This window comes from Rana temporaria, chromosome 9, assembly GCF_905171775.1.
Source record: "Rana temporaria chromosome 9, aRanTem1.1, whole genome shotgun sequence".
Classification (NCBI taxonomy): domain Eukaryota; kingdom Metazoa; phylum Chordata; class Amphibia; order Anura; family Ranidae; genus Rana; species Rana temporaria.
In genome coordinates, this window is record NC_053497.1 from 64,002,377 (window position 1) to 64,146,555 (window position 144,179).

Consider the following 144,179-nt stretch of genomic DNA (forward strand, 5'->3'; position numbering starts at 1 on the left):
ATTACATTAAAAAATCCAGGTAGACTGTAAAAGACTTGGAAAAAAAGCAGGAACATTTCACTGTTTGGGTATCCAGGACATATAAGAAAGCAAGGGCTGGCTCAACCTACCAGGCCCCAAGTATAGCATCACTTTTGGGTTGAATGATATTTTTTCTGCTTCATAATCTAAAATTGCCAAGTTGCAAACATGTGTTTATCTTAAAATATTTACTACAGAAACAAAATATAATTGCACTTCAGTCATTTATTATACACAGAATCAAATAGTTGGCTGATTCTTTGGTGTTGTATAAAAACACAGAACGTCAATTGTCAGTCACTTGTTGAGAGTCCATACAACCAAGAGATCAAAGATAGGCATCATTGTCATATCCCGTCATTTCGGTCACTGTTGGGATCTCTACAAAGTCCATTTCTGTGATAGTGCCAGGCATATGTTTATATCGCTCTCCACGATGTTGGGTTAGTGCTGGTCCCCAGTTGTCTGCAGCTCTGCAAGTCTTCAGAAACAATGAAAATGTAGAAGATACGTTATATTCAAATTATTAGCTGATGAATTATTACCTTTTACCAGCATTTTTGTAAACTGGATTGCTATTGCATACAAAAAAATAAGCAGGGCGACCCCAGAATCACTAGCTACTAACATAATATGGTTCAAAGTGATGCTATAATTTAGATGTAAATGTACTGTAAAGGAATAAAGTAGAGGAACAAACTTATTTTTGGTTCAATGGTAAAAGTTTTATGTTTGTTTGTTGGTCTGGCAATACTAGAAGCTCAGTCATGTGACATAGGTACTATTGTTTATCATATCATAAAACCTGTAAATTTCATGAAACACTCCTACATCTTTGGTTGCTTATGCCTCATACACACAATGAAAATGATTGTCCCTTTTTTATTTTTTTTGCAGGCTAGTCTCATATCTAAAACAAATAGTTATGAAAAGACAGAATACAACTTCCTGTGATGATGTAATGTATTGTATTTTATTGTATTGTAATGTATTCTTTAGTTTCAGAGAATGCTCGGTCTTGTTCACTTGATTTTTTTATGGACAAATACTGTAGTGATTTAACAAAAATCATGTGTTCTGTTATCGTACAATAAAAAGTTGAGTGCTTGTCCTTTTGGATAATTTTGCATGAACTGTCACGATCAGCTCTCGAAAGCTGTGTACTAATATTATCTGCCAATGTCAATCACAGCCAGTGAGCCAATCAGGAGATGGAGGGGGCGGGGGCCAAGCCACAGCTCCATGTGTGAATGGACACACAGAGCAGCAGCTTGGCTCGCGTGTCCCCATAGCAAGCTGCTTGCTGCTGGGGCGCTCAACAGGAGGGAGGAGCCAGGAGCGCCAGTGTGGGACCCGAGAAGAGGAGGATCTGGGCGACTCTGTGCAAAACCACTACACAGAGCAGGTAACTATGACATGTTTATTATTTTAATTAAGTATACTCTACCTCTGTATTTGACAACTTGCCTGCAGTTTGGTTTTACACATTTAGCCATAAAATGGAAAACCAGTTCATATGATCCAAATAGAGCTGACTAGGGATGAGTTTTGGGTAGAGATTGAACAAGAATTGGCCCAATTCCAGTATGTTTGCAATTCGGCTAACAGGTGAACAAACTAGCCAACGCGTTTGCCTGCCCTAAGCTCTTCCAGATATTTTTAAATAAATGACATAATGAAGCAAGGATAGAAAACAAATGTACACTGCTATTATATAATATATTAATTTATTGGTATACTCAATCACTTACTTGTAAGAGGTTTCCTCTTGCTTGAATAATTTTAACTAAAGCTACAATAGGAATCCATATTAGGCAAAAAGAGATCATACACCAGCCCAGAGTTGTTCCCCAAGCAGGATATTTGATGGAGCCATATGAAGGAGCTTCAAAAGTAATGAGTGACCACAAGAGTATGGCCTGCAAAAATAGACAGGAAAAAATAATTAAATGGTTTTGTATGTTAGACCTGTACATTGAATTGCAGGACTACATTTTTAACTACCTAGCTACAAAGGGTGGGCCAACTCAATATTGAGCCCTACGGACTAAAACTGGAATGCCATTAAAGTTCATGTAAAGGCAGGTGTCCCAAAACTTTTGACAATATAGTGTATCACATTTTTTAAACTTATTCCGCTATCACAGTGAAATTCATAGAGGTTGGATCGCTGTCTGAACACTTGTGGACTGCAAAGTGACGTCACATCTGTCCTGTAGTGGAATGCACGTCACGGCTGGGTAAGAGTAAGGCAAAGCACACCGAATAGTCTTACGGAGTGTTGGTTTTTTGTGTATCTAGATATGCTGATTGAGATGGTGACTTTTGGGCACTTTTACATGCGAGAGCATAAACTGTGGGATGAAATTTTAAAAGGCATTGTAATAAAACTCTTTACTTACCCCTTTACTAAACCACCCCCCTCTTTACTAATGGAGGGGGGTGGTTTGTTCTGGGAGTGTCTGTACTAATGGAGCGGGTCTGTACTGAGGGGGAGGTCTATAGTGAGGGGGTCTGTATTGATGGAGGGGGTCTGTACTGAGGGGGGTGGTCTATACTGATGGAGGGGGTTTATACTTCATGGAGGTTCTGCACTGACAGAGGAGGGTCTAAGTGGAGTGGGTCTGTACTGAGGGGCAACTATAGTTGGTGGAGGGGGGTGACACCATGTTTTATCGCACCGGTTGACACCAACCCTAGTGACGCCACTGGATGGGATGAAGTATACCAAGGGCCTAAACATTGAACTGTATTGTTAAACACAAGGGAATTTTTCATTTTACCTTTGTTTATATGTAAAAAAAATTAAAAAATCACAATTTGATTCTATTTTTTATTTTTTTTTATCATTTCTCACAAGCTTGTTTATTATTTATAGTACAATTTTTGCGATACAGGTTTTCACTTTAAAAAGGTTGATATATTTATGGTCTTTGGATGAAATCTATCATTATTGAATGTATAAGATTGTTTAACATAGATCACAAATGCACATTTAGGGTATTAGCGCCTAAAATATAGTGTATGTGTCATTAAGTAAAAGATATGTAAACAAGCCATACATGTAAAAAAATAAAATAAATACTTACCTCTCCCTCTGTCCATGTTGCCAAATACTTTTTGATTGGTAGAACTGCTCAGTCCACTGAAAAATTTACACTTCATGTGTGTCGATCTCCTTGGTTCTCCTAAAGACTTCAAAGTCACTACTGTCTCCTATAATGTGAAGTGGTCAGCAGGAGGAACAAGTGAGGGTTGCAAGAAACCCAGGAGATTGACACTACCTGAAGTTTTGGTTTCACAGAGGACATTTTAGAGACCATTGCTATCAGTGTGGCGTTCAGTGACACATGTGGGAAAGGTAAGCATTTAGGGCCAGATTCAGAAAGATCAGCGGATCTTTCTGCTGGCGTAACGTATGTCATTTACGTTACGCCGCCGCAAGTTTTTCAGGCAAGTGCTTTATTCACAAAGCACTTGCCTGCAAAGTTGCGGCGGCGTAGCGTAAATCTCCCGGCGGAATTCAAATTTGGCGGGTAGGGGGCGTGTATCATTTAAATGAAGCGCGTCCCCGCGCCGAACGAACTGCGCATGCGCCGGCCGCGACTGAATCCCAGTGTGCATGCTCCAAATGACGTTGGCATATCGTCATGCTTTCGACGTGTACGTAAATTACGTCCAGCCATATTCGCGAATGACTTACGCAAACAACGTAAAAAATTCAAATTTCTTCGCGGGAACGACGGCCATACTTAACATTGGCTGTGCCTCATAGACCCAGGGGTAACTATACGCCGGAAAAAGCCGAACGCAAACAACGTTAAAAAAAGCGCCGGTCGTTCGTTTCTGAATCGGCGTAACTACTCATTTGCATATTCCTTGCGTAAAAATACGGAAGCGCCACCTAGCGGCCAGCCTGGAATTGCAGTCTAAGATCTGACGGCGTAAGACACTTACACCTGGCGGATCTTAGGGATATCTATGCGTAACTGATTCTCTGAATCAGTCGCATAGATACGACTGGCCGAACTCAGAGATACGGCGGTGTATCAGGAGATACGCCGTCGTATCTCTTTCTGAATCTGGCCCTTCGTTTTTTTTCAGAAGTATATGTTTTAACCAATCTGTTTACTAACTGAAAGGGTTGCTTAAAAAGTATGCACATCCTAAATACTGGTATATCAGGGACATGTCAGAGTTCTCGACTTTGATTAGAAGTCAAGATTTACATATTCTACATGGAGAGGAGCAACAGTTCATGCAGCTCCTCTGTATGTTAGAAATGGTCTTGCAACTTTCGATACCAGCCATAGCACAAAGGAAAGAACTTGCTGGGAAGATGTGGGATTTACTGCAAAATTGTAAGCAAATGTTTTGTATGAATTGTAATTGTAATTACACAAGCCCCAATGATTTATTTTACTTACCGTTAATAATAATGGTGATACAAAGAACCAGCATGTTCTCCACCATAACCAAAAACACCAATGCTTCTTCCCAATCATCATTTCAATGTCCTCAATAAATCGATTTCCACCTGCAAGTATATATTTTTAAGGTCTGATAAAGGTATGATAAAGTTTGAAACACAAAATCATAAATTTCAATATAATAAATAAGTATAAATAATTATAACAAATAATAATGTAATTATAATAAAAAGTATTCAATAATGTAATCGAATCAAAAACACTAAAATGTGCTCAGTTGCATAATTGTCGCTGTCATTATTTTTATTGCTTGATGACGAATTTCCCCACAAATCGATATCGCTTAATTCGGCAAGTGATTCTAATTTATTATCGCCGGTTTCTAGCTGGTCTAAAAGCACTTTTGTGTAAAGGGACACTTTTTGGTTGCTATGGACAATCTCCAGGCAAAAAGAACAGTTTTTATTATATAAAACTGCATGCCGAACACTGGGCAGACCACTAGGGACAAAGGGGGTGTGTATTTCATACAGTACTGTAATCTGTAAGATTACAGTATACTGTATGTGTTTTGTGTTTTTCACTTTTTGAATTTGGTACTGAACTCCGTCCCCGTGCGTCGTAACGTCGCAGGGAACGAAGCTCGGCGGCGCTGTGAATCGAGCGAGGAGACACAGCGGAGGAGCCCGCACACACAGCGGGGACGCATCGCAGGATCCAGGGACAAGATAAGTAACTTCCCCCTGTATCCTGTAATGCAATCCCGAGTCTGGCTCGGGGATACCGCTTTTGGTATAAAAAATTCACCCCGAGCCTGACTCGGGATTACCGCTAAGGAGGTTAAGATCATAGTGAGATATGGGGCTAGAAATACCTAAGTACAGTAACTTAATAAAGATGTTGTGTACATCCTTATTAGATAATATTCTAATGAAAATATCCTAAGAAAGTATAATACTTCCTAATTAAGGTAGTGACAGCACCAGTGGCCCTCTGTTCACGGACGCCACCCCCTATTCATGTATCCAGCCCCTTTCAGGACACTGGGCGCTGAATTACAGCGGCCGTTTTTTTAGAATCACCTGACTCTAATAGGCTTCAAAATAGGGTGGGCTCGGGTCACAGAAAATTAAGCCAATCAGAAATGGGTGTGAGACACATTTTCCAATTGGTTGAAAAGAGAAGACTCCCGATAGACCGATGAGGAGAGGTTAGGAAATGGAAGCCACCACCGCCGTGATGACCCATGGAGAGCAGGGGAATAGGAAGCCACCACCGAACAGGGGAAGCCGCAAAGGTAAAGTAAAGGGGTAAGTGCTGCTGACCGACCGGGGGGGGGGGTCGTGGCATACTGTTAGCCGCCCCCCCCAAAAAAAATCACCACCGGCCACCACTGGACAGCACGCAGGTGACACTGAACCCAGCTAAAGAAATTGTAAAAAGGAATTACATTTCTATAGGAAGGATTGGAAGGTTAAGAAAGCAAAGATACTGTATCTTATGTTAAAATTTGGTGAAATATAATGATTTAGAGTTATCTCAAACTGTCCTAAAGACAGCTAGTGATTCTAAAGGCTGAAGGTTTCTTTGCCTTCATGCATTTAATGTAAGAAGGTAAACAACCTTTGGTGTTGATCCCCCCCCCAGCCCCCCTTTATACTTGCCTGATCTTGATCCAGCGATGTGCACAAGGGCAGCTGTGCTCCTGGCTCTCCCCCTCCTCATTAGCTCAGACACAGCAGCGGGAGCCACTGGCTCCCATTGCTGTCAATCACTGGCCTGGGGGCGGGGCTTTTAGCTTAAATAATGAAAATATATTGCACACTACCAGATGCTACCAGCAGATGGCAATACTTTGGCACTGTGTTTTAATCAACCTACACAGTACTGCATTACAAAATCACACCAAACAGTTTGCTATTGGAATTTTTTTTATTTTTTACACATATTACAATGTGTATTTTTGGCTAGAAAGATACTTAAAATTCTCAAAACATTGTGGATTTACTAAAGGCAAATACAAATAAATTTACGCTCTGCAGGTGCAATTGCTCCAGAGCTTAGTAAATCAAAGGACGTTCTGCTGACTTCCATCATCCTCTCACGTGCAAGCAAACATTTTTTATTTTCCTTACATGTGATTGGGTAATCTTCGCAAAGTGAAACTTCAACTTTACTAAACTCTGAAACAACTGCATTTGCAGAGTGCAACTACACTTGCAAAGTACACGGTCTGTTTGCCTTTAATAAATCCACCCCACATATATATTTTTAGAAAGCAGAGACACTGTAAAAAATGGCTGCTGCGATTTTTTTATGTCACATGATATTTGCACAATTGTTTATTATATCTATATTTTCCCACAAACACAATGGGGGTTATTAATAAAAGGCAAATACACTTTGCACTACAAGTTCAAACTACAGGTACAAAGTGCACTTGGAAGTGTGGTCGCTGTAAATCTGTGGGGTATATCTGAAATGTGGGGAAGCTCTGCTGATTTTATCATCCAATCATGTGCAATCGAAAATGCTGTTTTTTATTTTCCTTGCATGTCCCACTCAGATCTACAAAAACTTCACTTACAAGTGCACTCTCAGTGCAATTTCAAGTGCACTTTGCACTGGTAGTTTGCACTTATAGTGCAAAGTGGATTTGCCTTTCGTAAATAACCCCCAATGTAATCCCCATTATTTTGTGCAAAATAAAATATGAGGTTGTATTGGTTAAACAGAAACCAGATATGTCAGACCTCAAAGCTGTGCTCACCCCCCAAGAATGACAGTTCCCAAAATTACCAGTAGAAGGCAATTCAAATGCTTTTACAGTTATTGGGCCAGATTCACAAAGAGATACGCCGTCGTATCTCTGACTTAAACTGGTCGTATCTATGCGCCTGATTCATAGAATCAGTTACGCATAGATATGGCTAAGATCCGACAGTGTTACACTGTGTTACACCGTCGGATCTTATTTTCAATTTGAAAATAGCGCGGGGGGCGTTCCCGCTGATTTACACTGAATAATATGTAAATCAGCGAGATACGCGAATTCACGAACGTACGCGGACCCGACGCAGTGTTGTTACGACGTTTCCGTAGCGGTTTTCCCGGCGTATACTTACCCCTGCTTCTATGAGGCGCAGCCAATGTTAGGTATAGCCGTCGTTCCCGCGTCGAGTTTGAATTTTTTTACGTCGTTTGCGTACGCCGATTCAGAAACCTGCGCGTCGCAAGTTACGTTCATGTCGAAACCACTGACGTCCTAGTGACGTCAGTGGGAGCAATGCACGCCGGGAAATTTCGCGGACGGCGCATGCTCATTTAAATCGGCGCGGGAACGCGCCTGATTTAAATAGTACACTCCCCCTAGCCGCGGAATTTGAATTCCGCCGGGGGTTTGGAGGTATTGTAAGTGTTTAGTGAATTAGCCACTTGCCTCTCAAACTTGCGCCAGTGGATCTTAAATCAGATAGATCGAGCGGATCTAAAGATCCGCTGATCTACGTGAATCTGGCCCATTATGTTTAGAGGTAACTGTAAATTGGAGACCTAGAATGATCTCTAACTCCAATGTGTATAATGATACCCGATTTGTGTTGCACAATCATTGTTTACAGACATGTTAGTTTTTTACTCTAACATATTGCTTTCGAAAGGGGGCTAACAAGCTCCTTATGTGGTAGCACTGGGAAGGTAAGACTTATAGCTAGATTCACATAGAGTTAGACCTAACTCGGAATCTGCGCCGACCTAAGTTTAAGTGTATTCTCAAACAGAGATACACTTAAACCTATCTAAGATACGACGGCTTGCGCCGTCCTATCTTAGGGTGCAATATTTAGGCTGGCCGCTAGGTGGCGCTTCCATTGCAGTCGGCGTAGAATATGTAAATCACTAGATACGCCTATTCACGAACGTACGCCGGGCCGACGCAGTACAGATACGCCGTTTACGTAACGCATTATCAGGCCTAAAGAAATAGTTAGAAATTCGAAGATTTTACGTTGTTTGCGTAAGTCGTCCGTGAATAGGGTTTTACGTAATTTACGTCCACGTCGAAATCAATAGGACCGTGCGGCGTACTTAGCCGCAATGCACACTGGGAAATGTAGGCGGACAGCGCATGCGCCGTTCCAAAAAAACGTCAATCACGTCAGGTCAAACCAAATTATCATAAAACACGCCCCTCAGCCTATTTTGAATTTGGCGCGCTTGCGCCCGCCGCATTTACACTACACCGCCGTAACTTAGCAGGCAAGTACTTTGTGAATCATGTACTTGCCTCGCTAACTTACGGCGCCGTAGTGTAAACACGATACACTACGCCGCCGCAAAGTTAGGGCGGCCTACCTGAATCTAGCTAATACTCTTTATAGAGACATAAGGGGTCTCTCCTGCCCTAGACTTCATCTGATCAAGCACAGACTTGATCAGATGTTTACCTAAATTTTGTAGCTTGGATACTGACAGCTCTGAACCTGGAAGTGCTCAGAGCTACTGTAAGTGATGCTGGGTTCGTTATCTGCACAGGACATTTGAAAATGGATATTTCTTGATGTCCTTGCCATTCAACAGTTTTTTGTGGTCTCATATTCCCAGGAGGAATGGGAGAGCCATGAGCTTGTTGTGACCAATTAAGGACCTTGGGCATATTGGATATGTCCAAGTACTTGACTGGTTAACCACTTGCAGACCAGCCGCCGTCATTATACTGCGGCAGGTCGACACAATCCCGCAAGCCGTCGTAGCTGTACGTCGGTCCCCTTTAAATGGAATAGCAGGCGTGCGTGCCCGCTGCACAGGGGGGCTGCCAATGCTTGTGGCCGTGGTGACTGTCGGCCATGCGGGATCACGGACACGAGAGGCAGAACAGGGACGCGCGTGTGTAATTACACACATCCCAGTTCTGTGAGGAAAGGAGAGAAAGATTGTGAGTTGATGACATTGGCACATGCAGGGGACAGGGGATATCTCCTAAACAATGCAGGTTTAGGAGATATCCTGGGTAGCCACAGGTAAGCCTTATTTTACAGTGTAGGCTTACCAGTAGCAAAAAGTGGTTGTAAACACTTTAAACCACTTTAAACTTGTAATTTGCCACATAGAGAAAAGGTTCCTGTACAAGTTTCAACTTTTTGAAAGATTGAACCTGTTCAAAACTGAACAAGCTTCTCCCTGCCCCCTTGTAGCAGCATTTAGGCCTGGCAAAGTGGGGACACAGTACAGTGCAAGGTTTGCAAATTACCTGTTACTTTTGCCTATAAGGCTAAATATATGATTAACATTTTAAATAAAGTTGGCATAAAGAAAATTCAATGCCCCCCCCCCCCCAGAGTTTAAATGGTCTATCCCCACTCTTCTTCCTGGTGCTCCAGCTTGTTGGTGATCCCTTGCTGTCCTCACATACAATGCAGATCTTTTGGCTCCACAATGTACTTATTGACCTAAGCATGCAGCCACTGGCTGGTAGCACCTTGGAGAAGAGGCTTTGTGTAGTCACATAGCATGGAGGAGACTTTGAGAACGAGGGAGTAAGTAAGTAAAAGTACCTCTTCCTGATACCCTGGGCAAAAACAAGCAGGTAACCCTTTTTTAAGCTTTACCTATCTGCAGAGGGACTTGGCAATCTCTGGTGCATAAGGGTAGAGAACACTTTTAATATATTACCATAAATCCAGCAAATTCCCACTAATTCCAGAACTGCAGCAAAGAGAAGGGCCCATCCACCACAGAAGTAGTCAATCATATTTACCCAGAAAATTCCTGACTGCAGAAAAAAAACAAGAATTAATATAACATATTCAAAAAATAACAATTACAAATAAATAAGTGTAGTTTCCAGATATGACTATGTTAACGTGGGGTTGGGCAACTGTCCTGGGAACTAAAAATGTTTTAAAGAAAATTGTAACTAAAAACTTTCATTAACCACCTCAATAACATGCCATAGCCAAAAGACGACTACAACGTGGCGCTCTATTTCTGGAAGGGTTCCATGGATGTCCTCCTAGAACACGCCTCCTGCATGCCCCCTGGCATGCCTCCTACATGCATTCCTTTCCTCATACACTGTCACTGTGTGAGGAAAGGAGAGCCGACAACCAGCAAGGCCGACAGGGCACAGTATAGCCAATTAGTGCTCATCAGTGCAGCTTATCAGTGCCCATCAGTGCCGCCTCATCAGTACCTCCTCATCAGTTCCCTTCAGTGCAGCTTATCAGTGTCCATCAGTGCAGCCTCACCAGTGCACATCAGTACCGCCTCATCTGCGCACATTAGTGAAGAAGACAAAAATCAAATTTGCGACATTTTGTAACAAAAACGAAGAAAAACTTTTTTTTTCTCAAGATATTCTGTATTGTATCATGTGTTTAGCAAAAAATAAAAGACCCAATGGCGATTAAATATCGCAAAAGAAAGCTCTATATGTCTCAAAAAAAATACCATATGGGTACAGTGTTGCATGACCACACAATTGTCATTCAAATTGCAACAGTGCTGAAAGCTGAACATTTACCTGGGCAGGAAAGGGGTGAAAGTGTCCAGTATTGAAGTGGTTAAAACAAAACTTCACTCTCTCAATCAACATGATCTATTTATGATTCTTAAGCAGTTATCATTAGTAGATAGAAAAGTATATCATATTGACTTCTTTTAAAAAAAATGTTTACATTTCTTTTGATTACTTCCTGGTTTCCAGGCCTAGGCAATTTTTTTTTTTTTTTAAATAACAAACATGCCTATACTTACTTGCTTTGTGCAAGCGTTTTGCACAGAGCAGCCCTGATCCTCTTCTTCTGGCATCCCCCACTGGCGCTCCAGGCCCCTCCTCTACATTGGGTGCCCCCACGGAAAGCCGCTTTCATGTGGGCATGCATGCGTGCTCGCTTCCGAGTGCACATCACTGGATCGGATTGGGTTTAGGTAAAAAAAAGGGGTTGTTCCGGGGGGGGGGGGGGGGGGGTTTGGGCTGCAACACAGAAGGTTTTTCACCTTATTGCATAGAAGTCATTAAGGTGAAAAACCTTAAGACTTTACAACCACTTTAAATTTAAAAGGAAAATAAAAGATTGTGAACAGGCAGAAGCAGTATTGAGGCCTGGTTCACACTAGTGCAATGCCAGACATGTAATTCGCACCACATTGCTGTTCAGATCACATGCGATGCCTGTGCGATGTGATTTCAGCTATACAAACTTTATAGGTGAAATCACATCTCATTCGCACCATAGTGGTGCAGGACCCTTTTTTGGTCTTCACTGGGTCGGATCACATGGGTGTTCACAACTATGCGATCGGATTCCTGCACCATTTCACAGTTTACACTATGATCTGCCAACTGATCCGGCGGTGTCGTTAACTTTATATTGACAACCGTAGCGGGTTGCAAATCTCAGTGTGAACCATTGGTGCGATGCAGGAACCCGCACTGGATTGGCAGGGTTATCGCACCGCACTAGTGTGAACAGGGCCTAAAGCTTCTTACCTGCCTGTCTGCACTGTACACTGAGCTGTGCACATGCAGTTCAGTGTACAATTTCATCATCTGCAAAGATAACTGAACTCCCACGTATGCGCAGGAGTGATGTCATCTCGGTCTGGCTAATCAAAGTTCCGATCCCAGAAGAAGAGCATTTTTAGGTAAAAATATTTTCAGGTAGGATTTATTTTTTGTTTGGATCTTTGTTGAACCGTTTATTGTTATCGTGAACCTTCTGTGGTCCAGCTGAACTGTGACTTTCTTTGCAACAAATGAGATGGAGAAAACTGGATGGTACAAGCAGTGGCGTAGCGTGGGTTGTCAGTGCCTGGGGCGAGGCAAGAAATTTGCGCCTCCCTGACCCATGGACTTACCTATTTTCAGATAGCTCCAATCTGGTCACATGATCCACTGTGTGAGACAGCGGTGGCTGTAGGGAAGAGGAGAGTGTGCTTGATAATGACTGGTAAAGCCTGGAGTGGTGACATTATGCATATGTTCCTATGTTCCATCTGTTGTTGGTGCTCCCTCCTCTCCACACTTGTGACAGCGCCCCTCTAAATTTTGCGCCCGGGCGGTGGCCCCCCTGGCAGCCCCCACGCTACGCCACTGGGTACAAGGGAGATCAGTGATACTACAACAGCTATACCTGAGTTACGCAGACCAATCCAAGAAGAAACAGAACGCAACAGCAGCATGTTGTGATAATAGCCCGTCTTTTCTTCATGGCATTAGGAAATGCATCTTGTATAGATGTTGTTATGGTTTCTGCAAGACAATATAAACATTTTAAACGTTTAGAGCCTGAGGCGCCAGGACATCACGTTCATTTAGTGATTATCAGAACATAAGGAAGTGCAATAAAACCAAGACTTTAATAGCCCAAAGGATGATTAAAAACACTCACAGGAATTTAATAGTATGCGTGCTCATTAGTAAACATGTGGCGTCACGCAGGACATTTTCCTATGTAGCAGCAGCAGCATATTTTCCAGCCAACCAGCTGTGAGGAGCTGCATGACAGAATCCAGGAAGAGCAGCCACGATGCCGGTTCCACAGGTACCTGGATATGACGGGTTCCACGCTGGTGCTGGCACCCTGGCTGCTCTTCCTGAAATCTGTCATGCAGCTCCTCACCGCTGGTCGGCTGGAATACATGCTGCTGCTACCACTTCTCATAGGAAAATTTTCTCCCCAATGAAGCTGGTTTATAAATAAAATAAATCACTGTGCTAATGTGTATTCGGCAGCTAGCATAAAATATAGGTTACAATATAAAAAAATGTATAAAGATATGCAGCGCTGGAAATACAACATGAATTATGTAAATAAAAGTCCACTGTTGTTGAGCGTAAAGAGTCCATGTTCCAAGAAATGGCATCACCCACAGTGTAAATATGACAAGCTGAGGTGAACTATGAAATCCTCCACTACCCACCAACACACCGGGCATCGTATCGCAGAAAATGGACCACTAGGTCAGGGGCATTGCTAGGGCTGCAAAAGATCTGGGGCCAGAGCCCATAGCAGTGATCACCAATCTTTTTGCAGACCCGGGTGGGGGGCATGCGGGAGGTAAGCGGTGATGCAGAGCGGGCGGAGAGAGATGATGCCATCTCTGCTCATCCTCCTGTTTACTTCTCTCATCCGCCTGCCTGACTCTCTCATGCAGCCCGCCTGCTCGCCGCCCGGCTGCAGAGAGACCACGGCTTGCTGGTTAGGCTGGGACCCCTGTGGAAAGAGACTCGGGGCTATGGCCCCCAAATTTGGGGCTATAGACCCAATAGCCACCCCCCCAGCGACGCCACTGCACTAGGTTATAGGTGGTCAGATAAGCTTGATATATCCACTATAGCACGACTCCACTGGTTTACTAAAGCTTTCACTCATGTTAAAAAAAAAAAATACTTATTTCTTCTACACCTAAATGAATAATTCAAGTGAATTTTGATACAATTAATTGTGTGAAGATTCTCCTTTAGCAAATCAGCCCAACTACAGTGCATTGAAAAAGTATTCATACCCCTTGAAATTTTTCACATTTTGTCATGTTTCAACCAAAAATATAAATATACTTTATTGGGATTTTATGCGATAGACCAACACAAAGTGGCACTGAATTGTGAAGTGGAAGGAAAATGATAAATGGGTTTCAATTTTTTTTACTTAAAAATATGTGAAAAGTGTGGCGTGCATTTGTATTCAGCACCCTTTACTCTGATACCCCTAACTAGAATCTAGTGGCACCAATTGCCTTCAGAAGCCACCTAATTAGTAAATAGAGTCCACCTCTTTAATGTATTGTATATTTAGGTTAGTTAAAGTGTTAAGAGTTAATAATTGAACTGAACTCTAGACAGATGTAAAAGAAGCATTATAATGCAGCTCTGTATTCATTACTGCATCAAGAATCGGCATGTGGTGGACCCGGTTTATAAATGACTGGAAAGGGCAAAGCATAACCTAGCTTTCCATGTGGAAACCGATAACAGAATACACAAAAGGCGGAGGCACCCTAAAGTATACAGTAACTACAGTAAAGGCAAAGCTTCTTTTTTTTTTACTTTTCAATAAGTGGATATAAATTAGAAAACGTGTCATTGTATATTGCTGTCTGTGCCCCCATCATGGAGATTCATCTTCTCTATGTGTCCCGTTTACCATTATTGTTGAAAGTGAAACTAAATCCCAAATAGAGTAAAAGTAATAGAGGAGAGATCTTTCAATAGGGACACTGGTACTGATGACCTGAGGGCCCCCAAGGATTGCCTCTTACTTCCTGTTTGGCTATGGGACAGGAAGTGAAGGGAAACCTCCGCAATGGGACACAGATGGCAAAACAAATTTTGACAGGGGTTACTTACAACCCTCCCTTATGCCGCGTATACACGATCATTTTTCGGCATTAAAAAAAATGACGTTTTTCGGCATGTAGAAAAAACGTAATTTTTCCAACTTCATCATTAAAACGATGTTGCCCACACACCATCGTTTTTAAAAAATGCTCTAGCAAAGCGCGGTGACGTACAACACGTACGACGGCACTATAAAGGGGAAGTTCCATGCAGATGACGCCACCCTTGGGGCTGCTTTAGCTGATTCCGTGTTAGTAAAAGACAATTCGCAGTGCCCAGGTGTACCCTCTCATTAAGACAGCCCTGCTCCAGAGAGAGAGATATCATTTTGCCCCTGTACAAATCATTAGTAAGACCTCATCTGGAACATTCCGTTTTGGGCACCAAATCACTAAAATAATATTGGGGAACTGGAGAGGAGCAACCAAACTGATAAGGGACACGGAGGAGCTCAGTTATGAGGAAAGATTGGCTGAACTGAATTTATTCACTCTTGAGAAGAGGAGATTAGGAGGGATATGATCATATGATGTTGAGTTATTCACAGAGGACAAGGGGACACTCTTATGTTTGGAGGAAAAGAAATGTAATCTCCAAATACAGAAAGGTTTCTTCACAGTAAGAGCTGTGACAATGTGGAACAGACTTCCTCAGGAGCTGGTACTGTCCATCTCAGTCGATTGATTTAAAAAAATCCTGGGTTCTTTCACAAATGTACATAATATAACTGGGTACTAACATTTATAGGTAAAGATGCTCCAGAGAATATCCAATTGTCTCTCGGGGGATCAAGATTTTTTTTCTGCTGGAGCGAAATGGATCATGCTTTGCTGTTTGTTTTTTGCCTTCCTCTGAATCAACTGTGGCTATAGGATTGTGCATATGGTATTTCCCCTTTTATTGGTTGAACTGGATGGACTTATGTATTTTTTTTAGCCAGACTAACTATGTAACTATGTAAATGTTGGGGGATCAGGAAGGTATTTTTTCCTCCACTGGAGCAAATTGGATTATGTTTTATTGAGGCTTTTTCCCCTTCCTGGATCAGCTGTTTTATCGATGGATTTATGTCTTTTTTTTCAGCCAGACTAACTAGGTATCTATGTATCTGTTGGGGGATCAGGAAGGATTATTTCCCCCCACTGGAGAAAATTGGATTATGTTTTATTGGGGCTTTGTCCACTTCCTGGATCAGCTGTTTTATCGATGGATTTATGTCTTTTTTTTTTCAGCCAGACTAACTAGGTATCTATGTATCTGTTGGGGGATCAGGAAGGATTATTTTCCCCCACTGGAGAAAATTGGATTATGTTTTATTGGGGCTTTGTCCACTTCCTGGATCAGCTGTTTTATCAATGGATTTATGTCTTTTTTTTTTTCAGCCAGACTAACTAGGTATCTATGTATCTGTTGGGGGATCAGGAAGGATTATTTTCCCCCACTGGAGCAAATTGGATCATGTTTTGTTGGGGAGTTTTTTGTCTTCATCTTGATCAACTGTGGGCATAGGATAGTGTATATGGAGGCTTTATAATTGTGTGTGTGTTTTCTGTGTTGGTTGAAGTGTGAGACTTGTATCTTTTTTCATCCAGATTAACTATTTAACTATGTAATAAATTTAGCTTTTGAAATAAAAGCAGTGTAAGCACGTGAATTTGACTTGGTGTCAGACTCTCGCATTCTCTTTACAGCAGAGCTCAGAGAAGGGGAAGGAGAAGCAGCACAAATAATCAAATAGTCATGCTGCAGTGCAAGCAATATACTGATAGGAAGAGTATGCAGTTTGACAGAGAGTAGAGCTCTTTTTTAACTGCCCATTCACATGGTGTGGTGGGAATGAGAACTGTAAGTGAAAGTGACACTGCAACAGAAAAAAATGATATACTATCTCATGTCAGGTAAGACTGTGTTTTGAGCTGTGTAAACCTCAGAATTCAATTGACAGAACTACAAATCTATTGACAGGTAAAACAGCTCTCGTATATATATTTTATCTATGTATTTAGCTGTCTGTCTCAAGAGAAGCTTTAAACACATTATTTTATGGGGACGTACTAAACTGCATATTGGGATGATGGGATGATTGGATTATTGGCTGCAATACTGAGAACTCTCACTAGATGTCAGTGCACGTTATACACATATATATGGTAACGACTGTGTTGTTTTTCAAAATATGTTATTCTTTCCTGCAGTGCTTGATACAATGTTGCAAGAAGCTAATGTTTAACTATTCACTTGCTATTTTTTTTTTTTTTATGCAGCTGTACATTTTAATATTAGGGACATATTTCAACATAATTACAGTTGGAAAAGCTGCAGGACTTCTGCCTTGAGTTCCAAATCAAAAAAATAACAGTTCTGTCAATGGCAACTAATGTACACCAAAGAAATATATTTCTATTTTTTACTGTCAAACCGATTCTTACCAATCATTGCAAACTGTGAGTCCAGGCCCAATGTAAGTAGCATGAAGAAGAACAGGAATGACCAAAGTGGAGAAATCGGCAGCTGGCTTAAAGCTTCGGGATAAGCAATAAATGCCAAACCAAAACCTAAATTATAATACAAAGAAGTAAACTCAGAGCATGTTATAATAGTGTAAAGGTTTAATAAAATGTGATGCTATGGTGTGGATTTACTAAAGGCAAATAGACTGTGCACTTTGTAAGTGCCGTTGCACTCATTTTCCTTAGTACATGTAATGTGGTAAAGCTTTGCTTTGTAAAGAATACCCAATCAGGTGAAAGAAAAAAAATCGAAAAAACATTTTTGCTTGCACATGATTGGATGATGATATTCAGCAGAGCTTTACCACATCTGCGAAAAATGAGTGCAACTGCGCTTGCAAAATGTACAGTCTATGCACAGTCTATTTGTCTTTAGAAAATCCACCCCAGTGTGAAATAAAAAAAATGGTAGAGGGCTGGTACACACCAGATAAATTGTCACATAATTTGCAGAATATTTCAGAGAAAACAAAAGGCTTGGGGCAGGGGAAAACATTATTGAACAATTCAATAGATTCTCTTCAAGCCAAGGTATTGCAGTGTGTTAGCAAACTATGCGTAGTTTACATTTTGGGTGCATTGACTTCTAGTTTGCTATTCAGGTCAATGTAAATGCAGTCTCTCAAAACTGCCTTTAAAGTGGAACGGTAATAAAAAAAATGCGAACATACAGGATTTTTAATGCGGAAGAAACATATTGGGGTCAGTTTACTAAAGGCAATCAGACCGTGCAGTTGCTTCACAGCTTGGTAAGTGAGGGGAAGCTCTGCTGGCTGCCATTATCCAATCATGCGCAAGCACAAATTCATTTTTTTATTTATTTTTTTCCTTGCATGCAATTGGGTATTCTTTTAAGCCTTACCTCATTTACTAAGCTCTGGAGCAGTGGTTCTCAACCTTTCTAGTGTCGTGACCCCTTGATAAGTTGTGGGGACTGCTAACAGTAAAATTATTTTCCTAGCGTGGGTTGTCAGCACTCAAGGCAAGACAAGTAATTTGCGCCCCTAACCCACAGACATTTAGTGCTCCCTGAGTCCCTTCCACTCGTACAGTATTAAAACCCCATTTTGGAATGCACCACTCTCTATTTGTTCTCCTTTCTTTCCCTTGTATCTCTCTCCATCCTAACTTCTTGTTTTTTTCCCCGTCCCTCTCTCCAGCCGACTTTCTTGTTCTTCCTCTTATTCTTTCTCTCCCTTTTTCTTTGTCCCCCCCCTTTCTTTTCCTCTCCATTCCGTGTATTCTCTATTTTTATTCTTTCTCTTACTCCTTGGTGGGGGTGTGGGGGGAATGGGATGAGTGGAAGTGCTGGCGGGAAGTTGGGATGAGTGGCAGTGCTGGGAGGGATGGGATCAGTGGCAGTTCTGGGGTAGTTCTGATCAGCCAACTTGGGGGCTCTTGATCAAGGTCATCTGCTGATCTGAGAACTGTACTGGGGACACTTAATGGCAACTCTAATCACAGGTAATGTTACTCACTGCGTCTCCAGCTTCAATGCGTCTCCAGCTCTTAGTGTCTCGCAGCAGTGACACTTATGCCGAAACAGGAGATAGGGTCCCCTCCAGCCCCTCCCACTTCACATTTCTCACCAAGCAGCTGACCTCTATGCCGTGAACTGAATGAGCGGCTGCAAAGAGGCTGAGTGGGCGGCTGTGGGCTCCAGGAACAGCCCAGCTGGGCGACCACACGCTTCAGGGACAGCCCTGCTGGGTGGCAATGGAAAGGCTGGGAGAGTGGTGCAGGCTTCAGGAACAGCACAAAATTTGGTGACCCCTCGCAAATCGTCATTCGATCCCCTTGGGGGTCCCGACCCCCAGGTTGAGAACCACTGCTCTGGAGCAACCACACTTGCAAATTCGCCCTTTACATGGCTGTCACTGGAACAGGTGTAACCATTGGAAAATTAGGTCTAACCTCTTGCATAGGATGCATTAAGGCAGGGGTGTCCAAACTTTTTTCAAAGAGGGCCAGATTTCATGAAGTGAACATGCGTGATGGCCGACCATTTTGCCTGACTTTTTTTGAACCATTAAAATGAAATGCAAATTAAATATTTTATGCAAAGTTTATTGCAAACGGCATACTATTTATTTCATAACATTGATGACAATATATGATGATACATAATATATATATCTTCTGTTCTTCGCTCAGGGTAAGGGCCCTTTCACACGTGTGGACCGTATGTCTGTATTTAATCCACCTGTTTTCAGATGAAAAACGGACATTCATGTATCCCTATGGGATAGCGGGTGTCAACGGATGAACATCCGCTGACACCCGATCTCATCGGTCCCCGCTATGGTCCGATTCTGCAGACGGAGGAAAATCATATTTTTCCATCCGTCTGCGGATCGGATCGGGTGAACACGGACAGACAGCCCGTGTTCACCCGATCCCCAATAGGGGAGAGCAGAGATCTGTCATCTGCCGGCTCAGCGGGGATCAACGGAGCAATCCCCGCTGAGCAAGCGGATATTAAAGAAACGGATCCTCACAGGATCTGCCTATCTGTGCTATAAAAATGCACTGGTTACTATAAAAATTACACTGGCAGTGAAGGGGTTAACCAGGAGGGGGTGCTGTAGGGGTTAAGTGTGCCCTAAGGGAGTGATTCTTACTGTGGGGGGGCATGGCTGGGCGTGTGATGTCACTGATCGTCATTCCCTATGACAGGGAACAGACGATCAGTGACAGGCTCACTAGGAAGCACATGGAGAGGTTTGTTAACACTTACCTCTCCCCGTTCTTCCTCTCTGTGACCCGAACGCGGGCGGTCAGTTCCGCTGTTCCGGCGGGGACGGTCACAGAGAAGAGGACCGGGTCGTGCGTGCCGGCGGTGGCTCGCTCGCGACCCACGGCTGGGATCTTAAAGGGGACATACATGTACGCCCCTTTTGCCCAGCCGTGCCATTTTGCCGATGTATATCGTCGTGCGGCGGTCCTCAAACGGTTAAGCTAGTGCATTGTTGGTTCACTTATCTTTTCCTTCGATTTCCCTTCTAAATGTTTTTTTTCTTTGTCTGAATTGCTCACTTCCTGTTTCTCCTCAGTAAGCTTGCCCTCATCATCCAAGATGCTCTGGCTGGGGGTCAGTCAGCGTGCTCGCCCCCTCCCTTGGGACTACATCCCTGCAGGGAGACACAGCATCTCCCCGCAGGGATGTAGTCCCAAGGGAGGTGGTGAGCACTCTGATTAACCCCCAGCCAGAACAGCTAGGTAAGAAATTCAGACAGAAAAAAAAACTTTAGAAGGGAAATCGAAGGAAAGAGTAAGTGAACCAACAATGCACTAGCTTAAAGGAACCTATTTAGAAAATAAAAAAACAAACCTTTACAACCCCTTTAAACTTTACTATATTACCAAAGCTAAGTGGAATTTAGATTTCTGAAATATCTATTGATTTAGAAAAAAAAAATTCTATCTATTCCAAAAAAGCAAAAACATAATCTATAGATATTTACAAAGGTCAGCTAATTAAAAAAAGTAACTGATGCTATTCTAAACAGTAATTGACAAATTCTTTGTGATAGTTACATTTATCACACTTTTTATACATAAAATATTTACACTTGTACATACCTGAATCTACTACTTCAGATACAGATTTTTCAGAAATGTGAGCCATATGTCCCAAAATAGAAAATATGGCAAATCCTGCAAATATACTAGTGCCACAGTTTGTCACGCAAACAATGATGGCATCCCAAAAGCAGTTGTTGTGGAATTTGTTATATGAAGACAAAGCAATAAGTCCACCCCAGGCTGTGGAGAGAGAGAAGAAGATTTGGGTGGCAGCATCCTTCCATACCTGCAAATTGACAAAATAGAAAAAAAATAAAAAAAATTAAACCTTCTATCCAGAAGTTTTTAGTAATAAATTATTGTTTAACAAAAATTTAGGAACTTATGCCGCGTACACGCGATCAGAAATTCCGACAAGAAAACAGTAGTGTTTACACACAGTCACACGAAATTCCGACTGTCAAGATTGCGGTGACTTACAATACTACGATGAGCCGAGAAAAATTAAGTTCAATGCTTCCGAGCATGCGTCGACTTGATTCCGAGCATGCATGTTTTTTTTGTGCGTCAGAATTGCATACAGACGATTGGAATTTCCCACAAGAACTTTTCTTATCGGAAAAATTGAGAACCAGCTCTCAAATTTTTGCTGTAGGAAATTCCGACAGAAAAAGTCAGATGGAGACTACACACGGTCAGAATTTCCGACCAAAAGCTCACATCAAACTTTTCTTGACGGAAATTCCGACCGTGAGTATGTGGCATTGGACCATGGAATGATGGTGTGGTGTTGGTATGAGATATAGTGGTTTCAAAGTCTCAAAAATTGCTTACTGCAGCGGAATTTCAACCCACTCATGTACAAATAATGGTGTGAAAAATAAAAAATTCCAAGCAAGTGGCAGTTCTGTCATCCAAAAAATTGAGAGAGAGGAAAATTGTCAGATTTTTTTTAAATAAAAAGGGTGGTATGAAGAAAAGCACAGCATGTCGAACACTGAAGAAGCTGGGCTATAGCAGTAGAAAACGACAATCCAATCCAATCGGTTCAAAACAGGAACCCAACACTATAGGGAGCACATGATAACCAAATCAGGACAACTATACTGTATATTGGAAGGTAACACCTGGACTGGCAGATTTCTATTTTACTTGCAATGGTTGGGACAGAATTTGGTACCCTCAGCATTAATCCATGCATCCATTTTGTCTAGCATTAGCTACTCAAGCTCCAGTCAAGAAAAAAAAAATATGGATACATACATGTAAGCAATATATAGAAGACATAAATGCACATTGGTCCCACCTCTGCCTCCATTAGCTTTGTGATGTTTGATTGTGTTCCAATATAATAGTCAATCCCTTGAATTGCTCCTTCAAGAGTTGCCCCTCGAACCAACAATATGATAAGGACAACATAAGGGAACACTGCAGTAAAGTAAACCACCTGAAATAAAATAGACATTGGTAATTCCTTATTTGGCATCAGGACATATTTACAACTTTAAGTCATAGATTACCTTTTATTTCCAAACAATACAATAACCTGAAACTAGATATATATTAGATAGAGAGATAGATACAGTGGGCCAGATTCAGGTACAATTGCGGCGGCGCAACGTAACCCGTTTACGTTACACCGCTGCAAGTTTTCAGTGTAAGTGCCTGATCCACAAAGCACTTACCTGTAAACTTGCGGCGGTGTATCGTAAACACGTCCAGCGCAAGCCCGCCCAATTCAAATGGGGCGTGTACCATTTAAATTAGGCGCGCTCCCGCGCCGGACGTACTGCGCATGCTCAGTTTTGAAATTCCCACCGTGCTTTGCGCGATGTGACGTCATTTTTTTGAACGGCGACGTGAGTTACGGCGTTTCGTATTCCCGGACGTCTTACGCAAAAAAGAAAAAAATTGGAAATTCGAAGCGGGAACGACGGCCATACTTTAACATGGCTCGTGTAAAGTTAAGGCATGTAAAATCATGACTAACTTTGCGACGGGAAAAAATTACTAGCAACGACGTAACGAACGCGAAAACCGTTGTGAGTTCGCCGTAAATGCTCATTAGCATACCCGACGCAGGAAAACGACGCAAACTCCACCCAGCGGCGGCCGAAGTATTGCATCCTAAGATCCGAAGGTGTAAGTCAATTATGTGTCACTTTGTGTCGGTCTATTACTTAAAATCCCAATAAAATACATTTACGTTTTTGGTTGGAACAAAATTTGGAAAATTTCAAGGGGTGTGAATACTTTTTCAAAGCACTGTAGATAGATAGATAGATAGATAGATAGATAGATAGATAGTAGATAGATAGATAGATAGATAGATAGATAGATAGATAGATAGACAGACAGAGAGAACAATTTAGTTTTTAATGACACCAATAAACCACTAGGGAATTTATAATAAATGCTATGTATATGGGTATTATTTGTTTATGTACCTTCCCAGATGATTTAATTCCTTTGAAGAGTGCAGCTCCAACAATAATCCAGGCTAAAAGTAAACAAAGTGCCAAGTACCAAACTACTTCACCAGTTTCATGAAGCCCACTAGAGCGGCGGAGTGCCACCTTCCTGAAATACAAGGAAATATCCCACAAAATAAAGCTTTAAAGGGTAAGTCCACTCTTGTGGAAAAAAAGAATAGCAAATAAAAAATAATGATATAGCGTATACAATTGTGATTTAAGTCATATTGTAATTTAATCCTATTAAAATGATCTTTCCTTTTCAATCTGCAGCACTGCAATATAGTGAAGAAAACTCTACATGTTACGCACCCTTAAGCGCTTCTTCAGGAGCTTGCAGTGGTTCATAGTATACAAAACAATATACGCAGGCAAACCTGGAAGGATCATCCACCAATCAGCGGTTTCTCATGCCTTAAGCAATATAGAGCTGGAAAGGTCCTTATAACTTGTGGGGAACGGGGGTAATAACCATATCACCAACAGCCAAACTAGGGAACTTTGAACCAGGCACTAGTACAATACACATAGAAAGAGGAAGCCCAATATGGCTATTCCTATGTAAAGTCCACTTTAAGTGTAGGGGGGCAGTAGAGCTCCAACAGTGTTAAGGTTAGAGCCAGTAAATGCAAGAAGGACCCACTATCCGTATCTCTCCAGACACAGATTCACAAAATTTAATATGTCCTTTCCGACTACTGTCTTTAGGGATTATTAGACAATATAAGCAACACTGCTGAAATGTAAAGCTGGACCCAACTGTTTTGCCAAGTACAGTGGAAAGCAAAAAAAAAAAACACATGCCAATGGATTTCAAAAACAGAATGGGTTAGCTAATAAAAGAGTACAACATGCCTGATATGGACTAAGCCATCCGATAATGAATGAGTCACAGCTGACTTATTTTGTTCTGTAAACAACATTCTTTTTTTAAGGAATTGATGATGCTTACAAAGTAAAAAAGCTAGGGCGGCACCTGCTGAGGGCATAGAAGACTATTTGATATTTCATATTTAGCTGACCAAAATATATATTTTATTTACCAATTTGATTTTTGATCTTACCATAATAAAAAAATAAAGAACTTATAAAAAATATAAAAATATATTCTCTCCTCAATACAATTTGGAAAGTAGGGCAATTTTGACAGATTAGGAAATATCTTCATCAATTTTTATAGATCTCAACAACTATCTATGGCCACACTTCACCTAACCAACGGCCTACAATTGCAGAGCCAGGTTTTGATTGTACCCGGTCCTTGGCCTAAGGGTTGTAAATCCCTTAATACAACCCCCCTCCCCCTTACAAAGTTAAAGAACAATTCCAAGCAAACTCACTCCCAGTACTGTTTGCTGGGCAGATCCGATTCCTCCAAGACTGTACTGTTGGCCAAGCACATCATATTATTTTCTTTCACCCAAGTTAGATTTCTGGTCACTGTATTATTAGCTTGTGAAACATTGCATGATCCTAGAGGAAGACAAAATGTTTACCATCTGTATATAATCTAAGACATTTTTTATTACTACGGCAAGCCAGTGTATTATACAAGAATAATTTTAAACGTAATAGTAATACAATGTAGTATTTAAAAATAACAAGATCCTGCTAAAGCCCAAAAATAAAATATTTTAAAATGTGTGCAACTTCCAATCTAGAAAATAACCAGAAAAAATATATATAAAAACAATGAATGAAATATGCTTTTAAAGGGGTTGTAAAGGTTCGTTTTCATTTTCTAAATAGGTTCCTTTAAGCTAGTGCATTGTTGGTTCACTTACCTTTTCCTTCGATTTCCCTTCCCTTCTGAATTTCTCACTTCCTGTTTCTCCTCAGTAAACTTGCCACCATCATCCGAGCGGTGGTTAGTCAGCGAGAACAGCTTAAGCCTCATACACACGATCAGTCCATCCGATGAGAATGGTCTGAAGGACCGTTGTCATCGGTTAACCGATGAAGCTGACTGATGGTCCGTCGCGCCTACACACCATCGGTTAAAAAAACGATCGCGTCAGAACGCGGTAACGTAAAATACAACGACGTGCTGAAAAAAACGAAGTTCAATGCTTCCAAGCATGCGTCGACTTGATTCTGAGCATGCATGGATTTTTAACCGATGGTTGTGCCTACTAACAATCGGTTTTGACCTATCGGTTAGGAATCCATCAGTTAAATTTAAAGCAAGTTTGCTTTTTTTTAACCAACGGTTAAATAACCTATGGGGCCCACACACGATCGGTTTTGACCGATGAAAACGGCCCATCAGACCGTTGTCCCCTGGTTAACCTATCGTGTGTACGAAGCCTTACTGAACAGCTTGCTGAGTAGGAAAAGGAAGTGAGAAATTCAGACAAAAAAAACAAAGAATTTTTTTTTTAGACGGGAAATCTAAGGAAAAGGTAAGTGAACCAACAATGCACTAGCTTAAAGGAACCTATTTAGAAAATAAAAAACAACATTTTACAACCCCTTTAATGGTGAACCTGCACGCCACCTAGTTCTATCAATCTACTATACCTGGGGAATGTAAAGTGGAAAATTAGCATGGCATTCATGTGTGAAAGCAGTGGTTACTTTCAATACACAGGGCTTACTGGAAAATCCAGATATGAAGTAAGAGCCATATGACATTCCAATGATGTCATTGCTATTGAACTTCTCCTCTTTGGCAGCCCTTAACTATTGCATTAAAGATTTACTAATTACCACACATGAATTGTCCAGTGTAATTTAATAAATGTTTCAGATTTGTGGTGATGAAAAGCCATGCCCTTTTTTTTGCTACATCTAATTGAGACTTACCCCTTTTTTTTCCGAGTTGTTGTTAGGTTAAAATATCTGCTGGACATGACATGTATGGGGGGAATTTATTCACTGTCATTCCTACTGAACCAGGTAGAAAAACTTAGCATTGTTGTGCCCATTTGTGAGCTTTTAGTTGGACTTAAATTATAATAAAATTTAAAATTGAAAGGTGAGATAGATTAGATGGATTCCATTTATTCTTCTGAATGTTTCTTTTGAGGCCAGTGTTTCCAATGAGAAAATAATATTTGCTACAGGGCTGATTTTTAACATAACAACTCTGAAAATAGTGACCCTGGCTATCTTTTGTAATATTAGATAAACATACCGGTAGTTAGTAAGGTTGAAAAAAGACACAAGTCCATCTAGTTCAACCATAATAAAAAATATATATATATATCGTACAATCCCATAAACCCAATTCTATACCCATAAACAAACTGTAGAAACGAGAAGCAGGTGGTCGAAGAATCCCCTGATACCAGAACTTCCAGGAGTGTCAGACTTCTGGTCCCCCAGTGCTCTCTGTGGTTTGATCTACTGGCTTATATGTTACTACTGTAGTGACATAGGTGGAAAACACCACAGTATGTAGCGCGGCGGGGGGGGGGGGGGGGAAGGGGGGATCAATACACCTGATGTAGTATGTTAATATTCTTCAGTTGCCAATTTCTTTTCACTGCATCCAATTGGTGGCACATGCTGCAAATATCTAAGTTATTCTTTGCAGTTGCAGTTTTATTTTTTATTTTAGAGACAAAGTCACTGTCAGGATTTTCTGCATTTCTTTTTTTTACATTCACGCTGACTTATACAGAAAACAAAACGTTTGAACTCAGCGGAATAGGGTGAGATCGGATGAAATGAACATGCTGTCCATTTTCATCAGATCTCCCCATAGGAGACAGTGGCGCTGCACAAGCCCCTCCCCGCTCAGTGAGCAGAGAGCGACTTGTCATCCGCTGGCTCAGCGGAGATCAGCGGAGAGATCTCCCGCTGAGCTAGCGGGAGCTGGTGGAGTTCGCCTAGTGTGGAAGAGACCTAAGCCCCTAAAATGTTTTTTTTTTAATAAAAAACAAGTTGTAAATTCAATATTTTCTATGACTTAATAGACATTTCTATAATAAAAAAATAATGAAAAACAACAGTTTAAATTGCACAGCCCACACCTTAAAACAACCACAATTTCAAGATTATAAATAGAATATTTTTTTGTGTATAAGCAGTATTTTAAATCCATACCTCGTGTGGTCTTACTGCACATTTCATCTGCCCAGCTGAAGCAATCAGACCAAGGCAACACACTTTGAAAGGAGGCAAACAAATAATATAAGCTATAGGCAATGATAACATTGTAGTAAATGCAAACTAAAGTTGTGATGAGGACCATAGTGACACCAACACCTAGAATAAAGGAAACATACGTCTTATTAGAAAACAGACCAATATTACGCAGTTTACATAACACTCTTAAACTAGGACTACATTACCTAATTTATTAAAGATATTAAAACAATATGGTGAAATTTTAAATTTTGAAATTAATTTAGTCAAGTCAGAGATCTTAAATATTAATATAAGTGAGAAAGATAAACGGCTCTTACAGAACAAGTTTAACTTCCCCTGGCAGAAGGAATTAAAGTACTTAGGAATCAAATTAGCTAATTCAATGAAGAAAATAATATAAAATAAACTATATACTCCTACTAGATTAAATAAAAACTGAAAAAAAAAAAAAAAAAAAATGAATAGGCCAATATCATGGATAGGAGGCATTAACACTCTAAAGATGGTTCTCCTACCAAAGATGTATAGGTTCCAGATGTTACCTGTGGCATTGCCGCAACCCTACCTTAGAGTGTTAAAAACTATGATAATGAAATTTATTTTGAAAAACAAAAAATCTAGAATCTCATTTTTAGTACTAAGCAGGAAAAAAAAACATGGAGGGTTGGCAGTCCCCGATATTAAAAAATATTACAACGCGGTGGTGTTGTCACGAGTAGTTGAATGGGTTAAAGACAAGCAGGAAAAAAGATGGGTAAACATAGAAAATGCACTGTTTAATGCATGATTGGGAAGCATAATATGGAATCCTCCACAGTACAGAGCACTAGACTACAACACTCATGTATTGACACGGAATGCACTTAAAATATGGGACACGATTTAAAAAACAAATAAACAGGGATTATAATTCAACTTTTATAGCACTGAAAGAAAATGATTATTTTGCACCGGGGAAAAAGATAGTTGGAGGAAATTGGATAAAATTGGATAAAAAAGGATAAAGCACAGCTAAGAGCTATAATAAAAAGATATAATAAAAAAAAGGTAAAATCATATAACTTCAAGAGTTAAAGCACAAGGATGACTTAATGGTGTTAGATGAATGGCGGTATCTCCAGTTGTGCCATTTTGTTAAGAACCTACCTCAACTAATAAGATCAGGAGAAGAGCTTACTCCGTTGGAACGGCTATGTACAGCGCATAGTACAAAAAGTAGTACATCAAGGCTATATAAACTATTGTTAACTATGGACGAACTGGATATCCCGCCATATATAAAAAAATGGGAAAGGGAATTGGGGTTACAAAGGGACAAAATCACTATAGGAAAACATTTGAAACAAACTCATACTTCTGCCGTAGATATTAAAACAGCCGAAATGAACTATAAATGTCTAACAGGGTGGTATGCAGCCCCCGATAAAATTAGTAAGTTTCAACCGGGTAAATCGGAAGAATACTGGTGAGGTTGTAAGGCAGTAGGAACGATGGAACACCTGTGGTGGGAATGGCCTTAAATCAGAAAATACTGGGAGAAAATGTTATGTTTGATAAAGGAAATTACTAAAAAAATAAATATTAAAAGACCCATGGATAGTTTTATTCCATGAAGGGGAGGGAGCGGTAAAACAGTATAAAGAGTCACTGATCCCACACTTGATAAACGCAGCCAAAAGATTGATCCCCATAAAATGGCAAGAGGCAGAAAGTCCTTCAACCTGGGAATGGATGGATTCAGTAGAAGAAAAGTACAACATGGAAGGTTTAAAATATAGTATAGAGGAGAAAAATATAGGACTTAAAGATAAATGGGAATGCTGGAAAGAATAAAAAAAAACATGGAGCTATGTGGAGAACTTAAGAGCCTAGATCTATAACGGGGACAGAGTATAAAGAAAAACAATAACCATTGAAAGAACAAAGAGGTAGTGGAAGTGGGAGGGACTGGGGGGATGGAGGATAACCAGGTTCAATTCAGGGTATATATATTTTTTTTTTTTTGAAGTGGAATGCTGTAACCTGTATCTATTTTTGATAAAATAAAATAAAGAATACAAAAAAAAATGGGTGAGGAACAGCCAAACTCTGCTACTAAGGTGATGATGGGGAAGACAGTTTAACCACTCCCCCTGAGAGAACTGGGATTTGTGGGCCAGATTCACAAAAGAGATACGACGGCGTATCTCCTGATACGGCGTCGTATCTCTGTGATCCGCCCGTCCTAACTATGCGGCTGATTCATAGAATTAGTTACACATAGCTAGCCCTAAGATCCGACAGGTGTAATTGACTTACACTGTCGGATCTTAAGATGCAATTCTATGCCGGCCGCTAGGTGGCGAGGCCATTGCGGTCGGCGTAGAATATGCAAATGACTAGTTACGGCGATCCACGAACATCCGCGTTACCCGTCGCTCTAACTTTACGTAGTTTCCATCGAGATACAGCATAGCATCCCGGAGTGGGTAAAGTGCCCCTGGACAGACCCCTCTCACAGGCCTGGCAGCCAGAGCGTCACTTAGAACTTTTGGGGGAGGAACAGGTCTCTGCCACAGACCTGGCTCTATTTGGAATTTAGGATTTGTAAGAGACCTCTGCCACAGGCCTAGTACATCAAGAACATGAACAGCTGAGCGAATCCTCCCCGTTGATAATTGGCCTAAATCTCCCTCAGGTAGACTTCTTGTCCTTGAGTCACCGACTGACAGTTTGCAGCATACAACCTGTCAGTGTCCGGCCACTCAGATCCCCAATAGCTCGTCTAAGCCCTGTTAGATCACCTGCCTCCGGGTTCACCTCAGACCGACTCCCCATCGAACAGCACAACTCGCTTGGGATCTCCTTGATGAGGGATGGGGAACCCAGTAAGTCAATGGGGTCCCTTTGCAGCATCAGTTTCTCCGGGCAATGAGGGCCCAGAGCCAGGAACTCCACGTAGCATGTGCGGCCAGGCCTGGTAGGCCATATCCCTGGGGCCCGTGATGTGCACACACCCTAAATGTGGGTGCCACCCCTGGAACCAGGAACCCGCAAAGAACCCAGAGCAATGGCCTCCGCCACAGAAATACCCCTCCCCAGCATGCTCTGCGAGGGAAAACTCCTCTAATTGGCTGCTGGGAAGAAGCGGCTCCGCCTGGATCCCTCTGACGCCACCTGCCATCCAGAGATGGAACTACATCTCTGAAGCACAGAATGACCCACAGGACAGTCCAGAACTGGCAACAGCCAAATTTAACAAATCACTGTGGATGACAGCAAGTAACTCTCTCATCCCCCAACTAAATTTGATATAGCACCTGTACTAAAAAGTACACAGGCGCTACACACACATAGTCACTTAACAGGACTTTGGGGTTACCGACCTTGGCAGACAGGTAGAGTTTATCCTTTACTGATCTTACCTCACTAAATGCAATCTGATTGAGTAGTAGTAGTAATGGTAGTAGTCATTTAACAGAGAAGTGGTGTCAGGGCCATGCACTGTTTGAATTTCAGGCAATCCAACAGGAATCAGCCAAAATTTGAGCAGTGTATGACCAGCTTTAGTGTTCCCGTTGAAATATTTCCCCTCACCTTCTGCTCTTATGACAGCTCAAAATTTAGAATTTTATCTTCACTTATGCCTCGTACACACGGTTGGACTTTTGGCCATGCAAAAAGTCTGCTGTGAGTCCGTCGGAAGTCTGACGGAAAGATAGAGAACAGGTTCTCTATCTAAGGTTCATCGGACTTCCGACCAAAAAAGTCAGATGGAGGCTACACACGGCCGGACTTTCCGAGAAAAAAAACCCGTCTGACTTTTTTCTCGGAAAGTCTGACCGTGTGTACGAGGCATTACAGTCCTTTTGACAAACGTCACTAGGGCAAATTGAGGGGATAATTCTTCAAAGAGGATAGACAAACAGCAACAGAAACCTGACAAGGATCTAATTTTTCCTCCTATATAAAAAAGTTATGGCTTTAGATACCCTGATAAGCAATATCGACGGGCAAACTGCTGTAATCATAGAAATTGGCTAAATTATATACTGATATAATCAGATAAGTAAATTAAGTTTTGTGATTGGCTGAAACAAGTTAATAAACTTTGCAAGTTGCTTTTTACGTCTATGACTATGTCACAAATGATGCCTAGTATATACTGGCATCAAAACCTAGCCATTATTTTAATGTTATTAAAACAGATTCCCTTCTAAATGGAATGATTTACAACAGATAATTCAGTTATCATTTACTACAAAAAAACAAAAACTCAATACAAATGTTTGTGTACCTTGTAGAAGTGGTACAACACGCCACACTGATATAGGTCCCCGACTGGAAAACTGTCCCATCGAACATTCCAAGAAGAACAGAGGAAGTCCAGCAAATGCAAGCATAACTGTGTAAGGTATTAGGAAGGCTCCTGCAGATTTCAATTAAATAAGGCATTATTGGATATAAAAAAATTGCACTTGCAGGACACATAATATAATTGTTTTTTAGTTGTCTTGCCTGAAAAAATTAATGCAGCCACCACATCTACGGTGATATTTGGCAAGTTTCAATATATTATATTGTTCTTTTTAGTTTTAAATACACCTTAGTTCAAAATATAATTGATTGATTTGTGCATGGCCAGCATACAATCCCCTGCTTCTCTTTTGCTTCGCTCAGTGTGGAAGTGATGGGAAAGCAGGCATGGCACACACTGACCAATGCCTATATTGAGAGATAAGGGCAGAGAAGTGCAATATTGCCAGGGAAATAATGGTGCTGTGTTTACAAGTGTCAGAGGTGCTGCACAGCTACAGCAATACTATCTTTCTAAAGTTAAAACAAACTCAGTCATCTCTGTTAAGAAAATATTAGAAAATACAATAGTATTGCTAATGGAGATATGTTTTGCCTATAAATGTAATTTTGGCGAAGGAAATTAAGGGACGAGTACCACACAGTGTCATGTTGCCAGTAGATAGGGAAATGTCACACTGCCAAAGGGATGCTATGCTGTATAATATTTCAGAAGCAATCCCATTCTGCTATAGAGGTGCTATGCTGCCAAAGTGCAGAGGCTGGTCATGTTGCCAAAAAAGGAAAACATTTTCCAGCTTCTTGGACCACCCATTTACCCTTCTGTACTTTATATACTGTTAGGCACTGACTGGCAGGATTGTTGATGGTGTATACATGTCTCACCTCTATGTGGTGGGGTTGCTCAGGGTTTGCTTATAAGAAACCCTGATCTTTTTGAGTTTTGGTCTGGGTCCTGGAACACTGAGTCTTTGTGGAGCTTTGGATGGGTTAGAGTCTCCAGTCACATCTTACCTGAGAGCCATAACTCACTCATTAGTCTCAGATGTCTACAGGCCTTTTTATGTAAGCTGACCTATGTTCGGGTCTCTCGCTCTGTAACTGAGGGAGCCTGCTGCAAGGTGAAAAGGCTGAGTCCACTGAAGGGTACCAGAGCTGGGTGTTTGAACACTGAAGGGTACCAGAGCTGGGTGTTTGTTTTTGGGAACCCATGGGTCACCCTGTTAGTGAATAATGGACATGGGTTTTAAAAGTGGCTCAGACAAGCAGATGTTTTGTTTAACCACCCTGGTGGTATGATTATGTCAGCTTTTTGTGTCTCAAAGCGGTACATTGTTTTGCATAGAAATTTGGCGTTTTATATTGTAGGCCTGTAATTCTTAGTAATAACACACTTTAATCTGCCCAAACAAGAGTTTAGTAGACATCCTGGGTATAAAAAAGTTTGAAACACTAATCGTAAATTATAATATAATAAATAACTATAAATAATTATAAAAAAATATATAATAATAATAAAATGAATTTCCTCACGATTCACTATCGCTCAATTCTGCAAATGTTCTAATTTATTATCGCTGTTTTCTAGCTGATCTAAAACCACTTTTGACATAAAGATACACTTTTTGGTTGCCATGGACAATCTTAAGTTTCCAGGCAGAAAGAACAGTAAATATAATATAAACGTGCATGCAGGGCACTGTACAAAGCATTAGGGACAAAAGGGATGTGAAATGATTTGATACAGTAATGTAATCTGTAAGATCACAGTGTGTACTGTATGTGTTATGTTTTGTGTACTTTTTGAATGTGTCACATAGAGCATCAGGTGGAGGGCACAGCCTGCAGACACAGCGGGGGGACATTGCAGGATCCTGGTGACAAGGTAAGTAAACTGGACCAGGATTCTGCAATGCAATCCCGAGTGTGGCTCAGGGTTACCGCTAATGGTACTGAAGTTTAACCCCAAGCCACACTTTGGATTACCGCCAGGGAGGTTGAAGTGGCTGTAAACCCTCACATATACCCAGTGAAGTGAATAGCCTCAGATGATAAACAGAGATTAAACAAATCCTCCTACATAAGTTTTTTTTGTATATCTCCTGTCTTCCCCTTTCTACACCATTTGGAAAGTGCAGATTGCGTTAAAAACCTTTCTGTATCTTTTAGCAGCACATAAGGGTGGGTGAGGAGGGAGACTGGACTTACACTGTGTGAGAGATAATTAGAGAAAGGGAATCCCCCTCCAAATAGGCAGAGGAACGAAAGAACATGCAGAGCTGTATTCTGAATAGACAAGCTCTCTGCTTATCTAGCTCTAAGGGCACGTTCACATTGGTGTGGACGGGTATCTTTCAGTGGTGCTTTACCGTAGTTTTTGCATTGCTTTTCGGCCACTAGCGGGGCGCTTTTAACCCCCGCTAACGGCTGAAAAAGGGTTAAAAGTGACATTTTTGAGCATCCTGCCAGCGCACAGCTCCAGTGTGAAAGCACTCTGGCTTTCACACTGGAGTGAGAGGAGAGGCGATTTCCAGCACTATTTTTAGCGCTATATCACCTGTAAAGTGCCTCAGTGTGAAAGTAGCCTTAGTTCGCTCTTCAACACAAATTGTTTGCTTATTATGTTATCTCATGTGTCGGAAAAATTCTCATGCAGATAACAGAAGAATGCATGACCAGAGAGAAACGACACTTAGAGCTTTGGAGAGAGATACGTAAACACTACAGATGTATGTGCTTAACTCAAATTTCACAAAAAAGGGTTTACAAGCACTTTAAAGTGCAAGACAAACTTGCTCAGAGTGTTACTGAGTGTCCCTGTATTGTGCATGGTTTATTGCTGCCATTACCAGTTGAGTCTGTCCCCTTTCTATTACATATATGTATGTATTTCAAGGATTATTCTTTATTTACTCTTATGATTCATCAGGCAATCCCCCTTTGTCTTTAGTGATTGTTACTGAAGTTTAAGTAGATGCAAACCCCAACTGACATTTTGTTTAGTAAAGCATGGTGGGATTAATTTGAGAGCCAGAAATATAATGATGTTCTGAACAAGGACTGTCAGGTATTGATTTAATAATAAAAAAAAAAAACACTGTAAAAATGTATTTTCAAAAAGGCATTGAAATGTTAAATCCTATGGGATTTTAGTGATAATTTGTCTACACTTATGTCAATTTATTGTCTTTTCCATTTTCCTCTATAAAGTAAAAACATACGTAAAATCAATGTAATGCCGCGTACACACAACCGTTTTTCATGACGTGGAAAATTTCATTTTTTTTAATGTCATTAAAAACGATTGTGTGTGGGCTCCAGAGCATTTTTCGCAACGTGAAAAATGGGCATTAAAAATGTAAAACATGCTCTAAATTTTCGCGTTGTTTTTCACGTGAAAAATGATCGTGTGTAGGCTTTAACTACGGGAAAAAAACACGCATGCTCAGAAGCAAGTTATGAGACGGGAGCAATCATTCTGGTAAAACGAGCGTTTGTAATGGAGATAGCACATTCGTCACGCTGTAACAGACTGAAAAGCACTAAGACTGAAAAGCGCAAATCGTCTCTCACCAAACTTTTACTAACACGAAATCGGCAAAAGCAGCCCAAAGGGTGGCGCCATCTGAATGAAACTTCCCCTTTATAGTGCCGTCGTACGTGTTGTACGTCACCGCGCTTTGCTCCAGCATTTGTTTTCCTCGATCGTGTGTGTGCAAGGCAGGCTCGACAAGAATCACGTAGAGAAAAACTTTGTTTTTCTGGAACAAGAAAAACGGTTGTGTGTACGTGGCATTAGAAACGTTTTTCAGCACACAAAATGAGGAAAACTAATTTTGTACACACAACCGTTTTCCTTGACATAATCCATCAAGAAACTTGGTGGCAGAGCTTTTTTGCTTCCGTCGAGAAAACTGTTGTGGAACTCGACAAGAAAAAAAGAGAACAAGTTCTCTTTTTCCTCGTCGGGAGTCTCAATTTCCTTGTCGTGTTTCTCGTCGGGCTGGTTTACGACGAGAAACACGTTCGTGTGTATGCTTAGAAACATGCGCATGATCAGAATAAAGTATGAGACAGGAGCGCAACTTCGTTAAAAGTAGGGTTTTTAATAGAGATAGCACATTCGTCACGCTGTAACGGACTGAAAAGCGCAAATCGTCTCTCACCAAACTTTTACTTAACACGCACATGAGATTAGCAAAAGCAGCCCTAAGGGTGGCACCAGTGGAATCATACTTCCCCTTTATAGTGCCGTTGTACGTGTTGTACGTCACTGCGTTTGAGAACGAGGAGATTTGGTCTTGACCGTGTGTACGCAAAGAAAGCTTGTCAAGATTCTCGACAAGCCTGACAAGAAACTCGTTGAGGAAAACTACGTTTCTTTTATGACGAGTTCCTCAGTCGTGTGTATGAGGCCTCACACATAAAAAGCTGTATTTTATTTATAAATGAATGTTCACTTTGTGGAGTGAATAAGGTGAAAATATGTTCACTCCAGAGTGAACACATCTTAAAAAAAAATTCTAAGTGAACCTTCTCGTTTAGTATATTAGTCCTAAAGTGTGAATTCAGATTGAATTGTGATTGGTTGCTCTGGGCTATTACACTTTTTTTACTTCATTAGGACACAACTAGACCTATGGTTCATGAGTCCAGATTTTCACTTTCCTTACCACAATATCACATTGGATTACATGCCGTGAACAAAGTCTTGAAAATGCAAAAGACATTCTTTATGCTTTATGTTTAATGTTAGTTTATTACTCCATCACTTATCAGTATTGGATTGTGGTTTATGTTGTGCTAATAAAGGTCAGAGATCTCTTCTGTACGGTAAATGTAAAATATTTACCCATCTCACTTTCTCGTACATCAAGGTACTAAGTGTGTGCTGGATATATGGAAAATCACAGAGAACAGAATTTAGTCTCTACAAATCCACACTTATTGCCAGTATTGATTTATGCAATCCTCTGTCCAAGAGAAGAATGTGAGTCCTGTGTGAAACCTGAGCTTTGCTAGAAGTGGATCCTAGGCAGGATATTAAAACAGGATTAATGACGATTTTTGGCTTTTACAGGCAGTGGCATCAATTGTTCTTGGATTGATTAGTCTGTCAAAGTGTCCCAGAGTTTAATACGAACATAATGCTACATATATATTCTGTGTAATACACTATTGTGAAAGATTAAATAAACGTGTCTTGTCTTGTCACTGATTAACTGGTCATTGAATAAAAATACAATCAGCTGCTTACTGATCAGACTTTAAAAATGTAATCAGGACCTACCTAAATTCCCCAATTAATGCCATGAAACATCATGGGGGGTAACAGTGTGGCCCATTCAGGATCAGGTTATAGGTTACAGCTATCACGTCCATACGTCCATAATGGACATACAAAATAAATCTATATCACAAGTCCAGCAGTCTTTTATCACTTCTGAAATTGTAGAAGGCCCAAAACAACGTTTGTTTTCTGTATGTATGACTGTTATTCAGAACATGGAACATTATTATCTTTTAGATCACTTTAACAGTTCGCAACATGTGATTGATTTTGGTTGCATGTCTCCAGTTTGAAAATCTTCAGTTCTAATTTCAAAATGTGCATAGAGAAGTTATAAGTAGGGTTGTTCCAATACCGATACTAGTATCTGTATCGGTACTGATACCAAGCATTTCCCCGAGTCCTTGTACTCGGGGGAAATGCTCCGATGCTTCACCTGATACCTGGGATGATCAGTGCGGCGGGGGGAGTTACAAGCACCGATCTCCCTGTATAGATTTCAATAAAGCCTGACAGCTTCTCCCTGGACCATCCCCCCCTTTTCAGCTGTTTTAGTGAAATCTATACAGAGGTGATTGTAACTCCCCCCAAAGCCGCACTGATCACCGCTGATTGTCCCTGTATCCTCCTCCAGTTCCCCCATCCGTGCTGCTGTCCCCCTCTGTGCTCCATGTCCCACCTCTGTGCTGTTGCTCTTCCCCTCCACGCTAGGTGTCACCCTCTGTTCTTCTGCTCTCCCCCTCCGTGCATCTGTGTCCCCCTCCGTTCTTTTGCTGTCCCCCTCCGCGCTCAGTGTCACCCTCCGTTCTTCTGCTCTCCCCCTCTACGCCCCGTGTCCCCCTCCACTCTTCTGCTGTCCCCCTACGCGCTCCGTGTCTCCCCTCCGTGCTACTGCTCTCCTCCTCCGCGCTCGGTGTCACCCTCTATTCTTCTGCTCTCCCCCTCCGTGCTCCAGGTTCCCCTCTATTCTTCTGCTGTCCCCCTCCGCGGTCCGTGTCCCCCTCCATATCCTCCTCCGCCCCCTGTGTCAGGATGGAGAGCGGAGGAAGGAGCCGCTAAACCTGGATCCTACCTTTTCAGAATGAACAGAGTCAGTGAGAGGAGCCTCTGTCACCTGTCCATTCATTTTCCTGTCCATTCATTTTCAGTGTAGCTGAGGCTGCTGAGAAAGGGACTGGGGAATCTGTGTCCTTAGTCCCTTTCTCTGTCTCAAAGGGGAGATGTCAGAGGTCTGTTATGACCCCTGATATCTCACCAAACCCCCAAAAGTGCTAAAAAAAGAAAAGAAAAAAATTTGCAATAAATAATAATAATAAAAAAAATAATTGTAAAAAATAATAACAAATAAAATAAAAAACACCCCCCCCCCCCCCAAAAAAGAAGAAAGCATTGTAAAAAAAAAAAAACATAACAAAAAATAGTAAAACATTTAAATAGTAAACAAAAAAATATACCTACACATGTGCCTCTGTCTCATGACATAAAAAAAAGTATCGGTAATCAGTATCGGTGAGTACGTGAGTATCGGTACTTGTCTTAAAAAAGTGGTATCGGGACAACCCTAGTTATAAGGAAATCAAAAAGATAAAAAATAAAATAAACATCTTGCTGGGGAGTAGTCCCAAAGATCTGTTCTCTGGAAGCACACTTACTGGTAAGTAGTCATTTTGCGGTCATTATTGGATAGGAACAGATCTAATATGCCCATGCAAATAACATAAAGCTATTGGTGGTCTGGATGCAAATTAAAGTAGAGTTTATGTGACTACTGACAGTGTTTTCCTTTTATAACAGGCCAACTAAGTTTATGTTCTTACCTCCTCCATTCTTGTATGCAAGATATGGAAACCGCCACACATTCCCCAAACCCACAGCATATCCAATCATAGACAGTAAATAGTCTGATTTTCTTGACCAATTTCCCCTTTCCGTGTTTTCATCATTAGAATCCACATGGGTGTCCTAGAGAAAAAAAGAAAGTCAAAGTCATATAGAAGAGCTTAGTATAATACAGCAAGTTTAGGCTGCATGATTCTATGATTAACTCTTAACACATAGCATTGTTCAATTCGAAACACTGGAAAAGAATAAATAGTTATATTGTTAATAGAAGTAAAATTTATAGAACATATAGTAACGAATTCCGGAGAGGAAAAAATACATGCTCAGACTTTGCAATCACACAATTGCCCTCTGGGACACTGCACTAGAGGTGAATAAGGTAAGCACTGTCACATAGAAACTGTCCATGTAGGGCAGATAAGCAAGAGAAACTCAATTCATGATGCCTTAAACATGATTCTGGTGAAATATCCAAGTGGCGTTCAACATGGTAAATGAGGTTCAATACTGAGAAAACCAAAGTTATACACCTGACTCCAAAAAATACAATAATCATTAGGAGGGGTTTCCCATGAAGAATCAGTTTGAAAGGAAAATTCAATAAAAATGTAAATAAAATCTGTCCCAAATTAGCTGAGACCTGATTAGAAGAATTACTGACTTCAGTTAATTTACCTATAATTCAATAGTTTATAATACTAAATAATAATAATAAAAATAAACTATAATGATAGTTAATAATTTAATTATAATAGAAAATACGAAAAACAAAATTATCCGAATGTAATCGATTCGGTAAACTTGTAGTTTGAATAGTTTTTCATTCTTTCAGATTTTTGTTCTTTTGGGTTTTTGTTCTTTCTGACAATTAGTTTTGGTATGCATTTGTCAAAAGAGTCTTTTGTTCATTCGGATGCTTCCGAATGAACGAATATGCTGAATTTTGTCCCAAACTATCTTTTAACGAAACAAATTGCACATGTCTAATCTACACATGTCAATGCAGACTCAGCGCAACTGTTTTCAATGTGACCTGTTCACACTATAATGCTGTATTTAAGGGCGGTGAATAAACATACAGCATGCCTGCAACGCAACAGCATGACGCTACACTCTGCGTTGCACAGGCGAGAATGAAGTGCCATTTTGTAACACTTAAGCCCTGTACACACGATCGGTTTGTCTGATGAAAACAGACCAATGGACCATTTTCATCGGACAAACCGATCGTGTGTGGGCCCCATTGGTTTGTTTTCCATCGGTGAAAAAAACATAGAACATGTTTTAAAATCTTCCTATGGATAAAAAAACAATTGAAAAAAACAATCGTCTGTGTGGAAGTCCATCAGTCAAAAATCTACGCATGTTCAGAATCAAGTCGACGCATGCTCGGAAGCATTAAACTTAATTTTTCTCAGCACGTCGTAGTGTTTTACGTCACCGCGTTTGGACTAGGTTAAATTTTCGACCGATGGTGTGTAGGCAAGACTGATGAAAGTCAGCTTCATCGGATATCCGACAAAAAAATCCATCGGATTAGATTATTTTACAAATGTTTTATTGTCATAAACCGACAGTACAGGTTCACTACAGTGATATATAACATACAATGTACAGAGTAAATCCAGACTCAAAAGCCCACATCAACATACCGGAAGCAAGATCTTATGCTATACTAAGAGAGATGAGAGAGAGAAAATAAATAAAAAATCTGTAGAACAAGATGACCATCACCATCGGATTAGATTCAATCAGATATCTGATCGAGTGTAAAGGAGTTTAAAAGTTAAAAAAATAGAAAAATAGTAATGAGATGCACCGCCCCTCACTGCCCCTACACAACACATCCCAATGCATAAGCAATGCAGCCTGGTGTGACCGAGCCCAAAGCAAACACATCCCCTAATGTCAAACCTACTTGTCTTCTCTAGGTACCTAGAAAAGAAAGTGTAAGAGAAGAGGGTAAACAGTTCTATGATAAAACAATACACAAAGTAACACAAGACGTCCTTTGGTTAGTTAAGAAAGTAAACTCAAAACAAATAACAATGAATTGCCAGGGGTATGTTATTAAAGTTTATACAGTAAGGCTATTAAAGAATGTTTAAATGAGGAACATAGCTCTCAAGAGTTAAATATTAATGCAAAACTATACAAGGAACAGAAAGAATAACTCTTCTTAATAGATTGTGTGCTTTGAAAGACATTCCAGTCATTTGCTGTTGCAAGGAAAATCCATCAAGTGAACTTGAAGTAAGAGGATAAATGTTGATGTTGGTTTAATAGCAGATGTAAGCAGGGAGACTGTTACTGATGGATATTGGGGTTGATTCACCATAAGAGTAGAGCATGTTGAAGAGGAGCTCCAGTCTGGGCAAAAAAATAATAATATAAGGACACTTACCTGTCCAGGGAGATCACAATGTCGGCACCCCAAGCTGATTCGTCATTCTGCTCCAGGTGCAGGCACCAGCATCTTCACTAAGAGAAACAGGAAGTAAAGCCTTCAGGCTTTATTTCTAGCTTACTACTGCGCATGCACAAGTCATGCTGTGCTTTCTGAATAGTCCCACTGTCTTCTGGGACCTGTGTGAGTCCTAGAAGGCAGCAGGGGGAAGGAAGAGGGGCTGGAAATACTCAAATATCGCCATGGTGATCTTTCCCAGAAGTGGGAGCGGGTACCTGTCAAAACCAGGGTTGGTAAGTGCGAACAAATGGGTTGCACAGTGAATTTTAATGAGCTTAGTGAATAAGGTTAAGTGTATGCCTCATTCACACCAGTAGTTTTTTTTTTAATTAACCATGCAGGGCTGAATGAAAAAAAAAACTGACAGCTCAGGAGGAGCCACTGTACTAACTATGTAGCGTTAGTACAGTGATCTCCCCTGATGTTCTATTGTTTTCTGGTAGAGGGGCAGTCCTCCCCTGCCCCAAAAGAAAACTCCGCTCAATGCTCTCAGCCATTGACTGAGAGTTCTGATCGGGAGACGATTGGCAGACCTTTTTCGATCATACCCTTTGACAGAAGCCAGACGAATGGCTTTCAGAATGGACATTCGGCCTGTGTGTACTAGGCTTAAAGTGCTTACTTTAAATACTGGATTTCAATGCGCCGCTCGGCTTTCTCTTCTCTTCTGACAGCTAAAGCGGTAGGCGCAGAAAATCCCCCCCGCTGACATCACTCGGGAGAAGAGGAGGAGAGAAGAGAGAGCCGGCCAGTCACTTGATCACCAAGCGGCACATTAGAATCTGGTGTTTACAATAATTTTTTGGAATGAAACACAGAGACAGGGGGACACAGGTATAGGAAACCAAAAGGATTATACAGCACATTAACAGTTATTTCAGTGGAAGGAGGGGGGGCGGCCATGACACAGAGCTGACAGGCAGGGAGGGGGGAGAGCAGAGAGGAGGACAGAGGACAAAGCAGGGCTGCAGATGACAGAGGCATGTAAACTGACCACGGTGTTGGGGCTCAACCGCCATGATATACCGTGGGTAGCTTACAGAGAGGAGGGTATAGCAAGGCAGGATCAGCCAGGTATTTAAGGTGTTATGTTGACATGCTTTAAGGTAACAGGATCAATTTATTTTAATTTTTTTAGGTTAACAAACACTTTAAGGGTTGATTCACTTTGCAAAGAATACCCAACTATGTGGAAAAGGAAGAAAAATTAATAATTGAAGTCAGCAAAACTTCACCTCACTCACTAAGGACCCTTTCACATGGGATTTCCAGTCAGCTCCTCCTGCCAGTTTTTCAGGCAGACCTGACTGGAAGTTTCATGCAGGTCTACAGGCAGAGGGATGTAAACAGACTTGTATCTTCCAACCTCAGAGTATCCAGGTCCAGAACCCCCCCCAGAAAAAGGACTACTTCCTTTCCAGTTTTTCAAGACCTAAACATGACGGTTCAGAGGTAGCCTAATGTAAACAGATACATGTTCATTTACATCTGGTTGCCCTCAGTGCCATCACAGATCCACCACAGTCCACTTTCAGAATTCAGGCAACGGGTGAACTGGTATAAAGGCCACAAAGTGACATCCATCCCTGTCTGCTCTGATTCAGCAGAGTCCCTACTAATCAGTAGGGATGAGCCCGATGTTCACCCGTTTGCCAAATACTGAACATTATGGGATGTTCGCGGGAAATTTAAGCACCTGCAGAATGCCCCATAATGAACCGCGAGACCGCCAGGGGTCAAGTCCTGGGGAAAAAAGTGTGGGAACGCCCACCCAAGATCTACTCCCCCACCAAAAAAAAAAAAAATGATACGCTCATATGCATAATTACTAAAGCGCATGTTTTTTTTTACGCAAGTTCTTTCTAAATCCTGCGATAACTCGCGGCAGACCTCCGCAATGTCTCCTGGGAACAATGACAAAAGCTCCCAGGAGACATTGCGGCATTGAGAAAGTGCGGACACTACCCGATGAATCCATATTCAGGAAGCAGCCAGTAACATAAAAGATTACTAAGGTTCGCCTGCCCCTGACAGTGAGTCAAGCTGGGCATTGCCGCTCAGTAAAGGATTGGCTCGGGTGGCTCGGCTGCTCTAGTCCTGCAAAGGGAACTGCGTTTCTGCTGTAAAAAAAGTGCAGGAACTCCGTTCCCACGCGTTCCCGCAGGACTTGATCCCTGGAGACCGCCAATGCACTGCAAGATCACAGTACATTGATGGCTGCTGATTGGCCAAAGCATGCACCTGAACTGCATGCTTTTACCAATCACAGCATGCTAAGGGGGCTGAATCCATGGCCCACAATATGTTAGGCTGCTTACATATCGACTGTACCTAGTTTATGAATGAAAGAAGCAAAATTACATTTGTAGAGGTAAAAATTGTAATCAGCCAGAGCTACCTGATTACACTTTAGCAGGCACTTGGATGGTCTCAGCCGGCTCCGGATTAAGCCGAGCATTACAGCCTTATTTTTAACTGGCAACCTTTTACTTTTACTGGCAGGAGAAAATTACCTGTTTTTTACTGGCTGCCAGTAAAAATACTGATGGTTGGCAACACTGAAGCCTCGTACACACGCATGGTTTTCTCAGCCAGAAACAGCAAGAAAACTACTGGCAGAGCTTTCTTGCTGAGTAAACCGTGTGTGTGTACGAGGCTTTGAGGTTTCTCGTCGAGAAAACTGCCCAGAATCTAGACGAGAAAAATAGAGAACCTGCTCTCTATTTTTTCATCGTGATTCTCTGCAGTGTTTTCCTGCCGAGAAACCTGAGCTTGCGTGTACTTACCTGTCTCCATGGAAACCCGCGCATGCTCGAAATGACTTTGACGCATGCGCGGTAGCTTCAAAGGCAGAGGTAGGGTGAAGTAAGATGGCGGCGACGGCATCGAATGTGACGAGCGCTTGCTCGTCGTAGTCGATGACGACACTGCGTTCGTGCCATTCAAAAGAATGTGCCATTCAAAAAAAAAAACTGCCTCCCCTTTGCATCTATTACTCTCAGTGCCATCATGGGGCCCTCAATTTCAGGGCAGTGTGGGCTCAAGGACCAGCTGCTTTGGGGAAAGTGCAGGGGCCCCCCATGCAGCTGGGGCTCCTGGGCAGTGCCCTGGTGTGCCCTCTCATTAAGACAGCCCTGCATAGAATGCATTAAGGTGAAAAACCTTAAGGGGGGAAAACCCCTTTAAAGCAAATGTGTCATGGGAAAAAAATATTAAAAGCCAGCAGCTACAAAAACTGCAGCTGGTGACTTTTAATATTAGGACACTTACCTGTCCTGGAGTCCAGCGCCGATCGCAGCAGACGACGAGCGATCGCTCGTCTCTCTGCTGCTCCCCCCACCATCCACGCTGAGGGAACCAGGAAGTGAAGCGCTGCGGCTTCACTGCCCGGTTCCCTACGGCGCATGCGCGAGTCGCGCCGCGCCCGCCGATTGGCTCCCGCTGTGTGCTGGGAGCCGAGTGTTCCCAGCACACAACGGGGGGGGGGGGGTGACGGGATGTGACGGAATGCCCGTCTTTTGCCTGTGAATGCCGGGCCGGAAGTGGGTGCAAATACCTGTCTTTAGACAGGTATCTGCACCCCCCTCCCCCCTGAAAGGTGTCAAATGTGACACCGGAGGGGGGGAGGGTTCCGATCAGTGGGACTCCACTTTAGGGTGGAGAACCGCTTTAAGCTGATTAATATTTGAATATTGCTATTGATATATTAATATTGAATATTGAGTATTGCTATTATGCACACATCTTTAAAATATAGCAGTGTTTAGCATAATTGCAGTTATTCTAACAACCTTTTTATTAGTTAATAAAACAAAAAGTGAAATGACCCTTTACAATGATCTGTTATCAGCTTTCACAAACATTTATAAAAATTAGGATGGCTTTTAGATAGATTGCTGGATTTGGTTCAGTTGCTTTTTGCTATATATTTGCTATATATTTGCTATATATATATATATATATATATATATCAGGGGCGGACTGACCATTGAGTCACTCGGGCACTGCCCGAGGGCCCCATGCCACTAGGGGGCCCCATCAGGGTTGCCAGGCTCAATAAAACCAGGGACAGTATGTAAAAATCTGTGTTTTTTTTTACATCTGTCCCTGATATGTCCGAAACCGACATGCTTTTGATGTGAAAATTCCGAGATATTAGCTCCTGGCGTGGTGGCCATCTGTAAGCCTGGGGGGCCCCATAATCTTCTATTGCCCGGGGGCCCCATGAGTTGTCAGTCCGCCCCTGATATATATATATATATATATATATATATATATATATATATATGTGTGTATATATATATATAGGTTTTCAGAGCTTGATTTCCTTTTAGTTAGATCCTCATTACTTAAACATACTTGAATTCCTTTCTACAAGTTAACCATTGACCAAATCCATGGCATCTGCAAACATTTTAGTTACCTAATTGTTTCTGTTACTGCTCACCTTTTTTACGCTGGAAGAACTTTTGTTGAACGTTAGAACTTCTTTCATGCCCATTATCTTGTGTTAGATTCACTTCTATCAAATAAATCTCTCCGGTTTTGTAGACGCAAAGGTTCCCCTTCAGGTGTACAGTCAGGACCACACTGCTCAGGTACACTGTGAAATCTTTTCATTTACCGTGACTCCCAGGTAATGTTTTCTTTCTCCTAATAGGTGTGTGATTAGTATTGGCACCTCCTATGTTTGTCACTTTCTGGAATTCAGTCAATGAAAAACAGGACAGATCTCACACAAAGGCTTTGGCTATGCTATAACAATTGGATTAAGGAAAATGATCATGAGAAAAATATCTAGGCTGCCATCTCTGCTAGCTCCTTGGCTGTGTGAGCCTATGACATAGAACATGTGTAGAAATAAAGAATGCTGACTTCTTCTGACTTGTGACTTGGGAATACCGTGGCCAGAGATAGCCAGGCAACTAATAGTTTCAAAGGAGGCTTGAAATGGTAATCCCTGCATTTTGTTCCCCATTACAGTGTTTGAAAACCTCTGATATGAAATATGAACAAAGTACATCCTTTTATAGCGTTTGCTTGCCTCATTCTGAAACACTGGGCGTGATTTCTCTCTGCTGTCTACATGAGTCATTTTTGGTAGGTTTTCATTACCCCAAGAGAAAACAGGTAGCAGGGGTTGGAGCTCCAGCACACAGCCTGGGATTGATATTCTGCTTGGTTCTTGTGTGCTATGTGGAGGGTGGTCTGTCCCTTCTCTCCAATCAGCTCTCTGAGTTCTTCTCACTGAGCTGTACAATGGGTAAATTCTGCTGCCTGCCCCCTACTTTTTGCTTTTGAGCAAATTATTTTTATCTTTGTGTTTTATAAGGTTTTAAAAGGTTGTATAAGGTTGTACAGGACAGATGGCTTTCTTAAAGCGGAGGTTCACCCAGTTTTGAGAGGTGGTCTTAAATGAAAGACCACCCTCCACCCCTCATTTTTGGATATAAAAAAATAAAATAAAATTTCCGTCCTACCTTTCTATGAAGTACATAGTGTACTTCCGATCTATCTGGACCATGGCGCAGGACATCATACCCTTTTGTGCGGTGAGCCCCCTCCGCTGTCTTCTGAGACCTGTGTGTGTCCCAGAAGACAAGCTAGCTATTAACAAAGCACAGCGCAACAGGACGAAATAGAGATTTTGAATCGCTAAATCCAAAATCTTTTTGGTTGGTGGGACTTTATATGAGGCCGTGGCCACCCGCCACACAGGTTTCCATCCCCGGCAATATGGAAGAAAAGGGACTAATGGGGACAAGGGGAGAAGGTGGGACTTTGTATGAAACATAACACTAAGGCCAGAACAAATCAATCAATATAGTATAATAAAATATTTATTAATAACACATTAGGGTATAGTGCATTGTAGGTATACATGGTGAATCAATAAATATGTTAAAATGCAAGATAGAGACATGATATTCACTTGGACACATTAATACCATGTCACATCATGCTTCTCTTTCTAACCTCAGGTACACTCACCCTTATCTACCTTTCCACTGCCTTATGATGGCATGATTCCGCATCCACCATTTTTATGTTATACAGTACACACTATTCACTTTTTTTGCCTCACCTATGTTGGAATCTCTACATACTTTATATTTCACTCTCATGGTCCTTGTCTTCCACTAGCCTAGCTCATTACCCTGACGCATGGCCTTTTCACGTTTTTGTTACAGAAGCCCTTTGGGCTCATACATACTATTGTCCCAGTGGATAAGGCATTCACCATCCCACCATTTCCAATTCAACATCTTGAGGTTGGGTCTTCGCCGCCGCCGTTTTGCTGCCATTTCAGCTCCCGGGGAGACATTTCCCTCCCCCTCTGCCTCCTATTAATATTGCTACCATTTACCCTGTTTCATCAATTACTATAAAAATGCACTGATTACTGTGTAAATGTGACTGGCAGTAAAGGGGTTAACCACTAGGGGGCTAGGAAGGGGTTAAGTGTGTCCTAGAGAGTGATTCTGTTGGGGGGCATGGTTACGAGTGACACGTTACTGATCGCTGCTCCCGTTTTTTTTTAGAACCGATTTATTCAGTCCAAATGTTGCAAAGGTTATTTTTGTTATATAATCCACTTTATCCTTTCTCTAAACAGTGACTACAGAATAAGATAAAATTGTCTTTCTCTTCTGAAAGAAGCTGGCATGAGCCAATTTAAATGACGGTATCACATTGCAAAGTAGGGTATTCTGTTCCTCACATATTATATAATGAGCTGATGTAATATACTGTGAGGTGCAAGACTGCACTCTAATTCCCTGTGGTTAACTCTGTATTCAAAAACACTGGTTTAAATATTTAAAATAGAGCCATGTGTCTAGTGTAGCACCCTCCTAGATAGGTGCTAGGATTAGATACATTTAATTCCATTGGAGAAGCTGTTTTGTTGTTAGGCAAATTTAGTTGTATTCACTGTAATCAGTGGAGCTGTGTTGATTATTCTGGTCTGTTCAGTGTTTCAGCTGCTGCAAGTTTCACTGCTCTCTCTGCTTTCTGGAACACTGTAGATCTTTCAAGAATATAGGTGTGGAGCAATGCAAATGTCAGCATGAATATTCATACAGCCATGGCCAATCCCTGGGAGAGTAGCCCAGGTATCTGCTGGGAGTCTGTATAAATACTCTGACACACATAACTTCCAGGTAATTTTCTTCTGGAGAGGAACTTGGCTGCCGCCTTAGGAAACCTTACAACGTGCTTGCTGTTTGTGAGGCCTCAGATGGGCAACCTTAGGGCCGGCTTGCTGAAGTTATAGAGAATTGACTGAGGGGCTGTTGTCTGAAGATCTAGTCTCATACCATGGGGAAAAGGTGTCACATGGATGTTGGAAGGAGGCAACAAATTTCCAAGGGCATTTGTGAGTACAAACTGCTATGAGGCCTCGTACACACGACCGAGTTTCTCGGCAAAAAACAGCAAGAAACTTGCTGTTTTTTTTTTTTTGCCGAGGAAACCCATCGTGTGTACATTTTTCGACGAGTAAACTGTCGAGGAACTCGACGAGCCAAAAAGAGAGCATGTTCTCTTTTTCCTCAACGGGAATGGAGAAAATTGGCACGTCGAGTTCCTCGAGAGCCTAACAAGGAACTCGACGAGCAAAACGATGTGTTTCGCCCGTCGAGTTCCTCGGGCGTGTGTACGAGGCCTGAGAGTTTTCAGAGACTGTGGGCTGCTGCCACCCCTCTAGTGCTAGACAGTCAGCTGTGTGTTTGTGAAAAAGAGGACAATGGTTAGTGTCCTGAAGAGCTCCGTCTAATTTTCTGGGAAGGGACTTTGCTACAATTGTTTAAAGAAAGATGCGTTTGTGCTTTTAACTACTATTATTACTAAGCCAAGTCCATAAATTGCTTTCGCAAGGACTGTGTCGTCATCTTGTACATAGTTATTTTTGGAGTATTCCAGTGAATTCCCCAACCCAACCCCAAAAATAAAAATACCAAAAAAACACCCCTGGACTGGTTTTTGCGCCAAAGAGGAACTGTGACCATGTACCTGGCTTCTGGGTAACTATTGCATAGCTCCCAACTGTCCCTGATTTCGAGGGACTGTCTCCGTGATTTGGAGCAATGTCCCTCTGTCCCTCATTCCTCCTCATTTGTCCCTCATTTTGATCTGATCTATATAGTTGTATATAAAATTCACTTTTTATCTATAAAAAAATGTTTTCCAGCGCTAAACCTTTCATCTGATTTCTAAATTGCTGCATTTGTAAATTCCAAAAGCCAATATAAAGGAATATTAGTGGTAAAAAAAAAAAGAAAACAAATTGTGGGTTTAACAAATCTTGTTTTTTTTGTACAATTCTCCTTTAAGGGGGCGTGGTAAGGGGTGTGTCCTATGTCTGCATACTTTTGCTGATAGGTGTCCCTCTTTCCCATCTCAACAATTTGGGAGGTATGCTACTGGGAAAAAGAACCTAGGCAATTTTCCAGCTGCTCCTAGAGGGGTAGAGTTACATTAGCTTAAGGCTTCAAGCTTGATAGCTATTAATCATGACCTTTATGTTATAGGGGCTGGGGAGCAAAAATTCAGTGATAAAGTGAGGAATGTTTTAGTGTGGAGGGGATTTGAATGCTGTTTCATAAAAGGCATTATGGCTGCACCAGTTGGCTATAAAAATTACTCCTAGTACTTCTAAAGCCCTGTACACACGATCGGTTTGTCTGATGAAAACGGACCGATGGACTGTTTTCATCGGACAAACCGATCGTCTGTGGGCCCCATCGGTTTGTTTTCCATCGCTGAAAAAAACCATAGAACATGTTTTATAATTTTCCTATGGATAAAAAACCGGTAGAAAAAAATGATCGTCTGTGTGGAAGTCCATCAGTCAAAAATCCACGCATGCTCAGAATCAAGTCGACGCATGCTCGGAAGCATTGAACTTAATTTTTCTCAGCAAGTCATAGTGTTTTACGTCACCGCGTTTGGACCGATGGTGTGTAGGCAAGACTGATGAAAGTCAGCTTCATCGGATATCTGACGAAAAAATCCATCGGATTAGATTCCATCAGATATCCGATCGTGTGTACAGGGCTTTAGGCTGCTTTCACACTGAGGCGCTTTGCAGGCGCTAATGATAAAAATAGTGCCTGCAAAGTGCCCTGAAAGAGCCTCTCCTTTGACTCCAATGTGAAAGCCTGAGGGCTTTCACACTGGAGCGGTGCGCTGGCAGGACAGTAAAAAATGTCCTACTAGCCGCATCTTTGCAGCGCTGTAGGATCGGTGTATACACTGCTCTTAAAGCACCCCCTGCCCAATGCTGTAGGTGCTGTCGAATCTACAACAAAGTGCCGCGGCAGCGGCACTTTTAACCCTTTTTCGGTTGCTAGCGGGGGTTAAAAGCTCCCCGCTAGTGGCTGATTTGCGCAGTAAAAGCAACGGTAAAGCGCCGCTAAAAATAGCGCCGCTTTACCGCTGACGACTAACGTTGCTCAGTGTAAAAATTAGCCTAATACTGCCCCTGTGAATTTGCCTTCACTTTCCTGTGCACTGTTACTGCCTCCGCCATTGTACGCTTTGTCAGTGCCTGCTTCTTCCTATGCTTTGTCCCTACTTGCCCATCTCTGTGCTTTGTCACTGCCTGTCTCTGCTTTTGCTTTGGCACTTCTTTCTGCATCCTGTATCCAACGCTTTGCCTCTGCCTGCCTCCTCCTAAACTTTTTCACTGCCTGCCCCTTCCTGTGATTTGCCACCAATTGTCTCTTCCTGTGCTTTCCCTCTTCCATACTGTTAGTTACTGTGTTTTGTTATTGCCTGCCCCTTCCTATGCTTCTTTACTGCCTTCCGCTCTTAAAGTGGATGTAAACCCACTCTCGTCCTTTCTAAACTACTGCCATAGTGCTGATCTATAAGGATATACACGCCTCCTGCATGTATCCTTACCTGTCAAATGTCTCCCCTCTGTCTGTTATAAGAACTGAAAAACTGCAGATTCTGTGGGTCGATCTGTTGTCTGGAGCTCGGTGGGTGGAGTCGTGATGTCCCCACCCTCCTCTACACTCCCCTTGTCAACATGCATTTTTTCCTGTGTATTCATTACACTAAATTCTGCGATGATCAGTAACATCCAGTCAAAATCCAGAAAAGTAACCACATGACTTCAGAAAAGGAGTGGGGGTGGGAATTAAAAAATAATGCCTGTCTCTGGGCTAGTGCATGAGATTTGTAAATAACTTGTCATTCACAGCAAGGGGGTGGAACAGACTAAGGTTTTTCTCTGTAAGTCCGTTTTATTTCACTGAACAATAAAAGAGGATTGCTCAGAGCTGGATTAACTCTGTGTGGCAAGACTGGGCACAGATGATAGGAAATCTTATACTCTACATTGTGACATCAAAAAAATAAAAAATTTTGTTTGGGTTTACATCCACTTTGCTTTGTCACTGTCTGACCCTTCATGTGCTTTACATCTGCCTGCTTCTTTCTCTGCGTTGTCACTGCTCTTCACCTCTCGTGTTTTGTCATCATTGCCTGACTCCTTCTGTGCTTTGTCACTGCTTGCTCCTCCTATGCTTTGACAGAGCCGTATGCTTCCTGTGCTTTGTTGTTGCCTTAATGTGCTATAATCAGCCTCCTGTATGGTGACATTATCATACTGACACAAAGGTGCATAGTCAGAAAGGGATGAAAGAAGGAACAGTTGGCATTTTGCCTCGAAATTATACACATTGCACAACAGTGTTTAAAAAAACATAGCACGTTCCCCTTGTGAAGTAACCCTCATAGAGAAACATGTTGTAAATGCATGTGGTAGCACAAGTAATTTAGATTGAGTTTATTTCAGTTGGTGTGAATGTGATATAGGTGTAGCCAGGTGCTTGGCTAACGAAAGATCCACTATAAAGACAAAGTGCTGCAGCTGCTTTGTGTGCCTATACAAGACTCCTATGCTGGCTTTCACTGCCATTTAGCATCTATCCAGCAGAGGGAGCCAGTGGGCATGAAAAGCTTGAGAGAATTTGATGCAGGCTTACAGACGGTCGTTTTATGCGATGTAAAAAAACGACGTTTTCTGTGAAGTAAAAAACTACGTTTTTGAAACTTCAGTTTTCAAAAACGACGTTGCCTACACACCATCGTTTTTTCACAATGCTCTAGCAAAGCGAGGTTACGTTCACCACGTTTTTTCCATTGAAGCTCGCTTCATAACTAGCTTCTGGGCATGCGCGGGTTCAAAAACATTGTTTTAAACGTCGTTTTTTGCTACACACGGTCAATTTCTGTGACACAAAAAACAACGTTTTGAAAAACGACACATAAAATTGAAGCATGTTTCAATTTTTTTTTGTCGTTTTTTACAAGACATAAAGCGACGTTTTCCCCCACACACGGTCAATGAAATTGACGTTTTTAAAAACGTCGTTTTTTTACATTGCATAAAACGACCGTCTGTACGCGGCATGACTTCTGGAAAGTGTGGTCTGGGAAGAGGATCTTGCATAAGAGTAGACTGAGTCATCTTGTTTTACTCCGCACTCCTCCACAGTAATGATACACCGAGAAGGGGGCAGGCGGACATTTTGTTACACCCACCAAAGTTTTGCATTTCACAGTTATTTTTAACACAAAGTGGAGCTCATATGCTTAAATATAGTATTTGGAAATCCGACAGACTGTTGAATTTAAAAATCAGAGGTGTTCTGTCACATTAGCGAACCTGTGAGGTCAGCAGGTTTGCCGCTGCTTTTAAAATTTAACATCTAAACAGTCCGTCGGATTTCCAAATACTGTATTTAAGTATATAAGCTCAGTTTTGTGTTAAAATAACTGTGAAATGCAAAACTCTGGTGGGTGTAACAAGATGTCTGCTTGGCCCTTTCTCGGTGTATCATTACTATGGAGGAGTGTGGGGTGTAGCAAGATAGCGGTCACTTCCATTACCAATTCTGACGGGTCGCCATATCTGATGGAACAGGGGCGTGATTTATGTTGAAGTGGGCTTGTTCACATTTACAATAGACATAAGCAAGGAGCGCCAGACTCAGTGCAGTATTAAAAGTGTATTTATTGTGACAACACAAACAGCCAAATGGCTACTCACAAGAGAATGAGATAAAAGGGCATGTAACTATAGTGTGCTCCGGAGTCACTGGACGGTCCGTGGGATGAAATAGCTGTGTTCCAGATCAGATGGCAGGCCGCTAGAGGATGGGGCAGCGATGGAGCCTCTGCAGGAAGTCCTGGGGCTGGTGGCACTGCGAGCCGTGTTACAGCAGCATCCGGAAAGCCAAAAACCTTAACCAGAAGTGCGCCACGGCGTGGAACGCAAGCTCCGTGAACCGGAAGTGACGCGGCGACCATTGAGATTTAGATGTACAGGTCTATGCACCCTCCCACATTCATTGCATTTTGCAAAGCATGAATGGAAATGTAGTTTAATGATAGTGTAAAGAGAGGGGAGAGGATATGATGCAATCACTGTTCTAAAAGCTCCTCCTTGGCAGAAAACATGATGCATTTTTTGAACTACAGAGAGCACTTCCTGAAACACAGCGCTGGATGAGTCCATTCCTTCCCCCCTTGTCAGAACGGAAATACTGCATTTTACTCATTAAACTACTTGCTTGAAAAAAAAATAATTAATTTGTAATTTTCCTTTTATGTGAATTTAATTATTTGTGTAATGTTGCTTTATATTTATTTTACTATATATATATATATATATATATATATATATATATATATATATAAATTTTTTTTGTTAATTTGCTTTGTGAAAAAAGTGCAATACTAGAGCTATTGAGGGGCCATTTTTTGCCACAAGAACAGAACAAGGATGTTTAAAAGTAATTCTGGAGCTATTTAAACCCCACTGTTTAAAAAACTAAAAATTGATCACTTTCATGAAAACTCAAGTAAACTCATCTCAGGAAGTAATCATTTTTTAACTAGTAGAATGAGGGAAGGTTTAAACCTAGACAGGTTGTTTTTTCTCACCTGAGTCTTTCTGTCCTGATGACCCCCCTATTATCCCCCCAGTGTCACACTAACACACAATAAAGGCAGACCTCCTCCATGAAGTAAAAAGAGCAATAAAAAAAACTGCCAGAATGTCTTTTTATTACTCACGTCATACAAAACAATAAAAAAATTGCTTAGGTTGGAGTTGACTGGTTGCTATGAGTTACAGAACCTTAAACCAGTGTATCTGAAATATAGCTTCCATAAGTAGTATAGATACAGCCAAGTAAAAGAGCATGATGGCATTGTTATATTTATATGATCATACAAATTAGAATAGAAAAACAATCACATGTGCAAATCTTAGAAAATAAGGATATTATTTAAAAATAAGTCCTTTAAAAAGTAAATTGGTGTAGAGAGCTAAGTACAGCAATTACAAGGGAAATGATATACCCCATTATATACGTATACTTATGTTTTACAAAACTCACTGACAGTTAAAGGGTCACTAAAGGAAAAACATTCTTTTGCTGAAATGACTGTTTACAGGGTATAGAGACATAAAAGTTAACTGATTCCTTTTCAAAATGATTACAAATAGATAAAAATCAATCATATAATGTGCCTGCATGTTAGTTTCACTTTTAAACTGGTTTCATGTTCCTGTGAACTAGAGAGACACACAGAACAAAAACAAACAAATCCAGGGCAGTGTTTTGTTTTTAAAATGAATCTGATTGGTTCTGAGGAGTTTTAGACACACAGTAATGACAGCTTAGACTACCGTGAGAAAGCTCCCAGTACTGTGGTTATAAGGAAACAGGCAACCAGGAAGTGTGGAGAGACACAGCAGAATTACAGCAACTTCAAAGCAAAAACGAACAATAAGGACATGAAACCAGTACTGCAGTAAGGTAAAGGAAGCTATTTAGCTAAAAAAAAATCCCTTTAGTGATCCTTTAAAAGGTTGATGGAATTTGAACCTCTCCTGCTTCAGCAATGGGGGTTATTTATTAAAGGCAAATCCACTTTGCAATACAAGTGCATTTGAAATTGCACTGAAAGTGCAATTGGAAGTGCAGTCGCTGTAGATCCGAGGGGGACATGCAAGAAAAATAAAAAATAGCATTTTAGCTTGCACATGATTGGATGATAAAATAAGCAGAGCTTCCCCAAATGCACTTGTAGTGCACACTGGATTTGCCTTTAGTAAATCAACCCGATCCCTTTTTAGTGGACTTCAATTTTAAACTTCAGTTTGACAAATAATTCTGAATAATTCTGAATGTTGCAAAACGGAAACCAATGTGTTTACTAAAGGCAGGGCTAGGACAAGCGGTGGGCAGATAGGTGGGCTGCCTTTGACGCAGTGGTTTACTGTATTGATGGGGGCAACAGTGAGCTCATTCTAATACACTGCATTGTGGGTGACTGCTGTGGGTAGCATCCCTTAAGCTTGCACATAAAGGGGGGTTGGGGGGGTGTGGGCGGGGGCGCAGTTTGGCCTCTTAGCCCTGGGCACTGGATGACCTTGTCCCGGCACTAACTGAAGGTACTTATACTGCAAAAAGAGAACTGTAAACATAATAAAAATGGCACCATCTTGCCTGGGTCTGCCCAAGCAGGGCTGATCCGCCCTATAGGCTCACTATGCAAGCTGCTTAGGGCCCCGCAAAGCTGCGGAGGGCCCCCCAAATTACTAGAGGCCCCGCCTGGTGAGAAATCGTTTTCGGCCCCTCACCTCGCTTCTCAACTCTCTGGCTGCAGCGCCCCCCCTTCTCAACTATAATGTGACATGTCATTTTGCTTAGGGCCCCAGGGAGGTCAGGATCGGCACTGTGCCCAAGCCAATATGAAACTACAGTACCCGAGTCCACTGGATAAATGGGAGTTGCAGTATCTGTAGCTTTTTTTTTTTGCCGCAGTGTTTGTGCGATCTTCCATGAAAAACAGCAATAATGCCCCTACATCCAACACTTTACAAAACTATTACATAAAAATAAAGTTTTGCTTAAATTATTATGCAATTCTATATTGCCATCTGATTCTATATGTATATGTACAATATTTCACACGTGTACAAGTGAAGGAACATTAACAGACTTTAGGCCCTTACAACATACAGTATACAGTATGTACATATGTACTGTATATATATATATATATATATATATATATATATATATATATATATATATATATATATATATATATATATATATGTATATATATATATATATATATATATATATATATATATATATATATATATATATATATATATATATATATATACTGCTGTATGATATTTCATTATTTACCGGTAGCTTAATGGAACAAAGTAAAGATGCTGTCATTATAAAAGAAAAACATTTGCAGGTATGAAAAGAAGGCACATCTACAGAAGGAACACTGCAAAGCTCTGACACCTTCTAGTAGTGTTAAAGCTTGCCTGTCCTTTCCTTTCTTTATAGATCAAATAATATTTGCCATATGAATCAGTGCCAAGTGCATCTGACATATTGACTTCATAAAACATGTTTTCAGTTTGCCTATTTGACACAGTTAAAGTTAGCTTTGCACCTATACCGATACCTATGTAACCGCCGCCTTTAAACCTGGTTCACATATATGCAAATTGGATGCTTTTTGAACCGCACTTGATTCGCATGTCATGTGAACTTGCAGCCTTTTCAATGGAACCCGTTCACATATGTGTGGGCCAGTCACAGCACATTTTTAAAAAGAGTCCAGTACAATTGTGAGCATGGTTCAGGTGTGAATTCGATTGTCATACACTTTTTGTATACTTGGTGTTATACTTACCTGCTCTGTGCAAGGATATTGCACAGAGCAGTGGCTTACCTCCTTTTTTTCAGTCCCCCACTGGCTCTGTCTTCTCCTCTCTCATGCAAGTCTCTCTCTTCCCCCTCAGCAAGCCATGTGTGGAGGGGGCACCCATCACCCATGTGGGCATGCTTCTGAACCAGACTATATGGGGTTTACAAAAACTGAAGTATGCAAAATATGGTGAAGCTCTGCATAGAAACCAATGAGCTTCCTGGTTTTATTGTCAAAGTTCAAATAAACAAACTGAAATTAGAAGCTGATTGGCTACCATGCACAGCTGCACCAGATTCTGAGTGCACCAGTTTTAGTAAATCTTACTCGGTGTGTCCATAGACATGCAGCGTGGCACGGCTACACCCCCCACTGCTCTTAACCGGCTATGGTTGAGCCTATGGCCCCCAATGCCTTTAGAGCAGTGGTTCTTAACCTTTTTAGTGCCGTGACCCCTTGATAAAACGTCCCAAGTTGTAGGGACCCCTAACAGTAAACTTATTTTCGTAGTCGACACCCAAGTCAAGACAAGTCATTTGCACCCCTAACCCACGGACATTTAGCGCTCCCAGAGTCCGTTCCCTCGTACAATATTAAAACCCTTTATGGTACATTTTGGGATGTACCACTCTCTCCTCGTTCTCCTTTCTTTCCCTATATCTCTCTCTCTTCTAATTTCTTTTTTTTTTCACATCACTCTCGCTAGCCATCTTTCTTGTTCTTTCTCTTATTCTTTCTCTCCCTTTTCCTTTGTTCCTCCCTCTCTTCCATGTATTCTCTATTTTTATTTGTTCACTTACTCCTTGGTGGGGGGAAAGGGATGAGTGGCAGTGCTGGCAAGAAGTTGGGATGAGTGGCAGTGCTGGGGGGAGTTCTGATCAGTCAACTTGGGTGCTCTTGATTAAGGTCATCTGCTGATCTGAGAACTGTAGTGGGGACTTTTAATGGCAACTCTATTTACAGGTAGTGTTACTTAGTGTGTCTCCGGCTTCACTGTGTCTCCAGATTTGTGGTATCTCACAGCAGTGACACCTATGCCGAAATCGGGAGATAGGGTCTCCTCCAGGCCCTCCGATTTCACATTCCTCACCAGTCAGCTGACCTCTAGCCTCTGTCCTGCACCCATGCCGTGAACAGAATTGACGAAGAGGCTGAGTGGGCAGCCGTGGGCTCCAGGAACAACCCAGCTGGGTGGCTGCAAAAAGGCTGGAAGAGCGATGCAGGCTTTAGGAAAATCCCAGGATTCGGTGACCCCTGGCAAATCATCATTTGACCCCCGAGGGGGTCCCGACCCCCAGGTTGAGAACCACTGCTTTAGAGTCTTCTGTGAGACTAGGAGAGAGCAGCAGCACTGCAGATGGGACACTGCTGGATAGTGAAAGAACTCAGGTAAGGGTTTGGGGGGGGGGGCTTAGGAGGCGATTACTCTGGTAAGGGTTTGGGGGGCTTAGGAGGCGATTACTCTGGTAATGGTTTGTGGGGGGGGCTTATGAGGCGATTACTCTGGTAAGGGTTTGGGGGGCTTAGGAGGCAATTACTCTGGTAACGGTTTGGGGGGGTTTAGGAAGTGATTGCATTTTTTTTAATCCTCAGGCATTTTTCACACAGGCGGTCCGCACGACTTTGCTCAGTGGGGGATCGCTCTGTTGAGCCTCGCTGAGCAGGCGCATCTCCTCTCACTGTGCAGAGACGGACCTCTCAGAGTCCCACTCTCTTCAATGGGGAAATTGGATGACGGATGGAAAAGAGGGTCACCATTCATCTGGATTTCATGGACAGGATCGGATAGCAGCAGGTGTTAGCGGACATGTCACCACTGACATTCGCGGCTCCATAGAAGTGAATAAAGGCCCCGATCAGGTCTGCCTGAAAAACTGACAGGCCGACCTGATCGGAATGTTCGTGTGAAAGGGGCCTTAAAGCAGGGAATGCATTAAGGAATTTTTTTTTTACTTTAAAACCACTTTAAATATTATCTGACTTTAAAAACAGAATCAGAGCCGGTTCACAAACAGGCGCCTGACAGGACACCCCTGTGTGAACCGGCTCTACAGTATGTGCTGTTTAATACAGTCGGCAGTTAACAGAACTTTGCTAGGTGTGTTCAGATTTGTAATTAAAATGATGATCTGCACAATAACATCTCTTTACTAATATTCAGGGCTTTTTTCTCAGAGTATAGGTGCAGGAACTCAACCATGCCCTGCACACACCCTGGGCACCTGCATCCCCTTTCTTCCCATCCTGCACTCAGTGGGAGCCACTCAGGAGATCATATCTAAGGGAGCCAAGCTGTCAATTGCAAACACAGAAGTCCTGCTTCTGTGTGTGGTGAGCAGGGAGCAGAGGGCCCGAGCTGGAGGTGGTGGAACTGAGTTTCCACCAAGTTCCAGCTGAAAAAAAAGTCCTGCTAATATTAGTACAATAAACTACAATCACCTTTTATGGGTAACTGTGCTCAGCACCTCATCATTGCTCTGCCTTAGACTCAATTCACACCTGAATGTTTTATATCTTGAAGCTGTAAGACGCTTAACATCCAAAATACAATGTATTTTAATAGTTACTTTTTACATATGAGCGCTCAGACACCTATAGCTCAATGCCTGATGTTTAAAAATGTACCAATGGACACATTTAAGGTTGAAGTCTTCTTTGAATGTGTATAGACAAGATGGTATTGTTGCTATGCCATTCTTTTTTCTAAAAGTTTATAAATAAAAATTTGTAAAAATTACTAAAATCAGATGAATATAAACATTCCAAGTCCTGTAGAAATAATGAAATTGTCTTTGCTGAAAATAAAATCACTTTGTAGCAAAAGCTACATGCAGCACGTTCCGGGCTTGGTGTTGCTTTTCACTAAGTTTAAGAAAAAGCTTTGTTATCGTATCCGCCTTCAATTGTAGGGATTTCCAAATCCTTGGCACCTTTCTGGATGCTAGTTGTGCCTTGATATTTTCCAGTACGATGCTTCTCCAGAGCTGGACCCCATTCTGCAGTTGGGGTGCAGATCTTCCGAAAACGCTAATGAGCAATAGAAACAGAATATTATTAGTGGAAGAGATGAGAAGGAGAAGGTGAAGAGGGAGGAGAAGGTGAAAAAGGAGGAGAAGGTGAAGAAGAAGGAGAAGGAGGAGATGGAGAAGGTGAAGGAGGAGAAGAAGGAGAAGGTGAAGAAGGAGGAGAAGGTGAAGAAGGAGGAGACGTAGAAGGTGAAGAAAGAGAAGGAGAAGGTGAAGAAGAAGGAGAAGGTGAAGAAGGAGGAGAAGGTAAAGAAGGAGGAGAAGTTGCAGAAAGAGGAGGAGAAGGAGAAGGTGAAGAAGGAGGAGAAGAATGAGAAGGAGAAGGTGAAGGAGGAGGAGAAGAAGGAGGAGAAGGTGAAGAAGGAGGAAAAGGTGAAGAAGGATGATAAGGAGAAGGTGAAGAAGGAGGAGAAGGTGAAGAAGAAGGAGGAGAAGGTGAAGAAGGAGATGGAGAAGGAGAAGGTGAAGAAGGAGGAGAAGGTGAAAAAGGAGGGAAAGAAGGAGAAGGTGAAGAAGGAGGAGAAGGTGAAGAAGAAGGAGGAGAAGGTGAAGAAGGAGATGGAGAAGGTGAAGAAGGAGATGGAGAAGGTGAAGAAGGAGGAGAAGGTGAAGAAGGAGGAGAAGGTGAAAAAGGAGGAGAAGGTGAAGAAGAAGGAGGAGAAGGTGAAGAAGGAGGAGAAGGTGAAAAAAGAGGAGAAGAAGGAGGAGGTGAAGAAGGAGGAGAATAATGAGGGGAAGCAGAAGGAAAAGAAAGAGACTGAGAAGAAGGAGATGGAGAATGGATTAAAAGGGAAAGGGAAATAGGATTGGATTCCTTGATTCTGAAAGCTCAACTGAACTCAAAACGACTTACCTGGCAAAGAGATCCATGACCCCTACATATCTTCACAATTGCTAATATGGGTATCCAAATGATGCAGAAAATGATCATACACCATCCCAAAATAACACCCCAAACAGGGTATTCAACATCACCATGCGTTGGAGAACTGAAAGTAATCAAGGACCATAATAAAATAGCCTGTGAAGAAACATACAATTTCTTAGTACCCTAAGTGTCATTTGAGTATGCAATTATCATAAATGTAACACAGTTAAGTCTCAAAATACTTCACACATCCAACAATGTGCAGGAGAAATTTTCTTGTAAGTGTACCAATATGAGGAAATAAAATAATACAGTGCCTTAAGGATTTTATTTTTGCAGACAAATAGAGTTAGATCTCATTTCCTTGTAGAAGACACTGTTCAGAAGTATTAAGACCATCATGTATGAATACATAAATAGCCTATATGAAAAGATCAAAAACCAACCATACCAAAGTGTATCTAAACCCCAAAAAAATAAATTTTTATATATTGCCGTTTACTAATCCTTACACATGTTGGTTGTTTTTGTTTTCATCTTTTACAATCTGCACAGTTTTTCCCCCCTTTATTTTCACATGGTGATCCACCCAGCAAACACACTTCCTGTCTTAGGGTGTCTCCATTCTGGATGGAGGAGCTATGGAGACACCTTTGGACAGCAGCATTGTCAATCTGGGGAGAGGACCGTGTATCAGCAGATTTAGATAAAATTGATTAACAAATGAAAGCTGAACTCCAGCTAACACTTTTTAAGCAGTTACACCAAAAGTTGTTTTTCCTTTTGACATAAAGGTCTTACGTAATGAAATGATGACCATTGTAAGCACCCCTGACAGTGTTAAATGGTTTGTCTCAACCTTCTTCTTTTGCTGGATAGCTTGGTCTGTTAAAAAAAAAATACAGGCACCACATCTAAGGATTGGTAAACTGCAACATGTTACATTTTTGCTTTTGAGTTTAGAGAGTTTATATACCCTTTAATTTTATAGTTATAAACACACACACACACACACACACAAAACACTCAAAAAAAACAAAAGGACACCAGTAATTAAAGTGGTTGTAAAGGTTATTTTTAAACTTTATGCTACAGGTAAGCCTATATTAAGGCTTACCTGTAGGTAACCAGGATATCTCCTAAACCTGCACGGTTTAGGAGATATCCCCTGTCCCCTGCATGTGCCAATGACATCGGTCTGCGTGCCATTATTGGCATCTCCTGTGGGCATGTGTGGGCAGCATCTACCATTTGGAGAGTGTTTTTGATGTTACAGTCTACGTTGTGTATTATGTTATGTTCTGTTTTTTTTCTTTTTGCCATCCTGGCACACACATTGATTTTTGGTGATTCCATATGGATATGGAATATGTTTTATGTTTTTATGTACTTAGGTGCTGAATGTGCGTTCAGAGCCAATGTCAATAGGTTCACTTTGTCCTAATAAACATATTTTTATATCTATATTGTGTTTTGGCCTTCAAAGTCCCACTCGGGGGGTTACCTCTCTTTTCGTATGTGTGGGAGTGACGTCATGTCGGCTCCGGCCAATCACAGCGCCGGAGCCACGAAAGCCATAAGTAACCCCGGGAGAGATGTCTGCGGCCGGAGGGGGAGACGAGGAAGGCTTCGGGGCTTCGATCTGAGGTAAGTAATTCATAATGAGCTAGTATGCGATGCATACTAGCTCTTTATGCCTTTGTCTTGCAGTTTTCTAATAGATGAAAATTGTATTTTGATGCCCTATCACCAAGCCCTTCCCCCTCCTCACAAGCACACACTGTACTTACCCTGCATTAACATCCCCCTCCATCCTGCCATCTTATTAGCCCTGTGCCAGTGCTGCATCCTTGCAAATGTTAATTTTCTGTTGCCAAAAAATACTTTTTTGTGCTGGCTGTACCTGAACAATGAGCCCTCATAGACTTGTATGGGGCCGCCCGAAAGCAGCAACAGGTCTGAGGCCTCATACACACGACAGAGTTTCTCGGCAGAATTCACCAAACTCGGTCAAACCCGGATTCTGCCGAGAAACTCTGTCGTCTGTACACTTTTGGCCCGATGGAGCCGCCGAGGAACTCGTCGAGAAAATAGAGAACATGTTCTCTATTTTCTCGTTGTTCTATGGGAGAAGGCGGCCCGCCGAGCTCCTCGGCGGCTTCATCCCTGAACTCGACGAGGAACTCGACGTGTTTGGCACGTCGAGTTCCTCGGCCGTGTGTACGGGGCCATAGACATACAAGTCCATTGGGGCTCAGTGTCAGACTTGTCCACTGCTGAAGAGGATTTTATGCCAGAGTAGAAGTAAACATGGAAACACTGCAGTTGAGATAGATGATCAGACTTACCATTAGCAAAAGGGGAGTAATAAAAAACCAGCAACTTTTCCACCACAGCCAAAATAGCCAGCTCTTTTTCCCAATCATCATTTCAATGTCTTCAATGAAGCGATTAATTCCTTCACAAGGCACAAGAGGACAATTACTTATAAACACTGTGATAGAATTGTACCCTACCTTCCCACATTATAAATGGCATAGCAGAAATGTTATGCAATAGGAGGGTCATAAAGACAGTGAATAAAAAAAACAAAAACTGTTTGAAGAATTATGCTGGTCATACACTATACGAAAAATCGGCCGAAACCATTTTCAAAAAACTAATGTTCGGCCATGAGTGCAAACGATAGTACCATCATGTAATGACCGATAAATCATTCAGTGGACATAAATAAATAATTTTTTTCTTTGTTTTTTTACATATACGTGGTGCAGACAGTTTGGACGGGAAACACATTAACCTTTCAATTTATCGTTCGTTCGGTAAAACATTTCCAAACTTTTTTCGGCTCAAGAACGTCCCAACAATTATCGATTTTGTGCCCATTAACCGTCCACAAAAATTAACAAACTGTCTAAATGACCACATTTCGGATGATTTTTCGTATAGTGTATGCCCGGCATAAGTCAGAGCAACCATAGTAGTACAGGAGATACACAACATAAATTCGTAGCTTCCAAATCAGCAAAAATTGCATGGTTCTGCATAGATACATATTAAAATATGCCACAAAGAATTGAAAAGGAAGGCCTGAATCACTATTAATATATTGTTCCTAATAATTGCTTGGTGATAGTAGAAAATGCCTTACCATAAATCCAGCAAATCCCAACAAGTTCAAGAATAGCAGCAATAAGTATTCCCCATCCAGCGCAGAAATAATCAATTAGATCTACCCAATATATTCCTGCCTGCAAAATAAAATACAAGGTAAGAGTTACAGATGTGAAAATTCGTGAGGCCATGCTGCCTAATGTATATATCCACTTTTACTCAAAAATCGGTATACTGTACAGAATAGCTGCACAATCCATTATTACTATTCAATTTTAAATTATTGAATTATTTTATATTTTTGAAATCTTTCCATTCAAATCTGTAGCCAAGCATGGAGCAAATACCCGCTGTCCCGCAGACAACTCCAGCACACAGAGGGAGCGATAGGAAACATTTTGATCAAAAGTGAGGGCACCCTATACCACCTATTCAAACGTTAATACCCATCCTCCTGGAATCTGCTTGAAATGACCAACTTGTGTGCACAAAATAGGATATGATGCCTTTGTCTGTTAAGGTCAGACAGAAATCTGATTTCCATTTACTGAGAAACCAGGGCGGTACGTAGACTTCATGTGGGCATGAGAGCACGATGGGAAAATGTCCAGAAAGTAGTGTTCGAACTTAGTGATGTACAAATTGAGAACCCAACCTGAGGCACTTACAATTAACTCCGATATCCAAGTCGTTCCAAGAAATTGCTCTTAGTTTGTTTAATCAATGTGGCCAGGGTATACCTCAAAAGTGGTAACGCACTGATCCCCCCTTGATTGGACAATGGTTCTCTGTGATCAATGAAACCCAACAAATGGAGGCACTTATGGCAGCTTTAAAAGGAAAGTGGAGCAGCATTGGAAGGCCTAAATCACTATTAATATATTGTTCCTAATAATTGCTTGGTGATATTAGAAAATGCGTTTGTTTGTTTAATCAATGCGGCCAGAGCATACCTCAAAAGTGGTAACAAACTGATCCCCCCTCGATTGGACAATGGTTCTCTATGATCAATGAAATCAAACAAATAGAGGCGCTTATGGCTGCTTTAAAAGGAAAGTAGAACAGCATCGGAAAAACAAGGTTTTATTGGAATGCTTTCCAATGCTCAATGGCATCTGTGTTTCACACCTAATGGTATCCTGGTCACCTGGTGGGTTTTTTCAGTACTCTTGTATGCGGGAGGGGAGGGATGACCACATTTACCCTTGTACTTATCCTTCCTTTTCTCCTGTATCCTCTCTTTTAAACCCTATATCCCCTGCCTTTCCCCAAATTTTCTTTTTTTTCTTCCCCCCTTTTAGTTATAAGCATATTTGTTGTTTTACGTTTGCACAAAAATCCCTGTCCTTCTATGGAATTGATCTACAAATGCTTTTTCTGTGCACTATATTTTTGAATTGTATTGGGTGCTTTCTGTTACCCTTTGGTTATATTCGTTCTTGATACTTTTCGTTTTTATTGTCAATTTATTAATTGCATTTTTATTTTCCATTATGTGACTGCCGATGTGTTGGTTCTTGACATCTGATCTTATATTTGTGTATTGTATGCTTCTTTGGAAGGACCCAATATTTTTTTTTTTAATGTATAGAAAAAAAAAATATATGCAGACAACTATTTTTTTTAAAACTGCCAAAGAAATCCAGTGTCACTTACTGGCAATTTCGGGAATGGGGTGATTTCTTAACATTGTTAAAAGCGGGGTTCCAACCACAATTAGCATTTTTTAAATGTATGTCCTTTCATCATGAGTTTTTCTAATATAAATTCGGTCACTTACTATTTTACAATCCGCCGCCACTCCACATAGTTATTCAAAAAAGATAGTTTATAAAACTATGTCCACACAGTTGTCATTTTGCTTGTGGGCATTGTGAAGCCTACAGGCACTTACTTCCTGGAAGTCTTGGATGGGGAGTGATAATTGGGTAGCGCACTGCATCCTGGGAAATGATGACACACCTTTCCCAGGAGCATTAGAGGGAGATGATGTCAGGATCCTAGGTGATTCCAAAGCCAGATTTCGTGGGACTGCATAGCAACAGGCATTTCCAGATGAGTAAACATTTTTTTTTTCTTTTTTAGGTCTAATGAGCACAATAATGAAAAAAACATTTTGGGATGGAAACTCCACTTTAAGGTAAAAGGCAGCTTAAATTTTTTTTTTTTATTACATTAATTAAAAGTCTAATTACAGGCATCTCCTGCAACAGGGGTCTGCTAATGTTTGTATCCAATAGCTGCCGTTTTTCCTTGTATAATGCTGAAACTGATCAGGCAGGCGTAATAGTGGTATAACCCCCTCCTATTAATCAGCCTGATAGAAGTGCTGCCAAGGCTTACTTCAATATCTACAGGTAAAAAAAGCTATGAATCTCCTAAAATTATTTTCTGTAACCCTTGGACTTTCTCCTGAAAGATTTACAAATTAAGCCCAGGTTCACACTGGGTACGATTTGCTTCGATTTGAGATGCGATTTCACATGTGAAATCGCATCTCAAATCGGCGGCATTTGCCGGCAATTGTCGGCAATGACACCGTCCTAATCGGTGCGTTGCCGCATCTGCGGCGCTGCACCGATTTCAAAAAGTAGTTCCTGTACTACTTTTTGCGATTTCGGGCCGCGATTTACATTGACATCTGTGCAGAAACCTGCACAGATGTCTCTTAAATCGCGGCCAAAATCGGGACTGCCAGCGGGAGTGAAGCCGTGCGAGTTCAGCTGAACTAGCACGGCTTCACTCCCGCAGCCCAGTGTGAACCAGGGCTCAGACTGAGTCTGAGGCTGGGTTCACACTATACTACACGACAGCAGTACGACTTTCATCCTACTTTGCTCTGCGACATCTGTCCTACATTGGTCCTACATTGATCCTACATTGGTCCTACATCCATCCGACTTTCATGAACAGGATACTACTTTGAACCGACTTTGGGATAGTCTGACTTGTTCTTTGACCAATCAAAACAATCCCAGAGTGAGATAAATTCCTTTTACTGCTGCTGTAATCACATGTCGGATGTCTGGTAAGGACAAGGCTCCTACTTTGGTCCGACTTCAATGATATTCAATGGGCTGAGGTAGGATCAATGTTGGACCAAAGTAGTACAGGGAACGTTTTCAAAGTCGGACCGACTTGTGTCGGACCAGTTAAGACAGCTCTCATAGGGAAACATTGATTTTCACACGTCATGCGACATGAGCTCCTAATGTCGGAGCATTTGTCGAACAAGTGTGAACCCAGCCTCAGTAATGAAAAAAAAAGCAGGTTCTTCTATATTTTTCTAAAGTTTGCCCACAAGGGGGCACTGTACAACCACATATTGCTAAAATTTGGTTTTCACATCATATTAGATCAAGTAGATATAACATTTTGTTCTCTCATCCTCTAACTACTAGAATTGCGAAAGGTTGAATTTGATAGACCGGTTTCTTTAGTTACTCTATTAACTATATGAGTAGATAACATGTCTTTGTTAGGCAATCGTATGGCAATAAGATCCAATATAAGACAACAACTCACTTTTTCTCACTGTGTAAATAAAACTTTTTCTGCCTATGTATTGATTATTTGGTGGTTATTTACGAAAGGAAAATCCACTTTGCACTACAAGTGCACTGCATGTGCACTTGAAAGTGCACTTGTAAGTGCAGTCGTTGTAGATCACTGTAGATCTGAGGGGTAGATCTGAAATTAGGGGAAGATCTGATGATTTTACTATCCAATCACGTGCAAGCAAAAATGCTGTTTTTTATTTTCCTTGCATGTCCCCCTCAGATCTATTGTGACTGCACTTCCAAGTGCACTTTCAGGTGCACTTGTAGTGCAAAGTGGATATGCCTTTCGTAAATAACCCCCTATGCATTGAGTCTATTACATGTAACCATCCAGAAATCTTTTGAGCTGATAACTGGTCCATCTTGGACCAATTTAAGTGTACATATTCCATACTTGGTCAATTGATGCTGCTACTACAATGATCCTCACTGTCTTCTGGGTCCTATGTTTGGCAGCTGTCCTGCTGCATGATAACCAAAAAGGGTTGCTTGCTTGGCACAGGCACCATTTAGAGAATGCCTTGCATTTTTCTCAGTGACTATAATGTGTTCTCTGATTGGACAAGGTGGAGATTGTTACATTACTGCCCTGCCTCTCCACCTCCTCCAAACAGAGAACGCTTTGCATTCAATGAAAAATGCAAGGCATACTCTATGATGGCTTGGCTGAGTGGGCATCCTACTTTTGGTTACTATTTAGCAGGGCAGCTGTTTGGCAGGGGTCCCAGAACACTGCAAGGATTGTTGGAGTAGCAGTGACTACTACATTGATTTCCATATTCTAGAAGGATCTCATACGTATGAGATATGTATATTCGCATTGGGCCAAGCTGGACCCATGTATCTATGCAAATAAGTAATCCAGGAATTCAGTTTTAAAGGAGATCTAAACCCATGTTTTTTTTATGCCATTGTCATATCAACAGGGATTTGTTCCAATGTCAGCTGCACATGATTGCTCTTAACTGGCTTCCTATTTGTGACAAAGGCAGATTAGGACTGTGCAATGTGTGTTGGCACAAACACTTGTACCTAGGACACATCTAATATGATGACAAAGCAAGAACACAACTGAAGCCTCGTACACACGACCGAGGAACTCGACGGGCGAAACACATCGTTTTCCTCGTCGAGTTCCTTGTTAGGCTGTCGAGGAACTCGACAAGGCAAGTTTCTCCATTCCCGGAGAAAAAGAAGACATGCTCTCTTTTTGGCTCAACGGGATCCTCGACAGTTTCCTCGTCGAAAAATGTACACACGACCGGTTTCCTCGGCAAAAAAAAAATCCCAGCAAGTTTCTTGCTGGTTTTTGCCGAGAAACTCGGTCGTGTGTACGAGGCCTGAGAGACAGTTGTCATCCCACAATACATATTATAGCAACAATTACACTAAAACATAAATTGAAAAAAAAATTCTTACCTGAGTGACGCAGACAAGTCCAAATAAGAAAAACATAATACAGGCTCCTACAGTGATAACACCTCTCATCTTCTTCATCACTGCTGGAAATGCGTCGTGAATGGTGGTTGTAATTGTTTCTGCCATAGGAAACATATGCTTTAGGATATTTATCTTAAATTAGCAATTCAATTTCTTTACAAATTGTCATTTTTCTCATGAATTGATTTTTTTATTTTATGCGCAGTGCTGTATATTGCATATGAACATAATATATGGTATTCACAAGCAGTGCCGGCGGCTCCATAAGGGGCGGAGGTGTGCCACCCCCCCTAATCCATGTGCCTGGACCCTAATTTCAATGCAGTGAGGAGGGGCCAGGTTTGTTTGCCACCCTGCAAAAAAATAAAAGAGCACCAGCCGCCACTGTCCACAAGTAAAGAAAGCTAAAGTGCAGAACAATAACACACATAGGGACTAAGGAAGCAACATGTGTTCAGTCTGCAAAGTGACGATTCACTTGGGCTCCATTCACACCTGAGCATAGCGATTTATTGGCTTCTTTTAAGCATTTTTGCAGCTTTTTACAAGCCTTTTTAAAGCATTTTAGAAGTGTATTACAAGGGTTTTCCAGCTTCAGGTGTTTTTGTTTAGCCAATAGAAAGTTAGGGGGAGGAAAGGGAGAGGAAATTAGGGATGGAGAGCTGCTGTTTGAGCAGAAAACAAGCAACATAACGCTCATAAAACGCTCAAGTTAGGCATTTTTATTGAAGTCTATGGGGCCAAAAACACTTGTAATCTGCCAAAAAGAAGCTCATGTACTTTTTTGAGCAACGGGCGTTTTGCTTTAGGCGACAGAACGTTCGTATGTGAACAGGGGCCAATAAAATGAATGGGATTTGGCTTGTTGAGCATTTAAGAGCTGAGGCTGGGTTCACACTGGTACAACACGACAATCGTGCTACTTTGGAATCCGACTTTGCCCTGCAACTTGAAGTCCGATTTCAATCAACAGGGATCTGACTTTGATCCCCGACAATGCCAGGCACTGTGTCTGGTATGAATCTTGAGAGGAAACTCCACGCCAAATTTGAAATAAAAAACTGGCATGGGTTCCCTCTCCAAGAGCATACCAGACCCTTCGGTCTGGTATGGATTATAAGGGGAACCCCCTATGCTGAAAAAATGCCCTAGGCCATAGGGCATCCCAAAGCACCCACCCCCCCATGTTGAGGGAATGCGGCCTGGTACAGTTCAGGGGGGGCTGCAACATGGGGGGTGGGTGCTTTGGGGCGCCCTACGGCCTAGGGCCTTTTTTCAGCATAGGGGGTTCCCCTTAAAATCCATACCAGACCGAAGGACCTGGTATGCTCTTGGAGGGGGAACCCATTCCGTTTTTTTATTTCAAATTTGGTGTGGAGTTCCCCCTTAAAGCGGGAGTTCACCCGAAAAACAATTTTTAACATTAGATTGAGGCTCATTTTGTCAAGGGGAATCGGGTGTTTTTTTTTAAATCGAAGCAGTACTTACCGTTTTAGAGAGCGATCTTCTCCGCCGCTTCCGGGTATGGTGTTCAAGACTGGACGTTCCTATTTGATTGACAGGCTTCCAACGGTCGCATACATCGCGTCACGAGTAGCCGAAAGAAGCCGAAGGTCGGTGCGGCTCTTCTACGGCGCCTGCGCACCGACGTTCGGCTACTTTTGGAAAATCGTGACGCGATGTATGCGACCGTCGGAAACCTGTCATTCAGATAGGAACACCCAGTCCCGCAGCCCATACCCAGAAGCGGCGGAGAAGATCTATCTCTAAAACAGTAAGTACTGCTTCGATTTAAAAAAAAACACCCGATTCCCCTTGACAAAATGAGCCTCAATCTAATGTTAAAAATTAAGTTTTTGGGTGAACCTCCACTTTAAGATCATCAGAGCACAAGTCGCATGCCAAAGTCGGATCATGCAAGATGGCTTTCCGACTTTGATCCGACTTCAGTGATATTCAATGGGCTGAAGTAGGATCAAAGTTAGACCAAAGTAGTACAGGGAGCGTTTTTAAAGTCGGATTGACATTTGTCGGACCAGTTAAGACAGCTCCCATAGGGAAACATTGATTTTCACACGTCATGCGACATGAGCTCCAAATGTCGGAGCGTTTGTCGCACCAGTGTGAACCCAGCCTAAAAGCTTTAAGCACAAAATCGCTCAGGTGTAAATAAGATGATGGTGGGGTTGATTTACTAAAACTGGAGAGTGAAAAATCTGGTACAGCTCTGGATAGAAATCAATCAGCTTCCATTTTTTTTTGGGCAAAACTTAATTAAACAAGCTGAAGTTAGAAGCTGATTGACTACCATGCACAGCTGCACCATATTTTGCACTTTCCAGTTTTAGTAAATCAACCCCTCTGCATTCTCTTTGAATAAACAATTATATGCAAGGGAACAATTAGGAAATTGTTTATGGAGACTCCATTTACTAAGTTAACATTCATTTGTTCAAAGTGAATATGCTACACACCTTTAGTGAATCCATGCTATTGAAGCAATGTAAGATCACTTTTGCAAAGTAAGCAATTAAAAATTGGGTGTGGATGTGTTTGATTTACATTTCAAGCTCTATGGTAAAAAGTTGGATGGATGTGGCAGCTCTAATTGTTGGTTTATCTGCAGTTGGCAACTAAAGATATTTTTGTAAAATGAACAATGCTCACATGGCACTTAGCAACACTCCAGTGAACATACATTCTGTGCATAAAACATAAAAGTTGCTACAACTAGCTCATTATCACAGTCATAGAGTGTTCTTGACTTTACTTTTTGTACATTTTGAAAGATGGAAAAAAATGATGTAGTTCTTCTATTTTGTCCTCTAATGATCTAGAAGTTCGGCATGAGTAGAACTAAAGGCAGAACTTTTTTTTTTTACTTTGGATAGGGTAAGTGAGTGGTATAATCCCTGTCATTTTTTGGCCATCCATTTCCCACAGACAGAACTAGAAGTGATAGGAAACCCCTTCAAAAGAAGTCCCATTCCCATTCAAGTGAACTGGGTCATGCCTCAACCACCTTACAAACTGAGTGTAATGAACATCAACATGGCATAGTGATGCAAGCTTTTCAGGGTTAAAATAGGCAGTGAGGAAGTGACATCTTGACTCCCAGTCACCTGTCAACCACCCTCTGAAAAGCAATCCACCACAGATCTCATTTCAGAGGAGCAGTAAGGGTTGTCACAAGTGGGAACAAGCCCTAATTGCATTTGGGACAATGGCTTAGTCATTTGGTTTGACTTTATGTTTATGGTCAGGGTAATACTGGTTTTCACAACCAGACTCAAACAAGTTACATGATGATATTAATGCATATTGAAAAGCATTGTTTGCGGTGGATAAATTCCTTTGAAGGACTAAATTTGTTATTGTGATTGTAAGAGCAAAGCAATAGACTAGAGAAAAGAAAAACTGGAGGAGCTGCAGCTAGCTTGGTTTTATTCTAACCTATCTCGGAAAGTATACACTATTAGGCCAAAGGTTTGTGAACACCTCCGTAAGAATGTTGGACATCCTATTCCAAAACTATGGGCATTATTATTGAGTCACCCTTCATCCTTGTGGGGTCACCACACTTCTGGGAAGACTTTCCACAAGTTTTTGGAGGGCGTCTATGGCATTTTGTGCCCTTTCAGCCAAAGGATAATTTGTCAGGTACTGATGTTGGGCAAGAATACCTGGCTTGCAATCAGGGTTCCAATTCATCCAACCAGTGGTGTATTTAGGTTTTGTGCTGCCCTAGGCCTGACTAAACTCGTGCACCCCCTAATTTAAATAAGACCCACCCCTTCCTGTCAAGGCCACACCCCTTGCTGTTTAAGACCCGCCCTTCCCTAAAAAAAAGTGTTGCCTATAGTTCTACTTTAGGCACAAAATTCTGCAAATTTTATGGAGAGGACTAAGAAGGTATAACCATGCCAATGGTGCAGCAGAAAATCCATAGCACAGTGAGGAAGGTTTGTGGTTCAGGATAATAGGACAGTCAAAATTAGAAGCTCCGCCCCCCCCACAGTTGCGGAATGCTGGTCAGAAGCAGTGTGGCTGCTCTATGGGGGCACTAGACTAATTTGCCTCTCTGTCCAGTACGCCTTATAAGACTGGCGCTACACTAGCAGTGTAGCGCAATCTGGCGGGGACTCTTTCCATGCTGCCCCCCTGCAACGTGCTGCCCTAGGCCTGGGCCTTGTTGGCCTAGGCCAGGATACAGCCCTGCATCCATCAGGTGCTTTGTAGGTTTGAGGCAAGGGCTGTGCGCACACCACTCAAGTTTCTTTACACCAAACTTGTAAAAGCATGTCTTTATAGATATGGCTGTGTGTACCTGAATTCAACCATTGTTCACATACTTCTAGCCATATAGTATAAGTGGCTACAGCACATATCTTCCCATTTCCTAGAGTGGAAATGTTGTCCACAGCAATGAGTTAGTTGTTTGCTTTTAATGTCCTATTGAAACACTAATGCAAAAAAATGTTTTGCCCAAACATCCAGTAATATTTATGCTTAAAATTTCTAAGCCTATGCTATAGCAAACCACACAAATTACAATCTACATAATTTCCTTTAGATCGCCCAAACACTATGTAGTAAAAGGGCCTGCCTGATTGCATACAGATCGATTGGATAGTTTAGGTAGGGCCTCATATAATTTAGTTTTGGTAAATTATTTAATTTAATTGAAATTTGTCTGACAGTCAGATTGTAACGTGTAAGGGAAAAACATTGGCATTCTGACTGGTCAGGTTTTGGCTTGACCTATTGTGATTTCAGCATTATATTTCCTGGGTTAAAACAATATAGTGCAAACACTAGACAGTCCTTCAATTACATTGCTTGATGCTTCCTTGTCTCATATGTTAAAGGTAATTAACTGCATGTTTTAACATGACGTACATGTTGGGTAATATTCTTACCTAACAAACCTGATTATTTCTCACAGCATAAAACATACTGTTTGACTCATTAAGGAGGAACACTATACAAATCTGATTACACAGCTAGGACTAATAACACCTGAGGGATAGAGAAATGTGAAATGTGCCAGCACCAAAGGGCAAAACTTTATCTTGGTTCCTGTACTAAATGCTTGCTGCTGCAACAACATTTCTTCTGAGACACTTATATTTTGTTTTTATGTTACATTTTTTTCATTTTTGCCATAAATGCATGGATTTCTTTCATTCAGCCCAGGTTCCTTCTGACAGCGTCAATGAAATTTCATTCCCGCATTTCAGTCTTTGGGGGCGAGTTCAGAGATGACTATTGAAATCACACCCACGAAGTCGCCAAAAGTAGTACAGAAACTACTTTTGGGAAGTGGTGCAGCGTCGCACTGATTCGGACGGTGCCATTGCCAGCAATAGCCATCGAATTGGCATGCGATTTGACATGTCTAACCGCATGCCAAATAACTGCAATGTGAACCAGGGCTTAGTCTGAGGGATGATCTAAAAGATTCCTAAACAGTTAAACAACATAGATAAATGAATCCCCCTTACAGGCTATTGTATTCTTCAGAACATCCTACTCAAAGAGGCACTGGGATTTTTAGACTAAAGCCTTGTACACACGATCCGATTGTTGGCAGGGTATTGTCTGTTGACAGATTGCTGTCCTAAAGTCTGACCGTACGTATGCTCCTTCTGACAATTGTTGTCCAACTTTCGGCCAACAAAAGTTGGATGGCAGGCTAGTAAATTTTCGGCCGACAACGGTCTGTTGTCTGATTTTCGTATCGTCAGTACACAAGTCCTTCACACAAAAGTCGAAAGTACAAACACGCATGCTTGGAATCAATGCTCACCAAACACGAAATTAGCAGAAGAGGCCCAAAGGGTGGCACTCAAGAGCTGAAATTACTAATACTACGTCACTACGTTTGTGTTTGTTGGCCAACAATTGTGTACCGTTAGTATGCAAGACAAGATCCAGGCCAACAATCGCATTGTGTGTATGAGGCTTTAGGCCAGCCATAAACGGTTTCTGCTGAGCCGGCTGAGATTTGAACTATGCATGGGCAAGCTGAATTTACCAAGTTGATCAATCGTTTAACTTGGGTACAAACATCCTGCCAGATCTTACATGCGATTATCGCTAGTGGCTGGTTTAGCAGCTAACAATAATCACTGTACTTGCTGTATGTGAACTGCGCATTGATGAAATTTGCTTTTTCAGGCACTATACTGTCTATTTTTCCCCCTCTACGAGGGTCTGCTCCTCCAGCCTTCTCTCTAAACCGTTTACAGTTTGCAATGGTACGAGGCAAGGCCAAAGCCATTCACTCTCACCCTGCTAATTACAGGCTTCTGCTTTCACACTCGACCCCATGTTATTCATTTATTTGCAGACGTGGTGATTTTGATGTTATATAGCTCAACTTTATCATTAACTAATGGCCATCATTCTAACATCCTTCAGATCTATTTCATGCTACAAAGTGAACTTCTCCAAATCGTTAATTTTAGGCCTAGTTCTTCCTGACCCCACCCGTAAGCAACTTATAGAAATGTTCTCCTACTCCTGGACAGCTAAAAGAATCCCTTACTTGGGGATACTTTAACCTCATAGTCAGCCTATTAAGTCAAGATCAGTTATAAACTAGTGATTAGTAAATTGGCTAAAGAAACACAGCAATACTCCCAATGCTAACTTTCTTGGATGGACAGATTTTCTACATTCAAAATAATGCTACTGTTGCAAGTTTTTAGAACCCTACTCATCCCAGTGCACTCGCCTTACATGTGTTCCGTTACCTCCATCCTCAAAAAAAATATTTTGCAGAATAAAAGAGCTTCATACACCCATCTTATTAAACACAAAAATGCTGGTGGAATAGGCTTTATGGATAGTTCAGAATACTTGTTTTCTACCTAATTGACCCAGTTAAAACAATGGTTCCTTCCCTCACCAGACAACCTATAGTTGGATATGCAGTGCAAGAGCCTGCCTAGTTACAGACAATCTGAAAGTATTTAGGTTTGACCTCATATTATATAATTTTGGTAAATCTAAAAGAAAATTGTACAAGAAAATTGTATGTGTAGCCAGCTTTAGCCATACCTTGAACCTTAAATTGCTACTACTAGCCAATTTATGGAAACCAGTTAACATAACCTCCTTCCCCAACACAGTTAAGGTAGCATTCCTAGCATGACGGGCACTTACTAGACCCTCAGTAAATAATAGCCAAAACATAGAAGTTCTCACCCCTATTTCAACGTTGGAAGTTCTCATTTCCTATCTCTCAACAAGAAGAAGGCAGGCAAACGTTGGCTAGAGGACTATTCAATGACCATAACCCCAAATCAATATCATAGCTTGCAAGCTTCTATCATATTGTTTGATTCTATCACCTTGTTTGATTCTCCACAAATAACTCACTTCTTTGCTGGGGAGGTTGTGGATATACTGTCACTGTCATCCACATTGGTGCCTGCAAAGGCTTTACCAGTTTCTGGCATAAAACATTTCAGCTTGTATCCCAAGTTACCAGTGTGCTCACTAGCCCTGACCTGGCTTTAGCTTTACTGTATTTAGGTATAGTGCGCTTCCCCAAGGAATTTCATACCATCGTAGTCCTTATACTCTTTGCTGCTAAATCAGTTCTGAAATTACAGCTGTTCTAAAATGTATCTATGAATACAAAAAGGCTCTTGCCATCCAAACTGGGTCCCTTTCAAAACTCCAACAAGCAAGGAACCCTTCGATCCAATGGTTATCCTCATGACACAAAATTATTTCTGCTACTTTGTGTTGCCAAATGTTATTACTGTCTACAAATGCTTTAATGTAATTGGCAATAAAGATCTGCACACAACTATATACTAGACATGTGCATTAGTTTTCGTCCGAATGCATTTTCGTCCGAATTTTTAGGTATTTTCGTTATCGTTTTAACAAACGATAACGAAAGCACAGAAAACGAAAACCGAATGTGCCTTACCTTAACTCTATTAGTCCAATATTATTCTACATAAAGAGAAACGATTCGACATAGAGAGAAAGGATTCAACATTATAGAGACATGAAGAAGAGTCGACAAAGAGAGAAAAGATTCGACATAGAGAGAAAAGATTTGACATAGAGAGAAAAGATTCGACATAGAGAGACATGACGATTCGGCGAAGTAGCTAAAAACACTATCGCAGCAAGCGGACATTTATGGTGAAATGCTCTGCCCATAGGCTAAAGACGAATTCTAATGTTGGTTGACTAGTAATAATAATTAGTAAATATAATTATTATTAGTCATACAACATTAGAATTCTTCTATAGCTTGTAGGCGGAACATTCGACCGGAAATGTACGATTGCGTCATCGTACAGCTTCGTTGCTCTGTCAAATCTTTTTTTTTTTTTAAAAGATTCTGTCGAATCTTCTTTTTTTTTTAAAGATTCCGTCCAATCTTCTTTTTTTTTAAGATTCCGTTGAATCTTCTTAGAACATTCGACAGACACCATAAGCCTTCAATGACAGATTCAACCTTAATTAATTTGGATTTTCGTACGAATGCATTTTTTTAACAAAAAACAAAAACAAAATATTTCAGTGTGTACATGTCTACTATATACTACACTCAACAATATATTATTATTTAGGGTGCTTAAACCTCTCCACAGTGTCAATCTGTTAGTATAATAGTTTTGAATATATAGAGTACGCACACCCCATAGCCAAACTGCTTTAGTAATAAGTTTGTATTAGGCATATACATACAATTATACAACAAGTACAGATCGGAGGTTCTTGAGAACGTTTTTTTTTTATATCCTGGAAATGTTGGGTTTATCTCCTCCTCTCTCTTTATACCAGGGTCTGTCTCAGCTTTCCTTTTCATTACACCGTTAAGGGTACTGAATTCCTGTATGTATTTCTGAACATTAGGTCCTATACATTTTTAGTGTAGCTCATTGCACCCATATGCGTGCATGTGTTTTTGCTATGATTCAACCTTGGAGCGAATATCTTTGTTGTATTACGCTTCATGTTAGATGACATACTTGGTTATCTGTACCTGTTGTATAATTGTATGTATATGCCTAATACAAACTTATTGCTAAAGCAGTTTGGCAATGTATACTCTATATATTCAAAACTACGTATGCTTTGATTCCTTGTTTTTTTCCTCTTCTCCCTACCCATGGCTACGAAGACCTTTTAGTTTATTCCTTTGTATCCAACGTATTCTCTTGTATTATTGCTGCTATGCTCTATTACCTAAAGATAGTTGGTAAGATGCCTATTTTGCTTTACCTCGGTATCTTTTCTAAATACACAAAAAAAAAAAAACTTAATGTTGCAAAAGTCAGTTGAACAATTGGCTTTTGTTAAGCCGGCTGGAGCCGACAGGGCCACTTGTTATCCAACCCTATTATTATATTAGTGCCCCCTTCCTTTTCATTACTGTAAACTAGGCTATAAATGACAACCCTGAGTCCACGTATTCATGTCCCGTAAGTTATAATTGTTTCTTCTTTGCTACAATTTAGATTAAAGGAATATTTCAAGTTTAAGTAGTTCCACTATTTTAGCACAAAGATGCGTATTTGTTATGACTGCCATTACTTTGCTGAGTCAAAGGCATATCAGCTATACCTACCCACAGATGCAAACTGCGAATCAAGTCCTAAGGTGAGCAGCATGAAGAAGAACAGAACTGACCAGAGTGGAGCCACGGGCAGCTGTGACAGAGCTTCTGGGTATGCAATGAATGCCAATGCAAATCCTGGAGTAGAAGAACACAAAGGATTATGTTAACTTAAATATGAAAGGTATTTGAGTATGTGTAGAGTATGCAGCCCATCCCTGATTAGCACATGCAAGTTATCCAAGTTAAGTACTTATTGAAGCACACATATAATAATTCTCATTGATTTTACCTTGTTCATGTCAATAATTATTGGGATTATTAGATAATTTATAATGCAATCAATGTAAACATTGTACGGTAATCAAAATACTTCACTGCATTGCATTTATTGCTGTATTCAACAAAATATAGGGGTATAAAGACCTTGCAATTATTTGTCATTTTCATATAGCTGAGACACAATAAAAGGTGCTTTATAGAATGTAGCATATAGCATTGATTCATACAAACAACCATTCACATCACTCCCTGCCCCTGAGGTTCTTTCAGCATAATGTCCTTGACACAGCACACAAGCCAAAATACTAAGTATAAGTTTAATCTACTACTTACAGTATGGACAGTTGGCCAGCATGTTTCTGCATTGTGTTGTGTGCGTTGTATTGTACACTGTTGACGTTTAGGAGCAGTTGGGCATTTTTTTCAACTGATCCTGAACTCTCCTTTGTTATCTTATCAGTCCATGTACACAGGGTCGTTTACCTTGGTTTCTAGGCAGTTGAGTTTAAAGGCTTCTTTTGGAACGGGTTCAGAAGCTGAGTTCAGAGGCATTTCAAGTGCCAAACGCTTCTAAACGTGGCTAAACGCGGTAACTTGCGTTTAGCTGCATTTCATTTACAGGCATTTTTTATTTAAAATGCTTCTAAACGCAAACACGGAAAAACGTGACAGGTAAACGCGCCAAAACTGACTTTTGAAATGTTTCTATCTGTCAAGTTAAATCGTTCAGGAGAGGTTGTAGAAATGTCCCGTGTACATGAAGCCTAATGTCCCATACACACGACCAGGTTTTCAGATGGGAAAACTGGGAGGAGAGCTTTTGGCCCGTAAATCCCGGCCGTGTTTATGCTCCTTCGCAGTTTTTCCGACGGTAAAACTGCCAAACCCGCCAGCAAAAAAAAGGGAACCAGCTCTCTTTTTTCCCGTCAGGATTTCACCTAAGATTTACATCTTTTCCCAATTGAATCCAATTAGAAAAATGTGTGAAAACATTTATAAATAGAAGCCTAAGCGCCCATTCACACAGGGGTGGCACGACTTAGGGGGCGACTCGGCAGGGCGACCTGAAGACGACTTTAGAGGTGACTTGCAAGTCAATGCAAGTCGCCCCGAGTCGCCCCCAAAGTCGTACAAGAACCATTATCTATGTCGGAGCGACTTGCCTCGCTCCTATTAGAACGGTTCTATTGAACAGAGCGGGACGCGACTTGTCAGGTGGCTGTCACCCCTGACAAGTCGCCCCTGTGTGAATGGACACGTCCGAGGAACTCGGCAGGCAAAACTCATCGTTTTGCTCGTCGAGTTCTGTGTGAAGCTGCCGAGGATCTCGGCGAGCCAACTTTCCTCATTGAACAACGAGGAAATAGAGAACATGTTCTCTATTTGGCTCGACGAGGAACTCGTCGGCTTCCTTCGGCCGAAAGTGTACACACAGCCGGGTTTCTCGGCAGAATTCAGCTCCGATCGAGTTTCTGGCTGAATTCTGCCGAGAAACTCGGTCGTGTGTACGGGGCCTCAGTGTACTCATTTATGCCATTATTATTTCGGAAATATTTTAGTCACATTACTTTATTTTAAAGCCGTATTAAACACAAAAGCAAACCATATATTGCAGCTTACTACTTCTTAGATGCAGTGGCTGCATTCATTTTTCTTTTTGGGACTTTCTTTCTTTTATTGTCTCCTGGTGATCCAGTCAGTAAGTATGATGATTTTCAACAGAACAAGCGCTATTTCAGATGTAGCAATTTAGACTGTTGGGACAAACCATTTACCATTGACAGGGGTGCTTACAATGATCAGCTTTTATTTTGTCATGTCAAACCTTTATCCCAAAAGAAAAAAAAATGTTGCTGTAACTGTTTGCGTAACTGCTGTGTAAGCTGGATTTTGGCTTCAATTTATTAGTATATCTAAATCTGCTAGTCCATCTAACACTCCCCTTCCCTGACTGACAATGCTGCTGTCCAAAGGTGTCCCTCTTTACTTCATCCAGAGAGGGGGCACTCTAATACAGGAAGTGTGTTACTGGCCAGATCACCAGGTAATAAAACAGAGGGGACAAAGGCTACAAAAAATAAATAAAAAATGAATGCAGCCACCACATCTAATGATTGGTAAGCTGCAACAAATTACATATTATGTTTTGGGTGTCATACTATTTACATATTGCAAATTAAGGGATTTATATTCTTTTTTTTGTTTGTTTTACATTTTCATTTAATCTAGAACTGCTTTCAACCAATTTCCATTGACACATTGTTCTATAAATGTTCTCCCCTTATTTCTTTAATAATTGGTAATCAATAGTAACTATATTCCTAGGTTATACTAATCAGTATGGCCATTATACCCTACATGAATATATATGTTTGCTTATTTGAGTTGTTTAGGCTTTTGGGCTGTGTGATTTTAGTTAATTAAGTAATTTGAGAGAAATTAATTTTGAGTTAGGCTCCATTCACACTTGTCATGCAACTTTGGACATCAAAGTGACATGGCAAGTCGTTCCCCAAATTTTCCAATGGTAACCATTAACATATGCGTGATTTAAAGTTGCAGCCACTTTAAAGTAGTTCATGCACTACTAAAGTCCATCTTTCATGCAACTTGAGGGCCATAGACTTCAATGTTAACCTATTAAAATTGCATGAAAGTCGTACTTGAATGTTATACAATGTAACAGTTGTCTATTATCACTGGTCAAAGCCAAAGTCGTATCCAAGTCGCACCCAACCAAAGTTGCGTCAAAATGGTGCATCAAAGTTGCACGTAAAGTCGGTACAAGTGTGAATGGAACATAAAGTGGGGTACACTATAAGAAAATTGGACAAACTTTTTTTTTCAATGTCTCACAGCAAATTGGAACCAATGATCGAAAATTCGTATGAAAATTTTCACGAAAATTCGTGTACGACAAATTTTTTTTTTTTTTGTTTACTGTTTCTGCTCATGTACAGTCTTTCTTTTCAGATTTTTCTAGTATGAAAACGGTTCATATTAAACAAAAATCGATCGTTCTGTTCCCGTACGAGAAACATTTTGGAGTTTGTCCCTTCAAGACTTTTCCGTACGAAAATTCAAAATCGGCTGCTATACAAAAATCGTACGAGAATTCTGTGGATTCTTTCACACCGCCGTGACTTGAAAGTCATGCGATTTTGCCTCGATTTCAGGGAATGCCTGTGTAAACTTGAGGTCTATGGACCCTTAATTTGCATCAATGTCAGACCAAAGTAGTACAGGGACCACTTTGGAGTCGGTTCGACTTGAAGTCACACAGATATGAATGGTTATCATTAGGATTCATGGGGTACGACATGTAATGCGACTCCAGGAGGCTCCTAATGCCCCAAAAGTGCATTGCTAGAATTCTCTCAAGCTTATGCCACTATACACAGCCATGCTAAAACATACAGGTCATAAGCTACATTTGGATTAGTTACCTGAGTCCACTACGTCTTTTACTGGTTTCTGTGCTTTAAAAGCCATGTGACCAAGTATAGAGAAGATGGCAAATCCAGCAAACACACTGGTGAGGCAGTTGGTTACACACACCATTATGGCATCGCCATAACTATTGTTGTGAAATTTGTTGTAGGACGAAAGAGCTGTCAGTCCACCCCACGCCACTGACAGAGAGAAGAAAATTTGCGTAGCAGCGTCTTTCCAAACCTTCAACAAGAAACAAAATAATAAAATCATTGTGATTATTTGCATACCTGTAGAGTAACCCAACAAAATCATTGACCTACAAGGGCTTCTTTCTTTTACTGTTCAAGCGGAAAGCCTTTCACCTTGTAAATGATGCCTACAGCAGGCCCCCTTTGGATTCCATTCCTCTAAGACCCAGTCAAGGATAAAGTACTTCTCTGCCTTCTATGGATAACAGTAAAGCCTCATACACACAATCGGACTTCCAACTGACTTTTCCGTGGATTTTGCTCCGAAGAGCGTTGTCTGTGAACTTAGTATGCATGCACACGGCAGGACTTTTTCAGCCAACAAACACGAACGAAGTGACGTGATAGACGTACCAGGTGTTTTTCTGCTCTTTACCGCCACCCTTTGGGCAACTTTTGCTATTGTTGTCTGATCTTTAGCATTGGTTCTGAGCATGTGTGTTGGTACTTTGGACTTTAGTCTGATGTACACAAGATCGGATTAGCCGACGTAGGACATTTGTTGCCGGAAAGTTTGTCTGCTCTCACAGTGAACATTTGTCCCATGAAAAAGCGAAAAAGTTTGTCCGATGGAGGGTACACATGGTCGGATGTCCGCTAAAACAGGTCCGTCGGACATTTGTTGTCAAAAAGTCCAATCGTGTGTATGGGCCTTTAGGCTAGTAACTGGCCAGACAACTTGAATTGCAGCTAACTCCTTCTGAATTGACTAAAGCACCATCTGGCTCAAAAGTAATAAAATTAAAAAATCGTCCGAGCCAGGTGGAAAATGATCAGATGGGCAATGGCTGTATCCAATCAGATGTAGTCAATGTTCAACAGAGCCTCTGCATTCAGTGGCAGCACTGGCATTACAGTCCAATACAATAAAAGTGCAGCCCCAGTGCAACCTGCAGGGGAGATTCCTCTATCTACACCATTTTGCATGGTTGGGGGAATGATTGATTTTCTCTTGTTCAGCCCATGGTGTATGGCTAGATAAAGCTGACAGTGTTGGAAACACTTCAGAATCATACACCTGATTGGATTTTCTGCGGACAAAGCATAAGGCCTCGTACACACGAGTTTCTCTGCAAAAAACAGCAAGAAACTTGCTGTTTTTTTTTTTTTTTCGACGAGGAAACTGTCGTGGAACTCGACAAGCCAAAAAGAGAGCATGTTCTCTTTTTCCTCTACGGGAATGGAGAAAATTGGCACTTCGAGTTCCTCGACAGCCTAACAAGGAACTCGACGAGCAAAACGGCGTGTTTCGCCCGTCGAGTTCCTCGGCCGGGTGTACGAGGCCTTAGACTTGTGTCCGAAGGGTGTTGGCCAGGAACTTGTCTTGCATACAAATGGAAAAGAATTGTCGGCCAACAAACACGAAACAATGTGTTTTTTCAGCTCTTTAGTGCCTTCATTTGGGAAACTTCTGCTAATGTTGTGTTATGGTGAGCATTGCTTCTGAGCATGCGTTTTTGTACTTTGAACTTTTGTCCGAAGTACTTGTGTACACACGATCGGAAAAACCGACAACCCACAATTGTTGGCAAATAATTTTAAAGCATGCTATCCCACATTTGTCCGTGGAAAATCCATCAACAATTGTCCGATGGAGCATACAAACGGTCGGATTTTCCGCCAACAGCCTGTCATCACACAATTCCCGTCAGATAATCCGATCGTGTGTACCAGGCTTTAGAGCCATGTACTTTTCTACGTAAATTAATGGATTTATTTCCTAATGGTTTCTCTTGAAGACTTTCTTTAGAAAGAACAATAATTAGATCATTATTTAAATAATTTGACTGCAAATAATAAGACTAGATAAGACTAGACTAGAGCAGATCCCAAGTCTATATTTTCTGACTTTGCCAAGAAAATCGTGCGTGTTTACGAGGTTTTAGGAGAAAAAAGGATAAAAAAAAAAAAAAACGGTTGTCATCTAATGACATTATAAAACATTCTTCCACTTTTTCAGTTTCAGTTTGAGACCACCATTTTAGTAATTTACAATAATGCAATAACATATTCATATAACACTTCTATGATTAACATTTTTGGGTTGATTTAATGGAGAGTGCAAAATCTGGTGCAGCTCTACATAGAAACCATTCGGCTTCCAAGTTTCTTTCTCAATGCTTAATTGAACAAGCTGAAGTTACAAGCTGATTGGCTACCTTGCACAGCTGCACCAGATTTTAGAAAACCAACCCCGTTATCTTTGTTTACAGTTTGGAAACTTACGTCCGCATTAGCCAGTTTTGAAATGTCTGACTGCTTTCCAATATAAAAACTAATTCCGTCAGACGCTCCTTCCAGCGTAACCCCTCGTATCAGAAGAATGAATAGCACAATATAGGGAAATATGGCCGTAAAATACACCACCTATCAAAGAAAACATCACAAGATCAGCAAGCTATTCTTAATTTTATCAGATAACTTCTAAAACAGGTATTTTAGATTCAACTGGTAGGTTAGCATATAAATTAAAACAATGCAGGTTCACACCACATCTTTATAACTAAAAGTTAACTTACTTTGAGTGAGCATGTCCTTAGGCATATTAAAGTATCAGCAGTAAAGGATAAAAGCACTTTAAAAGAAGCCCGTATTTTCCTCTGTAGCTGAGGGCTTTGTGGAGAGATTTATATTCAAAGTTCACAACAGAGGCAAAGAAATCATATATTCTTTCTTTTTTACCTTCTATAGATGACAGAATCTTTGCAACCTGCCATTCATCTAATGTAATAAACACACGACAGGTGTTTCCAAGTTCTTAGGGCCAGATCCACAGCCAGCGGGTGTAACTTAAATATTCGGATTTAAGTTACACTGCCGGAAAATTTCTACTTAAGTGCCCGATCCACAAAGCACTTACCTAGAAATTTTCTGCGGTGTAACTTAAATCCGGCCGGCGCAAGGCGTGCCCAATCTAATGGGGCGAGTCCCATTTAAATTAGGCGCGCTCCCGTGCCGGACGTACTGCGCATGCTCCCGACGTGCATTGCGCAAAATTACGTTACACCGAGTTTTGTGAATCGCGCCGGGTCAAAAAAGTTGCGTCGGGAAAAAAAAGAGATGCGGCGGGAAAAAAAAAATTAAAAAAAAAATTTGACAGCGTCGCGGGAAAGAAGGGTCTACTTTTACATGGTGTACTAACTTTACACTTTGTAAAAGCAGCCCTAATTTTGCGACGGCAAACTAATACTTACGGAGAAAAAACAAAGCGTAAAAGCTTCGTGGATCTCCGTAAGTGCTAATTTGCATACCCGACGCTGGATTTCGATGAGAAATTCCCCCAGCGGCGGCTGCGGTACTGCATCCTAAGATCCGACAGTGTAAGTCCCTTACACATGTCGGATCTTCTGCCTATCTATGAGAAACTGATTCTGTGGATCAGTTCCATAGATAGAAACAGGGATACGACGGCGTATCAGTCTATATGCCGGCGTATCCCTTTTGTGGATCAGGCCCTTTAGTAACCAACTAAAGCCCAACTGTAGAGTATTTTTTTGGTTTGCCTTGAGGATGAATTGCTTCACAGTACAAGCAGCTAGATTGCTTATTTTAAAACGTTATTACTGCTTGTTAAGGTCAAAGAAATAGGTTTATAGTCTGCACTCAGGTGCAAAAATTATCTGCGGTGTAACTTAAATCCGGCCGGCGCAAGGCGTGCCCAATCTAATGGGGCGAGTCCCATTTAAATTAGGCGCGCTCCCGTGCCGGACGTACTGCGCATGCTCCCGACGTGCATTGCGCAAAATTACGTTACACCGAGTTTTGTGAATCGCGCCGGGTCAAAAAAGTTGCGTCGGGAAAAAAAAGAGATGCGGCGGGAAAAAAAAAATTAAAAAAAAAATTTGACAGCGTCGCGGGAAAGAAGGGTCTACTTTTACATGGTGTACTAACTTTACACTTTGTAAAAGCAGCCCTAATTTTGCGACGGCAAACTAATACTTACGGAGAAAAAACAAAGCGTAAAAGCTTCGTGGATCTCCGTAAGTGCTAATTTGCATACCCGACGCTGGATTTCGACGAGAAATTCCCCCAGCGGCGGCTGCGGTACTGCATCCTAAGATCCGACAGTGTAAGTCCCTTACACATGTCGGATCTTCTGCCTATCTATGAGAAACTGATTCTGTGGATCAGTTCCATAGATAGAAACAGGGATACGACGGCGTATCAGTCTATATGCCGGCGTATCCCTTTTGTGGATCAGGCCCTTTAGTAACCAACTAAAGCCCAACTGTAGAGTATTTTTTTGGTTTGCCTTGAGGATGAATTGCTTCACAGTACAAGCAGCTAGATTGCTTATTTTAAAACGTTATTACTGCTTGTTAAGGTCAAAGAAATAGGTTTATAGTCTGCACTCAGGTGCAAAAATTACCCCTATATCAATAAAATATCCCTTCCTTATTGTTATTGAATTTACATGGAGATGTCCTAAAGTGTTTTCTAGCCCCCCCTCCCATTTTTTTTAGTTCTGGATGAAAGGGGCCTTTTGGCTTTGGTTACTTTTTGGATTGTCCCCCCGACTTTTATTGGAGTTATAAAGTTATATCTGGACCTTTAGCAGTGGTGTGGCGCTGGGTCCTGATCATGTGACCGGATTGGAGTGACTTCATAGAACAAATAAAACAGACTAAAATAACAGGCAAACTACCAAATACAAATAATATACTACTTTCTCTAACACCACCCCAAATAATAACCAACACAATACCAACAGGTAATAAAATAAACACAAAATCCTGATCATAAACCATGATTAAAACGGAGGTCCCAATTAAAACAAAATATTAAAAGCCAGAAGCTACAAATACAGCAGCTACTGACTTTTAATGCATGGACACTTACCTGTCCATGGTGCCCGTGATGTCGGCAGCTGAAGCCAAGCAATCGCTCGGCTCTCGGCTGCCCCTGCCCCCATCCGCGGTAAGGGAATCAGGGAATGAAGCGCTGCGACTTCACTTCCCGGTTCCCTACTGTGCATCTTTACTGGTCCCGCTGTGTCCTGGGAGCTGTGTGTCTCTCATAAGACAGTGGGGGTATAGAGTAGGCGCCGGAGGATCCGTACATGTCTCATCCGCTTGCTCAGCGGGGATCAATCCGTTGATCCCAGCTGAGTCGGCAGATGACAGGGATGCACACTGTGCAGGGACCGCCCTGTCAGATCTCCGCTCTCCCCTATGGGGGGATCGGATGAACACAGACCGTCTGTCCGTGTTCATCCGATCCGCAGATGGATGGAAAAATAGGATTTTCCTCCATCTGCAAAATTGGACCATAGCGGGGACCGATGAGATCGGGTGTCAGCGGATGTTCATCCGCTGACACCCGCTATCCCATAGGGATACATATATGTCCGTATTTCATCCGAAAACGGATGGATGAAATACAGACATACTGTCCGTGTGTGAAAGGGTCCTAAGTGAATACAGGGCACAGAGAGAGTTTGTAAGTCTCAAGGGAGTGAGAGAGCCTTGGGTGCCAAGAGATCCCTTATCAAGAGGTTAAGAGGTTGATTTACTAAAGACAACTAGACTGTGCACTTTGCAAAGTGCAGTTGCACATTGCAAGTGCAATTACTTCAGAGCTTACTAAATGAGGTAAAGAATCACTTTGTAAAGAATACCCAATCACAATGAATGAAAATAAAAAACAGCATTTTTGCTTGCACATGAATGGATGATGGAAGTCAGCAGAGCTTCTGCCAATTTACTAAGCTCTGGAGCAACTGCTCTTGTAGTGCACAGACAATTTGCCTTTGGTAAATCAACCCATAGGCCTCGTACACTTGACCATTTTCATCGACAGAATCCATCAAGAAACTTGGTGGCAGAGCTTTTTTGCCGAGGAAAACGATCGTGTGTATGTTTTACAACGAGAAAACTGTTGAGGAACTCGACGAGGAAAAAAGAGAACAAGTTCTCTTTTTCCTCGATGGGAATCTCAATTTCCTCGTCGTGTTCCTCGTCGGGCTGGTTTTCGACGAGAAACACGTTCGTGTGTATGCTAAGAAACCCGCACATGCTCAGAATAAAGTATGAGACGGGAGCGCACCTTCGGTAAAAGTAGCGTTTGTAATGGAGATAGCACATTTGTCACGCTGTAACAATCTGAAAAGTGCAAATTGTCTCTTACCAAACTTTTACTAAACACACAGTAACATGAGATTAGCAAAAGCAGCCCCAAGGGTTGTGCCAGTGGAATCGAACTTCCCTGCCGTTGTACGTGTTGTACGTCACCGCGTTTGAGAACGAGGAGATTTTGTCTTGACCTGTGTACGCAAAGAAAGCTTGTCAAGTTTCTCCACAAGTCTGAAAAGGAACTCGTCGAGGAAAACGATGTTTCATTTACGAGTTCCTCGGTCGTGTGTACGAGGCCTTAATTGTGGAACTGTGCAGTGAGGTGCTGTAACTGCAGGCTGAGTGAGCCAGAAGAGGTTTGGGTTCTGACTGCTGAAAGGTAAGCTAGGTGGCTTAGCATTTTCATTACATGTTTTTGCTTATAATGTTTTATGAAGCTGAAACCCCCTGTGTGAGAAATACTGACATAAGAGGCATGTTTTCTTCAATTTCCTTTAATAAAAGTGTGCCAACAAGCCCTTAAAGCAGAGTTCCACCCAAAAATGTTACTTCCGCTTTCAGTACTCGTGCCCCCCTGACATGCCACACTTGGCATGTCATTTTTTTGGGGGGGAGCGAGTACCTGGTTTTGACAGGTACCCAGATTCCACTTCCTCTCCTGGCACCAAGGTGCCGAGCGGAAGTTCATCTCTCCCCCCAACCTCCCTGCAATCTTCTGGGACACACCGCAGGTAAGTGTTTGTTTATTAAAGCGGAGTTCCACCCAAAATTGGAACTTCCGCTTAACCCACTCCTCGCCCCCTTACATGCCACATTTGGCATGTAATTTTTTTGGGGGGTTAGTGGGGGCTTCAGGAGGAGTGGGACTTCCTGTCCCACCTTCTCCTTCCACCGAGGGGTATCATAGGCGAATAGCTTAATCGCCTACAGGGAGGGGCTGCAGTAGGCAATCGCCTGGGACACATGACAGGTCCCATGCGATTGCCTGTCCAATGAGACAGCGCAGCGCCGCTCACGCATGCGCAATGGGTGCCCGTCCGTGAAGCCGAAATCTGTCACGGCCGGGTGCCCACACGTAGGATGAAGACACCGGCCAGGGAGGGGGGGAGAGGAGCAGAGCCCCGGTCGGCGCGTCGCTGGGACGTGGAGCAGGTGAGTGTGTGTTTATTAAAAGCCAGCAGCTACACTTTTGCTGACTTTTAATAAACACAAAAAATGCCTGGAACACCCATTTAAAGGTCAGCAGCTACACTTTTTGTAGCTGCTGACTTTTAAATAGGTGGAACTCTGCTTTAACCACATGACTCTCATGACTCATTAAAATGCTCAACACCACTGAACTAATAATCTCCATATTGATATATATTTATATATTTGATAGTAAAAGTGAGGTTCACAAATATTCCACACTGCAGACAGCCATGCAGTAGCCAAGTTAAACCAACCCAAATATAATCTGATTTTAGAGTGCAAAGTATTAAGCTACCTGAGTAGTATATGTTAATATTTGGTAGAAATGGATTCTTTATGAGGTAATATAATTTCATGCTGGGTTCATCTGTACAGTTTATGACGCAGTCTCTCGTAATGGTTTACGGTGCAATGCGTTTTAATGCATGGATGCGTATATCATTTACAGGGCAATGATTTTATTGGTTTAGAGCTTTATTGGCAGATACAGAAGATACAGAAGTACCTTCCATGAGGTTACATCTTGAGACTTGAGTTCATATTCTTGACTTTATGGGATAATATTTGCTATTGCTTTATGTTGCTAAAGGCATGTATTTTAGTACTGCTACAGGTTGATTGTTCTGTAGCAGTACTGGAGTAGCCGATTTAATGTTCAGCCTGTTAATGGTATACTATATAAGAGAGTGGTGTACCATATAGTTTTATGTCAGATATAACTAATTATGTACAGGAGCTAATTGACTTTGAATATGACTTTCATGAAGCAGAAGCTCGGCATGATAACTGTTCAGCTTTGAAGATGCTTATCATTATCATTGATATGCTCATGTCTTTTAAAATGTGTGTTAACCCAAAACGTTCTAATTTTAGGTATAGTGGAGAAGTGTTAAAACCTCTGTCATTTTGTGAAACCTCTGTCAGTTTACATTATTGATTGTGTTCCTTCACGGAAGATGCCACCTTATGGCTTGTAGTGGTGACCATTGCCTGAGTACTCATGGCCACATTATATACCAATTTAACTTATAAACAAATCAATATACACTATATTTTCAAAAGTATAGAGACACCTGCCTTTACAAGCACATGAACTTTAAGGGGTTTGAAAAGCTTTGTGTTTTTTAACCTTAATGCATCCTATGCATTAAGGCGAAAAAACACCTTGCAATCTCAGGCCCCCCAGCCCTCCCATTTTACTTACCTAAGCCACAAAACTCCTGGGCTCGTTCCCACGATGGTCCCCCCCTGCTTGAGGCGGCTCATCATTGGAGATTGATAGCAGCGCAGCCATTGGCCCGCGCTGTTGTTAATCACATCCAATGACGCAGCTATAGGCTGTATCAGGGAGTGCGACCCACAAGCTAACCCCCTTGGGAGAAAGCTTCTCATGAAGGGGGTTAGTGCTTGCAGGGAGGAGCCAAGACAGCTGCCGAGGACCAGGATCGGGGCCACTCTGTGCCAAACGAACTGCACAGTAGAGGTAAGTATGACATGTTTGTTATTTTATTTAATTTTTTTTAAACCCAAAGCCATACAACCTCTTTAATGCCATCCCAGTCTTAGTCCATAGGGTTTAATATTGAGTTGGCCCACCCTTTGCAGCTATAACAGCTTTAGCTCTTCTGGGAAGGCTGTACACAAGGTTTAGGAGTGTGTCTATGGGAATGTTTGATCATTCTTCCAGAAGCACATTTGTGAGGTCCGGAATCATGTTGGACGAGAAGGTGTGGCTCGCAGTCTGCGCTTTAATTCTTCCCAAAGGTGTTCTATCTGGTTGAGGTCAGGACTGTGTGCAGGCCAGTCAAGTTCCTTCACCTCAAACAAGCTCTCCAATTTCCTTTTGAACATTGCTTTGATGGAGGGGGGTTATGGTGTGGGGATGTTTTTTAGGGGTTTAGCTTTGCCCCTTTAGTTCTATTGAAAGGAACTGTTAAGGCATCAGCATACCAAGATATTTTGGACAATTTCATGCTCCCAACTTTGTGGGAACAGTTTGGGGATGGTCTCTTACTGTTCCAACATGACTGCGCACCAGTGCAGAAATTAAGGTCCATAAAGCATTGTTTGCTTTTAAATTAATACTTATCTGAGTCCCTTTATTGCCAGTAAAGTCCATTAGTTTCTTTTTTTATACAAATTTGTAAACTTTTGGTTGAACTTGCACTGACAAAGCAGTGATAAGCACCTTTTCCAGAGGTTATAGCTGGTCGCATACAATTAACTTCTCATAGGATAAAAGTACAGGTATGTGTATGTAACAATCAAGGGAGAGGACATCATTTGATCACTGGATCAGTTCTTCAGCTGACCTCTATTTTTTCTAATTTATGTATTATACTTTCATTAACAATATACAGTACTACATGTAATGCACAGAATAACCTTAGTAAGAAGCGTTACCTTTCCTGAAGACTTTATACCCTTAAACAAAGCAGCACCAATTATTATCCATGCCAAGAGGAGGCAAAGGGCCAAATACCAGACAACATTTCCTGTTTCATCAAGTCCACTGGATCGACGAAGTGCCACTTTACTACAAAAGATAACAAAGTCTGTTATTAGTATAAAAAGACTACTAGTGCAGATCAGAAAGACACAAATAATTTTTATGTTTTAGGAAATTAAATAGAAATACATAGGAGCCTGTTAACATGTTGGTTGGAATATTTAGCAAACACTAAGTTTCTAACCCCCATACCCAGCTCAGCCTGGGTATGGGGGTTAATATCTCACATGCCCCCATGTAGGTCAGAGCAGATAGCAAAATTCACATAAGGAAGTATGAGGCCTCGTACACACAACCGTTTTTTGCAAAATCCATCAAGAAAAATGCTGGCAGAGCATTTTTGTCAAGAAAAACGTGTGTATGTTTTTCGTCGAGAAAAAAAGAGAACATGTTCCCTTTTTTTCTCATCGGGAGTCTCAATTTCCTCGTCGTGTTTCTCGTCGGGCTGGTTTGCGTCGAGAAACACGTTCGTGTGTATGCTTAGAAACCCGCGCATGCTCAGAATAAAGTATGAGACGAGAGCGCACCTTTGGTAAAAGTAGCGTTCGTAATGGAGATAGCACATTCGTCACGCTGTAACAAACTGAAAAGCGCGAATCGTCTCTTACCAAACTTTTATTTAACACGCAGTAACATAAGATTAGCAAAAGCAGCCCCAAGGGTTGTGCCAGTGGAATCGAACTTCCCCTTTATAGTGCCGTCGTACGTGTTGTACGTCACCGCGTTTGAGAACGACGAGATTTTGTCTTGACTGTGTGTATGCACAGAAAGCTTGACAAGATTCTCGTCGAGGAAAACAACGTTTCATTTATGTCGAGACTCGGTCGTGTGTACGAGGCCTGAGTCCCATTAGGCAACTGCACAGCTTACTCATATATGTTCTAAATTGAGACACCTGGAAAAGTTAATGTTAAAAGCCCTAGCTTACAAAAGGTCAAGTAAATGTAATATTTAACTAAGCTCCATTGAAAATTTCAAATCCTCATGCTGAAAATCTTCTGTGAGCCAACACAAAACAAGGAAACAAACTCACTGAGTTGCTATTGTGATTTAGAAAACCCTGTAACTATTTTTGGATTAGAAAGTCCAGTAACTTTTGTCTTTAATGAGTTTTATACAATCCTTTCTAACTAGATTAATCAAGCTTCTCATTGTGCATATGGGAGAGATTTTATCCTTTTGTTGCTGATCCAAAGAATGCATGACATTGACTTAAAAAAAAAATATGCAATCCAGAGTTCTGTCATCAGTCTGACTTCTTTGCATTCTTGTTTCAGGCCAGGAAAACAGAAAGTACTTAAGCCAGAGAACTACAATGTTTAGAAGGTGTTTGGCAACTTCCATACTTTTCTCAGTACAGGTATTCCTCCATGTTGGCCTGCCATTATTTTGATAGTGATGCTATAATACTATATACTGCCTGATTGGCGAGACTCTGCTTATTTAATGTAGCCACCACCTCTACAACTTGCTAACAGGTTAGTATTACCAAGGAGAAACATAAACATGTCCACCGCCCCCTTCTAGTATTACCAAGGAGCATAAAGAATATTTTATTGCATTGTAAAGCATAAAAAAAACACAAGAGGTTACAATCACCAGTTATTTGCATTATCTGTTTAATTATATTAGGCACTAAAAGAGAAGTAGGACAAAACACTTTTTTTGCCCTACTTCTTTTGTGGGTCACAGAAGTTCACTCCTGTTACCTGTATTCAGCCGAAAGCAGGCCAAAGTCCGCTATCGGCTGACGTCACTCCAGGCTCTGGAGAGATCTTAACTTTGAAGTCAGGATCTACCCAGATTTTAGACCGGCAGCAGGCTCAGCCCCTCAACCACTGAGAGCCTCAGCCAGCCACTCCCACCCCTTCCATAGCCCAGCGCTCCAGTGAGCACTGGAGGAGCAGAGCAGAAAGGCGGTGACTAAGGCCTCGTACACATGACCGTTTTCCTCGATAGAATCCATCAAGAAACTTGGTGGGAGAGCTTTTTTGCCGAGGAAAACGATCGTGTGTACGTTTTTCATCGAGGAAACTGTCGAGGAACTCGACGAGGAAAAAAGAGAACAAGTTCTCCTTTTCGTCAACGGGATTCTCGATTTCCTCGTCGGGCTGGTTTTCGACGAGAAACGCGAGCGTGTATATGCTAAGAAACCCGCGCATTTGTCACGCTGTAACAGTCTGAAAAGTGCAAATTGTCTCTGACCAAACTTTTACTTAACACGCAGTAACATGAGATTAGCAAAAGCAGCCCCAAGGGTTGTGCCAGTGGAATCAAACTTCCCCTGCCGTTGTATGTGTTGTACGTCACCGCGTTTGAGAACGAGGAGATTTGGTTTTGACAATGTGTACGCAAAGAAAGCTTGTCAAGTTTCTCGACAAGCCTAACAAGGAACTCGTCGAGGAAAACGATGTTTCATTTACGACGAGTTCCTCGGTCGTGTGTACGAGGCCTAACACTGGCTTTCTGCTCATTAAAGACCAAGAACCGAGCATTCAGCGGTCTTTGATTGCTTAGTTCTCAGGCTTAGAGGCAGCGGGGGACAGATGCAGCATCGGACCAATGCTCTATCCAACTATATGAGTATGTGTGGTTTTTTTTTTATCTCAAACTCTTTAATTGTTCTGAGAGTTGCTAGACGTCATTTGATTGTCTGAGATTTGAGTTGCACATGCCTTATCAATTTTTGTCTCTGTTAACATGTAAAAACATAACTCAAAGTTTGCTAGCCACATGTTGGCTGGTAATAGCAAATTCACCACCCATATATGCACAGTTCTTGGGTTAAAAGGTTCATATAGTGCCATCTGATTCCCACCACCAAGCTTTAGCTGCAAAACAATATAAATGGAAGTCATTTGTCACACACTATTTATTTGTAACAGCTTGGATGTACTTACTCCCAATATTGTTTGCTGGGAAGTTCAGTCTCCAAAAACACAGTCGTGTTTGCCAAGCATGTGTAATTATTTTCTGTGACCCAGGTAAGATTTACACTTTCATTTGGCAGTTGAGTAATGTTACAAATGCCTGTAGACAAAAAATATATTATTAATCAGGAGTGGATAATTAAAGAGTATTGCTTATACAAAGCCCTTAATAATCAATCTGTCTTGTATGTTAGCACAATGTCAGATATATAAATACTGGTATTAGCAGTCTAGCGTTGTTATCACCACCATAACGATCAAACATCTATGTTTATAAAATGAAATGAAGAAACCTGTCAGTAAGTTAAATATCACAGTTAACCCTGGAATGTTTTTAATTGCTTTACAGGTAACTTATTAAGTGGTGGTCTTAACCACTTCAGCCCCAGACCATTTGGGTGGTCAAAGACCAAGCCACTTTTTGCGATTCAGCACTGCATCGCTTTAACTGACAATTGCGCGATCGTGCGATGTGGCTCCCAAACAAAATTGACGTCCTTTTTTTTCCACAAATAGAGCTTTCTTTTGGTGGTATTTGATCACCCCTGTGGTTTTTATTTTTTGCGCTATGAACAAAAATAGAGCGACAATTCTGAAAAAAATGCAATATTTTTTACTTTTTGCTATAATAATATGCCACACTGCAGGCATTTAAAGGGCACGTACAGGTACGTGAAAATGCCTGTCCGTGCCATTCTGCCGACGTATATATACTGTGGGCGGTCCTTAATATACAGTAAAGGCCAGACAGAAGGACAGTACATGAATGATCTGTGTACAACCTTATAATAGAAAAACATATGGATAAACAAGTATGCAGAAAGGTTAATAAGAAAAAAAAGAGAAACCTTTTAGTTCTAAAGATTAAATCTCTGCTGATGTCACAGAGCCGGTCCAGACTCGCGACAATGGAGTCGGGATACACCCACGTGCCTGGACCTCCACCTGGCTCAGCCTGAGCCGGTCACTCCCACCCCCTACACAGCCCAGTGCTTTAGTGAGCAGCTCTCTGACAGTCAGCAGCTCTCTGCTCGGGGAGCTGTGAGAACCAAGCAATGTGTGGTGTTAGATCGCTCAGTGTTAGAGATGCCGGGGGACAGATGCAGCAACCACCTAGGTAAGTATTATTAACCACTTCAAAACAGGACAATTTCACCCCCTTCCTGCCCAGACCAATTTTTAGTTTTCAGCACTGTCGCACTTTGAATGACAATTGCAACGGTCATGCAATGTGGCTCCCAAACAAAATTGACGTCCTTTTTTCCCCACAAATAGAACTTTCGTTTGGTGGTATTTGATCACCTCTGTGGTTTTTATTTTTTGTGCTATAAACAAAAGAACAGCGACAATTTTGAAAAAAACACAATATTTTTTACTTTTTGATTTAATAAATATCAATTTAAAAAATATATATATATTTTTTCCTCATTTTACGCCGATATGAATTCTACATATTTTTGGTAAAAAAAAAAACGCCATAAGCGTATATTGATTGGTTTGCGCAAAAGTTATAGCGTCTACAAAATAGGGGATAGTTTTATTGCATTTTAATTTATTTTTATTTTTTTACTATGGCGGCGATCAGCGATTTTTATTGCGATTGTGAAATTGCGACGGACATATTGGACACTTTTGACAAATTTTTGGGACCATTCACATTTATACAGCAATATAAAACTGCACTGATTACTGTGTAAATGTGACTGGCAGGGAAGGGGTTAACACTAGGGGCGCTGAAGGGGTTAAATATGTTCCCTAGTGAGTGATTCTAACTGTAGGGGGAGGGGACTCACAAGAGGAGGAGACCGATGTGTGTTCCTCTGTACTGGGAACACACATCGGTCTCCTCTCCTCTGACAGGATCTGTGTGTTTGCGGGTGCCCGGCAAACATCGAGGCCATCGGGCACACGCACTGGGTCCTGAGCAATGCCGCGGGCGCCCGCACGCCCCCTAGCGGCCGGGAAGCCCAGGATGTCATATGACGTCCACCCTGAGGGAGACAAAGTTCCTGTCAACATCGTTTGACAATGGCTCGGTAGGGAACTGGTTAAAAAAAAAACATATTTGAAAATATTTGTTTTGTGGCTTATTCAAGCTACTTCTTCAATTCTAAAAAAGGTCAGGAAAATACCCAAGCCTTTATATTCACACAGGTATCACCTTAATCCAATCACCATGGAAAGGCAGATATTATTGTCCAAGAACAGGATGGGAGGTGTGGACATAGTGAAACTTCCTACTTCTAGTTACACAATCACATCCTTGGTATCAATTAGGCTTCACAGGTGTTAATGCTTCAATTTACATGGCTGAAGGTGGGAATAGTTGTCAAAATGCCAGGGTAAACAATAATTCATACCTTCATTCATGTAATTCAAAGGATTAGTAGCTACAGTATAAAGCTTCCCTGATGTTATTAATGGGCTATTTTTGAACTAGAACAGGAAGATTTGAGGTCCAGGACAGTGGCTTTAAAGGGGTTGTAAAGGATTTTTTTTCCCCCTAAATAGCTTCCTTTACCTTAGTGCAGTCCTCCTTCACTTACCTCATCCTTCGATTTTGCTTTTAAATGCCCTTATTTCTTCTGAGAAATGCTCACTTCCTATTCTTCTGTCTGTAACTCACCACCGTAATGCAAGGCTTTCTTCCTGGTGTAGAGAAAGCCTCTTGAGGGGGGAGGGGGCGAGCAGGCAAGTCAGGACACTCTCTACTTTGCAGATAGAGAAAGGAGCTGTGTGTTAGTGAGCGTCCTGACACTCCTGCTCGCCCCCTTCCCCTTATAAAAGGCTTTCTCCACACCAGGAAGAAAGCCTTGCATTACGGTGGTGAGTTACAGATAGAAGAACAGGAAGTGAGCATTTCTCAGAAGAAATAAGCACATTTAAAAGCAAAATCGAAGGATGAGGTAAGTGAATGAGGACTGCACTAGGGTAAAGGAAGCTATTTAGGGGGAAAAACCCTTTACAACCCCTTTAATGTTTGCTAGATAACATTTAGTGGGGGTGGGTACCATAATCCACAATGGTCAATATTAAAAAGGAAGACTGGGGGCTGCCCCAAACATGCCCCAGGAAAAAATAGGGAGAATTGGACTATCTCGGTACCCAAGGATTGGACAAAAAGTATAATTAAAATAGAACAATTTATTAGTAGAAAAGTTAAGAGGGGAAAGACAATTATTCAAAAGGCTATATACAATCAATGGTTACAGCTATGCATGATTCTTAGTAAATTCAAAAGGTCGATAAACCCCAAAGATTGCAGGGGGTACCCTCCGGCAGCTGTCCATTTTGACTGTGGTAGGGGGCGGTGTGGTGAGAGATTCAGCATAGTACACAGCTACTTTTTTTTTGTTGAAACTTTATTTGAAGGCACAAAAGTGACACTTCATTCATGTCGCTGTACAGCTATGACATGCATTCTTGTATAGTGCGCTGCAATAAAGCGCAGCGCAGTGGGAGATGGAAACAAGCTGAGGGAGCAAGGAGAGCTGCAAGGAGGACATGACCAATAAGGGAGCATTCTTACTGCAGGTGGGGGGGGGCATACCAACTGGGGGGAGGGGATGGGGTGGCTAGAAGAGAAAAAGATGTCCAAAAAGAAAGAAAGAGTTGAGGGGTGACTAAAGATAGAGTGAAAGAAATGCACGAGGGAAGAAAATAGGGAAGAAAAAAGAGATAGAGAGAGGGGAGCGAAGTAAAGATAAAGTAGCAGGGGAGAGAAATGGAAAAAAAAGAGGTAATAGAAAGAAAGAGAGGGAAGAAAAAGAGTGGAAATAAGGAAGGAAAGTAGGAAAAACATATGTAGCGCCCCCTTACTTTCAGTATGGGCACTATGCTAAAGTTAGTGGGGAATGGGAGAGTTATTTTACTCCCATTCACAATTTGTTAAATGATGGGCTGCTGTCATTCCAGAACTGTCCTGTAGGTCAGTCTGCGCTCCAGGGGTGTTGTTTCCACCCCTGGGCGACAGGTGGTGCTAGAGGGGTTCTGGCAGAGCCACTTTTCCCCAGCAGCCAATTAGAGGAGTTTTTCTCCCTTGTGGGGCATGCTGGGGAGGGGTATATCTGTGGCAGACGCCATCTTTATTGGTTCTTCCCGCGGATTCGAGGTTCCAGGTGCGGCATCCACCTTTAGGGTGCGCACATCCAACGGACCCTGGCGATGGCCTTCCAGGCCGGGGTCGCATGCTACGCGGAGCTCCAAATTGCTGAGAGGGGCCCCAGTGACTTACTGGGTCCCCCAAATTACTGAGAAGATCCCAGGCTGGGTGCCGCTCGATTGGGGGGTCGGCTTGAGGAGAACCCGGAGGCAGGTTGTCCAACAGAGCTTGAACGAACCATCGGGGATCTGGTGACCGGAATGCTGACAGGTACTCTTGCTGTCATCCGGTGACCTACTTTCAATCTACTGGGAGGATTCGCTCAATTCGTCCGTTCAGCTCATTCAAGTAATAGGCCTGTGGCAGAAGCCCTAGAGCCAGGTCTGTGGCAGAGGCCTGTTCCTACCAGCAACTCAGGGTGGTACTCCGGCTGCCAGGCTTGTGGCAGAAGTCTGTCCGGGGGCACTTCATCCACTCTGGCTAGAGTGGCGACGAACGGTGACTATTATTATTGTGCTGCTGAGAGCAGGATTGCTCTCTCTATATCCAGGCCTGATACCGCAAGTTCTCTATCGCTTCATCAACCTTTCCTTCATACTGTATGTTGATGTTGGCTATGTTGGGCCTGAAATAAAGCATTTGAAAACCTTTCTTCATGTACTGGACATTTGCTCACTACTTTATTCATCAGCTACACCCCTAGACAACATTGAGGTAACTTAATCTGCCGATCCCAACAACAAACCAGCGGCTCCTGTGGGGGTAGCGCTACACATATATACAAATAGAATAAATAATGGAATAGGAAAAAATCAAACCCAATAAATAAAACATTAAAAAACATATTTATATACAGTATACTTAGGTAATAATAGATGATGACTTGTGAAATAAATAGTTTACCTTTGGGCACTTTGCTGCACTTGCTGTCAGACCAATCAAAGCACTCCGACCAAGGTAACACACTTGTAAATGAAGCAAACAGATAGTACAGGCTGTATGCAATGATGACATTGTAGTAAATTGTTACTAGAGTTGAAATAAGGACCATTGTAATTCCAACTCCTAAGATTGATGGGAAAAAGGAAAAGTTATAACAATAAGTAGTACATTATTATATAGGCGCAAATACAATCCTTGTTATCAATCAGTAAGTGAAATTCCTGTTCTACACTGTTATCACTTAGATGTCTTATAAATTCTATCTCTGCACAACACAACACTACCCCTATGTTTTGGTGGAAAGGAGTGGGTGTCTTGCAGTGTGAATACACTTGTCCTAAGATGACAACGTTGATCTTCCATGGATACAGTACAGTCATTGAGCCCTTTTATCATTGGACAGGAAGTGTATTGAAGCCACCACATCTAAGGACTGGCAAGTTGCAATATTTAAATCTGTTCTTGGAATTAGATACACTTTAATCATCTAGTGCCTTTGTGTACATTGACATGCTCTTAGTTACATATTTGTGTAAAACCATTTTTAAACTATACCTTTAGTCTACTACTACTATTACTAATAATAGTAACTGTATAATTAATAGTAATATTAACAATATACCTCTCAGTCCAGTGGGTAGCATTATTGAATAATTAAAGTGGTATTAAAGCTCGGCCCTGTCCCCTGCTCTCTTCTTATTGGTTCACTGAGTGTGATTGACAGTAGCAAGAGCCAATGCTGTCTTAACCAATGAGGAGGGAAAGTGGGGGACAGGGAAGAAAGGTGACCGCTCCGATAGACCAAGAGAACTCTCTCACCAAACCCAAAACCCTGGATGCCGGCAATGCAATGACATGCAAAAATGGATGAAGAAGACTAGGACAGCCGCACTCCAAAAAAGCATTCCTTTTTAATAAAATAGGTCACAAAACTAACATGTCACAGCAGAAATCAGAAAAACACAGCTGACGCGTTTCACACTGTCATACAGTGCTTAGTCATAGCTAAGTGGGGGGCAGCTGAGGCTATCGTGAACATGGCTGGATTGGAGGCAGCTCATGTAAGGAGCTGGCAGCAGGGCAGTAGAACCATTGTACCAGACAGAAAACTTTCAAATATCAATGAATAAACTCAATCCCCGATGGAACAGTAGTAAAAGCAATAATGACCAGTCAGCTTTTGAACAGAGTTGTGACATATACTTTTCATAGAAACAGGGTTTAGTACCTTTTATGTACAATGTGTATTTAGATATGTATTAATTGTATTTCACATACATCATGCCAATGGTCTAATGTTTTCATCAGTGGCACTTACCTTCAAAGATTGGAAGTATCCTCCACACAGCCACGGGTCCTAAGCTAGCAAATTGACCAAGGGAACATTCCAGAAAGAAGAGAGGTAAACCTGCCAGAGCCAGCATGATGGTATATGGGATAAGAAAGGCACCTATATGGGAATATTCAATAATACAACAACATGAAATAGATTAAATATACAAGTATTGCAGCTTAAAAAAAAACAGGGTAAATTTACAGAGGGTAAACCTGTCCCTGTATTATATTATATATGGTAAAGTGTCATTTCCTCTATTTATCAGTCTTGTCTGTTATTATAGAATGTCCTCATTGTTAGTGCTCCAGAACATAAGATCTTGTGTAAACATTGTGTAAGATGTGATTTTTTAATTGCTCATGTACTTTACACTGCAAGCTCTGATGAAAGTGGAAAGGTAGAAACACAGTCTGGCATACTCATTGCCTTAAAGCATACTTAAAAAAAGTGTAGAGTGAAGTTTCCCCTAAAGCCTGGTACACAATATGATTTTTTTTTGTCCGGCCATTGGCTGAGTGCGCTGATTGGGAGACAGTCGGATGCTGCTTTACGGACTGACGGACATACACCCGGTATCGGCTCAAATGTTTGCTGTTATTTGCTTTAAACCGGCCAATGTCTCCCAAAATTTGGCCCGTGTTTACCAGGCTTTAGGTAGTCTTGCAATTTTTTTTTAATATTTCTGAAAAATGAACCTGAATTGTCTGGAAAAAATTGCCAGAAAAGATTAAATGGATATTTTTGTTATGCCTAAGCTTAGATATATACAGTATAATTGTATGTCCTGTATTTATATACCCTCACGTCAGTGCTTTGTAGTATACTTTTTGCCATCTTCATCAATCTCTGTACCAGTAGAATTTACAAACTGGATCACCATAAAAAAAAAGACTGAAATATTGCACAAATCAATGGATTGTGTGATAAACTGCTTATGTTTGGCACATAAATGATGACGTCAGGAGCTGTCTTCTCTAGACTTCTAACAGGCTTTTCATTCCATATTCCAGACCAGTGTTTCTTAAAGGGGTTGTAAAGGATTTTTTTTTTTTCATAATAAGCATCCTTTACCTGCAGACATTCCTCTTTTCACTTCCTCATTGTTCATTTTTGCTCAGAAGTTGCTCTATTTCTTCTCTGTTCTGTTCACTTCCTGCTTGTCTGGTTTTACTGACCACGTGATGGGAGGCTTTACTGCGGTGGTCAGTAACATGCTCACCCCCTCCTGGGAACTACATCTGTGTGGCAGGATGCTCTCTACGTGTTAGAGACCTCAAGGAGGTGTGAATTACTGGGCGTGCCGCAATGCATACTGGGAAATGTAGTTCTTACATGAACGAACGATGCAAATCAGGAAGTGAATGAGAGAACAGAAACTAGAATGCCGGAGGTGATATAGATGAAGGAATTTAATAGGTATTTACTAGTTTTTTAACAGAATCGTTACACTATTCTGTCTGTCTACCTTGCAGACATTAATTTTAGGCAAAAAAAATGTTCCTTTACAACTCCTTTAACCTTTTTCAGCCAAGACAACCTTTAAAATGATGGACAATCTCAAGGCACCCCATTCTAAAATGTATAAAAATAAACTACTAGTTTTACATAAAGCAGTAGCATCTATATACGTACGTAGGACACCCATCATTAGATGTGATTTATTCTTCCAAAGTAAATAAACCTTTGCACACTGGTACTGACTAGTATTCCAATGTTTCTCTTCTCCCCCAGTCTTTCTTTCTCCTTTAGCCTATGTGACCCCATTGCTGATGGAGGGGGGCAGGGGAGAGGCCAACAAGGATGCTGTGCAGGCATCCAATGCCCTCCTTATCAACCCATGATGTTATTGGTTGTTAGGATGCCAAAGGTAGGAGAGTTGTAATGTTACACAATGAAAATCTGTGGCTTTATGTCACTAAAAGGCAGACATGACCCACCCACCGTCTTGTATACAATTTTGGGGCAAATGTTAGGCATTTTGCCATGTCCTCCCTGAAAAAACATAAGGCAGCCCAGGGTGCCTAAGCAACGGTTCTAAACACCTGCTATGTCATATTACTGTCTCACTGTCTCACATTTGGTTCCAAACGACCAAGGCAGGACATGATCAGATTAATTTTCATAGTGTACACATAAAAGCATATACATTTGAGGATGAAATTAACAAAAAGAAAGTTAAATAATCAATGTGTTCTTGGATTGTGGCAAGAAACAGGCGTGCCAAATAGAAACCCAAGCAAACACAGAGAGAACATATAGGTGATATATTTCTAAATGCAAACCTGGGGCCTCATTGCTCCCAGACACCCATGCCAATCACATTGCTTCTCCATATGACACCCACCCAACCAAACCCTTTGTATTATAATGTGTAGACTATAATGCAGATATGTGGCATCATACAATGTGAAAACCCTTGCTCTCTTTGATTTTCAAGTATCTTTCAACAATTACAAGGAAGGCAAGCCTGGAACGTTAGGGTATAACACTGGAGCACTAGTGGACAGCTTGGAAAGCTACATTCATATCACTGGGTCTGACAGTTGATTGGCATATCACCTTAGGGCAGTGTTTCTCAATTCCAGTCCTCAGGCCCCCCCAACAGGTCAGGTTTTCAGGATTTCCCTCAAATGAAAAGGCTGTGGTGATTACTAAGGCAGTGAAACTGATCAAATCACCTGTGCAAAATAATGGAAATCCTGAAAACCTGACCTGTTGGGGGGGCCTGAGGACTGGAATTGAGAAACACTGCCTTAGGGTGACCAGTTGCTGCAGCCAATCATATAAGTATAGCACTAACTTTATGACAGGTTTGCACTGATATATATGATTTAGTTGTATTTTGTCCTATGTAAGCGCTGATCACTATTTTTCTTTCATATCACTGGGCTGACAGCACTGGAAATGATTAATAATCAAAAACTTAGAAATATGACTAATTGTGAGGGTCCTGGGACCCCAGTCTATCTGTCCAGCCACAAATCATTCATTGTATGGACGTCAGGGGACACAAGGTAATCAGATGGGTCTGCTTATAGATGTATAGGCAGTCTTAAACTAAATATACTAGTCAACAATAAAGTTAAGCAAACAAATTCCCCAAAGACAGCAAACTTGGTGCATCACCTCCTCCATGTTGAAATGTTAAATATGGAAATCTCCAGACATTGCCCAGGCCAACAGCATATCCCACCATAGACAGGAGATATTCTGATTTACTAGACCAGTTTCCACGTTCTGTGTTCTCATCTGTGTTTTCAGTTGAATCCTTTTAAAAAGAAAAAAAAAAAAAAATGAAAAAAGTCAGCAAACATACTCAGCTACATCGGTAAACCTCCCTGGCGGTATGATTATGTCAGCTTTTTGATGCTCAAAGCGGTACAATTGTTTTGCATGGAAATTTGGTGTTTTATATTGTAGGCCTGTAATTCTTAGGAATAACTCACTTAAATCTGTTCAAACAAGAGTCTAGTAGACATCCTGGGTATGATAAAGTTTGAAACACAAAATCATAAATTATAATATAATAAATAACTATAAATTATTATAACAAATAATAATATAATAATAATAAAAATTATTCAATAATGTAATCAAATCAAAAACACAGAAATTTGCTCAGTTGCATAATTGTTGCTGTCATTACTTTCAGTGTTTGATGACAAATTTTCCCACAAATCACTATCCCTCTATTCTGCAAGTGATTCTAATTTACTATCGCTGTTTACTAGCTCATCTAAAAGGTGACACTTTTTGGTTGCTATGGACAATCTCCACTTTCCAGGCAGAAAAAACTGTATCTATAATATAAAAGTGCATGCAGGACACTGGACAAACAACTAGGGACAAAAGGGATGTGAAATAATTTTATACAGGTATACTGTATGCATACTGTGTTTTACATTTTTTTAATTTGGCGCCAAACTCCGTCCCTGTGCGTCGCAACGCTCGCAGGGAATGGAGCGCGGCATTTGGGCACTGTGAGGCCCCGTACACACGACCGAGGAACTCGACGTGCCAAACACATCAAGTTCCTCGTCGAGTTCAGTGTGGAAGCCGCCGAGGAACTCGGCGGGCCGACTTTTGCCATTGAACAACGAGGAAATAGAGAACATGTTCTCTATTTCCTCGCCGAGGTCCTCGTCGGCTTCCTCGGCCGAAAGTGTACACACGGCCGGGTTTCTCGGCAGAATTCAGCTCTGAACCGAGTTTCTGGCTGAATTCTGCAGAGAAACTCGGTCGTGTGTACGGGGCCTGAATCGAGCGGAGGAGGACACAGCTCACAGATCACAGCGGAGAGACATTGCAGAATCCAGGGGACAAGGTAAGGGGGCAGCACAGTGGTGTAGTGGTTAGCACTTTCACCTAGCAGCAAAAAGGGTCGCTGGTTCGAATCCCGACCACAACACCATATGCTTGGAGTTTGCATGGCTTTTTTGGATCTCTCATTCCCACCTAAACGCTAGGCAAATAGTTCAATGTTTTCTGAACCCAAGAATAAATATATACTATATTCAGCTTGAAGCCTCGTACACACGACCGAGGAACTCGACGGGCGAAACACATCGTTTTCTTTGTCGAGTTCCTTGTTAGGCTTTGTTAGGCTATCGAGGAACTCGACAAGGCAAGTTTCTCCATTGCCGTCGAGGAAAAAGGAGACATGCTCTCTTTTTGGCTCGACGGGATCCTCAACAGTTTCCATGTCGAAAAATGTACACACGACCGGTTTCCTCTGCAAAAAAAAATCCCAGCAAGTTTCTTACTGGTTTTTGCCAAAAAAACTTGGTCGTGTGTACGAGGCCTGACAGTCCTTAGATGTGGTGACTGAATTTGTTTTTCTTTTTACAGGCTTTTTTTCTTTATTTTTACCATGCGATCCCCCTAGTAACACTCTTCCTGTTTTATGGTGACAATTCTCACTTGCTGTTCAGTTGGTATGGGGGAGCCAGATGGTCTCATCAGGACAGAAAGTAAGATAGGAATACAGATTGCCGTGTGGTGCGAATTCAGCCATACAGTTTGTATGGCTGAAATCGCATTGCATCGCGTTCGCACCAAAATGGTGCCGGACCCTATTTTTGTCCGCACTGGAATTGGATTGCATGGGTGTTTTCCAAACCATGCGATCCAATTCCATTCAGTTCCACTGTGCGTACTGCATTCTGCGTACAAATTTGATGGTGTCATTAACTTTATATTGACACCTGCAGCGGTTCGCAGATTGCATCGTGAACTGCCAGCAATGCTGATGCGGTGTGGGAACCCACACAGGAATTGCTGTGGTTGCCGCATCGCACCAGTGTTAACTGGGACTAAAGGAGCACCACATAGCAGTAAAACTTGACACAGGTCAACCCTTCCCCAATTTTCTCCAAAATTTTTTGTTTTTTTTTAAAGTTTCGTCTATATATGTACTGTGCTTTTTAGTGAAGAGATAACTCTAATCTCCAGTTTGCTACTGTATTGTTTCCTATCGTTATCAAATCCAGGAGCAAACACACGGAGAAGGAAACAATTACTGATTAACAAGTATGTAGAGATATTTGATTTCAACCATTATTCTTTACCAAATAGGGATGAGAAAATCAGTTTAAAGACCCAGTGAATGGGTGAATCGGCAAACTGCCATTTTTTTTACCTTCTAAAACATACTGTATTTATGAGGAATTGTTTGAGAATAAAACCTGAATCATGATTGGCCAGATTCCTGAATTCTGGGATTCTGCAAAGGTCAGACATATCTACATGCAGATATGAGGGGTATCAAAAACATGATTAGTCAGTGGTTTTATTTTCATTACCTTAATGCCAAGGTAATAGCATCGAATATATCTCTACAGTCTTATGAGACTTAGTAAATACATTGAACAAGAAGACTTTTATTTGCTTAAACAACCCAAACTAGTAAGGAGAAATTCCTGTTTGGCAAGTGTTCCGATAACCTGACTGAATGCTTAATGCAAAAACAGACTCTTTATTGGCAGAGCTTCAATGCTGTATGCTTTGGGTGTTTTTTTTTTCTTAAAGAGGAGCTTCAGTCATATGTGCCAAAATTTAAAGTCAGCAGCTACAAAAACTGTAGCTGCTGACTTTTAAAAAACAGATACTCACCTGTCCCAGGATCCAGTGCTAAATTCCTCACCTGGACCGATTCTTCACCGGTCTTCGGGGTCCCTGGCACCGGCATCTTTACTGCGGGCAGCCAGCTGTGACTGTTTGCGGCTTCACAGCCGGATGCCCACTGCGCATGCATGAGCAACACTGCACTTTGTGAATGGTCCCACAGCCTTCTGGGACCTGCGACGTGTTCCAGAAGGTTGTGGGCAGGGAGGGGGAGGAGAACTTCTGCTTGGAATACTGAGGCAACCCAAGCAGAAGTGGCAGCAGGTACCTGTCAAAACTAGGTACCCCCCAAAAAAATGTGGAAACCCCTTTTGGTTGAAGTTACACTTTAAAGTAGATGTACCCTTACTGAATGAGATTAAAGAGGTTGTAAAGGTACAATTTTTTTTTTCCTAAATAGCTTCCTTTACCTTAGTGCAGTCCTCCTTTACTTACCTCATCCTTTGATTTTGCTTTTAAATGTCCTTATTTCTTCTGAGAAATCCTCACTTCCTGTTCTTCTGTCTGTAACTCCACACAGTAATGCGAGGCTTTCTCCCTGGTGTGGAGTGTCGTGCTCGCCCCCTCCCTTGGACTACAGGAGAGTCAGGACACCCACTAACACACAGCTCCTTTCTCTATCTGCGACGTAGAGAGCGTCCTGACTCTCCTGTATTCCAAAGGAGGGGGCGAGCACGACACTCCACACCAGGGAGAAAGCCTCACATTACTGTGTGGAGTTACAGACAGAATAACAGGAAGTGAGGATTTTTCAGAAAAAATAAGGACATTTAAAAGCAAACTTGAAGGATGAGGTACGTGAAAGAGGACTGCACTAAGGTAAAGGAAGCTATTTAGGAAAGAAAACTGTACCTTTACAACCCCTTTAAGTTTGCTAAATGACTGTATCATAAATGAATGCCGTTTTTTTTTACATTTTTTTGTTGCATCTCAGTGCTGCTAATCTCCTAAAATCTCTTTGTAGCCATTTCCTGTCTGCATGCACCTGTCTACATTTCTAATGCCTGTGTAATATGTACGCACATACCCCACTTTTAAGTACACAATGGGGTTTATTTACTAAAGCTGGAAAGCCCAAAATCAGGCTTACTTATGCATAAAAACCAATCAGCTTCCAGGTTTTATTACCAAAGCTCAATTGAACAAGCTGGAGTAAGAAGCTCATCGGTTTCTATGCAGAAGTGAGCCGGATTTTGCGCTTTCCAGCTTTAGTAATTATCCCCCTTAGTGTACAAAGTGGGGTATACCTGTATTGAAATGACCTTTTGTATACTCTATTGGAAGTCTGTGTGACAGAGTGACAGCAAGGAAGCTGATTTGGGGTACTGGTACTTCTATGATGCTATAAACTGACTGACTGATGTTAGACCTCGTACACACGACCGAGGAACTCGTCAAAAAAATAAAACATAGTTTTCCTCGACGAATTCCTTGTCAGGCTTGTCGAGAATCTTGACAAGCATTCTTTGCGTACACACTGTCAAGACCAAATCTCCTCGTTCTCAAACGCGGTGACGTACAACGCATACAATTGCTAATCTCATGTTACTGCGTGTTAAGTAAGAGTTTGGTAAGAGACGATTTGCACTTTTCAGTCTGTTACAGACAAATGTGCTATCTCCATTACAAACGCTACTTTTACCGAAGGTGCGCTCCCGTCTCATACTTTATTCTGAGCATGCGCGGGTTTCTAAGGATACACACAAACATGTTTCTCGTCGAAAACCAGCCCGACGAGGAACACGACGAGGAAATTGAGACTCCAGTCGAGGAAAAAGAGAACTTGTTCTCTTTTTTTCTCGTCGAGTTCCTCGGCAGTTTTCTCGATGAAAAACATACACACGACCGTTTTCCTCGGCAAAAAAGCTCTGCCACCAAGTTTCTTGATGGATTCTGTCGAGAAAAACGGTCATGTGTACGAGGCCTGACTCCTGTAGGTGGTTGCAGCGGGTCTTTTACCCTCACATGAGTATTGTTGAGGTGCTTTGGTCAGTCACATCACATTGTGAATATTTGCAATAAGTGCAACATCAAATTTTCACCTTACTAGAATTACTAGAATTATTCAGTAGACTATAACAAAGAGCTATGATGCACAAAGATGGGTAGCCCCTTGTAGTAATACGGTGGAGTCAATTCAGTCCAATGATGAGGAAACACTGCTCAAGGTGTGAGTGCTGCAAGTCTAGTGTTGCTTCCAAAGCAGAGGTGTGAGCCTGGCTCACCTCCGAGATCAACAGGGAAGAATGGATGAATGGCGGCACACTCTGGGGATGCCAAAATCTTTATTGTAGCGATCAACAAACAAAAGCATATACAGCACAATGGGCACCAGGAGATAAAAATCTCCCTGGCGGTATCATTATGTCAGATTTTTGATGCTGAAAGCGGTTACATTGTTTTGCATGGAAATTTTGTGTTTTATATTGTAGGCCTGTAATTCTTATATTCTTGTATTCTATAACTCACTTAAATCTGTCCAAACAAAAGTCTAGTAGACATCCCAGGTATGATAAAGTTTGAAACACGAAATCATAAATTATAATATAATAAACAAGTATAAATAATTATAACAAATAATAATAATAATATAATAATAATAATAATAATAATAATAATAATAAAAATTATATAATCAAATCAAAAACACTGAAATTTTCTCAGTTGCAGAATTGTTGCTGTCATTACTTTCAGTGTTTTTGATGACGAATTTTCCCACAAATCACTATCGCTCAATTCTGCAAGTGATTCTAGTTTATTATCGCTGTTTTCTAGCGGGTCTAAAACTACTTTTGATGTAAACGGACACTTTTTGGTTGCTATGGACAATCTCCAGTTTCCAGGCAGAAAGAACTGTATTTGTAATATAAAAGTTCATGCAGGTCACTGGACAGACCACTAGGGACCAAGGGGATGTGTAATTATTTGATACAGTACTGTAATCTGTAAGATTACAGTGTACTGTATCTATACTGTGTTTTTCACTTTTTGAATTTGGCGCCAAGCTCCGTCCTCATGTGTCGCAACACTCGCAGGGAACGGAGCTCGGCACTGTGAATTGAGCGGAGACACAGCTCGTACACACAGCAGGGGAGACATCGCAGGATCCAGGGGACAAGGTAAGTGAAAGCTGTACATGGATCCTGCGATGCGATCCCAAGTATGGCTCAGGGTTACCGCTTATAGTACTGAAAATTCATCCCCGAGCCACAATTGTGATTACCATTAACCTACCTGACGGTGTTTCCAAGTCTGGTTCGGGGTGAATTTTCAGTACCAAAAGTGGTAACCCGAGCCAGACTCGAGATCGCATTGCAGGATCCATGTACAGCTCTTACTCAAATTCAAAAAGTGAAAAACACAGTATACATACAATACACTGTAATCTTACAGATTACAGTACTGTATCAAATAATTATACATCCCCTTTGTCCCTAGTGGTCTGCCCAGTGCCCTGCATACAGTTTTATATTATAAATACTGTTCTTTCTGCCCGGAAACTGGAGATTGTCCATAGCAACCAAAAAGTGTTCGTTTACGTCAAAAGTGGTTTTAGACCAGCGAGAAAACAGCGATAATAAATTAGAATCACTTTCAGAATTGAGCGATAGCGATTTGTGGGGAAATTTGTCATCAAACACTGAAAGTAATGACAGCGACAATTCTGAAACTGAGAAAATTTCAGTGTTTTTGATTTGATTACATAATTGAATAATTGTTGTTATTATTATTATTATTATTATATTATTATTTGTTATAATTATTTATAGTTATTTATTATATTAAAATTTATGATTTTGTGTTTCAAACTTTATCATACCCGGGATGTCTACTAGACTCTTGTTTGGACAGATTTAAGTGAGTTATTTCTAAGGCCTCGTACACACGACCGAGGAACTCGGCGGGCGAAACACATTGTTTTCCTCGTCGAGTTCTTGTTAGGCTTGTCGAGGAACTCAACAAGCCAATTTTCTCCATTCCCGTCGAGGAAAAAGAGAACATGCTCTCTTTTTGCCTCGTCGAGTTCCTCAACAGTTTCCTCGCTGAAAAATGTACACACGACCGGTTTCCTCGACAAAAAAAATCTCCCACTAAGTTTCTTGATGGATTCTGCCGAGGAAACCGGTCGTGTGTACGAGGCCCTGAGAATTACAGGTCTACAATATAAATCGCCAAATTTCCATGCAAAACAATTGTACCGCTTTCAGCATCAAAAATCATACCGCCAGGGAGGTTAAGGAGGTTAATCATAAAATCAAAAAAAGGTATTGGCATCCTTCAGGAGTGTACAGCCATTAATCAATTTTTCCCGAAGGGGTTGATTTATTAAACTCTAGAATACAAAATCTGGTGCATCTGTACATGGTAGCCAATCAGCTTGTTCAATTGACAAAAAAAACAAAAACAAAAAAAAAACAGTTTTAGTAAATCTCCCCAAATAGGTACTACAAGGAAAGATCCTTTCTGATAGGTCACTTTACATTTTATTATACATTCTTCTTTGGAATAGATACCTACATTCTCGCCAAATCAAATAACTATCTCTGTTCTGTTTAAGTTTGTATAATTATTACCCATGGCTCATTAGATACAGCACCTACTATATTATAGAAAGGTGATGAGAAATAAATCCCTGCAAGCCATAAATGCCTTGTCTTTGATATAACTCAGCCTGAACTAGAAGAAGACCTTGGAATTCCTTGTTAGTTCATTATTTATATTCTACACTTCTTGTTCTCCTTTGGCTGATTTGCTAAGTAAAGGGAAACATCCAGCTGGAAAACATCCAGACACTTGACACGTTTCCATTCATACATGATCCCTCTGGTCCACTCACCGTGAGGTCCTTGCTGGCTTTCCTGTTGCAGCACTTGAGGAAATTAGGCAGGGAGAAACCCATTCTTGAATGTAGATCTTAACAGTGGATGTATTATATCCTAGTCCCTTTTAGGTAATTGTGCCTGTCCTTTGTAGCTCAAGCTCTCACTGTCGCAGCCTCCTGTGTACTTGTCTCCTCAGGTAAGACAGAGCTCCTTTATGTATGTAGACAAATCACCGCCTCCCATCATTGCTTCAATTACAGTAATGATGACTTTCACAAGTAGGCTGGACAAATTATCTTGCAACATGAAAATCACCCATAGTAAAACAATGACATTTTGGGAGTTTCAACATGATAGTGATTGACTCAAGATGAACTTAGTATCAGGCTAGAATTGTAATCAAGCTTGTGTCAACATGCCATTTGTCTTTGCATAATTGTGGTACAGGTGTCTACCACAAGTTCTTTTCAATGGAAACTATAGTCTCTTTAGACAATTTTAAGATATAAATGTAAATGCCATCAGGTCGATAGACATAATCTTATCATTGTGTTAATTTCTTATAGCACTTGTTTCTAGTAAAGTTTGTGAATATATACTCTATGTACACAGGGGCAACTATATCTGATGTTTGCACAAGCAGACTCGGATTCTGCTTTAGAAGAAATATACAATGACTTTGTTGACTTTGTTGCAGCACTAATCTATGGATACATTTGAAATATAAACAATAGACCCTCCGTGTTTATATGTGTCTTATATGTCTCTTTGTGTTCACACCCGAGCAGAGCAATTTTCAGGCATTTTTGGGCATATTGAAGAGGAAGCTGCATTCAGATCGCTTTTCAGAAAGCATTTGACAACCTTTTTTCCCCCCTTAATCACAAACCAGTGTGCCACCTCCATTCATTTCAAAGGGTCTCGTTCGGCAGGCTGCACTGTCTGCTGCAATTAAAAGCAGGGTCAATATTTTTCTTTGCAAAAGAAATATGCATATTAATGCTAAAAAACATAATTTTATAAACTTAATTCACTGAACCTACTGTAATTTACCAAATTGTATAATGAGCAGAAGAGGATATTCATTCACTCCAAGGGCCAGATTCACATAGAATTGCCCTGGCGCAGCGTATCAGAGATACGCTACGCTGCCGTATCTTACCTGGCTCTAAGTCGAATCCAGGAAGATTTCGGCATAGTGTATCTCTCGGCGCGTATTTCAAATTGGGCAGGTAGGGGGCGTGATTCATTTAAATGAAGCGCGTCCCCGCGACGATTGAACTGCGCATGCTCCGTTTTGAAATTTCCCGCCGTGCTTTGCGCGAAATGACGCCGCACCGACGTCATTTTTTGAACTTCGACGTGAGTTACGTCCTTTCCTATTCATGGACGACTTACGCAAAAAAAAAAAAATTAAATTCGACGCGGGAATGACGGCCATACTTTAACATGGCAAGTCTATCTAAACGCCACACAATAGCAGCTTTAACTATACGCCGGGAAAAGCCGACTAGCGACGACGTAAGACAATGCGACGGCCGCGCGTACCTTCGTGGATCATCGGGAAAAGCTAATTAGCATACCCGACGCGGAAAACGACGCAAACTCCACCCAGCGGGCGCCGAAGTATTGCACCTACGATCCGAAGACATACGAAGCCGTACGCCTGTCGGATCGAAGCCAGAAGCCGTCGTATCTTGGTTTGAGGATTCAAACTAAAGATACGACGCGGCAAATTTGAAAGTACGCCGGTGTATCAGTAGATACGCCGGCGTACTTGCTCTGAGAATCTGGCCCCAAGTATCTAATCATCTGCAGGACAATATGAAAAAAAAAAAATCTTCTTCCACATATGACTGTACGAGTGAACAGAGTTTCCCAGGATTCAGGGTAACAGACATGAAATGTACACTTTTTCCAATACGAAATAAATATGTTTATTCTATAAGGGCCCAAACATGCTATTCCATTGTGGTAACATGTGTAACAAATGTGTTGGTACGATGCAGCGCCATTAATACTGAATGGCACCCCAACACACCTTGCTGACACATGTGCATTACTGCACAATGCAATGTGCATGCTAGAAATCCTGCATGCACTGTTTTGATGTGTTTAGGCGCTTTATGCACCCCATTCAAATGAACCGGCTGTCTTAACACAACACGTTAATGCACGTGTACTAATAAACCGCAGTGGGGTAAATGGGCCTAAAGGAGCAAAGACGTGGTTCACAGTTACCATATCTTCTATCATATCATCTATCTCCAGCAGGCAAACTGTAGGTTTTATTTAGTAAAGCTGGAGAGTGTAAAATCACTTCTGCTTGGAAACAAATCAGTTTCTAATCTCAGTTTGTTCAATTAAAGGGGTTGTAATGTCTCATGGTTTTGCACCTTAATGCATTCATACATGATACAATACATAAGAGAAAAAAAAAACTTATCTGTGGGGGCACCCAATGAAGAGGAGGAGCCAGGAGCGCTGCCCGGGCACCCCAAAAAAGGAGGATTGGGGCTGCTCTGTGCAAAAACCTTGCACAGAGCAGGTAAGGAACAAAAGAAGGCTTGCTGCTCCAGGTGAGATGAGAAAGCCTAATGGAATTTGTGGGTGCTCGCCTCGGCTCGCCTCCGCAATCAATGAACGAGAAAGAATAGGTTGCACACAACAACTGTAGTCCAAAATCCTTTATTATGACATCCAAGAATAACACAACAGGGACAGAGTGCCCGGTAGATGCATTTCACACTATTAGGCCTCGTACACAACCGGTCGTGTGTACATTTTTCGACGAGGAAACTGTCGAGGATCTCGTCGAGCCAAAAAGAGAGCATGTCTGGCCTCGTACACACGACCGAGTTTCTCGGCAAAAACCAGCAAGAAACTTGCTGTTTTTTTTTTTTTGCAGAGGAAACCGGTCGTGTGTACATTTTTCGACGAGGAAACTGTCGAGGATCTCGTCGAGCCAAAAAGAGAGCATGTCTGGCCTCGTACACACGACCGAGTTTCTCGGCAAAAACCAGCAAGAAACTTGCTGTTTTTTTTTTTTTTGCAGAGGAAACCGGTCGTGTGTACATTTTTCGACGAGGAAACTGTCGAGGATCTCGTCGAGCCAAAAAGAGAGCATGTCTTCTTTTTCCTCGACGGCAATGGAGAAATTTGGCTCGCCGAGATCCTCGACAGCCTAACAAGGAACTCGACGAGCAAAACGATGTGTTTCGCCCGTCGAGTTCCTCGGTCATGTGTACGAGGCTTCAGGCCTCATGCACATTGGACGTTAAAATAACGTTACAAAAACGGCAGTAGCTTTGCAGTGAGTTTTTCAAGGTTTTTGCAATAGTGTTTATTAGTGTTTATTAGCGTTAGTTCGCATTTTTCCACCATAGCGTTTTTTTTTCAATGGATCAAAAACGCAAAAAAAAAAACACTGGTGAGCTGTGTTTTTGAGCGTTTATCTGTGTTTATGAGCGTTTTTTTACATTAGTGTATTTTTACAGCTGATAATAGCTGAAGAACTCCACTCAGAAACCACTATTTATTTTTTATTTTTTTATAAAGCCAAAAAAAAAACAGCCCAAAACTTCTGATAACAGCCTATGTGTACATGGACACATAGGATAACATGGTAGGGAGTTTATTGACTGTACAAAAAAATGTCTGTAGCCACAAATAGCTGCTGTAAAAACGTCCAAAGACGTCCAGTGTGCATGACACCTTATAAGTGCTTAGTCATTGATTAATTAAACACTTATAATAGTGTAAAGTGTGTCTACCGGGCACTTGGTCCCTGCGGTGTTACTCTTGGATGTCCTAATAAAGGATTTTGGACTACAGTCATGGTGTGCAGCCTATTATTTCTTGTTCACAGAGCAGGTAAGTATGACATGTTTGTTATTTAAAAAACAAAAACCTTTACAACCACTTTAGGCTTGGGCAATAAAACCTGGAAGCTGGTTTCTATGCAAAAGTGAGCCAGATTTAGCACTCTCCAGCTGTAGTAAATAAATCCCAGTATTCCTAAAATGACCTTCAGCTATGGCTCTACAGCATTGTGTATAGCATGTCCCGTGAAGCATCGTACACACGACCGAGGAACTCGACGGGCGAAACACATCGTTTTCCTCGTCGAGTTCCTTGTTAGGCTGTCGAGGAACTCAACAAGCCAATTTTCTCTATTCCCGTCAAGGAAATAGAGAACATGCTCTCTTTTTGGCTCGTCGAGTTTCTCAACAGTTTCCTCGACGAAAATGTACACACGACCGGTTTCCTCGGCAAAAAAATATCTCCCAGCAAGTTTCTTGCTGGTTTTTGCCAAGAAACTCGGTGTGTACGAGGCCTCAGGCTGGGTTCTCACTGATACTACACAACATTCGTACGACTTTCATCCTACTTTGCTCTGCGACATCAGTCCTACATCGGTCCTACATCCATCCAACTTAAAAACAGGATACTACTTTGATCCAACTTTGTGATAGTCTGACATGTCCTTTGACCAATCAAAACAATCCCAGTGTGAGATAAATTCCTTTTATTGCTGCTGTAATCACCATGTCGGATGTCAAAAGTCGGATGGTTAGGACAAGGATCCTACTTTGATCCGACTTCAATGATATCCAATGGGCTGAAGTAGAACCAAAGTCGGACCAAAGTAGTACAGGGAGCATTTTCAAAGTCGGACCGACTTGTGCCGGACCAGTTAAGACGGCTCTCATAGGGAAACATATATTTTCACAGAGACTAATGGTCTCTGCAGACAGCATCCCACTACAAATGGCATTTTACCTAAAACATTACTTCTTACAGTATCCTACTAACAAAATAAACTAGGGACTCACCTACAATGTTTTATCATCACAGAGAAGAATATTAACATGATGGATGTAAAATCAGGCAATCACTATGGGGCTAAATATTAAAAGTTAATTAGAAGAAACATTTCTCGTTGCCTATAGAAACCAACACATTTTTCAAATACTATCTTTACAGACCAGTTTAAAAATAAATAAAGGAATTTTTTTGGCTGCTATTAGCTTAAAGGCATTCTTTTTAGCATACTTTTTAGATATCGTACCCCAGATAAACAGAATTTTATATATGGGGAGGATAATGACACGCATCTTTCTATTTGTCTATACAAAGAGCTGGAAGCACATGGAAACATGGTTCATTTTGTAAAATAACCTTCCGTAGATCATTGTAAACTCAACCAGCCATAGAACATAGTGTTCTTGGACAGGTAATGACCCTGGTACTCAAGAAAAACAGAGCCAATGTCTCCATTTTAGATGTACATGCTTTTTAACGCATGGTGTGCTCATTGTATATGGCACTTTAAACAGTAAAAATGTAGGCTATACTAGGCAAACAATATGTTTCTTGGTTACATATGTAATTTAACAATTTTGCCTGAGGTTTGTCATCTATGCCTTTAGAACCGTCTATGCCTTTAGTTGTATAATTGAAAAATCCAAAACTTCATTAGTGATAATGCTTTTAGTGATAATGATTTTAATGATTCAATATAAAATAGGTTTTATTTTTTTCTAAGGTCAGGATAGTACATTTTTAGTTTGGTAAGGTTTTATAACTTAAGAAAGTTTTATTGTCAAAAATGTACATAGATGTGCAATATTATAAAGTGTACAGAACATATCATGCAGACTGCAACTATTGCTTATTAGCTCACATGCAATTCAGTTGATTTACTAAACCTAAATACATACCTCCCAATGTTCTGAGATGGGAATGAGGGACACCTATCACCAAAAGTATGCCGACATAGGACACACTGCTTGTCATGCCCCCTTAAAGGAGAATTGTACAAAAAAAATACGATTGGTTAAACCCACAAGTGCTGTTTTTACCACTACTATTCCCATTAAATTGGCTTTTGGAATTTACAAATGCAGCAATTTAGAAATCAGATGAAGGGTTTAGCTCTGCGAAACACTTTTTTGATAGGTAAAAAGTGCACTTTATATACATCTGTATAGATCAGACCAAAATGAGGGACAAATGAGGAGGAATGAGGGACAGAAGGACATTGCTCCAAATCAGGGACAGTCCCACGAAATCAGGAACATTTGGGAGGTATGCAAATAGACTGTGTACATTGCACTCATTTCCCCCAGAGCTTAGTGAATGTGGTGAAGTTTCACTTTGCAAAGAATACCCAATCAGGTACAAGAAAAAAAAACATTTCTGCTTGATGGAAATAATCATAGCTTTACCACATTCACTGACCTCTGGGGTAAATGAGTGCAACTGCACTTGCAAAGTGCGCACAGTCTATTTGTCTTTAGTAAATCAACCCCAGTGTGTTGCTAGATGTCAAATTAACAGTAAAGGTTGTAGGACAAAAGGGAAAGATATTTAGCAAGAATCTTAGGAGCCTACGATTTCTTATAAATTTATACAATGTGAATGGTTTAAAAATCGGTAAAAAAACACACAGTATGTGTAGCTGGCCAGTGCATTCGGGGGGATAAGTGAGGGGGTATGGTGCAGAGTAGGAAAGGTTGTATGTTAGTAGAAGGTTAAGGGAGCAGAATAATAGGAAAAGAATAGGAAGGAAAAGTGTGTGTTGGGAGGGAAGGGAGAGGTTTCACACCCAGCAGGGAATCTATAGAGCTTTGTCATGGTCATAACTAAAGATATATATATACAGTGCCTTGCGAAAGTATTCGGCCCCCTTGAACTTTGCGACCTTTTGCCACATTTCAGGCTTCAAACATAAAGATATAAAACTGTAATTTTTTTTGAAGAATCAACAACAAGTGGGACACAATCATGAAGTGGAACGGAATTTATTGGATATTTTAAACTTTTTTAACAAATAAAAAACTGAAAAATTGGGCGTGCAAAATTATTCAGCCCCCTTAAGTTAATACTTTGTAGCGCCACCTTTTGCTGCGATTACAGCTGTAAGTCGCTTGGGGTATGTCTCTATCATCTATATATATATATATTAGTTAGGTAAGCATTAAAACATTTTAATTTTGATTATTAAAGCATTTGTATTTCAATTCTATATCACATTTCCTAGGTTATCCTTTTCTGTTTACTAAGCTAGACCCATTGTTTACAGAGCTCAGTAGCTCAAGCCATGATTTAAAAGCAACTCATTGGGTGGGAGGATGGATTAATTCCCCCTCTTCCCCCCTCCCTTCCTTTTTTTAATACAGATAGCTCCATAGGAAGTTTTATTAGAAAAGAGAAAGCCTGAAGACAAACAACTTATTTGTGCTTTCTGGAAAGCACATATTGTTCTCGGAATCCTCTGTCATAAGAAGACTGTCTATTAAATATTTAATTGCGAAACCCAAATTTGACATAAATAATAAAACAAAAGATAAAAAAAAAAAACATCAGTTTAAATACATAAACGTATTATCATTAAAGGTTTTTCCTAAAGCGGGGGTTCACCCTAAAAAAAAAAATGTCTTTGTCTACCAGCTACAGTATGCCTTTATTTTTATTTTTTTGTGCTGTATTTAGAATTTAATCCTTTAGTTTAGTTTCAGACTCCCGCGGGGAGTAGGCGTTCCTATGAAGAGGGGAACATGATTGATGGCCGGCTATGGCGCGTCACACGTTCCGAAAATAGCCGAAATAGGACTCGGATCTATACGGCGCCTGCGCAGTCAGCTCCTAGTCTCTGCGCAGGCGCCGTATAGCGCCGTGAAGAGCCGAGTCCTACTCCGGCTATTTTCGGAACGCGTGACGCGCCATAGCCGGCCGTCAATCATGTTCCCCTCTTCATAGGAACGCCTTTCCCCGCGGGAGTCTGAAACGAAACTAATGGATTAAACTGTGAGTACAGCGCAAAAAAAATAAATAAAGGCATACTGTAGCTGACGCTAGTACCGTATGCTGGATGGCATGGTAGAAAGTTGTTTTTTAGGGTGAATCTCCGCTTTAAAGAAAATGGTGAACATGTGATTCTACTGACAACAGTAGAAAAGTCTCACAAAGTTACCACCAGCTGTAGGTTTAAGATATACTGGTGACCTGGTCTCTGGAACTCGTCAGTCCCCTGACTAAGCTACACAAGCCACTAAGCCAATGAAGCATAAATCAGTCATGCTTACATTCCTTACTATGAGGAGCTATCACAAGCTGAGTGTTGTGTTATAAAGGGATTTCCACACATATCTAAAGAAGTTAGTTTTAGGAACATTTGAAATTACAAGGCTCCAACAAGAAAGAAATTTGCAGAGAATCTGACTTATAAGAGATCACAGGAGCAGGATAAAGTACTTTCTCAAAATCCTGGCACTTTTATCTCATTCAGCCCTCACTATGTAAAGTGACAAAAAAAATGTCGGTTGATGGCAAAAAAACGTGTTACCTGTCTTCTAGCCTCAGAATTGTGGTGTACACTCCTAGTCCACTTTCAGCATCGGACCCCATTTACACCTGAATGATAATGAAGTGCGGTTCTAATGCTCAACATCAAGATTCCTATTATTTTCAATAGTGCCCATTCACACATTGTAGCTTGAAGCTTGAAAATGTACAGGAGATTGTTTGGGACATTTGGGAGTCATTCGTTTTTGATCCCCATAATACTTCAATAGGGGCACCTGAAAAATAACTGAAAAAAGTCTGAGAATGCAGTAAACATGCATTTTGGGTGATGTCTTGGCTCTTTTCCCCCTAGTAACTAGCTAAAACAAAAGCACTCAAGCCTGAAAACACCTGTACAAATGTGAAACAAAGTGCCGGAAAAGTCTCATGCTCGGGCGTGGAGATGTTAAAAATGAAACAGGAATACATATTCAGCAACTACCCAAATGGTAAATAGAAAAAGAGAGACATTGCCAGGCTGGAAGAAGCAGCAAGATTCCCTAAACACACATATCACTAACCACCAGTGCTGGGACAAGGTCATTCAGTACCCAGGGCAAAGATGCCAAACTGCCCCCCCCCCCCCTGTTCATGATGTGCAAGCCTAGGGGATCCAAAAGCCAGCAGTCTCTTGCTTGTCAAAATCACTGCCACTGTCACTACTCCTGTCAGTCTTGTAACAGAAGTAAGGCACCCCCATCCCTACAGTAAACCTAATGCGCCCAGGGCAACCGTTCTTCCCGCCCACCCCTTGTCCCGACCCTGCTAACCACTCTCATAGAGTGTGATAGGCTGCCTGGCAGAGGGGTTGGATGGTGCGCCGGTGCCCTCCATCTTCAGCTAAATGCTAGAACTTCATGCACGGGGCTAAACGCAGATTGTGCACGATGCCTTACACAAGGGTTTTGCATGTTACCTGAGAATCCTAAAAGAAACTGCCGTATGTCACCAGGAAGAACTGGGGAAAGTTTTCATTTAGAGCTACATAGAGGGTGAAATATGGCACCAGATGGAAGTACCGGTACATTTTAAAAGGGAATAGTACACGTCTGCAGAAAGCTAAACATTTATATAGAATGTCATTTTCACCAAACAGTCACTAGTTGTGAATCCATCACTGTCATTTAAACACATTCACCTGGAAGGGCTCTTTCAGAAAGGAACTAATGTTTACTGCCATCTAAAAAGCGATCCTTAGTAGTAACTCGGATGTTTTCATTGATCATAAGAAGCCTTATTACAATCACAGGTTCCTATGGTATGATAATAATTTTAATACAATTATATCTACATACTGTAACAGGGGTTGATTTACTAGAACTGGTGCAAAATCTGGTGAAGCTCTGCATAGAAACCAATCTTAAATTTTTTTTCTTCTTTTTTTTTTTTTTTTTTTTCTTGTCAAAGCTTAATTGAACAAGCTGAAGTTAGAAGCTGATTGGCTACCATGCACCAGATTTTGCACTCGGTTTTATTTTTAGTAAATCAACTCCAATGGCTGCATGTGTTCTGCTTTGGCTTTGGAGAACTTCCCATATCACAGACCAGACACCATGGTAGAGATTTATTAAAATCTGGTTTAGCTGTGCATGGTAGCCAACCAGCTTCCAGGTTTTATTGTCAAAGGTAATTGAACAAGCTTAGAAAGTTAGAAATTGATTGGCTTCCATGCAAAGCTGCACCATATTCTGAGTGCTCCCCCCATGACCTTTCATTACAGTTTAGTAGTGCAGCTCCCAGGGCCACTGCTTTTGCTGTGGTGGTTTTACATGGAATTTTTTTTCTCCCGTAAAATATATACTGAATGGCAAAGTTGGAGAAGGCACAGAATGAAACAGACAACCCCTTTGTTATTGGCCACAAACATTTACATTTAGTACACTTTACCTAAACAATAGTCACTGCCCTCATACTATTATGGGGTACATGAACTGAGACCGCCTATATAGTCATATACCGTATACTCTTATGGTTGTATTTACAGTTTTGAACTTGGTGTTGGTGTTGAGTAATAAGCCAAATAACCGCTTGCCAGCCAGAAACGTACTCGCTGGACTTCAAGCAGTTATACCAGGACAATCCCTTTAGCTGCAGGCATCACAGTGGTACCATTTTGTAGAGCATTCAGCTCTCTTGTAAAAGCAATCCTAGCAGCTGACTAGCCAATGGATTACTTTTACAAGCAGCGAGAGGGGACTTTTAGACTTATAGACCCCAGATCCCCCCCATAAAAAGTACCTGTTACATGTCTGTTGCTTTCACATGGTTTAAAGAAAAAAAAAGTAAAGTGTCCTTGTCCCCTAGTGCTTGCGCGCAAAGGCAGATGTGGATGTCAGTCCTGCAAGCACGCAAACAGCGATCATCCCACACATGTGAGGTATCACCATGAGCATCAGATCATGGGCAGTAATTCTAGCACTAGACCTCCTGTGTAAATCTAAACTGGTAATCTGTAAAGTCCTTTCAAACTTTGCCTTTTGATAGTAAAATTACGTAGTTTGTCACCATTGCACGGGTGTGTGCAATTTTTGAAGCCCGACATGTTTGGTATCGCTTTTTTTTTTTTTTCATTACAATTCTAAAAAGTATATTATTTCCCCAAAAATTGCAAAACACACCAATTTATTCTTTTTGATCACTGCTTTAAAAAAAATGTTTGGGGGTTCTAATTTTTCTTGCAAAACATACAGGGCCAGATCCTCAAAAGGGATACGCCGGCGTATCTACTGTTACGCCGTCGTATCTACTGTTACGCCGTCGTATCCCTGTTTCCAAAAGATAGGCAGAAGATCCGACATGTGTAAGGGACTTACACTGCCGGATTTTAGGATGCAGTACCGCATCCGCCGCTGGGGGCATTTCGAGTCGAAATGCCGCTTTGGGTATGCAAATTAGCACTTACGGAGATCCACGAAGCTTTTACGCTTCGTTTTTTCTCCGTAAGTATTAAGTTGCATGTGTAAAATTAGGGCTGCTTTTACAAAGTGTAAACTGTTTACACCTTGTAAAAGTAGACCCTTCTTACCCGCGACGCTGTTATTTTTTTTTTTTTTCGCCGTATTTTTTTTTTTTCCCGACGCAACTTTTTTTACCCGGCGCGATTCACAAAACTCGGCGTAACGTAAAACTGCGCTATGCACGTCGGGAAAATGACGTTGTGAGCATGCGCAGTACGTCCGGCGCGGGAGCGCACCTAATTTAAATGGGACTTGCCCCATGAAAATAGGAACGCCTTGCGCCGGACGGATTTAAGTTACACAGCCGAAAAATTTCTAGGTAAGTGCTTTGTGGATCGGGCACTTAGGTAGAAATTTTGCGGCAGTGTAACTTAAATCAGAATATTTAAGTTACGGCGGCTCTTTGTGGATCTGGCCCACGGATTTTTACATGTAAACAATGGTCTCAGAAAAAGGCCTTTGTTATGAGCTACAAACTATCATTAGTACATTTTAACTAAACTTTAGTCACTACCCTGATTTTATTATGGGGTGCATGAATTTCGACCCCCTTAATAGTAATGTACTGTATCCTTATATGGTTGTATTTACAGCTTTGATCTTGCCTTTGGTGTCGAGCAATTAGCCATATAACATAGCCATTTAGTTAGTAAATAATAAGCGCATTTTGTATAATTCACAGACCTTGTTATAGTTGGAAATAGAAGAATGTCTTCATCTGCCAAAGAAGTTCTGTTCAGCCAGGCTTATGATCCAGTCAGTGTCCTTTCACACAAGGGGCTAGGAAAGGGGCGGGGGAGGGAGTCTATGGTGGGGTAAAAACAAGTGGCATGGTTTTACTGATAAACCCCCCCAGCCACCCACCTAAAATTCTAACATTACAGCCTAACAAGGCCGTACACTACTATATGCTGTGGCTGTGATGCATTGCTTCCTGGCCTTTTTAGCTTAGGCTGCAGATTCTAGAAGGTGGCACTGCCTGTCAAACTTGCCCATTGCATTCAATGAGGCTGCACTGCAACCATACCAACATTTTGAGATGGGAATGAGGGACACCTACTAACAAATGTATGTAGGCATAGGGCACGCCCCCTGCCACACCCCCTTAAAGGAGAATTAACCAAAAAAAAGGTTAATTAAATCCACAAGGACTTTTTTTTACCACTACTATTCCTTTATATTGGCTTTTAACATGTACAAATGCAGCAATTTAGGGTTTGGATGAAAGGTTTAGCATTGGGAAACACCTTTTGAAACTATATAGATGAGACCAAAATGAGGGACAAATGAGGAGAATGAGGGACAGCGGGACATTGCTCCAAATCAGGGACAGTCCCTCAAAATCAGGGACAGTTGGTAGCTATGCTGCAACCACAAGCCAAATGCTTGGCCCAAAGTTGTGGCATAGTCCTGCAATGTAAAATTGCTATTCAGCAATAAAAAAATTAAAAAAGGAAAACAAAACTGGTGTAAGGAGGTGAGCAACTTTGTGAAAGAACACTGAAAAATGTAACTGATGGTATCATCCCTGCACTGTCCCCCTTTGCTAAAAACAGCACAGTGCAAAACTATAGACCTCTGAATAGACAAGAATTTGCCCCTTCCTGTGAGGGATTGCCTATGTGCAGGGGGTTACAAAGGGCAGGTGCAGATGTTAACACTATGTAAAAATAATTGTTTTCAATTTATAATGACTACATAAATGGTATAAATATAATTTTTATATGTGCCTGGATCCAGGCCCGGATTTCCCACAAGGCCACTGAGGCCAGGCCTTGGGGCGGCAGGGCGCCAAGGGGCGGCAGTGGCATGGATTCATACAGTTAAGGGGGTTAGTTATGGGGGAATCCGCTCGCCGAAATCACTTGTAAAATGTGTGCTCCCATCCGTCGTCCCCTCCCCCCCACCCCACATACCTCTCTCTGCTGGCTCTGTCTTCGGGACTCCGTCCTCCCCCCCGGTCACCGAGTCTGTCTCCTGTCCCTGCTGCCGATGTACACAGTGAGCGGGGAGAGCTGTGCTTATCCCATCTCAACTGTGACAGGAGTTCTAGCACAGTGCTAGGATTCCTGTTTTAGAGGTGACAGGGTTAATAAAGAGAACCTGTCACCTTCAATTTCTATCACACAGGGAATTGTTTTCTCCTGTATGATAGCAAAAATGTTAAGTGAATTTTTTTTTATAAAAATAATAAGAAATAATAATTAAATTAATAAAATAAAAAAGTAATTAAAAAGTAAAGAATAAGAAAAATAATAAGAATATGTATACAAAAAAAAAAAGTAAGCGACAAGCTACAAATAAATTAAAATAAAAAAAGTGATAAAAAAGAAGAAAAATATTTGAGCTTACCGTGCCGCCCCTGCCATCCGGTTGCCATTCTCCGTTGATTTGGAGGGGGGGGTAGTTTGGTTGGCGGGGAGGGGGTGCATTGCGAAACCTGGCCTTGGGGCGGCAGGGAGAGCAAATCCAGCCCTGCCTGGATCTCAGGTTTAATAGTACAGGGTGGCTCATAAGGCAGTACAACTGGTCCTGTTGTATTGGTTGTAGGCCTCATCAGCTAAACAGGAGGGCCCAGGGCAGCATTATTATTAATTTCTGTCTAAATTAATACATTTATTTTACTAGACCACACCCCCACTCCTACTTGTTTACCAGAGCTTACATTTCATTTCCCTGGGTCCCATCAGGTCAATGGGAGGTGGGAGCAGAAGAGGGAATTTTTCATTTTTGGGGCGTTGGCCCCTACAACCACACCTACAACCCCCCCTCTTAGGGTGATGATCCACTGCACCCCAAGGGGGGGTTGTAGGTGCAGTTGGGGGGTCTCGTCAAGAAGGCTGTACAGGCCCCCATGATTTCTAACAGCAGCCCTGCATATGAATAAAAACAGTTCAAATAGCAGTACTTAGTACTGAGTACACAGAGTTTATTTAACCGTATATCTAGTATGTACCCATCAAGTCCTTTGCCCTGCAGCTAGTGATGTTCTGGCTAACAATGTGAAATTACGTCAGTACTTCTGCCATCACTAGAGTATAACCTATTAAGAGGGAGACTTTGAAGCCTGACTGAAGTCACAGAAATAGAAAGTCAGATACACTCTGTACTGAAAACATACATTTCAGAGTTTTCTCTTTTAATAACTGCAGAGTGTATCTAAATATGACTGCACAGTCCAATAGACACCAGAGTTTGACCATGCAGTCATCCAACAGACCTAGTCATATCACCCTCCAGTCTTTCTATGAATTACAAGTCAGTATGAGGGTGCTTATGATGAGGGGTGAGGACATTACTCATGTGCTGATGTGAAGCACTGGAGTGGGAGAGCAGGAAGCTCATAGGTCACAGAGAAAATGGAATTTTAAGTAATGCATGTCTGAAAAACAAATACATATCTGGATAATGCATATGAATATAGTGTAGTGCAACTTCAAGAATTGTAAAAACAAGTGATTATAAGCAAATAATAATAAATCTTGTATACTGAAAGTTCATTGTCCCAAAGTAATTCCAATCGCCAATGTAAAAAACGTGATGTTGTTTTAATTTTCTGTATATGAAGGATGCACAGTAGACATGTGCAGACTGGAATATTTTGTTTTGTTTTTTCGTTACTCCCGAAAATCGTTTGATTCATTTCATTTTTCGTTGGGGAATAGCTTTCATCCGAAAATCCAATAATACTTGGTTTCTGTCGAATGGTCAAAAGAATATTCGCCGGAACGTTGAATCTTTTTGGTTTCTGTCGAATGGGCAAACGAATATTCGACGGAACGTCGAATCTTTACGTCGAATCGTACATTTCCGTTTGAATATTCCGCCTACAAGAATTCTAATGTTGTATGACTAGTAATAATGTCGAATCTATTCTCTATAATGTCGAATCTATTTTCTCATAAATCTAAATCTATTCTCTGTAATGTCGAATCTATTATTTCTATAGTGTCAAATCTTTTCTCTATAATGTCGAATCTTTTCTCTATGATGTCGAATCTCTTCCCTATAATGTCGAATCTCTCTACATCGAATTTTTACCGCAACGAAAACGAAAATAAAGCATTTTTTATGTCGGATCTTTCGGTTTTCGTTTCTTGCACTTTCGTTATAGTTTGTTAAAACGATAACGAAAAAACCTGATTTTCGGACGAAAATGCATTCTAACGAAAACGGATGCACATGTCTAATGCACAGTGATATGTATGCACTCCACCACGTGCGATGCTCACCTCCTCTTTTGGCATCTTAAAGAATATGTAAACCCAACATTTTATATTCCTGATAGGTGCCTGTTGTACCATGTACTTACATGTATGAAAAAGTATCATGTTCTCTTTGTATTGCTTCCTTTATGTGAAATCCCCGGTGTTCCTGTCAGTCCCTCTGCTTTCCTATTAAAAACTGACCACACCAAGCCTGCTCTCCTCCAATGATCGGACTTGTTCTGACACACCTCATCTGCACAGCCATTCACTGGGGAGCTCAGTGTAATTGCTCAGAATCAAGTCGACGCATGCTCAGAAGCATTGAACTTCATTTTTCTCTGCACGTCGCTGTGTTTTACATCACCGCGTTGGACACGATTGGATTTTTAACGTGGTGTGTAGGCAAGACTGATGCAAGTCAGCTTCATCGGATATCTGATGAAAAAAAATCCATCGGTTTGTTTTCATCAGGCGAACCGATCGTGTGTACAGGGCATTATTAAAAAAAAAAAGGTATTTATAATGTTATTTATGCCTATATCCAATTTTTTTACCATTTCAAAAGTGAATGAGTTGTTTTACAAAGGTGATCGTTTGCAATCACTTTAACCATTTAACGATCGCTCTATAACAGATTTACTTCTACAGTGTGGCCATTCTGTGCAGAATGTCATATATATACATGACCCCCCGCACATGCAGTTGGCATGCTGCTTCTGCTGTGATTAGTCACAACAGAAGCTGATCATCGGTTGCCAGCCAATGGATGTCCGCAGGCACCCGCAGATCGTCGTGAAGACACACAAGGACAGAGCTCTAGCAATGTAAACTAAGCAGAGCTCCATTCTAATAGGGGGTGATGAAAGAAAATCCATCACATCTCTTAGTAAAAGCACCACACAAAGTACATAAAAACATTGGCTGGGCACACATTTAACTCTTTAAAGGGGATTCTCCCTATAACGCTTAAAGCGGAGGTCCCACAATTTTTTTTAAAAATAAAAGCCAGCAGCTACAAATACTGCAGCTGCTGGCTTTTAATAAATGGATACATACCTGTCCAGCGCGCCCGCAATCGCTCGTCTCTCGGCTGCCCCCACCGCCATCCTCGGTGAGGGAATCAAGAAGTGAAGCGTTGCGGCTTCACTACCCGGTTCCCTACTGTGCATGCCCGAGCGGCATGGCCCGTCCTCACTGGTCCCCGCTGTCTCCTGGGACCAGTGTGTTTCCCAGAAGACAGCGGGGGGATGGGAAGGGGCGGGAGTCTATTCCCGGAAAGGTGCCAAATGTGAAACCTGGAGGGGGGGAGGGTTTCGAAAAGCGGAAATTTCACTTTTTGTGTGGACCTCTGCTTTAAGAACTGGTTGTAGTTATTATGCTTTTTGTCTTATTCTTATATGGAAGGACAATATTAAAAAATAAATAAAATTATTTGATATAAAGAAAAAAATGTTTGATCGCCCTAGATGTTTAACCCCTTCCCAGTGTCATTGGTTTCTACAAAGTGTCAGTGTCTGATTGTCCGCTGCAATTTTGCAGTCCCGCTGAGTTGCTGATCACCGCCATTACTAGTATAAAAAATAAATAACAATTCCATTATATGTCCTATAGTTTATAGACGCTATACGTTTTGTGCAAACCAATCAACATACTCCTATTGGGATTTTTTTCACCAAAAATATGTAGCAGAATACACATTGGCCTAAATTTATGAATACTGTATTTATTGGCGTATAACACTCACTTTTTTACCCTAAAAATAGAGGGTAAACTGTGCCTGCGTGTTATATGCAGGGGGCTGTGAAAAGTTTTTTTCCTGAAACTTCCCTCCTAAAGTTAGGGTGCGTGTTATACGCCTGTGCGTGTTATACGCTGATAAATAGGGTACTTTTTTTTTTATTATTGTATATGTTTTATAGCAGGATGTGAAAAAATATTGTTTTTTCTTAATAAATGTTGGTCTTTTTTTGTTTATAGTGCAAAAAAATTAAAACCCAGTGATGTTTAAATACCACCAAAAGAAAGCTCTAATTGTGGAGGAAAAAAATAACATACATTTTATCTGGGTACAACATTGCATGTCATGTACAATTGTCAGTTAAATAATGCAGTGCTATGTCACAAAAAATGGCCTGGTCATGAGGGGGGGGGGGTTAAATATTCTGGAGGTCTAGTTGTAAGATGAATGAGGTCAAATAGTGCTTAAAGTGATACTATAGGTTCACGTTAAAAAAAACAAGAAACATGTCATACTAACCTCCACTGTGCAGTTCGTTGGCCCCGATCCTCTTTTGCTGGGGTCCCACGGCGGCTCTCGCGGCTCCTCCACACAATAGATAACCTCCTCTGGGAAGCTCTTCCCGAGGGGGGTTAACTTGCGGGCGCGCTCCCGTGTCATAAACTCGGCGTACATAGCCGCTGAGTGTATGACTCAGCCCCGCCCCCCGGTGGCCGCGTCATTGGATTTGATTGACAGCAGCGGGAGCCAATGGCTACACTGCTATCAATCTATCCAATGAAGAGCTGAAAAGCAATGGGGAGAGCGACGCGGGATCGTGCCTATGGAAGTTCGGGGCTCAGGTAAGTAAAACGGGGGCACGGGGGGGGCGGAACAGTGTAAGGTGTTTTTTTTACCTTAACCCCCCTGGCGGTATTCCTGAGTTGGGCTCGGGGTGGAATTTTAGAACCAAGAGCGGTAACCCCGAAGCCAGACTCGGGATCGCCTCGCAGCATCCACAGGCATGGTTTACTTACCTTGTCCCTGGATCTTGCGATTCCTCTCCGCTGTGTGATCGAGCTGTCTCCTCGCTCGATTCACACAGTGCCTGTGTGGTGCCGAACTCTGTTCCCTGCGAGGTTACGGGGCGGAGATCGGCGCCAAATTCAAAAAAGTTAATAAACACAATACATACAATATACTGTAATCTTACAGATTACAGTACTGTATGTAAAACATACACACCCCCTTTGTCCCTAGTGGTCTGCCCAGTGTTCTGGATGTACTTTTATATAATAAAAACTGTTCTTTCTGCCTGCAAACTGTAGATTGTCCATAGCAACCAAAAACTGTCCCTTTATGTCAAAAGTGATTTTAGACCAGCTAGAAAACAGCGATAACAAATAGTTATTTATTATATTATAATTTATGATTTTGTTTTTCAAACTTTATCATACCCAAGATGTCTACTAGACTCTTGTTTGGACAGATTTAAGTGCGTTATTCCTAAGAATTACAGGCCTACAATGTAAAACGATGAATTTCCTTGCAAAATAATGGTACCGCTTTCAGCACCTAAAATCTGAAAATAATCATACCGCCAGGGAGGTTAAAGAGGAGGACCCTCAAAATTTTTTTTTTAAAAGCCAGCAGCTACAAATACTGCAGCTGCTGGCTTTTAAAAAAAAAACACTTACCTGTCCAGCGCGCCAGCGAAGTCGACGGACGAGGACGAGCTGTTGCTCGTTCCTCAGATGCTGCCGCCGCCATGCTCGGTGAGAAAATCATGAAGTGAAGCCTTGTGGCTTCACTGTCCGGTTCCCTACTGCGCATGCGCGAGTGTGCGGCGTGCCGTCATTGGTCCCCGCTCTCTCCTGGAAACAGTGTGTTTCCCAGAAGACAGCGCGGGGGGGGGGGGGGGTTGGTGACACGAAGGGGAGTGGCTCCCGCGGGAGTCAATATCCGGAAGTGGTGCAAATACCTGTTTTATACAGGTATCTGCACCCCCTCCCCCCTGAAAGGTGTCAAATGTGACACCGGAGGAGGGGAGGTTTCCGAAAAGCGGAAGTTCCACTTAGGATGCATTAAGGTGAAAAAACACGAGGCTTTACACCCCCTTTAATTTCTCCCTCCCTTTGGGCTGATATAGGAACTCAGGATCAGTATTTTCAGGGTCTCACAAAGAACTCAGATATGTATGCAGTGGCGTCACTAGGGTTGGTGTCACCTGGTGCGGTAAAATGTGGTGTCACCCCTCCCCCAATAAAATTTTTCAAATATTTTTTACCCTACTGTTTGCTTTCTGTTCTCCTTTCTTCCCCTTTTCTCTCTCTCTCCCTATCCATCTTTCTTGTTTGTTCTATCCCTTCTTCTTTCTCTCCATTTTTCTTTGTCCCCTCCCCCCACCTCTCTTTCTCCAGGACCGGAATTCACATCTCAGGAGCCTATAGGCCAGGGGCGTACCTAGAGCATTTGGCACCCGGGGCAGATCCAATATCTGGCACCCCCCCCCCCCCCCCACGTTAAAATGTAAAAAACACCCCACTGTGCCCCCTGCATACCTCTGCATCCTTCAATATCTTTTTGTTACTACTGTGTACCCCTCTCCACAACTGCACCTCTGGACCACTTTACATTGCACAGCACCCTGCATCACTGGACCCCTTTACATTAAACAGCCCCCTGCATCACTGGACCCCTTTACATTACACAGCCCCCTGCATCACTGGACCCCTTTAAAATTACACAGTACCCTGCATCACTGGACCCCTTTAAAATTACACAGTACCCTGCATCACTGGGCCCCTTTAAAATTACACAGCACCCTGTATCACTGGACCCCTTTACATCTCACAGCCCCCTTCACCTCTGGACCCTTTTACATTACACAGCACCCTGCACCTCTGGACCTCTTTACATTACACAGCCCCCTGCATCACTGGACCCCTTTTAAAATTACACAGTACCCTGCATCACTGCACCCCTTTACATTACACAGCACCCTGCATCACTGGACCCCTTTACATCTCATAGCCCCCTGCACCTCTGGACCCTTTTACATTATACAGCCCCCTGCACCACTGGACCCCTTTACATCACATAGCCCCCTGCACCTCTGGACCCCTTTACATTACACAGTACCCTGCATCACTGGACCCCTTTACATTACACAGCACCCTGCACCTCTGGACCCCTTTACATTACACAGCACCCTGCATCACTGGACCCCTTTAAATTACACAGCACCCTGCACCTCTGGACCCCTTTACATTACACAGCACCCTGCATCACTGGACCCCTTTACATTACACAGCACCCTGCACCTCTGGACCTCTTTACATTACACAGCACCCTGCATCACTGGACCCCTTTAAAATTACACAGTACCCTGCATCACTGGACCCCCTTAAAATTACACAGCACCCTGTATCACTGGACCCCTTCACATCTCACAGCCCCCTTCACCTCTGGACCCTTTTACATTACACAGCACCCTGCACCTCTGGACCTCTTTACATTACACAGCCCCCTGCATCACTGGACCCCTTTAAAATTACACAGTACCCTGCATCACTGCACCCCTTTACATTACACAGCACCCTGCACCTCTGGACCTCTTTACATTACACATCCCCCTGCACCTCTGGACCCTTTTACATTACACAGCCCCCTGCACCACTGGACCCCTTTACATCACATAGTCCCCTGCACCTCTGGACCCCTTTACATTACACAGTACCCTGCATCACTGGACCCCTTTACATTACACAGCACCATGCACCTCTGGACCCCTTTACATTACACAGCACCCTGCATCACTGGACCCCTTTACATTACACAGCACCCTGCACCTCTGGACCCCTTTACATTACACAGCACCCTGCATCACTGGACCCCTTTACATTACACAGCACCCTGCACCTCTGGACCTCTTTACATTACACAGCCCCCTGCATCACTGGACCCCTTTAAAATTACACAGTACCCTGCATCACTGGACCCCTTTAAAATTACACAGCACCCTGCATCACTGGACCCCTTTACATCTCACAGCCCCCTTCACCTCTGGACCATTTTACATTACACAGCACCCTGCACCTCTGGGCCCCTTTACATTACACAGCACCCTTCACCTCTTTACATTACACAGCCCCTGCACCACTGGACCCATTTACATCACATAGCTCCCTGCACCTCTGGACCCCTTTACATTACACAGCACCCTGCACCTCTGGACCCCTTTAAATTACACAGCACCCTGCATCACTGGACCCCTTTACATCTCATAGCACCCTGCATCTCTGGACCCTTTTACATTGCACAGCACCCTGCATCACTGCACCCCTTTTACATTACACAGCCACCTGCACCTCTGCACCCCTTTACATCACATAGCCCCCTGCACCTCTGGACCCTTTTACACTACACAGCCCTCTGCACCCCTTTACATTACACAGCACCCTGCATCACTGCACCCCTTTTACATTACACAGCCACCTGCACCTCTGGACCCCTGCACGTTACACAGACCCCCCTTCAGTGCAGACACCCCCTCCCTTAGTGCAACCCCCCCCTCAGTGCAAATCCCCCCCTCAGTGAAACCCCCCCTCAGTGCAAACCCCCCTCCCCCTCAGGGAGCCGCCCCCCCCACATGTCAGCTAAAAAAAAAAAAAACTTTTTTTTTTTTTAAATCGGGATGGTGTCACCCCTCTAGTGGGTGTCACCCGGGGCGGACCGCACCCCCCTAGCAACGCCTCTGTATGAAACAAGTGAAAGAAAAAAGTAATTTATATACAGAAGATTAAAGAGACATCACGTTTTTCACATTGGTTATTAGAATGACTTTAGGACATTGGACTTTTATTATACAGTTTTTTTGTTGTTATACGGTCACTGTGCAGATTGCATTACACATTATATTTGGATATCTGGATAATGACATATTTTAATTGGCAGATATGTGACTGCCTCACTAATCCTGCCATGTCAAATGTTTTCATCCTTAGACTCGAAAGAGGAAGAATAAAAACCGTACTCACTGACCCTTCTCGCACAGGTTAAGAGGTTTGTGGTAAAGCCAAGTGTCATCCACTCGGATTTTCCCCATTGTGCTTAGACTAAACTGTTACTAATTCAGCCCATTCAAAATATTGTACATTAACCTGCACCTTAAAGCAAAACTAAAGCTCAGCTATTACACACTGTGAGCAGGCAGTTTTTTTTTTGCAGAAGAGACATACAATGCCTTATCTAGAATAAATTACTATTTCCTGGTCACAGTGATTCCCACAATTTAACCACTTAAGGACCAGCCCCTGTGTATATATGTCGTCAGAATGGCACGGACAGGCATATCAATGTAACTGTACGTCCCCTTTAAATGCCTGTCCGCGTGGTCGCGCACGCAACCCTGCCGCCATCCCTGTGAGTCGGACCCTGAGTCCCGCGGACTTGATCGCCGCAGGGATCCCCGTGATCGTCTCACGGAGCTCTAGAGCGGGGAGATGCTTGTGTAAACAAGCATCGCCCCGCTCAGACTAGTGACAATGACACTGGTCTCGGCTCCGTGTACTCAGAGCGGAGATCAGCATCATGTGACACAGAGCCCATCCCCCCTACAGTAAGAAACACTATGCAGAGAATACTTAACCCCTACAGCGCCACCTAGTGGTAAACCCCTTCACTGCCAGGGTAATTTTCACAGTAAACAGTGCATTTTTATAGCACTGTCGCTGTGAAAATGACAATGGTCCCAAAAATCTGTCAAACGTGTCCGAAGAGTCCGCCATAATGTAGCAGTCACGAAAAAAATTACTGATCGCCGACATTACTAGTAAAGAAAAAATAATTAATAAAAATGCCATAACACTATCCCCTGTTTTGTAGACGCTATAACTTTTGCGCAAACCAATCAATAAACACTTATTTCGATTTTTTTTACCAAAAATATGTAGAAGAATACGTATCAGCTTAAACTGAGGTAAATAATATATATATATATATATATATATTTTTTTTTTTGGGGGGGGATATTTATTATAGCAAAAAGTAAAAAATATTGTTTTTTTTTCAAAATTGACTCTCTACTTTTGTTTATAGCGCAAAAAATAAAAACCGCAGAGGTGATCAAATACCACCAAAAAAAGCTCTATTTGTGGGAAAAAAAGGACGTCAATTTTGTTTGGGAGCCACATCGCATGACCGCGCAATTGTCAGTTAAAGCGACGCAGTGCCGAATCGCAAAAAGTGGCCTGGTCTTTAGCTGCAAAATGGTCCGGGCTTAAGTGGTTAAACTGAGCTGCATATACATAGCTGAGCTTGCAGCAGCCGGTCCAATTCTTTTGTGCTAGAATGACTATCTCCTACACATGCGTGACATCATCCCGCACTGGCCAATGAAGATGCTCAAAAACCGGCACATCGGGGAAGATGCCAGCACCGACAAGGGACTGTTGGAAGGATGAATATTGATAGCTTTAGTTCTGTTCTATAGTGCACTTGACAGTCCTTATAAAATGTAAAAAATAAAAGCCCTGGCTTATTAAATGTTAAAAATAAAAGCCCTTGCTTATAAAACGTTAAAAATAAAAGCCCTGCCTAAAAGATGTGTGTCTGAAAATATTTCACATTATTACTAATGGTCCTGATTTCACTGGCCATATACTGATCATAATTTGGCTTGTCCAGCAGGGATAAGTCAGATTTCAATAGGTGCATGGCTGTCCCCACTCAACAAGTCAATTGTTTAATTGACTCCTGTCGAAGGGACATGCAGGAAAAAAATGTCTTGATCAGTGGTTGCGACCAATGGGCTGCAGCCACTGATCAGTGTATTCTGACCAGTGTTGCCAACCGTCCGTATTTTTAAGGACAGTTCGTAAAAACTGGCACTTTTCCCCCCCGTTCATAAATGTCCGTGGTTGCGGGAATGTGCCAGTAAAAATAGCCGAACTGCGCATGAAGATTGGAGGCAGGGGGTGATTGGAGGCAGGGGGTGATGGTGGCTGCGGTGGCACCGCAGAGGGGGATGGTGGCACCGCAGAGGGTGGGGGATGGAGACGGGTTGTTGGTGGCACTGCAGAGGGGGATGGGGGAAGGGGACGATGGAGGCAGGGGGTGATTGGAGGCAGGGGGCCTGGGGGAGATTGGAGGCAGGGGGAGATTGTGGCACCGCAGAGAGGGTTGAAGGCAGGGGGTGTTGGTGGCAGAGGGAGGTGGAGGCAAGGGGTGATGTGACTAAATTATTTGCCCTTATTATATCGAAAATAACACAAATATGTTTTTTTACCTTAAAACCTACTTTAAATCACATTGCTATTTGCCTAGTGTACTTGTTTGTAGCCTAAATACTGAAATTTGCACCTAAAAATTTAATTTAGTAACTTTTGTGAAATGCCAGTAAAAACGTGGCTGCACCAGAAAATTTTGGGTGTTGTGCCAGTAAATTTCAATCTGGTAGGTTGGCAACACTGATTCTGACAGCAGTGGGTTCTGCTGTCAGAATACAAAGGGGGTTATTTACGAAAGGCATATTCACTTTGCACTACAAGTGCAAACTACAAGTGCAAAGTGCACTTCAAACTGCTCTAAAAGTGCACTTGGAAGTGCAGTCACTGTAGTTCTGAGGGGGACATGCAAGAACAAAAAAAAACAGCATTTTAGCTTGCACATGATTGGATAATAAAATCAGCAGAGCTTCCCCTCATTTCAGATCTACCCCTCAGATTTACAGAGACTGCACTTCCAAGTGCACTTTCAGTGCAATTTCAAGTGCACTTTGCACTTGTAGTTTGCACTTGTAGTGCAAAGTGGTTTTGCCTTTAGTAAATAACCCCCAATGTCCCAGTGAGGGGATACCTCCGTCCAACTCAAATAAAAATAATATCATACAATCACATATACCCAATTCTATACCCACAGTTGATCCAGAGGAAGGCAAAAAAAACCAGCAAAGCATGATCCAATTTGCTACAGCAAGGGAAAAAAAACCTTCCTGATCCCCCATGAGGCAATCGGATATTCCGCGGATCAACTTTACCTATAAATGTTAGTATCCAGTTATATTATGTACATTTAGAAAATAATCCAGGACTTTCTTAAAGAACTTTACTGAGCTGGCCAGAACCACCTCTGCAGGGAGTCTATTCCACATTTTCACAGCTCTTAATGTGAAGAAACCTTCCCGTATTTGGAGGTGAAATCTCTTTTCCTCAAGACGTAAAGAGTGTCCCCTTGTCCTCAGTGTTGACCGTAAAGTGAATAACTCAACACCAAGTTCACTATATGTGCCCCTTATATATTTGTACATGTTGATTATATCCCCCCGTGGATACAGGGAGCTGTGACTTGGCTCGGGTACCACCAAAGCAAGCTGCTGGCTGTGGGGGCACTTGACAGGAAGACAAGAAGGAGGGGCCAGGAGCAGTGAAGAGGGACCCGAGAAGAGGAGGATCGGGTCTGCTCTGTGCAAAACCAACTGTACAGAGGAGCTAAGTATGAGAAATGTATTATTATTTTTTTAAACTAGACTTTACAATCGCTTTCCAATGAAAGTGTTTACTTTCATACAGGACTTTGCATTTTAAACGTTGAAAATAGCTGGCAGGCTTACCATAAACTCAGAGGCAGGGTATTTGCTAAGTGAACTCCGGATACAAAAATAACTTGCAGACTCCAAACCAGGGACTTTCAGTGGATGTGTATGCCAGTGCTTAATCTTTATTGCTTTTGTGTGCCCATTATTTGCAGTTATAAAACCTTCCAGGAAGTAGGAGTATTGTTCCAGTATAAACAGTGCTATTGCCAGAATATACCTGAATATGAGGCTACCCTGAAATCACTTTCTTCCTAGTGGAAATAACATTACAAACACAAATGATGGTCATGTTTGTGCTAAATAATATTTTGATAGATTTTACGGGTTTCCAGTAAACAGATCATGAATATGCCACAGTTTTTACCAATATAATAGTTTTTCTTTTTACCAAACTGTTTTCAGGTCTTCCACTAGGGATGAGCCGAACTGCCCCCCCCCCCCCCAGGTTCGGTTGGCAGCAGACCATGTGAACAGGCATAAAATTAGTTCGAACATGCGAACACCATTTAAGTCTATGGGACACAAACATGAAAAATCTAAAGTGCTCATTTTAAAGGTTAATATGCAAGTTATTGTCAGGAAAAAGTGTTTGGGGATCTGGGACATGTATCAATGCAAAAACAAGTTTTAAAAACTGAAGTTTTTTGGGAGCAGTGATTTTAATAATGCTTAAAGTGAAACAATAAAAGTGAAAAATATTCCTTTAAATTTCATACCTGGGGGGTGTCTATAGCATGCCTGTAAAGTAGCGCATGTTTCCCGTGCTTAGAAAAGTCTCTGCAGCAAAATTCTAAAGGAAAAAACATTTCTAAAGGAAAAAAAGTAATTTAAAACTACTCGCGGCTATAATGAATTGCCGGATCCCGGCAATACACATATAAGCTATTAAAAAAAAAACAGCCAAATAAAAAAAAGAAGCGTGGGGGTCACCCCAAATTTCACATCAGGCCCTTCAGGTCTGGTATTGAAATTAAGGGGAACCCTGCTCCATTTAAAAAAAAATGGTGTGGGGTTCCCCCCAAAAATCCATACCAGACCCTTATCCGAGCATGCACCCAAATATTTTAGAGCCATTTATTCTAAACATCATTTGTTGTCAGAGTCTTTACTTGGAAATGTGGTAACCCTAACTACCACAACCTGAGATGTGCCAGCCTTCTAACATACCTGTTTCAAGCCTTTTGGCCATTACCAATTTACCTTTTCTTTTAAGAAGGCAGTAGAAGGCATTATTGGTTCCTTTTGGCCCAGTTATGCTTTTTTTTTTGCTCCCTATGCCCTGGCTTAGGCTTTTTAGGTTGACTCTTTGCTGTGGAACCAGTGGTCCTGGAGGTACAGTTGGTCAATGGACAGTTTTGCAAAGCTCTGCCCACTATCCTAACATGAGGATTACACCCCTTATTTTGGGGATTTGTGATGGGCATGAGATATGTAGATACCTTCTGCTTTAAGAAGACTGTACTGTTGTTTGCACACAAATTTATGAAGCAATTTACTGCAGGACTTAGCTTTACATTTGAATATTGTTTATGGGATAGAGGGGCAACATAGCCTAACCTGAAATATGGGAAAATATAGAAGAAGCTTTGTAACTAACGAATAACCAAAATTTGAAGTCGACCATGTGGTTGCAGGAAAGAAAATCACTAGATTCTCTCATCAACACAGTCAGTGTTGATGGGTGAATCCCTCCCATGGAGACATTGTATTCTCCTGGTAAGGGGGGTGGGGGGGGGGGAGATTGTAGGAAGCTGTCACCGCCAGGAGAACACAGTAAATGTTGCTAAAGACTATAACATCTTCTAGCTATAATTATATGTAAAATCTGACAGGCTGGTTGTACCCAAGTTGATCAATCAATCAACTTGGATACAGTCAGCTTGCCCATACATGGTTTGAATCTCAGTCGATTCCTGCAGAACTGAATGAGATTCAAACCGTCTATGACTGGCTTTAAAATGAAATTATTTTGGAAAGCTTAGGGGAGGAAGCATGTTAAACAGGGTAAAGGTGGATATTTCATACATGCCTCAAAATCTCTCCAAATTATGGTGAGGGCATTGGGCTGTTAATAAGCTGCACCATTGTCTGGTTGTTAGGGAGCCATTATGGACCCATTTAACCACTTAAGGACCGGGCCTATTTTTTACACTTGGTGTTTACAAGTTAAAATCTGTTTTTTTTTTTGCTATAAAATTAATTAGAACCCCAAAACATTATATATATTTTTTGAGAAACCCTAGAAAATAAAATTGGCGGTTGTTGCAATACTTTATTTTACACTGTATTTGCGCAGTGGTCTTACAAACGCAATTTGGGAAAAAATACCCTTTTTTTTAATAAAAAATAAGAAAACATCAAAATTAAGTCCCATTGTTTTTCATATTGTGAAAGATAATGCTATGCCGGGTAAATTGAGACCCAACATGTCATGCTTAAAAATTGCGCCTACTCGTGGAATGGCAACAAATTTTGACACTTAAAAAGTAACATTTCAAAATGTCTACAGTTTTGAGTTACAGAGGAGGTAGTTTGCTATAACTATTGCTCTCTCTCTCTCTCTCTAACAATCGCGGAAATACCTCACATGTGTGGTTTGAACAGCGTTTACATATGCGGGCGCAACTTACATATGAGTTTGCTTCTGCGCGCGAGCATGGCGCAATGGGACACTTTCAATGTTTATTTTTCTTATTTATTTTACAATTTTTTTTTTTACACTGTCCCTAAAAAAAATTGGGGATCACTTTTTTTCCTATTACAAGGAATGTAAACATCCCTTGTAATTAAAAAAAAGTCTGACAGGACCTCTTTAATGTGAGATCTGGGGTCAAAAAGACATCAGATCTCACATTTACACTTAAATGCAATAAAAAAAATATATATATATATTTTTTTCAATACTTTTCTTTTCCTCTTTAAGACCATTGGGCAGAAGTGACATTTGACGTCGCTTCAGTCATCCAATTGCATGGAGTCGTGTTGGGGCCATCATTCCCTCACTCGACTTCCAGCCTCTGAGGGGGAAAGCATCATCTCCACCACTACCGACAGCTCCGCTAAGCGGCGGAGATAACTGAGATGCGGCGGGAGGGGGGCACCTTTCCCCCTGCCGATAAAAGTGATCTTGCGGCAAATCCACCGTAGAGACCACCTTTATCTGAAAGCGGACCGCCCGCTGTTTTTAAAAATACAGAGTTATGTAAGCTATCGGCTGTCATAAAAACGATATGCAACTCAAAGTACCAACGTAAAAGAACAGCGGCCTGGATGTGGTTAATTGCTGGGAAAAAACTGAATATTGTGTGGAAGGCCATTTTTTATTGGTATTGGTTATAAACTTAAAGTATACCTAAATCCATTTTTTAGGGGAAGGGATAAACACCTTTCAGGGTTGTTTTTGTTTCCTGTGTCTATTAGGCCTCGTACACACAACCGTTTTCCTCAATAGAATCCATCAAGAAACTTGGTGGCAGAGCTTTTTTGCAGAGGAAACGGTTGTGTGTACGTTTTTCATCGAGAAAACTGTCGAGGAACTCGACGAGGAAAAAAGAGAACAAGTTCTATTTTTCCTCGACGGGAGTCCAAATTTCCTCGCCGTGTTCCTCGTCGGGCTGGTTTTCGACGAGAAACGCGAGCGTGTGTATGCTAAGAAACCCACGCATGCTCAGAATAAAGTATGAGACAGGAGCGCACCTTCGGTAAAAGTAGTGTTTGTAATAGAGATAAGACATTTTTCACGCTGTAACAGACTGAAACGTGCAAATCGTCTCCTACCAAACTTTTACTTAACACGCAGTAACATGAGATTAGCAAAAGCAGCCCCAAGGGTTGTGCCAGTGAAATCGAACTTCCCCTGCCATTGTATATGTTGTACGTCACCGCGTTTGAGAACGAGGAGATTTTGTCTTGACAGTGTGTACGCAAAGCAAGCTTGTCGAGTTCCTCGACAAGCCTAACAAGGAACTCCTTGAGGAAAACGATGTGTCTTTTCCGACGAGTTCCTCGGTCGTGTGTACGAGGCCTCAGAGGAGCTTTCCCTTCACCTCCTCTCCTGTAGACACAGAAGGAAGTGAGTGGATTTTTTTTTTGTAAAATGAGAAATATCCTCTCTTAAAGCGGAGCTCCACCCTAAAGTAGAACTTCCGCTCATCGGAACCCTCCCCCCTCCGGTGTCACATTTGGCACCTTTCAGGGGGAGGGGGTGCAGATACCTGTCTAAGACAGGTATTTGCACCCACTTCCGGGAGTCTTCTCTGCAGGTATTCCGCGGGTAGTGCGTCACTTCCCGCCCCTGCGCGTTGTGTTCTGCTAAACACACGGCTCCCAGAACACAGCGGGGACCAGTGAGGACGGCGCTGTGTGACTCACGCATGCGCCGTAAGGAATCGGGCAGTGAAACCGAAACGCTTAACTTTCTGATTCCCTCACCAAGTATGGCGGTGGGGCAGCAGATAGACAAGTGATTGCTGGTCTTCTGCTGCAGACGTTGCTGGACTCCAGGACAGGTAAATGTCCATATATTAAAAGTCAGCAGAGGCAGTATTTGGAGCAGCTGCCTTTTAATATTTTTTTAGCGGCGGAGCTCCGCTTTAAGCCTTGTACACATGATACCATTGTTGGCAGGGGATTGTCTGATGACAGACTGTTGTCCTAAAATCTGACTGTTAGTACTCTCCTTCTGACAATTGCCAACTTTCGGCCAACAAATGTTGGATGACAGGCTAGTAAATTTTTGGCAGAGAACGTCTGTTGTCTGATTTTCCTCGTAGTACATCGCTATGTTTGTGTTTGTTTGCCGACAATTGTGTACCGTTAGTATGCAAGACAAGTTCCTGGCACACGCACTTTGGACAAAAATCAGATCCAACAATCAGACCGTGTGTATGAGGCTTTAGACAGGCATCAGCACAACAGTTGTGCTAATTTGAACAGTTCATCTTTATTTAAAAAAAAAATACACAACACATAAATTGAAATATTAGCTGAATTTACCAATTAGCTTTAAACTTGTTTAACAAATCTCTTTAAATGACTTTATGTTCCAAATAATGATTTACCAGAATGTGTATCCTGGGAAAACAGAGAATTGTTTGGTTTTCCTGCAAAATATCAGCACACAATCCTTTATCTTAAACTGACAGTTAAGTGATAAGATTGGATTAACAAATGAGTTTGTTTTCAGTTAGCGAGTATCACTCTTAAACTTGTTGCAAGTATATTTAGAGCAACTGTTCATTCATTTAGGAGTGGGAGTGACTCACATTTACAGCTAATGATTATATAATGCCTTTTATAGGCAGACAATTAGTATCTCTGTATAGGAAGTCACACCTTTAGACCCCTTTCACACTGAATCGTTTTTACAGCGTTTTAGCGTTCAAAATAGCGCTATTAAAACGCTCATAAAACGCTCTCCATGCATCTCAATGGACCCTTTCACACTGAGTCCTGCAAGCAGCATCTTTGGAGCAGCTTTTGGGCGCTGAAAAAAACGCTCCAAAAACACCCCTCTCCATTGAAATGAATTGAAAGCGCTGTAAAAACAAATTTCCCTTTCACACCGAGGCACTGCAAAAACGCCCTAAAACTTTATTGGTCTTAGGCCGCGTACACACGACCGGTCAAAACCGATGAGAATGGACCGAGGTTCAGTTTCATCGGTCCAAACCGACCATGTGTATGGCCCATCAGTCTTTTGTC

General features: G+C 41.6%; 2 protein-coding genes across 2 annotated transcripts; both read right to left on the bottom strand.

Annotated features, from left to right (window-relative positions):
• Window positions 1-225: 225 nt before the first annotated feature.
• On the bottom strand, window positions 226-46,034 carry LOC120913606 (sodium- and chloride-dependent neutral and basic amino acid transporter B(0+)-like). The gene is made up of 14 exons (XM_040323677.1): window positions 45,737-46,034; window positions 38,798-38,942; window positions 31,671-31,802; window positions 27,350-27,511; window positions 24,640-24,772; window positions 23,273-23,405; window positions 22,132-22,272; window positions 20,883-21,111; window positions 17,220-17,345; window positions 12,584-12,702; window positions 10,122-10,221; window positions 4,449-4,558; window positions 1,773-1,940; window positions 226-502 (listed from the first exon to the last, which is right to left on the bottom strand). Exons 1-14 carry the CDS (start codon window positions 45,788-45,790, stop codon window positions 350-352), a joined length of 1,905 nt encoding a protein of 634 aa, XP_040179611.1. The 5' UTR covers window positions 45,791-46,034; the 3' UTR covers window positions 226-349.
• A 12,999-nt stretch (window positions 46,035-59,033) lies between these two features.
• Window positions 59,034-112,901, bottom strand: LOC120913607 (sodium- and chloride-dependent neutral and basic amino acid transporter B(0+)-like). Its single transcript, XM_040323678.1, has 14 exons — window positions 112,664-112,901; window positions 104,830-104,971; window positions 101,686-101,817; window positions 100,329-100,490; window positions 95,294-95,423; window positions 92,288-92,420; window positions 84,849-84,989; window positions 82,386-82,614; window positions 78,670-78,795; window positions 69,045-69,163; window positions 64,103-64,202; window positions 63,300-63,409; window positions 60,937-61,104; window positions 59,034-60,084 (listed from the first exon to the last, which is right to left on the bottom strand). Exons 1-14 carry the CDS (start codon window positions 112,724-112,726, stop codon window positions 59,926-59,928), a joined length of 1,914 nt encoding a protein of 637 aa, XP_040179612.1. The 5' UTR covers window positions 112,727-112,901; the 3' UTR covers window positions 59,034-59,925.
• Window positions 112,902-144,179: the final 31,278 nt, after the last annotated feature.

What these genes read in the sequence shown, in the direction of transcription:
- LOC120913607 (XM_040323678.1), bottom strand. Translation starts at nt 112,726, where the DNA reads ATGGGTTTCTCCCTGCCTAATTTCCTCAAGTGCTGCAACAGGAAAGCC. An exon ending in CCCAGCAAACAATATTGGGA is followed by an intron (nt 92,421 to 95,293) that starts GTAAGTACATCC and finishes TATCTTTTGTAG; the next exon opens with TAAAGTGGCACTTCGTCGAT. An exon ending in TGGGATTTGCTGGATTTATG is followed by an intron (nt 63,410 to 64,102) that starts GTAAGGCATTTT and finishes TGCCTTGTGAAG; the next exon opens with GAATTAATCGCTTCATTGAA.
- LOC120913606 (XM_040323677.1), bottom strand. Translation starts at nt 45,790, where the DNA reads ATGGGCATGAAAGAAGTTCTAACGTTCAACAAAAGTTCTTCCAGCGTA. An exon ending in GTGCAGTAAGACCACACGAG is followed by an intron (nt 24,773 to 27,349) that starts GTATGGATTTAA and finishes GTCTTCCTCTAG; the next exon opens with GATCATGCAATGTTTCACAA. An exon ending in GATTGGTCTGCGTAACTCAG is followed by an intron (nt 10,222 to 12,583) that starts GTATAGCTGTTG and finishes TTTTTTCTGCAG; the next exon opens with TCAGGAATTTTCTGGGTAAA.